The sequence below is a fragment of the Strigops habroptila genome, chromosome 7 (assembly GCF_004027225.2).
Source record: "Strigops habroptila isolate Jane chromosome 7, bStrHab1.2.pri, whole genome shotgun sequence".
In the NCBI taxonomy this organism is placed as follows: Eukaryota; Metazoa; Chordata; class Aves; order Psittaciformes; family Psittacidae; genus Strigops; species Strigops habroptila.
Window position 1 is genome coordinate 14,926,073 of NC_044283.2, and position 113,399 is coordinate 15,039,471.

Genomic DNA, 113,399 nt, shown 5'->3' on the forward strand with positions numbered 1-113,399 from the left:
AAAGCTAAACACTGAAAAGCTAGCAGAGTTCAAGTTGCCTGTCCTGCCCTAGCACTGCCTGCTCGTGCACATGCATTTTGACACCATCTCCCATTATATGACTGCTTACTCTTTTACCTAAAGAAACTCTCCTCCAGATACTGCATATTTTCACTCTCCCTCACCCAGAAAGGTGCAGCACATTCTGTTATTTACTGCATGCAAGCCTTGCTGTGAGGGCAGGATTCATTTCCCCAGTGGTGAATGTGGTGTCACACATCCTCACAGTAACAGGGTGGTTCAGTCATGCATGTACTTTCACAACACCCCCGTCTCCATCCTCCGTCACTCCATTTGGTCTCAATCCCTCTGGCAGGCTGTTGCCTTCCAGAGTTTCACACTCCAGTCACCCAATTCCTCATGTAATCTTGGTCTCTGCCACACCTACAGAACAAGGTTTACATCCAAGTCATAGCGCCAGCAAAAAAAAAAGTTCAAAAGGTGGGGTTTAATCCTGACTTCCTTGAAGCCAATGTGATGAAACTCCTCTCCAAGTCCTGTAGACCCACTCAAGAGAAGAAACACCAGCCCAAACAGCCAAAGTTTAGCAGAGTTTTCACAAACTGAAGGCAGGGAACTGGAAGGGATAATGTAACGTGGTAAATCTTTGCAGAAGAAGTTGCAGCAGCTCTGACAGTAGTTTTTATAAAAGAGGACACCAGCTTCTATGGAAAAAGAATTTGAACTGAGGGACAAAAAAAGCACTTGGGATTAAAAACAACGCCTGGAACAGAGCGAAGCACTCACTTGCGAAGGCCGCTTTCTAGGTTAGGAGCGCTTCATTTTGCCTCACTTTAAGGGCCAGTTCCCACCAAAACATGCCAAGGCAAGAAAGGCAACTGTATGGAAGCAGGCACCGTTAACAGTTGTAGCAGCTGTAGTGAAAAATGTTTATATGCATTTTCTAACCCAAAAAGCAAAATATATTGCATACTCTGAATTAACTCTAATATCTTTGCAAATTTGATTTTTTTTTTTTAATAACAGTAATATGAAATTATACTTCAAGACTGGGTTTTTTTGGGGGGTTATGCTTAAATAAAATGTTAAGACTTCTTGTCTCTATGGTCACTGGACAAAATATTCTTGGAAATTTTCTCCCATTAACACGCAGTTTGTTGGTCAAATCAGCACACTCCCACATGTCAAGGAACATCCTGTGTTGATGAGCTGGTCACTCACAAACACAAAACCAGATGCCCTTTATAAAGGCTGTGTTTCTCTGCACCCCTGTCTCCAGGCTCTTCTCAACCCAACATTACAGGATGCCATCTGGACAACCCAGCTGTGGGTGCATGCCTTAGATCAAATACATCTCTTCTGCGGTGTCTCTCAGCACAAATTATACCAGCTCCTAAGGGGAAATCATAAAGTGGGCTGGAGAATACTGTGCTGATTTAAAACTTTACTGTCCTAAAACCTAGTGCTCTGCTCTCTGTTGGCCTCTGAACAGATGCTTCTCAAACACTGAGTCCCCAGCAGCTACTTTAAACCTTGGAGTCTGAAGAAAGTCCCGGCACTGTCTCTGTATCTGAGAGTTCACAGTCTGAGCGTAGACACTCAGGACAAAGCCCGGTGGTCTTTGATCCAGTGCTTGAGGCTGGAGGCCTGTCTACACTCCTCCAGTCACTGTTGTCCCTTCTAAGCCCCCCTTCTCATGACAGCAGTGCAGCTGAGCTTCTCGTAAGCACTCACATGATCAACACCAAAGCAGTTTCATTTCTATAGACCAAACACCACCAGCATAGAGGTACTGGCCTTCCACTGCAGTGTCAGCTCTGGTAGCAAACCTCTGTTAGAGTTGTGAGGCAAAATTAACTTTTTCTTTTACCAAGTAATTCGTACAAGAATTGCCCCTGCAATGTCAGCTTCTAAAGACCTCACAGCAACCAGGAGCACTCAGTCTTCACAGGAATCCTCCCCATCTCCTAACGTTAGAGAACAAGACAGATAATTTTTTCTAATTGCAACTTTAAGACCAAGTAAAACATCTCAAGTTTAAAATAAATAAATAAAATAACAGCACATTGAAAACAAAAACAAAACCAAAAAAAACCCCAAAAAAAACCCCAACACAAAAACCACAAAAAACCCCACAAACAACAAAACAACAACCAAACACCCAAGGGCTTGGGTTTATTTCAGCTTTATCAAATCCCAGTGACTTTTCAGAACATTTATTCAGCTGGACTGGATAAAAGGTAAGATATAAAATATTTTGAAGTATCATCAGTTACAAGACTCTCTCATAAATTACAAATTGAAAGGTCAATGACGCTGAGCGAAAATGGTAACCAAGGGCAGGAGTCCAACTATTATGAAATCCATCTCCTGACTCTATTAAATAGAAGATTAAGTACTGTGTAGCTGCATGGATAAACCCTTAGTCCTTTATGCATCTATTATTTATTAAAATTTAGCAAATGTTTTGAAGGCCACACCGGCTTAGTGTAGAATCAATCTTGAATCAAGAAGCCTCTGCTTTTTTGCCATAACTACTTGCACAGCTCGTAGTTTTAACACTTTCTAAACTGGGCATTCTTCAGATTAGGGATGTGGACCCTCCTTAATATGATGACAGCCATTTCCTTGGGTTGTGAGGTATTGAGAGAAGCACTGGAACAGGCTACCCAGGGAGGTGGTAGAATCACCGTCCCTGGAAGTGTTCAAAAAACATGTAGATGAGGCCCTCAGTGACATGGTTTAGGGGTGGTCTTGGCAGTCCTGGGTAACAGTTGGACTTGATGACCTTAAAGGTCTTTTCCAATCTAGTTGATGTTATGATTCTATGATCTGAAGGAAAAGAAACCTTGCATTCTCATCACTCAACAGGTATGGATTTCCCGAGTTGCCACTGCACATCTGCAGCAGAACCAGAGGGAGAATTCCAGGTCTCCTGGCCCTAATCTGAAGGCTCCATCCATGGAAGCTGCTCTCTTTTTAAATGTCTAGTTGACAGCATTTAACCAACATTGCTTTCCAAGTGGCTACCTGCTTAGATGTCACCATTTAGCACTCTAGTGGACATTTTTCAGTCAGTAACACAAGTTCTGGATAGTTAACATGTTCTCTGATCCTAGCAGTGATGGCTCAGGAGATGTCATTAAACACACAAGTGTTCCCAGCTCTTGCCTCCTACTTGGAAGGTGTTGCAACAGCACCATGCAGCTTCTTCATATTGAGTATGTAAATATATATTGTGGATATTGTCATTTACACTACATATGAAAGTACCATTGCGAATAGTAGGAATTTGAGGACAGACTTCCTTTGGTCTCCTAGGTATCCTAGACACCTCATTTGGCCTCCACCTTGAGAGGTAGAAACAGAAAGGCTGCTCAGCCTTTACCAGTCAGATGAGTAATTTCGATGTGCAAAATCAGTGTCACCAAGCATCACAGATCTTGCAGAAGAGTAGGCTGTTGCCTTTCTCAAAATCGAACCTAGGCAGCTTCTCGTTTCCACCTTTAAAAGTGCACCTGTGTCTCACTTTACCCTCACCTTTCGGCACCCACATTTGGCTCTTGACTCCTACTTACAATAGCAGCTTTTTAGGGCAAGACAATCATTTGTTTCTGTTATCTGAATGGGGGTTGGGGGGAGATGTCTTTTGGTGCCAGATGTTCTTTGATAAGGCAGATGGCTGGGCAAAAAAAAAGGAAATTCTTGAAAAAAATTATTATCTGCTGTGCTTCTGCCATTAATAGCAACATGTGAGGAAAACAACGTGAATTGAATATCTGGAAGCACAGGAAAGGATGAGTTTGCAGACTGACTTTCTGCAGGTGGAACTGATGTCAAGAGGAGGTCAGACAGTGGTGAGAAGGATGAGAAAAAGACCACTTTTCTTTAGATCTTTTGCACGGCCTGAGGAATGCGGGTCATAAAGAGCTACACATTTTCCCAGATCTGTGATTCCATGTGTCTTCACCTGAACACTCACTAGTGGTACATTTGTGCCCTAGCTTACTGCCACCTCAGCTGTGCCTAGAGCACATGTGCCAGGCCACATCGATCCTGTGTTCTAATAAAAACTGATTCTCTTATGCTCTTCTTCCACATTTTATAAACTGGATCATTTTCCCACTCAAGATTATAATATGGCCATAAAAGCCATTGTACTGCCTTAGTGATAATGGAGTGGAGGGTGGATTTGAAACACTGTAGGCTGATACTGCTGGGAACATCCAACTGCTTTGGTGAAAGGACAACAGCTAGTTTGCATACACACTCTCCAGCCATCTTCCCATTCCTCTGCAGGAAATCTTTAATGTCTGACAAACCTGCTGTGGTAACAGATCTCCAGCTTTGTAGAATTCCAAAGAAATACACAGGTAAGCTGCAAAATGCAGTTCCTAAATGTAAACTGATCTCTGACAAGCACCTTTACCCTCCTTCTTTCTTTCCAGTTAAGTTCCCTGCTGATGATTCAAACCAGGTACAGCACACAGCTTTGACTGACTTCACACTCAGAAACAAAAAATTATGCTCCTAAGAACTTAGGTTGCATGTAGCCCTCTGCAACTTGATGGAAAGTTATTTTTCATATGCTGAATGACATAGAGGATTTTTACCAGCAGTAGATCATCATTAATTATTTGGTGATCTTCACAGCCCCTACAGTTGCCATAATCTACCATATTTCTATTAGGAGCATAAACATTTTGCCAGAATAGGCAAATCCATGGTTGCAAACACCTGTGCCATGATTTAGCAGGTTTGTGCTTCTTACACTGGTGTCAAGTTAGTTGTCAGAAAACACTGAAAGTTGTTGTATTTACTGTTCAGACAAATATCTCAAAGCGAACCATTTCCTCCTCAGATGAACAACAGATACTGCGAATCAACACTCTTTTGGGGTGAGGTTTGACCTCATCCTTGCTATTCCAGCCTAAGAAACTGGAAAACTCTGAGAATTCAGAAAACCTGAACTTTTATTCACAAAAGCCTCAAAACATGCCCCGAGAAAGAAACATCTACTGAATAATGAAGGTTCATGTGCACAGAGGGTAGTAGTAGTTGATGAGTAGCCACTTCGAAGTTTCTGGGTACAAAAGGGGTTATAAGGACTTTATCATATAACAAAACACAGAGCCAACAGCCCAGTTCTTCTGCTGATCCCATCTAGCATTTCTCTACCTTTCCACATGGCCACTTCACAGATCAGTGTAGGACTTACATGATACAGAAGACCCTGAACCCTGACCATAGCCTTCATGTGCATGATTTATGCTACGATGGAGATGAACATATGTGCACAAACCCACCTTTATCTTGAAATTGCTGCATTTTCTCTGAGTCTGTTTTGTCTCTGGAGGGCATGGATTTCCCACTCCCCAGTATCAGTCACTCTCAGGTTTTCGCCTATATTTATTTTAATGAAACTCTATTAACAAGGCTAAATTATACGAACTCACAGATACATTTTTTTGCAGTACCTACACAGAGAGCAACAATAGCAACAGCATTAGGCATAATACAACAGCAGAGATGTCGTGTAAGTATCTATATAACAGCTGCAAGAAACTGGATTTGCTCTGTACATGGAATGGAAACATTCACCTGCTATATCTAGAATTCCACAACCTAGATAGCATCTAACCTGAACCAGTATGGTTAGTGAGTTGGTTAGTGAGTCTGCACTGAAACAAGCTTCTAAACCAAAGAGGAAGAGACTATGCCCACATCCAGGAGGATAAAAAACATCCAACCTGTTGTCACAACTAAACTACAGTAAATTTACACTTGCCTAAAAATAATAATAAATAATAATAATAATAATAAAAACAAAGTAAGCTTGTGTCTTATCCAAAAGTCAACGGAAGAAATTCAACTACTGGTGACGTGTACAAATCAAAATAATTGTATCTCAATCAATTAACTTACACTTGCATGGTAGCAAAATCTGGCTGCACCTTCTCCAAGCATGCTCAGCCACCATCTCTGCTGCCCGGGACCTGGCTGGCCATCGAGTACCCTGGACAGAGGAGGCTGGAAAGCCACCTAGTCAACTCACCTGATGACTGCATGGAGACAGAGTTGAACTCTGACTTTCAATGGCTGGCCATTTAGTCAGAAAGATTAGCAGAACCATAATGAAAAAGAGATAGGGAGCACTCTCTTAGACTCGTGATTATATGCAAGCTTAACTGGCACAAACACAAATTGTGCTTTTAATTTCAGAATGTGTAACCTGTTTGAATTTCTGGGTGATAAAAATCAGGAAAGAGGTTAAACCAGAAGATTTCCATTTCTTTTCTTACATCAGTGTGTGATTCCTGATGGATATGATTAGTTTTCTTGTAGTTTATGCTAGGTTGTGAGCTCACTCACTGTTATAAATGAGTTGTCTGTATAATTGTTACCAATTACATGCAAATTGCTGCTAAATGGCACAGACAGCCCACTTGTGCCAAATGTTGGTTTACACTTTGCTCTCTTTCCAAGACAGTGGGGAGATAAAAAAGCAATTGGATTGATGAGTGGGATGTCAAAATTTCTCTCCAGTTTCCATTATGCAGTTAAACATTGCCTCACCATTCTCTGACATACACTGGAATATATCCAGAAATCACACTTCATTCTTTCCAAGATGGGATCAAATACCTCCCCAAATCTGAGCAAGAAGTACTGGTTCTTGCTTATCCACCATGTCAGATCGGCAATTCAGACACTAAAAATAGGAGCTTGATATGTTTCCCTGCACCATCAGTCAGTATTCAGGTTGCAATGAGTGTTGCCACGCGTCTCCAGATTCCTTTCTCTGTTTGTGTTTCATTACGGATTTGAGGAGCATTTCTTCCAAAACCAGCAACTTGCCCAATGTCAAGTAAATGCTCTGATCATGCAACTGAACCCAATTTCAACTTTTGATTTGCTGGTTGTTTGGGGCTTTTTGCAACTTCTGTATCATTCATGCTAGGCAGAAAAGCAACTGACAAGAAACACCTTTTTTCACTTTTTTCTTTTTAACTTGGGTTAGTCTACACCCTTCACAATGGGTGGAAAATCTAAGAAACAACACTGAAATTCCTCAAAGAACTTTAGCCTCAAAGGCATTTATTTCAATCGAGCCAGAATTTCTGTGTCAGCAAAGTATGCCAGAATGTATTTAGCTTCAAGTGTGTACTTAAATCGCATAGACTTCAAGGGAACTTAAATACGGGCTTAATTTTGAGCATATGCTTAAGTACTTTTGGTGAATAGTGTTGAACCACAGCACTCACTTCTTTGTAAAGGAGTGAATGCTTTCCAAAGCAACATTTACTTCTCAGAGCACGGTGTGTGTCTTTTAAATCCTCCTTTGATGTTTCTTGGTCTACTTTGTTTTTAAAAGTTCACCAGAAATCAAAAAGGATTAGTAGGTCATGATCCTGCAAGCTACCTGGTATGGATCAGCCCAGGATAGGACAGAAATGGAGTTCAGCTAGCAAAGAAAAAATGTTTGCCTGCAGCAGTCTGCAGGACCAGTTTTCTGAGGCACAAATTAGTTAAAAACAGTTTGGTATTTTATTTTGTATTTATAATCATTATAATCCTAAAGGGTATTTTAAATTAGAAAAGCAGAAAGCAGAATACAGGATATTTAGCAGATCATAGCAAGTAAAGTTGATTATTAATGTGTATTAAACACCTTCACTTATGCCGGTGATATGTCATACAACATAAGCAGCTTTTTCCACTCATCCTTAAGAGCAAAACTTTCCTGAACTTTCCTGTGCTATAATTATCACATTTTTTTTATAAATGAGGACATTAATATTTTTTAAAAACACAGATTGCCAACATGACATTAGAAAGTAGAGGCAGAGAAAGCCTTGAAAGTGAAATTAAAAAAAATACCTGTATTCCTATTTCCTCCAGAATTCAGTGCTCTAAATGTGGTATCTGAGCAAACACAAGCTCTTGACCTCAAATCTATATTCTTCTCCGAGGTTCATCCACTAGGATAAGGAATGCTGTGTAGCGGTTAAATACAAAACAAACCTGAAATTGGTACCTTCTGAGGTTTGGTTCTGACCAACCTTTGAAACAAGATTGCTTTCAGTCAATTGGTTATTTCAGCACTTGACATCACCCCCACATAAAACAAGGCAAATGGCCAATTAGCTAACTGGAAGTTTTCCAGTTCAAAATGGTGCCAAAATGAATGAAGATGAAGTGGAGTAGAAAAAAAAAAAAAAAAAAAAAAGAGTTTGCATTGGCTGAACAGTCAGGTCTCTATGGGAAGCTGAAAATAGAAATCAGTTCATGGAACTGAGGAGCTTCCCTATCTTCTATTTGGGGAAGATCAAACTTCGGCATTTGCAAGTTAAACAGGGATCCCCAAGGCTTCTGGAGAGTACTTTATAAAAAGAGGTTTTATATAGGACCTGTGTATTTTGCAAATAAAACTGTAGCACATTAAATTCTAATCACATTCTATTCATAGCATCTGAAATCAGAGTACATATTTGCTTTCTATGGATAATTATCTGGACTGCAGTTTTAATCTCATATGTATGCCATCACCCCTATGCAAACACAGATAAATTTGGGCTTTTTCTTTTCAGTAGCATTCAGCTGTTTTGACATTTTAAGTGGTTATGAGTTTGTTTTAAATGAAGACAGCCTAAAGAAATCAGACGGTATGTTAAGCAGTAGTACTTGAACTAAGAAAGAAAAGAACATAACATTGTGGAATAACCTCTTTGCTTGGGAAATAATACTGAAATTCCAGAAGGAAAAGTAGTTAATCATGCCAGCTTTATAACTATAATTTCTATAAAAGCCAATGGAACTTTAAACGTATCTATCAGGCCCCTCACACAAAGCCTTAAGCTACATCAGAAATGAATGCAAGTATCCAAAACAGGAAAAATTCTCCTGCAGAAAATTTCCCATTATTATAAAATTGTTAATTAAGTTACGGAACAGTAATTTAGGCTTCTGCCAATGCCAAAATTCACACAGGACAGTACAATGCTAGCTAGACGTATCAAGTTTTACTTTGAAATGGCTGAAGACATCAAGTAATAGGGGATTTTGTTTTGCTTTCAGTCAGTTACAGCTGTTGGGCCATCCCAGAGCAGTGATCCCAGTATGGCACAGGTACATAGCGACAAGGCTTCAGCCCCACTTGCTCTTCCTAGCGACTCCCAAATCTTTGGTTTCAGATCAACACATGAAATAGGGACACCTTCTAAAAAGTAGTCTCTACTACAACTTGTATGAAAAGCTCATGATCACCATGAAACAAAGATTACAAACCTTCTTTTGTGAAGAAACAATGCTATTCCTTACATAAAATTAATGTAAAAAGGAAAAATATGACTTTGACTTATTTCAATTGCCATCATCACCAAAAAAGCAAAAGAATAGCCAATTTTAAATATAGCTATGATTTTTTATAAAATTATTATAAAATTTGGGCTACTGGGTTCATTATTAGGTGCATTTGCCAGCCTCTACTCTGACAAGCAAGTTATCTCTGCATTTAAAAGAAGCCACCTGATTCAAAAGCCCTCTAGTTCCAGAGAAACCCAAACAGTACTTTATAGAACAGGTTTCTTTGGTAAAGATGCCTAATCAAAAGAGCATGCCATGTAATTTTTCTAGAGACTTTGTATGTGTCCTTTAAATCTTTAAAAAGAAAAGTTATTCTGGTTAAAAAAGATCTCATCTGTTTTCAAAACTTTTACAAACTGTCAAAAGAACCATGTATTTAGAGAGGAGATCATGAACTCATCACAGGCTCTGGCACGCACAGCATCCGGTCATGAGGGTAAATACCGTCACAACACTGTTCGTGAGAGAGACTCCATGTGACCCCACCAAAGTTTAGAACCACAAAAGATAAGAAGTTGCACGAGTCTAGTAACACTCCAAATACATGTTTTAAAAGTACTGCTAATCCAACACACAGTCAGACACAATATGCCTATTGGTATCCACCACAGCACACAAGACTGACCCTAGCAAGGAGCTGAACTTAGAAACAATTTTTAGCTGTGGAGCTGTTACTGAAATGATTAGTTACAACAGCTCTGAGCAGGCAGATCACCAGTGTGGATCTGTGTAAGCTCAGGGCCTGAACATGTTTCTTCCCTTCATCTGGCCTCAGCTTCAGGAAAAAAACATGCTTCCCCCCTGCCCTAGCCCTCTCCCCATGTCAATGGACATTAAGCATATGTCGTCTCACTTTTGGAAAGCCTTGCATTATTTAACTTCATTACTGTTTGTTGAATTACTTTCAACCAGTTCTTACCTTGCAAAAAACTTTAAAGTGCATTAATATGGCACATGCTTTAACTCCACCAGATGTGAATCATGTGGATCAGCAGTGGGAAGGAGACCGGGCACAGGTTAGTGGCTTGCCTGCCTCCCCCTACACACCACTCTGACTAGATTTGTTTCCATCCCTCCAGTCCCCAGAGAGCCCTTCCCATCCCTGCAGAACAGTGTCTACCTGCTCCCTCTCTCCGTGTTGCTTAATCCTCCAGAATTATCTCTGACCTTTCTGCTCTGCCTGGTGGAACTTGGGCCGTAGCAATGGCAAAGGCATCCCTGAATCTTCAGCCACAGCTGCTGCAGCACTTCAAAGGCAGCTACCACAGTTAAGGATTTAGGCTGCAGCTGGAATCTGAAGGCTCAAGGTGGGGTCCCTAGGGCTGAGCAAAAAGAGCAAAGCTCATTTGTAAGGATTAAAACATGGACAGGTAATGGATCTAAATGGGGCAGGAAGGGTAGGGAACGGCAGGGAGAATGGAAGTCAGTATACAATACAGAAAACCTGAGAAGGTTAAGGGGGGCAGCAAAAGGAGGGGCTGGGGGCACAGAAGACAAGAGATTCCTGGTTAGCGTAAATAACATACATGAATGTTAGGGAGGAAGAATGAGAGCAGCTTGGAAATGTAAACAATAATATCTCCAGAGGGGTATGGCTTTAACATAGAAAATGGGGCAAAGATCAATGGGAATAAAACACAAAAGGATGGACAAGTCACAGACAGCTAGAGAAACAGGCATGAGAATAAAAGATCATGATGAAATGGAGACATAAAATCTGTTTGTAAAATACCTTGGACTGGGACATGTATCACAGCCTTCGTACTGCAAGATTAGCCCAAGTATAAAAGCAAAATTTTTTTATTATTTCAGGTAATAATGGGCTCTGCATTACAAGTTATAAAAAGCATTTCTTCTGAAACGTTAAGATTATGGAAGTTTAAAAGAAAAGCACTGTTCAGTTTTTAAGACCACGCTACTTATCACTTGGGAAGCTTGCTCACATGCACGAGAGAAAGATGGCTCTAGCCATCCAGCTAAGCCAGGTCATGCTCAGCTCCTCAGGGAAAGGGAAGTTCTCATGAATATTTGAACATATTGGGCAGAGTTCAGGACACAAACACACCAAGAAATCTGAGGGTTCGAAAAACCTTACACCACATGCTTTGGAGGGCATAACCTTGTAAACTTACCAGCTACTTCAGAGAAACTGCTTGAACAGAAGTTCCCATCTGGTGGTACTGGAAGACACAGTTCACCGTTCAGTCGCGCTTAACCATAAGGCACAACTATGCAGTGGGACATGAACTCCACAGGACAAGACCAAGAACACAGACTGTAACCCTTACTGTAAATTCACACCTACCTTAGTGTAGAATAATTTCTCAGTATCTCAGCTTGTTTCTTAGAATTTCCCACACTTGAATGATAAAATATTAAAAGAGTAAGTCATCCTCATGTAGCTATAAAACTGTGTCAAGCTGCATTTGAATGGTTTAGAAACGAACTTAGCTTTTCAATGAACCTGGAATATGCCAAAATAATAACAAAAAGCACAATCTTGCCATCTGCAATCTTTCCTTTAACATGATAGTTCAACTATTTTATTAGAGTTTAGTAGTTCCAACTATTAAGCACTTGCTTGAACAACTTAATAGGAACACTTACATGAGGAAACTTATCATTTTCACTCGTGCTATATAAGCTTCCTTCACTCAGCCTCATTAATTCTTTAAATCTTGAAATGCTTTGTTGTACTTTATAAGAAAACGCATTCTAGAGTTAAATCACGAAGAATATTTCTAGTTTAGAAAAGATTTCTAGTTTGGAATCAAGCTGGCTTAATTTTTTTTTTCTCCTTAGCTTTCTGTTCAGATGTGCCAGCAGAGAACTACACATCTAAAAGAGACTGCCAGCAAAGGAACAGAGGAGAAATGTGATGATCGCGGAGCAGACAGCTTTTTAGTCATTTACTCTGAACTAGAAAGAAAAGAGTACCAGGCCAAAAGTCATTCCTTTAGTTATAAAAAATGACTGATCCTAATTGATCTATCAACAGTTTCTAATGCATGCTGAATACATCACTCAACATTTACAGCCCAAACTGTTGACCGAGCTTCATCCATATTCATGAAGACATATAAGCATATCTACTACTGCAAGAATTAATGCTTATGTGGTAATAAAAATACACAAAAGCACTAGCATTTTCCAGAGTATCCATTGAGACAACTGGAGACTTTAGAAACTATTTTTATAATTACAGCTCTATTTCAAGCACTGTTTCTTAGTGGATACAATTTATACATTTTGCACTATGTACATATATTAATGGAATACTTTCCAAATTACCCCTAGATAAAATACATTATCTGCTTGAAATTATTCCAGCAATACCTTTTCCAAGTTACATTTTACTGAGTGTTAGTGCAGATCACAGGAGAAAAAAAAAGAAAAAAATTTTAAAAATGCTTTGGCAAAATACCCTTCCATGGTGATGTCCTTAAAAGTATTTTAAATGCAGGACTTCTTCATCCATTTTTATTCCGGTATCAGTCAAATAAGAAAAAAAAAAAAAAAATATATAAACACAGTTATACTGTTTTATTTAAATATAATTTAAAAGAATACAGATCTTAATTTTTCAAAGTGTGTGGTCTCATGTTTGAATTTTAGCCAGTACAAAAACTGCCTGCCTGCTGCTTCTCAATGTACAACGGTGTAACACATTTGTGAAGCCTCTAATTGCATTGTTGTGACAGTCACTGTTAAAGTTCTTGGTAATCCCAGAGCCTGTGTCAGGGTAGGACAACTGCCGAAGGTATCAAAACAGAGAATAGCACGGTCATTGCACTGCACACATTGAGCTTCTAGGAGGATTAACGGTTCTTGTCACAGGCTCCTGACTGTAGTTGACAATATCTGCTTTCACCACCCTCTGTCATAAAAGAAAACACAGTAACAATTAGGAAATGTAATCTTCATGCTGGCAAAGCATTCAACAGATATTTTGCCATAAAAATATATGAAATATTAGGCAAAAGAGATGCCATTTAGGGTTTTTTCCACTACCTTAAAGGAAGTCTTACCAGGTGCTAATTCTCATTCTAAATACCAGTTTATCTATCCTAAGCAGAAGGAAGTGCCTTATAGGTTTTCACAACACTAAAAATGGATCATGATTTTTTTGCAAAAGCAATTAATACAGTTTTACGTCCAAGAAAATCGTTTTGAGTGGAAATAATAAAACAATATTTGCTTACAAAGACTATGGTATGCATACTTTAAAAATAACTGCCTAAACTGCAATCTGAAATAGTACATAAGTTTGTCTTTCTGTCTTTACTCCAAGCATTGCACAGGACAGAATTCAAAGCCAATTTTAAACACAACCATACTTCAAAAAAGGTTTGATAGGCAGACTGACTAAAGATTAAATTAACATACAAAGAACCTCTGCATACCATAAGTATTTATTTCCGAATACAGATCCAACAGGTATTACCCATTCTATTTAAAAGCATTTTATCAGACTGTTGGTCTCTCCTATATGAGGAGAAGGAAATGAGATGCCAGTTTTGTGTCCATTTCCACCTGTGGCAGCTATGCAACATTTTGAATACACAGCACTGAATACAGTAGCATGAAGTATTTAATTTCTATGAACTATCTAGTTATTAGAAACAACATGCAATTGTACACAGAGTTCCAAATTAAGTATTACACGCACCTACAACACAAAACATTTTTCCAATAGAACTTGCTGTGACAGTTGTTACTTCATGTAAAAGCAATGCAGCTTGGGAAAAAAAAAAAAAACCAAACCAAGTTTTCCATCAATACCTGAACTACTGCATTGAGCAGACTTTGCTCTGGCAGTTGGAAGTGGTGTGATGCTGGTTATCTTCTTCAGGATATTTCACTAGTTCTGCCCTGACAACATGCTGTTAATCATGTATCAGCATAACGGATAGAGAGCAAGGAGAAGAATGAAAAAAGAAAAGAGAAGGAAAAAGACATGGAGAGATTGATCAGTAGTTGAAAAGAATGAACGAATGAATGAATGACATAAGAACACTATGCAGAAGCAAAACAAAAGCATTTCTTTTCAGGCCTTATGCTGATGCAGGAGCAACATGTGTAGCTGAAAGCATCATTATCAGCATCAGGGCTGCTTCTCAAGCTCCTTCAAGGACATGCCCTTTCAAAGCACCAAAATGAAATATTTATACATGCAGCCAACAAATGTGTACTAAAGCAAGAGAAGGGACAGAATAAAAAGGAAGGCAATTCAGAGGAAGAAAATATGTCAATGGCCTATTCCTTTAAGATACTTAAATATTACATTATTCAGCTTCCTATCAGCAACTGTAACAAGTGCATTAGACGTACACATGCATCTTTTCCATTACATAACTACTGCATTATAACTAAATATATAATTTTAGAAGTGACATAAATTAACAACCTCACATCCAAGTGCTGCAAGCTTTGACTTTTCTCTATGTAATGCAAAAATAAAAGGCACTCATTTTACCCTGTTAAAATCAAACAAAACTGTTGAAAGTTTTCTATTATTAATACAATGTTCATGCAAAGGGGAAAATAATTCATAGAACAATTTCACCAAAACAGTAACAGAGGAGGTAGGTCAGTTATGAAAGATAACCTAAACCAGCCTAATAATTTTTTCTGAAATACTTCAACTTCTACACAACATGTTTTCAAGGTTAAAATGTATGGATAAATGAATAAATACTATTATTTTAAAGGAATCTATTAACTGGATTATATGAACATATAAACAGTATATATGTTAAAGATTACCTCTGTAAATAAAACCTGAATGTCAAACAAACAGCAACAGTTGAATTGGCTGGTAAGGGATCTGGATTTATTAGCTGCTGATGTACTCGTCTAGAGTTTAATTGATCACATTCATATTATCTTATCTAGTGGACATTGCTCATGATTTACTCAACTCCTGGCCTGATGTTATCATCAGGGGAAGGTTGCCAAATCCCATGTAAGGCGGTAGTAGGAGGTCATTAAACAGTGTTATCTGACCTCACAGGACCTAGTTTCTTCATACCAATCTTTTGACTAGAGCTGAGAGGAAAGAAAAAGGGAAAAAAAAAAAAAGGTCTTGCAATCTGCAGGCAATTAATTGTTCCTCAAAACATTGGTCTAAATCCCACCCTGTAAACACAGGCAGGTTAGTGACCCATGCTCAGGCACAACGTAGCAAGAAACTGACTATCATAAATGAGTTGGATTTTCTCAAGGAATTTCATCTAAATAGGAGTAAAAAAAATATCACTGCAACATTTCTTCTATTAGCTTCCTGGTAATTGAAAACTTAGGCTTCTTTGTATCATTTCTATGTCAGGCACATCATTGCCATGGTTCAAACCACTCTCAATAACAAGAACCTTTCTTCGTGCAGGTGCTCTGAATTCCAGATCCAACTTATCTGCCAAACATTTTGTTGTACAAAGCTGGAACACACAACCTCATTTGCTGAACTGGCATTTAGTTAAAGAGAAAGCTACACATCACTTAAAAAATGCTAGCTCTTGCCAATGCCAAGGAACAAAGCTGTACCCCATGCAGTTTTTACACTACAGTTGAAAGTCAAAAATACAGAAAGAAAAACATTTGATTAGTAAAGGAGCTATTTCCTCAAATTTCATCAGACTCTTGTGATTTAAAAGGAGGAGTATTTTGAGGACTGAAAATAAGTCAGAATCTGCAATTTTCTTACTTTGGAACTGTTCCATTTCAAAAACATGTTCTACTTTCCAGTCACGTATAAGGAGTAATCTAGTTCTTTGTTTCACCACAGTTTTGTCCAAATAAAGGTTTGATTAACAGTCATCTCAGCATGTTAACAGAAAAGGTTTAGTAGCTCTAGCTGAGATATAGTTTAAAAACTTACCACCCCCAAATGTCTGTCCTATTCCTCTGCTGGAGATCACTGCCGCCAAAGGAGAGCTGGTGGAATGTAACATGTAGTTGCACCTCATCCGCTTCAGCACAAAGTCTGGCAGCTTCACTTAAAAACAACTTTCAGCAGCAGTTTAAGCTAAACTGCTCAACTTCACCCTGATGTGGCCAAAGCACATGATCACTTTCCATTTTCTGATTCTGCTGTGGGAGTGATAAATTCCAGCAAAAGGGCAGTAACAGATAGCTTGGGTTGCATTAATATTTTAAACTGCTGCAGCTGTTTTCTAAAATGCATGGTTAAATAAGTCAATTTCTGAGGCTTGTTCTTGAGGTTCATTAATGAAGTAGTGTTGTTAACTTGAAGTGGACCAAGAACCCCATCCACTTTTCACAAAAGCTTCTCCAGTTCTGCCAGTCATCAAAGCTCTAAAGTCAAGAGTCAAGCACCACAAATTCATCCAAGTAACATGTTTGAGATTCCTATTATTTATTTCTAACCACCTGTTAGTCACTTCTATGATCCTCCTAGTGACTGTGGCAATTATAATTGATTTTAAAAACAAGAAATATGATCTTCAAGCATAAAATCAAAAGCACTAGCAATAATTTTTAAAGAGTATTCTCAATATTAGACAATCAGTAATACTGAAGAAACACATAATAAAACATAAGCCACATAGAGCACATCACTGTTGGCATTTTACACAAACTCAGTATTTCATCTTCCCCTTTGTTACCACCTAGCCTGAACAAAGACATCTAATGTTCTCTGACAAATACATTCAGGCAGTAACCTTCTCATTTTCCAAAATGAGGAAAACTCATATTACACAAAATATGGGAAATTCAAAGATATAATCCAGTATCTAAGTAGTGCACATTTATAAAAACTACAATGTATTTTACTCTTTAAAGATCAAATCAAGTCAACACTTGCATACTAACTGATTTAAGGATGAATCACATTACCCAAGTCAACACTTGCATACTTACTGATTTAAGGATGAGTCACACTACTGTATTGTTTCTTCATACCATTTACGTAGCATACGTATTTCTATTTATTTCTATCTATTTATCTGTCTACTTTTATAGTCCAATAGCTAGAGTATTAAATGCCTGCAAATTTTAAGGAACACATTCACATACTTGTTCCATAAATTAAAGAAGCCCTCTGCCCACTTTACAGGTAGAAAGAAAAAACAAAACAAAACCAGGAGGAAAAAAACAAAACAAAACAAAACAAAATCCAACATCACCACCACACTAAGGAACATGTACCTGTCATATAAAAATATGTGGTAAACCAGAAACCTAGTGATGGCGACATCATGTAACACCACCTCCTTGCAGCCAAAAGACCAGCTCCCCGCTCTTGGAAAATAGCATCTATACATTACTTGAATTAGGCTTTTCCACTGCAGACTAATAAATTTCTCTCAAGACATGTCATTCTATTCATCTCCCTGAGGTTAAAATTTTCCTTCTGCAGTTTTATGTAGAGAATTCCCCTTTTCTATCTTAACTGACCAGGGTATTCGGTTCCATACAATAATGAACCTTAAGATACAGCTAACAAATACTCCAATACAATTTCCATTGGTTTCTCACTGACTTAAACTGGGGTAATTCCTACAGCCCACTCAAACCAGCACACTCAAAGGAAGCAAAGGTTTTATTTAAAGAACTTGTGATTATTTGTGTGATTGTTCAGAGTAGACTGAAACTATGCTCAGTTAGTAGAACTTTGCAAAGTCAGGCAGTTGCTCTCACTCTTCAGCTATACGCATAGCATAGCACCACATAGTGACTTCTGCTGTGCCTGAATGGCAACAATGATGTTTCTTTTCTGTCCAACTCTATTTACTGGCTTTGTTTCTCAGTTTCTTCTTTTGTTTTTATTTCTTGTTTTTTCAGGGGTTTTTATCTTTTTTTTTTTTTTTTTAATCACTATAGCTTGGATTCACATTAACAGTAATGTGTGGGCCACAGTGAGTATCTGAGTTACGTATATTAACTACTTACAAGCTATTGCTAATGCAATTTGCATAATATCAACTTTGATCCACAATTGCATGTTCCATTGATCTGCTCAACAAAATTAAAAACTGTAATTACAATACTAAGGCAGGAGGAAGCCTACTTAAAGCCAATACCAATTTGACATACAAAGTTATGCACTCTTGAGTCAGGGCTATATGGAGGTTCTTACTTTAAAAATAACCTAAAAATAGACACCTTATCTAGAAAGCTACAATTTTCTGTATAATCCCATTTATCATATTCTCTTTCTAATCTAAAGTATTTGCATACCTATCTACAAGCTTACTTATCGGAACACAACACCACAAAGCACAGAGAGGTCTAAGACTGAAGTTCCAGTGCTAGCTAAACAACCAAAGAAAAACTGAAGAGCTCTTAATGTGCTGAATTATTTATATGCAAATAATCATAGAGCTCAGAACAATAGGTGGATGGCACCTTAGTAGTAAGAGATCATTGAATGGACACACTCAATATTTCTTTAGCCATAAATTACAGCTTTTCAGAACCCCTTAGCTTTGCTCGTGAGGTATGCACTGTAAGTATATTTTACCATTTTACTGTTTGCAATACAGTTTTCTAGTTAACCACTTCAACACAGATTGTAAACACCACTGTGGCAAAACACTTTCAGAAATTACATATTTATTGTACATTTCAAAAAGCAGGAGGCCAAGCTGCAGGTAAGAAATGTTTTGCCTTTTTATTTTTTTTCTTAATAAACTTGCTGACTTACTTTGTGGTACTTGTTTAATGTTGGTAGTAACTACTAGATCCAGGATATTACACCACCAGAACAGCTACCTTTTAGTTCAATAAGTAAATTTAAAATAAGCACATTGTAATCTCAAACATCATTCTATAGTAAGGTTATACTATGTATATGTACATGTAAGATTATACTCAGTAGTATATAATCTTTGTTTTTTGAGGTTTCTGAAACTAGGTTTGTATAAAATCTTTTTGGTTTAAACCTATGCACACAGTCTTACTGGCAGGAAAATTATTTTTAGAAGCAGGAACCACGAAGAAGGAGGGAAAGGGAAGCGCAAGAGAAAAGGGGTTATACTAGAAAACCTCTTGCTCACTTGCTTATTTGAACAATTAACACATTTTTCATCTAACTTTCACTGACAAAAACTAAGTGACTTCCAACTCTGGTAGATACAGTTAAGCAAGTACTCACATTTTAATTAATATAGTTACAGTTGGAATTTTTTTAAATAGCAAAACCAACTTTTCCCAATAAATTCATATGGTCCTAAAACAATGCCCTCAACAGAGCCATTCTGCATATAGCAATTAATACACAGGATGAACTCGCAACAAAGCTCTACTACAGTACAGAGCATGACATGCAGCAGGGTTCTGCCATGTGTTCATTGCGAAATCACTAGATTCACATCCCTAACTCACGGCTAACCAATGTAAGAGAATGGTGGATAACCTTCTTGATGACCTTCCCACCTATTGCTGGGAAACATTCTCCCCCCTCAACCCTTTCTTACTGCAAAGGAAATGACAGAAAATCCCCACGATAATACTCATAACTCAAAGAACAAACCACAAAATGCAAGGACAGAAACCATGCAGCTCCTTTTGGGGGAGATTATTTGGGACTGGTACAGTGAGAAAAATAATTGCAGATGCCAAGGAGCCTCAAGAGCTACTCACACGATTTCATAGCTCTGCCTGCTGTTGAGAATGGGTATACTGAACCAGAATAGGATTCATTTCTTATTTGCAAATCAGAATAAAATGGGAAACAGTGACCTTACAAAACCAATATTCCTTCCCCGAGGCAGAAAGTCACTACTGAGGTCCTGTATTATACAGGCAGAAAAAGATGACAAAAATCTGAGATTAACCAAACATAGGATTTGACACGGTTAATTCCCAACTCTCTGACTGAAAATACTATTTTTTCCTGTACAACTACAACGAAGACTGATTTAGAACATTTCTACTCACAGAAGCTTATGCCTTCTATCATTTAACTCTGTAGTGTTCTAAAATGAAATTGGTTTTTAAATACGTAAAGAATTAAAAAAGAACAATTTCATAAAAACCATATCTGACATCAATGTACAGTATTTAATGTATACAAAAAAATCTTCCATGTTACCTGCATATGAACACATATAGAGAGGTTTTAATATCTAAACCAATTTTACATGCTATTTTTAAACTAATAGCTCTCAAATTGAAGTTTCACCCTATATTTGCTCGCTTTAAAGGACAGTTACTAATTTCCAATGATTTTTTTTTTTCTTTAACACTAAATAAAATACTACGGAATAAAAAAACATGTATTTGTGGAAAAATCACCTGTGATTGTTCCAATTCCGCTTTGTTTAATTTGATGCCAAGTATGTCAGCAGCAATTCTCTGAAAACACAGGAAGACCTATGGAAAAAAATTAAATTACGCTTAAAAGATTAAAAACAGACATCCTCAAGGTTCTTTCAAATATATCAAATCATTCTTGAACTGTTAAACAATGAGATATACTAAATTATGATCTGTGCAAAAGAGATCTGAAGACAACCTCATGTGATACATTCAATTTTGTTTAAAAATCAGGAGAAAATAACTCAACAATGGTACAAGGAATGAACAGTATGCTGGATTGTTAAGCAACATTTCTACTCTGCCTCCAGAGACTTAAGTTTAAACAAGCTTTTATACAACTCACCCCTAAAATACTACTCTCAGTGCTATAAAATATGAATAAGGGTATTCACTAATGTTTAGCACAAAAATATATTACCAGTGTATTCTGCAATAGAGATGCAGGTTTCTGAAATTGAAAACAACAGAACTGTGCCTCAACATCGTCAAAATCTCTACTGCACATATTTAAAAAACATTGTCAATATGAAAGCCATGCAATGCTCTATTTGTTCTGAAGAGTCTTACAAAACATTATGGATGTTATAATGAACATAAATATCTAGAAAACAAGCAAGATGTTGTACAGCATGCAGCAGCCTGGCAGAATTAGACTTTGGACATGGTTTGACAGATAACATTGGGTGGCAGTGCTATCTTAAACAACTCCTTTACTTCATCTTAATCCAGTCCACCAACCTTAATGCTTAGGCAGCTGCATTTTAAATCAGATTAAAGAACACAACAGATGTTAAAGAGGAGCAGCTTAAGTTTGCACTGGTGCTGAACCCTGTATTATATTTTATCTATGTAGTTATTCGACTGAGCTCACAATCTAAACTACTAACAAACATTGCTTTTCACCACAACAGCATCCACACAACAAGAAAGGAAATCCTGAACAAAGTCTCTTTTCCAGAGACCTACTTTAACCCACACTAGGCTCTTGGCATACTGAGCTAGATCACCTGCCATGAGGATGCTTTGCACGCAAAACATCAGGCACAAGTTCAGTGCTTTATTTATACAATTTGATGGACAGTAAGACAGTTAGCTATACTAAATCTTTCACGAAATTTGTTTCTCCTCTGAGAAGACTTTCGGGCTTTTCTATATTATAAGAATTAAATATACACACAAAATTATCTTTTGCAAACGAGTCAGTTGGAAAGATCTGAGGTAAACAAAAAAATCATTTATCTTAACTGAGTATTTAAAACTCTTCTATATCTATATGCACAGCAGCAGTTGATGGTCTCTTCTTAAATCACTGTCTAGGGTAAGCACCCTGTTTTTCCTGCACAACTACGAAAAAAACATGAAGAACCTGAAAGGCCAGCATGCAGTAAAAGTGAAAGAATTTATTCAAATCTCTACTGAAACAAAAAAATTAACTACTGTAAACTATACCTCATACCTTCTTTTGTCAGTAGATAACCTAAACAGAGATTTCTGGTTAATGCTTTTTAGGTATGTTCAGATTTACTTTTGTCTTTAAAGAATAAGTGAAAAAAAGAATAAGTGAAAAAAAGAATAAGTGAAAAAAAGAATAAGTGAAAAAAAGAATAAGTGAAAAAAAGAACAATCAGTACATATAGTGGGATGCTGCTGTAATTCATGAATCAATTAAAAGACATAATACAGATTCCTCCACAATTTGCAATGTTAAATATATCAACCTTATAAAAAAGAACTTTTTCTTCCTGTTACCAAATCTCAAAAAAAAAAGATTGTCTCCTTGAGAAAGGAATACATTTTATCAGATGCATACTTCATTGAGCGAGGTATTATACATTTTTTCTTCTGTTTCTACCTTAAAAAGCCTTAATTTAAACAAAAAATTATGCCAAAGACTTAACATAAACTATAAGGAGAATGAGGACTCACTGCATTTGTAACAGCAAAATTGTTAGACTTTAAAGAAAAACTATTATCTTACAAAATTAGGCAGTACAGTGCAGATGTTTCATCACAGATCTTAACTGATTCCATTTGTGTTACAGAATTATACTTTCATATAACCAAACATGGTCTTACTGTCCATTAACAAAAATGAAGTATGTTCTCATAAGTAACACAAGAGAGAGATACAGGACTATTTTATGGGAATGACTTTAGGCATGTGACAGAAATCAAGCAAAACAATACAATGTGATTTAATTTGACTGACACAGTCAACTGAGAAAGAACCTTTTCTTCCATCCACTTACAACCAAAACAAATAACCCAATTAGCTCAGAGTCAAAAGGTTGTTCAAAATATACTCTGCAAAGCATTAGAAACACCAAACATTTGAATTTCAATGGACCTGCAGAAGGAGTGTCTCCCATGGCTCAGGACCCATATTAAAAACTTTGATTGCAACAGGGTCTTGTGACATTATCAACTGTTCAAAGGTTCTATATTGATGGTCTATAGATGGGACACCACCTGGAATGAAGGAATACATTCAACTACAGGCTGTCAGCAAACAGATATAGCTGTTGTCATGCTGATGTATAAACTAGACCATTATCATATTAAAATCTATACATTAAACTGCAAATCAGATGAGAAATCACTGTAATAAAGAATATACACAAAGATCTATTTTTCATGTAACTAGGCAGGCTAAAAGGACCTGCTACAGCCATTGTTCTCAGTGGTTTGATATGTGAAGTATAATAAAACTTCTGCATTTTTAAAAATAAAAAAAGATATCTACAAGGGCTTTATTTTTCTTACTTACAGAATCTCCTGTCTTGGCTGACACGAAATGGCTACTGAAATTGTTTTCCTGACAAAACCGCTGGTGCTTGTCAACTTTCACTGCGCGCATATGCTCCAAGTCAACTAAAGAGTTGAGAAAAGGAAAAGTTACTAAACGGAGCCCATTTAGTTACCTGTCTTAGAAATTATTCATTGGAAACACATCAGATGTAATCTTTTCCTTTACAGGTGCATGCAAATGCAGGTTTCTTTCTTCCTATAATCACTCGCCATAATAAAAACAACAAATTACATCAGGTTAATATTATTTGCAAAACTAAAATGAAACCACAAATAAAACTGTACAGTCAAATGCGACTAATTCTTACCTGAAATAAAGGACAAATTATTTCTGGATACACACAATTTGTAACAAATTTACTGCTAGCTACATACAGAAACTTGAGACAACTAAATTTTGCACATTCTGCTTACAAGCATGATGCATATTAGAGGTTTCAGTACCATCTAAAGCCTTTTACAAAATAGATTTGACCAAGCACATCTGAATCTACTCTTTTTTTTCCTAATCAAAAAAAGTAAATAAGTTATAAAGAACTTTATTGCAGAACATGGTAGAACAAAATCATTCACTATAATAAAAAATGAACTGAGTAAAACCACTGATTCTTCATTACTCATATATGAAGCTTTCAATTCCATAAAGGTACGGTTCAGAAAATTAAAAACAGTAAAATGAGTATTTCAAGAGTCACACATATTTTCATCATTTCACAACCACTGGAAGCAGAGCAAAGCTTTCAAATAGTATTTTATGTTGAAAAAGCACTGGTTGCTTCCAAAGCAAAATGGAAGTCTTGCACAGGTTTTATTGTATACGTTCCAGTTTCTCCAAATCTGATCCTAAGGTAACTGGAAACTATATTGAACAGTTTCTCTTTTTTATTGCATTGCAGTTCCTATAAGGGTGTTGACTCAATGCCGTCAAATTATAAGGCAAATATATTCAGAAGGATTTAAGGACAACCAGGCTCTTTGAGTCAATACAGGAAAAAAAACTTAAACTGATTTCCTGAGGAAGGGACCCAACTGACTTGTAAAAACTTGTAAATTTGCAAATCTAGTAAGCCTGCATAATAGTGTCATTTGATTATCAGCTGAAAAAATGCTCTCCTACTACATAAAAGGCTTTATTTTAAAATGACATTGGAGGTCTTTAATTTGTAGGCTCTGGAGATTTTCTCTTGGAGATTTTTAGTCTAGCAGGGGATTCCTACACCCCATTTATACTGCTTACCTTGGTTAATGTGGAGGTTTTGCCACATATTACTGTTCCTAGCACATCAGTAAGGTCTTGTTTATAAGAACAGGCCTAAAATCATCCAGTTACCACAGGCATTAATTTGTGAAGGACTAAAATACTAAGCTATTAACACTAATGCTTGTAGTTTTTCATAATACTGAACATAGAAGATAGTTTCACAAGGAAGAACAAATACATTTACTAAGATAAAGCCCAAAGTCAATAACAATTTTGTTAAAAAAATTATAGACTCTGCAGTCTATGAAACAGCTACTTAATTTTTTACCTCAACTCCAAAAACCTACACAAGATTACAGTAAAAATAGATAGATAGATAGATAGCATTTACACTCCGTCCCTCTAAAATACCAGTCGTGCTGTGTAAGTCCATAAAAACAAGCTCACAACTTACAATCTGTCTCAAACTCTCTTTCCCAAGATGGAAAGAATCAGGGAGATGAAGGACACAACAGTTGATAAATTTTCAGGAATAAAATGCCACTGCCATATTTGAAATCATATCCTCAAATGCCTCCTATTTTTTATTTGAAGAAACATTAATAATAATATATGGTCAGTGACGCATATACTTTACTGTAGTAGGTAAATTAAAAGCACAAACAATCCCAGAATCTAACAGACTTGGAAGTGAAAATCAAGGTGAAACTATGTTTCAAAATCTTGTGTAATTCTCAGTTCACCTCCCCACTTAAAAGTATTTTACCTTGTCCCTTCTGAACTATGGACAGTCTCCTGTGAACTGTACAGTTACTGTTATGCTAGATAACTGCCAGGTAACTGTCCACGTGCACACTCTCAGCCCACAGTAAACGCAAGGCAATTCCTGTTACATTAGCTCTCAGTGAAAGAGGGCACAGTTTTAGTACAAGAAACAGGTTTCAAGTGTTAATAAATATTAAACTATACAAAGTTGCAGTTTGCAGTCAATGAAAGACGACTATCCTAACTCATATTACTTTTCATTTCCCCAGGCTAAGGGCGAAGACATAGTTACTGAAGATCAGTTAAAATACAGTGAATTGATACCCTCCAGTCTTTTTTTTTTTCTTTTTTGAACATCTGATACTGGTCAGCTCGACAGGCAGAATTCTTAGCACACCAGGAGACAAGTCTTGTCCAGCTTTTATTTAGACATCACAGAAAAAAGACTTTAAGGAGGGATTTGGAGGAGAAAAATTATTTTCTACAAAGATGTTTATAAGGAATGAGGGACTTTATAGAAAGAAAACAAACAGCTGGCCAACGTGGGCTCGTGTGATGAGCCAATTAACAGCAGGAGTAGATATCTTGGGATGAAGGATGATATCAGAATGCACTTAAGCCATGAAAAGTTGAAAGGCAGCGACAAATAAGTTTTGGATAGAAAGAGAATCAGATACATAAATACGGTTTGATTTTACAAACCAGGAAAATGATCTTGCAGAATATTCTAAATGGCTGGATAACATTGCATTGGCCAAGAAAAAGCAATTACTGAAATGAAGATGCAAAATAAGAACATTTTAACTGTGGTAATGGTTATGATAGGCCATATCTAACAAAGGTCTCAAAGAAAGAATCTGCAAGATTTGGACACACATCAAACACAAACATTTAAAGAAAGTCCCAAAGTAAAGATTATGTGCCAGATGGTACAGTCATCCTTCTCATCTGAAGTGAATGAGAAAGACAACAGTGACAGGGGAAAATTAATTGCTCCATTTTTACCAAGTAGAATATAAACTGATGGCTAGAAATTCACAATAGGATGTCTAAAGGAGACAGGAGGATTTTAGTTTTTAAAGTGAAAAGAGATTTATTTGCAAACAGTGCATCTCTAAAGCACACAAATGTTACAAACCAGTACTTTGCTTAAGTGCTTGGATATAAACTCAGCTATCTACATTAATAAATTATGTTTTCTGATCACGAAAAGCTAAAGCAACCCCAAGATGTGCAAGTTTTACAGAATGCAGTGACATATTTCTTTCATTTATCATTTGTAAAATTCTAAAGGTCTTAAAAATGGGACCAACAGGCAGGAATGGCGGTTCAAGTAGTTATAGTGTCAAAGTAGTACATTGCTAATTCCTTGACTATACAGGAACCACTTAGTATATTTGCATTAAATGGAATGCTTAAATAAACCACATAAAAATTGGCATCAGGAGAAGCAGGCGGACATCACAGGCAATGCAGGAGATCAGAAGGATATCACAAGCAATGGGGGAGAGAGGGAGAGGTCATAGTGTTTTTCTGATTGGCCTGAGGACATAAAAAGGGGCTCATCTGCCCCCAAAGTCATTTTGAAGTCCCTTTCTAAGAACAGGCATCCACAATATGGGCTGCTGCAGTTTGCTCATTTTTATGCCCAAAATACACACTAAAAAAAGCTCGTGCAACAAATACAAAAAACCCCATGGTTGCCAGTTACTCTCCAAAAATTATCTTCATTGCTTTACTTTTCCTGTCCTGTAACTCTAACTAGCTAGTCAACAGCCCAACTTTTTGTTTCTCTGCAATAAAACTAACATTCACCTTTAAGCCTGTCTAGTGTGAAGAGTCATTTCAATTAAAATGATAAATTGTTGCTCCATAACTAACACATCTGTATGCATTTGTATGTACAAGTAGCCCATAAAAATACTGGCACAACAAAAATATATCGGGAACTTCAGGAATTCAGACATGACTTCCACCAAGCCAAACAGATCCAAGTGAAAATCTTCCCCCAGAGATGAAACCAGGAAAGATCAGTGTCTGCTGCAGCGAAAGTAGGTAAGGATTACTAAAATACTTGCTTCTCACGAACTCTGGAGAGTTCAGTTTTGATTTGTAGGTGAGACTAAACAGAGATCTAGTATGGTGGAAAAAAAATAAAAAATCAAACAATCTAGAAGAGAAGTATGGAACTCCCACAGAAATCCCAGGGATACTCCCTTTAAGGCATTCCTGAAGACATGAGAAGAAAAACAGATAAGAACAACACTGCAGAATTCAGGTAAGAAAAAATATTTAAAAACCGTCATGGTCACCTCTGTGGAGAGCAAAAGACATTTCAAAGAAGGCAAGGACAAAACAATAGTTTTAAGTTAGGACCAGAAAGAATTGATTAGGTCACATCTTCAGGTGATTTATACAAACATTTTCATTACCCTTTGAATTGCTGCTATACATCACTTATTTGCAGTGAAAAGCTGATAGTGTTAACTCAAAATAGAAAAGGAAACCTTACTTTAAATGACTGTCTGCAAGGCTAGATATCAAATGATAGAAAAGTTCTGAGCAAACACTTCAGAGTATAGTTATTCAAAGTCAAATCTCTATATAACTTTACTTACGAAATTAAGTCACTGACGTTTTAGTTTATTGGGTAGTAGCAAGGGAATAGAAAAACACAAAAAAGCATTAGATGAAACACAAATGGGTGGTTTACAGTCTACCCACACAGAGCCGTTCAATAGAAACTCAGTCTTGATTGAATAATAACGCTACTTTTGACCTGAGACTCGGAAGCCACTAATGGTAAATAAATTAATGCCATATTTGTTTCTTTTACACCATTTAGATATATGTACCATTCCATAAAAGGAAAAAAAAGGCCTGAAACAAGCCACGTTGCACCACTGTGCAGGGACAAACGATCACTTCCATTCTATTACACCATATATATGTGGAAAACCACATATATAACTAGCTTAAATACTACTTTAGCTCACCTGCTTCACTGAAATGAACTAGAATAAATACAATTAGCTCACCAGAGTTCACTTCAAGGAATAAAGTGTGATATCAAATCCCACAGCTGTATTGTCTTTAAATTAAGGCAAGAATAAAATACACGTAACAATTTATCAGAGCAATACAACTCGCACAAACAAAGCCAGTATTTTAAAATATACTTCACCAGTTAGAATAAAGATTAATGTTTTGGTTTTATAATCTTTCAAAAATGCCAAAAATGCAATAGTACATTTTGATTTACGTATTATCACACAAGCAAATAACTGCACATACTCTAAAAAGACAACACAACATCATTTATGCAGAATGTAAAGGCTGCTACTCATGCTATTTATCTCTCTTTTCCACAGGACTGCCAGCCTCTTTCATAACATCACCGGAGAAGAACTCCATGTAAAACTACAGGGGTTTTTAAATCTGGAAACATCCATTTTGCATGAATCTTTCTTTCAGGTAATTCTGAAAGAAATACAAATATATAACTTGTACAGGTGCTTCCAAGCAGCTGAAAAAATAGTGACAGTACTTGTTCAGAATGGCATAAACAGATGAGTAGCACGCATAATGTGTGTTAAGCAAGTGTGACTGTTTAATAGTTTATTGGCATTTCTCCTGGATCATGAGATTACACTTGCAAACTATAAGGCACTATACAGTCATTTTAGATTATTATATACCAGTGATAACTAACCCAACCACTTTCTAAACTGTATGTATGAAAAGAAACATGAAAGAGTTCAGAGAATCTCAGTAAAGGGACGCCTCTCCACCCAAATCTGATCATCTTTCACTTTCAAGCCTTGCAATCGCAATAACTGCAAAGGACTCTGCTACAAAAGGGCAGTTCTGCTGTGTAAGCTCAACTTTTTATTGATAATTACAGTATTTTCCATTAAAAAAATTATTAACACATAAATAAATTTACAACTATCTAGTTTTGTTTTTATCATGCATAACTATTTCATATCTTAATATAATTACGGGGAGTTTTAAAGTTACGAGTAAACATCTGTGTTAATCTATAGTACCACACAAAAATATATTCTTTTATAGTATGCTGTGAAAAATGAAATATAAATCTTTCTGCAAAGTATTTGCAGCTGTTCACACAAGGTATACAATTACATAATGTTTAAATAATGAGCTATCACGATTAGCCCACACAGACATGACAAGTAAAATGCTTTTAATAATTTATTAATTTGATTTACATGTGCTTAAAATTATGTACATATTTTCTCTTCTGAAAATACTCCAGGGTCATAAAAAAGGGGGCTGTATATGACGATCTCTCTTTCACCCTGTTTTTTGGTATAATTTCAGTCTGATTTCTTAAGAACAAACCTAGCTTGAGCACCTGAAAAATCTAACAGACTGAAGACGATGATGCTGTTACACAGGATTATCCTCATGCAGCACACACTGCTCAACAAGTCAGCTTAATTTCAGAGTGTGAAGGTTCTGTTTCTCCCATGCATAAGGAAAGTGCACAAAAAAGGGAATTAAAGAGGGATTTCCCCAAGACGTGCTAAATATCCACTATTCTAATGAATAAAACAGAAATCATGATGAACATTGGGAGCATCATTCTGGGCAAAAGGATTTACTGCCCAGTTTATCAGACCTCTGCCCCATAACGCCTCAGCAGAGCATAGTTTAGCAGGTCCCACCACTCTGTCCACAAAGAAGCCCTCAGGCCTCTTCTGTCATAAGCAGTATTAACCACTTTTAATTCTAACTCTGCCATCACTCCAAAGAAAATAGGAAAAAAAACCCAGGCAATGAAAAACATCCCTGGCTTTTTATTGCTCAGCTTACCAGTAGCCTACTGCTTTCCTACTAAAAAGGTGGAACTATTTCATTTTGAACAGAATATTCGATTGGATTACTTAGAACTTCAAGCATGTGCACTTTCATTTTCTAATTAGACAGAAAAGTTCTTTCTGTGTAAATAAAGTCATCTGATAAAACAAATATATGATGTTATTAATAATTATATAATAACATAACAGTAACCAGAATTATGCAGAAGTAATAATAATTTGACAAAAAACTGTACCAAATCTGCAGTACTATCAGACTTTATTACCTAGCTTTTTAAAAATCATTTTTGATTTGGTACTTTTAAATAACTACAGCACACACTTCTCAAATATTCAAACCTAAATGTCCAAGTGCTAACTGCAGCTTTTTGTAGTTAAATTTTTATTAATACTTTCAATCTTTTTCTCACACTAAAATTGTGTTAACTGCCAAGAAAACTCTTTCATGGAAGTCCTGAAAACTATGCCACTACTCTGATTTAAGGAAGCTCAAAACGAAATATAAATATAGTTCCAGTTCAGATTTTCTCAGTAATTTTTTTAGGTTATCAAGAAAACATCTAGAGTGTTGATCTGGTTATACTCATGTCAGACAAACTACATGTCACATTAACTACCTCCAGGAAGTTATTCCAAACACAAAATAAACTGTTTATGCCGCTTCTCAGATAGATAGCATGACAGATTGTTATTAATTGAAGACAGATGAAATACATTAATTTGATTGCAAGCATGTGTTTACTTTCTCACTGTCATGTACACTCTACTGCTGATGCTTCCCTATGAGGACATAGTAACAAATCAAATGTTGTATTAGAAAAGCTGCTAAGGCAGAATAATAATAGTTGGTGCTGTTCTTTATTACTTAAAAAACTACACTCAACATTTCCAGCTACAATAGGAAACTACTGGCTTCAGAAAGCAAAAACAATTTGATAGCTTAAAAACTCTTGTAATTTACATAAAATACTGTAACACTTCCTCCTCTAAAAAAAAATTAGAATTATCAGCAAATATGCTTCTCAATTATTAAAAGTACAACTCTGTAAATGTCAAATCTATGATCTGAGCTCCTTCTAAACCAAAATACAAATTCCTACAGACATAAGAAAATGTATGCCTAATATGGGAAAAGAAAGATGAGTAATTTCCTAGGTCTCCGGTTAAAAACAGAAAGGCATCTTGCCTGAGAAGTGAGGTTTGCCTGGTTTTATGCACACCTCTCTTATGGGCCTCCACTTATTTGTACAAAGCCTACATGGAATTCTCTTTCCTCGCAAAGAATGACATATGAAGACAAAATCTGCAATAAGCTTCTTAGAATAATTCACATAATAAAAATCAGGTTAATGATAATAGTTTGTTCTAACACAGGAAATAATAAGAAAGAATGTCTTTAGCATGAAAAGTTCTCTTTGATTTGTACATGTGGAAGTAGCTGTAGTCTTTATATTAAGTTTCCTGCATAAAAACATCCCATATTAAATGAGACTTTCAAATACTGCTAATCAATGAAGAATTACAGCATTTTTTCTAAAGCTATAAACCATAACGTTTCTTGTTCATCTTAGGTTAATGAGGTTAACACTTCCAAGATTTAAAACAGGTTTCAACAAAAAGCAAGAGCAGCCAGAAGCAAACGTCCCAGTCTCAGCACACCAAGTGCAACCAACTATAGAGGACATGATGTGACTGGATTCTCACTTAGTAACAAGCATGTATAATGTTTTGGCAGATGACAGGTGGTTTTTAAGAAGATATGTTAACCTTTGCAAATACAAACAGCAGGCATCTTTTCATACCAGAGTGAAATTTCTTATGAAGAAAAAAAATAATACACCCAAGTTTCTTTTCAAAACTAAGATGACAGATGACTGGCTTACACAGCTTGAAGAGACAGTTAAAGTGAAAATAAGACTATTTTTTTTCTCAGCTAGACATTTCCCATTTTCATTTTTTATTAAATTCTTGGCAGAAATTCTTGCAACCAGTTATTATTGGACTGAACAGACTAAGATTACACTGATAGTTACAGTCTGATCCCTTCTGTTAGGTACCTATACTCCTTACTCCTACCCCTAATGCAGACGTTTCGAAACAAGTATTCAAAAAAGACGGTATTATACACAACTGAGTCACCTCATAGTGTTATTTTAGGATTAAAACATAATTGGAACAACTTTTTTTTTTTTTTTCCTTTTTAGAAGAATATCATAAGGACACAGAAAGCAAGAGAGGCGGATGAAAGACGTTGACTGTCATTTCCCGACTCTGCAACTCAAGTGACCAAACACATTGAAGATATATCTAGGCAGCAGACAGTGGCACAGCAGAGAGATGACCAAGTTAACTTGAAAAGCATCGATCTGGGCACATGGAGTTTAGATGTGGCAGCACAGACCTCTGTGCAGATGATTTTACCACATATCTCTGTTTACTCTCTGCAGTGTACAGACCTAAATAAACAAGCCCTTAGGGTAAGCTTAACAAATCAAGTGGGGATGTGAACGAGAGAACACGAAACACTTTTGTGCATACTGGTACAGAGAATGAACAGCCCAGCTTCAGCAAACTCATGCCACTCTCTCAAAAAAATAATCATCTCACAGGACTTTAATGTTCTCCAGTCTCACACCTTTGGTTAATTAGTTCTTACTTTCCACAGAGAACTGTATTATAGGATTACAAGCTCCTCCTGGAAGGAAGGCAGCTTGTTCACTGTTGCTTTTTATCCAGTCAGATCCTTACATTGCCCTTACCACCAGTTTAACACTTTGCAACTACTAATGGATCATTTGCTGACTGCTTCTCTTCCCAGTAAATTAGGCAAATACTATTCTTATTTTTACAAAGGGAAAAATAAAACATTAATGAGAAGATAAATTTAAGCCTTGCCTCTGACTACATGAAGTTTCGCGGAACAATCTGTTTATTACTTTGTGCATTAAATCCTCTTCCATCTTCTTTAACACTTGTGTTCAGGCTTCCTAACCTTTGTGCCAATGAGAAATTTGACAGCAATTAGTTTTACTTCCTTATTAAGTTAAAGCTGTTAATTTGGACTCAAACATCTTTATAAATAGCTATTTCCTGGAGACAAGGAAAAATGAAAAAAAATGGCTGGGACGTAAGAACACCCCCCAGCCGGATTTTTCTCACTATATTCATTCACTTATAAAAATCACTGGGCAGTCACAGTGACCAGACAGCACAGGAACACAGTTGAAGGTTTTCACTGAATGACACCAAGAACGCAAAACAAAAACAAACAAGCAATGTTTCTACAAGTAATAAATATATTTCACCTTTTGGATCCAGCATCCATCATAAACAATAATTAAACATACACATTGAAAAAAAAACCAACCCAAGTTTCAACTGATATGTCATCTTCTAATTGCAAATGTTTTAGCAATGATAACAAGACAAAAGTTACACCATTTAGAACCTACATTTTCTCTCACTAATATAACACTATCCTTTACAGAGCAACATACGAGAAACACAGTATTACTTCATTCATAATCTTGTAAGCATATTTTTAACAGCGCTATGACTGTAATACGTTATTTAAAACATTCATATGAACTCCTTTGGACACATTATCTTCTATGAGCCTAAATTCAAAAAATACATTTCTCTTTAGATTACACATTACCATTTTTTATAGTAGTTTCCAAGCTTCCCTATCCGGAACTTTAATGACTGCCCAAGTGCTCTGAAGCAAGACTTGCTGACAGAAAAATAACAAAAGACCCTTCTTTGATTCAACATGAAATTATTTTTATCAGGATTACTGAAACTTTTTTAAAACTGCTTAAACTGATTTAGCTGAGCTACCCGTGACAAATTGCTGGACTTTCAACAGCTTTTTCACAAAGTCATTTCCTTCCTTGCAATATTAAATCTACTTTTTGGGACAGAGGTTAAAAAAGCGTAAACTAAAAATCTAAATTTTCCACTAATTTGACTACAGATATCCTTTGGTTTAACAATTTCACAAACTGAATGGAGTGTAAATACAATATTACAGTACTGTGATTACTGAAATTCAAAGTTGAATGAATATTTTTTTTAAATGTTCTTTAATATCTTAGTGAAGACTTAAAACTGTAATGTACTAAACATTCAGAAGATGGTGCTAGTCCAATATATCTGCAAGCCATGGATGGATCAGCTTTTTTCCTCTCTCAAATATTTTCTCTAATTTGATGTATCTACTACATCACCACTGGTTTTATCAATCCCAGGACAAAGTACAATCACCTTCAGTTAAATAATAACACAACTAAATTATTTATCATTCTAAAATCCACATAGATTTAGTGGAATGACAGCCATAAAATATAAAGCTCACTATAATTTCATAAACTCAAGGCCTTGGGATCTTAATGAAAACTCATACAACATGCCTTAGATCCTACTTCCAGCCACTCACATCTGTCTCCTTCCACAGTCAACAGCAAGGGTTTCTGGCCACAGCATCAAGACCTACCAATGCCAGCACCGAAACCTGGAAAATCTCACCATCCTGCCCCACTCCTGGCTGTTCATGCCCATTTTCATGCCGCAGCGCACTATTCTCTCCTCACCTACTTAGGAGGCCATGCAACTCATAAGAGCTTACGAAGCTCAATGAGCTGATCCATGTTAAAAATAGACATTTCTTTTTGCAACATTCTGTTTAACCCAAGTCACAGATCCAATCTCCCATGGGGCAGCAGTGCTAACTTCCAGCTGTAAACTGGCTTCACCGCAAAACCAACCGATCGTGGAACCGCAGCCTCTGTCAGCTCAGAAGGGCTGAATTCCCTGTCAGCAATCAAAAGGGCAGGCAAATTAACAAAGTCTGACTCACTATTGCTTGTGAAATTTTTCATGTTATTAAAAGCAGATATCTCCTTATTAATAGATTAGATGCAGTCTGTAATTATAGACAGAATATGAAGCAAACCCCACCTACCTGGCCCCCAAACACCCACAAAATGTTAGACACGTTTGCAGTTCTGCCTATAATTCAAACATTATACAGTGCCTTGCAAGCTAGGTGCAGCTGTACAAGAAACTTCTTCCAAAAATAGTAAATCCGGACATACTATAATATCAAAGCAAGAGCTTTATCCTTACATAGAAGTTCCTAAAACAGTGTTCTCAAAATAATGCATAGAAACATATCTCAGAGTAATGTATTCATGAAGCCATGCAAATTAACTATTAAGACAAAACTTCTCCCTATAAAAAGCATTTACCTAATAAATAACAATTCCTCACAGGACTCACTCCAGCATTCCTGATGACTGCTGCTGCATCTAACTACACAGACCGTTTCCACGGTATACTTCTGTTGACTTCACGCCAAACAGCTATGTTAAAAACTGGCTATCTTCTCAAGTGCGATGCCTTTATCCAATACTCTGAATTACTTGCTCCTAACAGAGCCAACCCAGGTCAGCTCCAGGGCTCTTCCATGCCTGATTCCACTGTTGCTTCCAGCAGATGTAATAAGAGAGTTGGAGACACTTCATGCTTCTCCTACGTACTCCTCTGGGAGCTCTCCCACAACAACAATTATAAATGAACATGAAATCATTCACTAGGATATAAAAAGAAGCTTTAAACGTTCAAAGATCAGGCCAAGTCAGTATTATCGTTATTACAATAAACCTCCAGCATTAAGCAATTTCAAACATCAGTTCTTCTTCCAATTTTTTTTTTTTTTTCAGTGTGGAGGCAAGATTGGCACATATCTGAGTGAAATTACTCAGTTACTAGGCAATTTATTACTGCTTAACTGTTCCATGTGTATCAAATCCTGTTTGACAGCAGCCCAGTTTTTCTTCCATTTGGAAGCTTTTGTAACTAATTATTACCAAGCCAAACTGTTTTTCAACTGGCAGTTAAAAAAAATTAATAGTACAACTCAACTTTATATTAAATTACTTTTTATAACACAAAAGCAAGATTGCTTATTAAAGACATATACTGTGATTAGTTATAAAAGGAGAAATAAAACCCAAGTATATTCAGATTGCTGATAGTAGATTTGTCAGCTATTTCTTAAATTGAGCCACAGCATTTCAAAGACCACAAAGAACTGAATTCAAACTATTTATAATTTCAACAATATGATTATTTCAAACCAGACAGTAGCAGTGGGGCTGCACAATCCTCTTTCACATTTCCCAATTCACATATTTCATTATCATTAACTAGTCACACAGCCAAAAAAAAAAAACAAACCTGAATTTTAATCAATACATCAATCTCTGGTTCATCATTGTACTGAAGAACTGTTCTTGTCTTCAAGCAGAATGAGCATATAGATTGTTTCTTCCTGACATAAATTTATACCATGATGTGAACACTCCAGTCCAAACTTCACTGACTTAATAGAAGGCTATGATTAATTCAGATTCTGACGAAAAGCTACAAAAGCTCTTCTACAATATTTATATCTACTGTTTTTTCACACAAATTGAAGACATCAAATAGTGGACATACTAAGACAGAATATACTAATATTGCAACTTTACAGTATTAAACAGTCTCAGATGAGGAAGGGGAACCAATTCATCTGGCTAGCTACAAGGGACTGAACAAAAATCGTTAACATTTTATCCAAGACTTGAAAAGGTACATAATGCATAAAGGCCCAAAAGGAATAAGAAAAGTACTTTGTACATGATTTGCTTGTTACAGGTCTAACAAAGCAGGGTCCATACTCAGAGCTAACGTGGCCATCTGGATGTGCAGAGCAATCCAATTCCCTCCTCTTGTTTCTCTCACACACACACACCACAAAAAAATAAAGAAAAAAGAAAACAAACGACAAAAAGACTCACACAAAAAAAACTTTTATCAGGAAAGTTGATGGTTCAGTGGAAGGGGCTGGCCTCAAATTGGAGTTAGAAAAGTGGTAGTTTCGTTAGCAGCTTAAGCTACCGTAACTATAAATCTAATGGATAGTCCTGGCTTTCCCTATGCTTCTAAACCTTTGCATGTGATAGCACCATTGCAGAATAAAAGGAATCCACGAATTCTTTCACACAAGAACTCCTCCCATTGTTCTGTTCACTTCAGGCTAGATCAGTGAACTCAACGAACTCTGTGCACTGCTACGAGGACTAAACTGCTACCAGTTGACAAAAGTGAAACTGGGTTAAGTCAGTTGCAAAACCATCTCCTCAGACTGGGCTGAGCATTGTGGGGAATACAGCACAGAACAGCTGAATATGGACACAGGTATGCACTCCTAAAAATTTATTTCAGGATCCAAATTAATTTGAAAATATTAAGCAAGTTAAGGTTCAACTGGGACTTCTTTTCGTAAACTTTTTAATACTGTTTTTCTAAAGCTTCCTAAAACCAAGGATGATTTTAATAGTTCCTGCTTCCTTCAAATTTTCTTGATGTTCGAGAAACCAGCTACATCTGTCTTACAGCAGAATTTAGATGCTGAAAGTGTATTTTCCCAAATCATTTGGTCAGTAATGACCTCACACAGTTAAACAAACCCACTCTACTTTTTATAGTTAGGAGTCCTCAAGGATAAGCAGCACTTCCGTTGCTAGGTTTGAAAAGGAAGGAGAGAATATGAGTCTAGAAGTTAACAAGTCCCTTGTAAATAGCCCTGAGATTTCATCTACCAAAACTTTAGCATGGCCCTGATGATGACCTAGTTTCTTTGTGACTTAGTACACTCCTTGTCTTCTAACATACATTAAGGAGTGGAGTTTCACAGGCATAATTTCAATCGGTGAAAATTTCAGGTTTACTATAGCAAAGAGACTTTAGTTAATGGTTAAACATTTGTTTAGGCCATCATGCTCATTCTGAAAAACTGTGTCACCATCATGCTTCTATTTAAAACATGTTTATAAAAATATACTAAACAACATGCTAGATTTTTAGAACTTTTCAGCAAAACAAACTTCTTTAACACAGTCTAGGCAAGAAATAGGACGAGTACACAGCTGAATTTGTTAGATACTGTAAAGATCGAGAGGCTAAAATTAATCACTAGGGATTACTCAGCTACTCAGTGTCTCTATCCTGCAGACTTGTTAATTACTTTATTGAAAGACTGTAGTACTGAAAAAAATGAATGAGACTGAAGCAACCACCAGCATTCAGGTCACATTCTCTCTACCTGTGCTGTTCCAACCAACCAGCTACAAAGTAATACACACAAATACAGCTACACAACCTAAGGCACTGAGGGCAAAATGGCAAGGACAGGTGTTTCGTTTGCTATTGTGAGGGTTTTTTGGAGAATGGAACGGGGGAGCAGGAGTTGTAACAGCTCAAGGTCAGGAATTTGGGGGGGGTGGGTTAATCTGATATTTGAAAGTCTGGCATAACCCATGCCAGTAACCTGACACAAGGATCAGCCAACAGCAGGTATTGAAGCAAGAAAATAAACTGTACAACTACAAGGGTCCCACTTGACACACATCCCACTCTCACGCAATCTGCGTTCCTCAGCCTGATGCTCCAGGTTGGTAGAAATACAGCTGAAATGTTTCACAGCCACTGGTGGACCAGCCCTCCACAAGTCTCTGCATTTCCTTTCTGAACCCATGTGCACTTTTGGCTTCTACAACAGTCAATAAATGACTTCCACAATTTCGTTTTCCACAACGTGAAAAAAATATTTCATCTATTTTAAGCCTACTGTTTAATAAAAAGGAATGAGATTTCCTTGGGTTTGTATTGAAAAGATGCTATATAATTGTTCTCTAGTCTCTTCTCATGGTTTTATAAATCTGTTTGTCTTTTTCCTACTGCTAAGGAACTCAATCTATTTCATCCCTCCTCATATAAAAGCCTCTTCATTCCTCTGGTCATTACCGGTCTCCCGTATACACTGTCTAGACTGGGACCACCTAAGCTTTTCCCAATTCCTGAGGGTAATTCTGTGAATTACACCCAAAATTCTAATCCCAGCACAGACAGTCCTGTGAGAGCTTTACAGTTTTGCATCAGGGATACTCACTGTGACAGAAGGAAATTAGCCACTTGGCATTTTGTTTGTCCCAATTGTTTCTTCTTTTTCTTTCAGAAATGATAGCAGGAAATTTTTAGGGAATTTTACCTAAATAATGCAAAAATGAGACATCCACAAAACTGGAAGTGATTAACAAGCTTTTTGGTTCTTGCTTGCAAATAATATGAAGTTATAATATGTTTAGACATATACGCAGAAAATAATGACAAAAGAAAAGAATTTACATTGCCACCCTACTCTTCTTCACTAGCTGCCCACACAAAGAAAACTTTCAGACCCAAAACATTAGGCTGCATGCTGCAGGCTACAATTTGGGGGGCAAAAGTGATACTGTAAGTGCAATACAAGCGTGGAAACCCCAACACAGCAGTCAGAAGTGTAACAAAACAACAAATACTGAGACAGACCATTTTAGTGATGGCACCGGTTAACACAGGCTGTAATTTGCTAAGATTAAAATATTACTGACACCTCAACAACATAAATTAAAAAGAAAAAATACAGCTTTGAAGAAACTTCAAAAGCATTTATGATTATTATCATTCTGCTGCCCCATGTAAAGTCAAGAGACTTAATCAGAAAGTGTGGCTCAGGGGACATTTCACTTCAGTGGATCAACACAAGTTACCATACAAAGCTTGTTCTGTTGCATTCACACATACAAGGTTGTATCTATATGCCACATGTAGCCCAGGTCTGCGCTACAGCCAGATATCTGCCAGGCTTCCAAACTGTATGAAGACAATCCCACATCCAGATACATGTTCTGAATATTAGTGCACACTGACACAGTAAGCTTTAAGCTAAGCAAACTTACTGTCCCCTACAACCAGGTAACCTGATGAGACAGGGAACGGCTGTTTACAGAAGGTAGACTAAACAAGAAACAGTCCAAATCTTTCCTCTTTTTTTAAAATCTTAACATCTGATAAATTCCCTGCATGTTTCTGTCCAACTGATTAGACAGATTAGGAAACTCAGACTCAAAAAAAGAAATCCTATGATTATCTCAAAATGCTTAAGTCATGAGCAGGACTATAATGCCTGCAAAACTGCGCAAGGGAAGTATTATCCTTTTACATTTAGTCTTGGAATTTGAGAATTTCAATGAACAAGATCCCTCATTAGAATCAGATGGGGACAGATGTACCTACATGGTGGGTGGGCACAGAGGGACATCAGCCCCTCCAACCTCTCTAATGAGCAATTTCCCCAGATTCAAAGAAAAATTTCATAAAAAGTTAAAGAGACATGGCAAGTTGCCTTCTATTACCACTGGCCTAACTGCTAGGGCTGCTGCTTCTATAAAATACAAGGTTTTTTTCAAAGAAAATTATTGTTAAAACCATTTGGCTGAAAGTGAAGAGCTATTGAAAAGTAGAGTCAAACTGGCAGCTTGCTCTTAAAATTCCCCCCACCACTTTTATAAGTATCGTTTTGCTTGTGGCTTTTAACAGCTGTTCACACACGCCTAAGCTAGATGTGAACTTTTATTTTCCCAAAACTAAACGGGAAGCTTTAAACAGCATCTGATTTAATTTTTTTTTAATTAAAAGCGGAGGTTAAAAGGACCGTGGAAATGGATGATGCAGCTGTGCTGATGCTAGGGAAAAGAATTCCAGAACAAGAAGTGAGGTAGAGTAAACACACAAAGTAAGTTTCACAAAACTAAGTGCACACCACACTGAAGTGATTTTGTTAGCTAATGGGATGTTAACTCTATGTTTGTTCAGAAGTTTTTTCCAAAACTATATTAAATTGTATTTTGCAAATATAATAGAATTTGGCTATCTATTATGCTCTTCCCTCAGAGCAATCCTAAAATTAATTCCAGAATGAAGTGGCTTCATAGATTCCGGTATAATTCCCAAATACATTTAGGAACTCATAAAACTCAGACAGACAACTCAGCTAGCTCACTAGTATTGTCATATATTTACTGGTTTGAATCTCGAAAGAATTTAACTTCCCCTGCATTTGGATGTCTTCTTGGAATAATTAAACATTTGGAATCAGATTTGCAATGGTATTGAGATACTGAAAGAGGCAGGCGGGCATTTCTAGGGAGACTTTTCAATATACCAAAGCACCTACTGAGCAACTAGGCAATGCTTTAACCACATCTGAAAATCCCACCATACAGCAGCCTACATTTTTAAGCACCAGCATACTCACAGAAATTCTGCCCTCTCGGCCTAATGACTTCATACGTAGCACTAGACACTAAATTCAAACAAATAAACAGCCAACCCACAGAAAGGAGAATAAAAATGCCACATTTTATTTCTACTTGTACACCTTAAATATAAAAGCACACAATGACAATGTAATAATTCTAGATATCACCACATATTTAAAGGGTCTTTTCTACTAAAACTCTTAGGAAAAACATAAAAGTATTTTTAAGGCAGAAAATTCAAAGGATTATAAAGGAAATGTAACATTAATCCACACGGATTATATACCCTGTAGACTGTAACAGCTCCAAAAGAAATCTTTTCCAGTGCACTAGTACAGCTACTATTTAAACCAAAAGACCTTAGTAGTTCATCAAGTTTATTCTGTCAAAGAAGCTGCTAGAATTTTCAGGAGATATCTAATATACTAAAAAAGCATGCAAACTAACTCACATTTCTCAAAATGAAAAAGAAAAGTAACAACATTAAGAGCACTCCCTTTGTACCAAGCACAAGGGACTAGGTGTAAAGAGAATGGGGAGCATAAAAAGTGCAAGAAGAGCCACATGTAATCCAGTCTGGACAGCAGAGCCTAATAGAGGGAGGCAGGTGGAAAATTTCACTGATGCAGTCATTTGCTTGCCTCCCTTGTCCACCCACATACAAGAGACTCAAGGATGCGAAATAAAGCATTTGTAACAGATATGAAAACCTGAGCTAATCAAAACCAGGAATTCAGAAAGTTCTAGTCAGGCCCAATAAAAAACACTGCAACCTGGAACCCTGCCTAGGGTTCCTCTGGGACATAACTTGATATTGACTTTGATGAAATAAGGCCTTGATTTCTGTTGGGCTAGTTCTTTGCTGAATCCAAGGCACAGTTTAACAAATGAAACCCACGTCACAAGTAAAATGTTTTATGCAGGTGCATATAAAATACATTTGTGCACTTTAATACATCAAACATAACAAATAAAAATTTACCACAGGTAAACACACTGATAAAGCAAATACAGCACTAATGTTTCTGAACCTTCTACAAATAAAACCAAGTGAGATTAATATACTGTATGTCACTGACAGATACAATGATTCATAGCACACTAATTAATAAAACATGTTTCATATTAGAGCAGAAAGAAAATTCAAGTTCTGTAACTATGAAGTGGTTAGAAGTCACTTTTTGCTTAGTTGCCTAATGATGCTTCTCTCAGAAATACAAATATACATAAATCAATTAGAAAAGTATCACTCATGAAAATACAAAAGGAACTATCAATGACCCATACACACTTAGCAGAAATACAATTCCTTAATTTTCCACAAGTTGACAGAGAAGGGGTGGGGTGCGGTAGTAAAGGCCAAGCAACCTCAGAATTAGATACACACTACAAAGACCACAGAGATGCACCCGCACTATAAAATGTTCAAAAATGGATGGCATAGAAACAGAAAATGCTTAGTTCCCATAAGATATTTCTCTGTCCAAAGGATACCAGAAATCCTTTTTATTTTCCTACAAATGCATGTGGTTCTGCAACCTAATAAAGGCATAACACACTGAAACTAATCAAATGGAAATCAAGTGTAACCCTTTTCATCAATAAAGCAATATTATCTGCTCGGGGTAAGAAAAGTGGGTTTTCTCCATGTTTGCTCTGTGTTCCCTTTGCACCTTGGTTTCCTAACCTCTGACTTTGTTGAGAGATTGACTTTGTCTCCTAATGACAAGCAGGGCTTGGGATGTTAGTAGGGTCTGCACTGCTTGAGAGAAAAACTGATAGCCTTTCACAATGGCCTCTTCCAGTTCAGTCTGAACTACCAGACAAGAAGCAAGAGTTAGAGAGCAAGATATTATGACCTGTCCTGTGCAGATCAAGCCTGATTATAAGGCAGGGCTTGTGGCTAAAATCTCCAAAACAAATCCTGGTCGCACTGACGTCAAAGGCAAAACAGTACAGTGGAACTAGACATTTGGTTTTAAATTTATGATTTTTCAATTCCCTCTCAAAACAGATCAAGAATATCCTAAATCTTATCCTCACATACCTGTCAATATGATAAAAATGTAAGGTACTACTCAGTGTAAACATCACAATTATATTAATCATTCTATCATCTTTTATTTCAAAATTAAGAGATTAGGGAAGTTAACAGTTGTTTTAGTGACTGTTAAAAAGCAAACCAGCAGATTTGCAAGTATGCTTCAATTTTAAAGAAACCACATACAAGACATTTTTCTGTCCATTTTGCTCTCTAGTGACCTCTCTCCATTATTATTAGTTCATTGGTATGCTCGAAGTTTAAATATGTGAAGGAAACTTCAGTGCTTTTTCACTGCTTTTGAAAGCCAATGAGACCGTTTGGAACAATCAGGATAAGTGTATACCATGGGACTGTGATGCTGCTATAGTACTTACTCTTCCATGAATAGTAATTACTCTAGCAAGTGTGTAAAGCAGACAGGCCCAGTTGCATAAGGCTCAATGCAAGTTTTATGAACTGCAGAAAAGCATGATTAGTATGGAGGGGGGGAAACATGTTTCACACTTTTATTGTAAAGAACATGAGCATCTCAAAGAAACTGCCAGAACAGATGTTCATAAATTGGGCTCTTAATCTGCCGCACTTTCCAGGTTTTAAGCTATATCCACTGGTCTGTAGAACATATTCCTCTCTTTTTAATATAATTCTTCTGTTTAGTTTTTTTAATAAATAAGTTTATGACTTTAGTAGTGTTGCCAGCTGTTCAATTTTGATTTACTGTCAGAGTCTGCTTTAATATATAGTGGCTTTTGTGGCTTACCCATATAGATTACATTTTAAGCTTCAAGATATCACTATAAAGCAGCTGGAAAAAGTACTGGCTGAGCTCAGAAACCAGCATTATTGCCCTAGTGATCAACCACTTAAACATGCAACACCACCAGTAACTATTCTCCAAAAACCTTTTGGATACACCATTCCCAAAATAAAACTGCAAAACCTACGGTGTAAAAGGAGGTCATCTTAACATACTTACTTCAAAAATCCAGCCAAGAAAATTGTTAATTATTAAATAGGTGAGGTATTAGCTGGCAATAGAGATCTCTACAATGACTATTCTTCATTCTTTCATTACATTGTTTCCTTTACTTCTACTGTGTAGCTTAAGACAATATCAAAAATAAAAACCCTTCACACACACAGAAAAACACCCAAAGCAAACATGTAAGTTCAAACATTATTAAGTCCAGACATTTTCAGTAATAGTTCCTGATAGACATCAGTAGTACTGTAGAAAGTTACAGTTGCTGTAGCAAGAAGTTACTGTAGCATGACAAGAAGTAATGAATGCATTAAATAACTTCTAGGAAAACCCAGAACCTTTCTAGCCTGAACTTTTTTTCCCCCCTCAGAAAAAAACTGACCTATAAAATAAACCAAAAAAGTAGACAGCAGAAAGAAATTGCACCTCATTCAGAACCTCATCAGGACATACCATCTCAAATACTGGAACAATGAAGAATTCATAACCAGAGGTGCTAATGTCATGAAGGCATTAATATGCTTAAAGCTCTATGAAGAAAGCCACATATCTAGCAGTGTATACATGCTCCTAAACTGGAGTGCCATAAACTCAGAATGCCTCATTATATCAAGTATATGGAGCTATAACTGTGGACTAAACTTGAAATAGTATCATTAATTTCCACTTCTTCTCTTGCAAATCCCCAATAAACATGATAATGTCCTGACAACTACACAATTTTAAAATATACATATAATGCATTCCCCATAACTTTTCTTCTTCATTCTTACATCTGCATGCACACAATTTATACTATACCACTGAGTGGCTGATCTGAACGCTCATTTGTCTTCTATTGTATTGTGCTCCTAAAGGACCTGACAGCAAATTATTTTGAGAAACAGCAACAGAGCAAGATAATCCTACATTATCCTAACTTTAAGCTCTGTAAGAACTTCAAATTTTCTAACATATTTTCAGAACAATGTTTCAGAATTGCATTTTTCACACTACAAATTCGATCATATTAATGGCGGTTATCCATTATGATTATTCCCCGTATTAATGTAAGCTTCATCCTCTAAATTGAGCTGAAATAATTACCATTCACTTCCAATAAAAATCTTAAATGTTTCTGGTTCATTTAAATAAATAGAAAAAGCTCAAGTTTTTCCTGGTGATTAGGAAGAAACTTCTCTTCCACACCTTCTGCCTGTACAGAATAGTAAACACATTCAATTACTATATGCATTTCCGTTGAAGTTGCAGTGTACACAAATACTGTACAACTGTTACTGTATTTATTAGATTGACTCTGAAACTGTGAAGCATAACAAAATGATTTTACTGACTTATCTAGCTTTTAAATAGAAAATAATGCTACAATAGCACTTGTCCTTTTCCCACTTCGTCCAAAGTTCTCGTAACTAATGCTCTATTCACACTTGAAATTTGGTTATCCTCTCTCATCAACTTCCTTCAATAATAATATATGAGAATATATTTCCACAGTAGCTAATGGAGACATTCCTACAAATCAATGTGCTGCAGTGATACAGAAATAAAAGCTTATTTCACTGTAATGATGCTTCCAGACTTCCCTCAAGTCAGGTGGTTACTTGCAGTTAATGATCTGTGACATACCACACAAGTAGTCCTAAAAAGACTTATTATCCACTGCATGTGCAACAATATTTGCTTTATGGATGGCTAAATGAATGAAGACATTCAATGTAACTGTAAAAGCAAAATCAAAAGAAAACTTACAAGTAACATGTTTTCTTTGAGTAAAAGAGCTGTGAACATTTTCCATTAATACTTAACCTTTTGCTGGAGCAGTGCAACCACATATAATGCTTGAATCCATAAAGTCCAAGAGCTGCTCAGGGTTAACACTGATTAACTGCCTCCAATCAAATGCTACAAACTTAAGAAAAATTTAGAGAGCTTCATTCCACTAATGAAATCAAATTCCGTTTCTGTCATAGGAAACGTGGGAGCAGAACATCTTGCAAAGAGAAGAAATTCTGTCCTATCTTAAAAACAGGTATTTTTTTCAATCCAATAAAACAGACATGAAATGGATAGGCTTTTTAAACTATATATTTTATGCTGCACTGAATTCCATTAATATACTAATAGAAAAGAATAGCAAATTATCTTTAAATAAGCTACAATCCAACAGTACAATATCTCCCATGACTCTCAGACTGTGCAGACATTCACACATTTTCTGTTTATAATTTTTTTCATTTACTAGACTCAGCTTTTGTCCACCATATGTCCACCGTAGATTAACTATTCCCTTAGGTACAATTAAGGGCTTTCCATTTGTTGCAAGAAGACCTAAGCATGAAGGACGCAGCCAGAAAAAACATTTCTACCTAAACCAAAAACAGAAGCACATTCAGCCTGGACTATGGTTTATGCAGCGTCTTTTTTATTAGATGTATGTCTATACTGCTAAATAAACTACAGACAAAATCCACGGAAACAGTAAGAGATCTCTCAGCATTTTGTTTGTGTATTATTATAAAAATAGGATACATATACTGTTCTAATCTTTGTATTTAAATGGTTTACTTCTATTTCCATTTTTCAATGACATCTTTATATTTTTCTCTGAATGTAAGCATAACTGTTTGTGAATGAGAATATATTATTTACACGCACTTCTGTCACACTGGCATTTGAGTTCCAGCTACACTAACAATATTCTACCAGGTCCTTAAACTTGGTCCTAGTTCGTGGTTGGTCTTAGCAGGCAAAAATTATGTGTGCAAATAAAAAACTGAAGTGCAGCCTCAAGATTTTAAGTGCAGGAAGAAAAAAAACAGGTTATTCATGGTCACTAAAATATAAAAGCATAACATAAAAACTGCGTATCAGTTGGACTCCTTCATGGCTATCCTCACTTTCTTTTTAAAGCATCATACAATCCAAATGAGAAAACATTCATTTGGGCAGTTTGTACAGTATCTACTTTGTTCTGGTTCAAATGAATGCAAATTCATTGATTTTCACGGAATTACACCTGTTTCTATCAAGGTTCTGTCTACCTGTACGAACCTCAAACTCAGACAAGTGGTATAACAGTAATTTAACAATCTTCTATGTGCAAGATGCATATATTATTCAGTTTCACCCCTGTATTGAATCCCATACTGCAGCAGAACACAAATCAAAAAGCAAGCTCACTACTAACTAATCCTATCCGTGCTGAACACCACAAATCGGACTTAAGAAAGGTAGAGCAGAAAATTATGATCATGATTATTAATTATCTTTTGAGCAGCACAACAGAAAATATTTCCCCTTTCTACTCTACTTTTGCTGTTAGTATTCTGGCACAGGCCAGTTGGCTTTTGACAGCCACCATCAAAACCCATCCTGTACACATGCTCCAGAAATGCTGCAGCACTGGAAGAAAATCCAGAAGTTTAAAAATCTGCCTTTAATCAGGTGATTTAGCAGCTGCTGTGTCCACTTTGACTTCCCATCCAAGAGACCATTTTATGCAGGATTCTGAAAGAAGGGTCCAAATAAAACATGGGCTGATTTGCAACCAGATGCAACAGATACATTTATCACAGCACATTACATGAAGACTGGGGCCAGAACCCTTGTGATCTACGCTGTTGTGCTTGAGAAGGTGCTTTCCCTTCTCAGCTAATGGAATATGTCTAATAAGTTGTACTTACTACTGTGAGCTCAGCCACTTTCTAAAGAATGACACTTGAGGCTCGGGCTCCATTTATGTATTTCTGTGTGGCATATATCACAGTTTAGTAGACTTGCCCACAGCAATTTAACAGACATAATTAAATAGATCATTTTAGCAGCAAGGGTAGCCAGCACTATTAATATTACGCCAAGCATGATTTAGGATCAAAATCTTGCAAGACAGATGCTTTCTCACACAAGCAACATCATTTTCTGACTCAAAAATGCGTATTTCTAGGTTGCTCCCATCCCTAAAGTAATACAGAGCATATCCAGACACTGGATTGGAAATGTATTATTATGATGAATAAAAGATGATTTTCACCTGTGATTTTCCCTTTCATTAACTTAAGTTTCTCGTTGAAAATATCTTTTTTTTAAAGTTACCCAACCATTGAAACCAACAAATCCATAAGACTGCCATTTTCTATTAATCTTACATGTTTGTCGAGACAAACATTCTATACATATTTTGAAACAGGGTAGCATTCTACATTTATTCAAATGAGTTGGTAAATTGACCATAGCATAGGACAAGGTTTTCTTTTTAAAGGAGTCTCCACATGTAAGTAGTTTACTCTCCAATCCCAGGAGCATGTGTGAGGCTCAGGTGACTGGACTTGCTGTCAGGCATACAGGAACTTTAGTTTAATCAGACATAAGACTCAAAAGAACAGGGGTCTTTTGCATTTGCTGCTCAACACTTGTCTTAATTACAGGTGAAGACCTAACAAGTGCAAGCCCACAAGAAATAAGAACAGAAAACTGTGGGAGGTTGGAAGGAACAAGAGAATGAATGCATAGTTCTGAATTTTAATATACCAAAATCTCATAGTGAGTATTAATGAAGAATTTTCTGAGTACAACTGGGGAGACTAAGTATGTAAGGCAGTCAACGTCCAAAAGCAGACTGGGCATGTTCTGTTCTCAGCCAGATTCACATTAGTACACAGTACACCAAACATTCATTGGTATCTGGGCTGGAAAATGTTTCTTTCTGTGCTCAGATAAGATAGGTAAAAACATTTTAAGTTGTATGTAAAGGCAAGTTAAAGGGTACACTAAAATGTAACCTTTAAACTTCACAATGTAACAGCATACCACTTCCTGTTCAGAGATAGCACTCCAAGATCAATTAATCATGGCTAAGACGAACAAACGGTCAACATTGTTAATTAGTGTTGATGCATTCTCCTCTGTGCCCTCATCTGTCATGAAGACTGTTTAAAAATCTGAGTTATTAGTCTTTATTGAGGAGTGGCTCTGGTTAATATCTCTAAGAATAGGAATCATTCATTCATCCACTATACACTGGTACCTGATAATTCCTACCCCCTTTATAAGGCTACAGATAACCACCGCCCTACGACCATCTTGGTAGCTATAAATCAAAATGAGCGTAGCTCCCATGCAACCTGGGTTAATTTTTGTTTACAATATATCCACTGAAAATGTTGGTACGACACTTGAGGAGACTGCTTATAGATTAGTGCAGAGGAAAACATATAAGTAGTCAAGGTAGAAAGGAAAGATACACATCAGCTATACAAAACACAGTAAAACCTCTCTAATTCACACTAATGACTAGAAGATCCACTGTGATTACTGAACTCTGTCAATACCAAATTTAAGCAAAGAACCTAAGTGCACAAAACACAATTAATTCACTTGGTAACTATTGTTTCATTTATATTATCCAATATAAGTCAAAGTATTTGACAGCGACCTATCTATAAAAGTTTTAAGTTACTGCACTGAAACTCACAGGAATTTGTTAATCTTAACAGTAAGGCTTACTGCCCTATTTCTGGTGCAAATGAAGTGGTACTAGCAACACATAAATAAGCAAGCTTCAAATACACTCTATATTAAATAAGATTAAAATACCGCAAAGTTAGTTAAAAGGAAAGTTAAATTTAAGATTCAATGCCAACTGTATATTTTAGGATTATTGAGATCTTATGACTTAAAATTAATACGAAAAAGAAAAAAATCAACATTAAATGTTACAATTCCTTTTGTTGTTTACAAAACACATAGACAAAAATCTATGGAAAGACAGTTAACTGATAATCAGACGTAAGTGCAGAACGCAGGTCTGGGTAAGATCTTGACTCAAATCAGTTTTCTGCTCTCTCTGACCAAATGAGTAGGTCAGGCTACGGAAAAGAAAAAACGTATGGGAAGGAAGAAAGAATGAAAAATAAAACTAAGCACCCAGGAAGAAAACAGTCACCTTAAACAAAGTACTGCTTTCACGCAGGAGGACTGCAAAATGGAGAAATACGCATTTCCTTCAGCAGTATTAGTAAGTGAAAATGGACAAATGAGAGCATAATCCCAAGCTAAGTATACTTAAAAGAGGAACACTAAATATAGGCCCAAGCTTCAAAATGATGGTTTCAACTGGGCTTCCAAATTCTTATCTAGGTATCTAAACACTAGCCCAATGCTTTCCAGCTGCTATGAAACAAAGGAATTGCATTCTTGGCCATTTTTTTAAATTTTTATCAGAAAGTTAAGTGTTGGAATAACTTGCCTGTGGATATAAATCTTTCTAGTCTTTAAGTGAGCATACCTGGGTATTTTCCTAAAAGACAGGTATAGCTCAAAAAAACAAGAACAATCCTGAGACAGAAACTACCGAATGAAAGTATTTCTCCTGTATGATGCATGAGGTCAAATAAATTCATCAATTCATCAAATGGCTTTAAACCTATTCTTGCTCTTGCACTGCATACAAATGTCTTATCAGTTACTGACTAAAGAACTTGAGCTATACTGAACACAGTGATTCCACCTGAAGAACTTGTTAGTACTGGTAGCTTTATCCTTTCATAATTTGCAAGAGTCAACACCACATTTCTATTTAAACACTTACCTTGTCTTCTGTTTATGAAACAATAGGAGCCTGACTACAGGTACCTCTCACAGATCATTAAATTATTGGGTTGGAAGCCCTCCTAGATATTCTTCTGCTATTACAGAATTCAGAAAAGCAATACACTTCTAAAAGCTTCATTTTTATCATGCTGAAATAAAGGAAAAAGCGACCTGTGTAAACAGCATCCCCTGCATGTTCTACATGTACAACAACAATAAACATCCTTAGGATTACATGGAAGCAATAGTTTGCTTTTTTTCCTTAGGCACAGCTTCTGAAGGAAAACAAGGTAGCATGCATGCTGTTCCTTCAGCTGCTATTGTCATAAAATGAAAGCCCTTACAGTAGTGTCAGCCTTTATCTGGAAACTCACGTATGAAACCAGACACTATTTGCAGATGCTCCTAAGGAAATACTTGGATATTAAAGAATTGCAGACATGTATATGAGAAAAATAAATATATATTTGAGGTACATAACAGAAATGAAATTCCTTCAAATGGAAACCAGTGTCTTGATTTTCTACCTGTGGTGTGATTCCAGCAAAAGAACATTATTTATTCCATATTTCAGTGTATCTTACTGTAGATATTTCATAAGATTTGCAGAACTCCAGCTAGGAAGTCCAATTTCGGGGCAAAATATAAATCAGTGAAAAATATTTTTCATCTGAATTTCAACAGAATCTGTATTATTGACTCTGGTCTGCTAGAGTACAACACAGTCTATGTTATACTTTCACAAGTGCTATTTATATATTGTAACTTTAAGAGCTTCTCTGTTTTCTTCCCAGAAAATAAGTAGTCTTTCATAATTAATATCATGTTACAGCATCACACTAGCAACATTACAGTTAATGGTTCTAAATGAAAGTGTTGTTTCTACATTGTGTTCAAATGCATTTAAACAATGCTAACTTGCTGCATGAGGTCTTTTTTTTTGGGTTTGTTCATAAGAACATTGTGACATGGACACAAATTACTTGGAAAGTAAAAAATCAAATCTGTTTTTTGTTGTTCAAATAAATAAATTTACATTGTTAAAAAAAAAAAATTCCGTATCTGCTTCCACCACTTTGTTTCTAAAATTGCTTTATCTTCCTTTTAGCATCTTCTATAATAAAAAGGGTAAGAGAGCCAGGATCAAGTCCACAGATATGCTAATAAGGATGTTACTATAAAATTTCTTAGCTGGAAACAGGAGAATCTGGAATGCATCTAATTAGGAAATTAACTAGGTGATGGTTATTTAAAGTAGCGTATTTTGGTGGTCAGAAGAAAACCATTGTATTATACTTACATGATCAAAAGAAGACAAGTTAAAAAAATCCCAAAACAAAAGGAAATAAGTAACCTCATGTGCAAAACTACAGATAGCATGCAAAAAAAAAAAAGCTTCATAAGCAAGTCATAAATATTATGCCTAGTGCGTAATGTAGTTATTTTAAATAATACATATACACCAGTACTTAATTTAGCAGTCTCTTGACATACCGAACCATCAAATATACCTGTTATTACATCCAGGAATGCTTCCCAGTTCTCCATTCTAGATGCACACCATGGCTATATCCTGAGGCCTTCCCAAATTCCCTTATGGGCGAGAGAGAGATCTACTCCTGTGTGCTGCTCTCCAAGTAAAGAAAACACAAGGAGAGAGGCTGCAGGCTAGGCAAAGCATGATGCAGCAAGTCCCTCAACCACACTGCCCAGAACCAGAATCCTGAGGTACACCCAAATATGTCATCTGTACACAGCAACATCACACAAGACAGTATTTAGTTTCATTTTACAAAGATATATGCCCTGTGCCATTTTTTCAATAGGGAGTAAGACCCAGAGTATTTAAATTAATATTTAAATATTAATAACTTACTTTTATTTCCAACCAAGGCCACAAGTGGCTGTGTTTCTGATTCTTCATTCACTTTTTTTACTGCATTATACCAGTCTTCTAAATTTTCAAAACTCTGGCTGTTGGTAATATCATAAACCAAGAGAACAGCCTAAATAACAAGACATATAAAAAAATGTTACTTGTTGTAAAAATATTTTAACATGGTAAAATTTGCATCCGTCTCAGTTATTATTATCATAAAACAGACCATTAACAAATAATGACATTGTATCTTTTCAGGCATAATTAAAGGAATTACAAGTTTCTGTAATAAACACATTATTACAGTATTTCTCCTGCATTCTATGTGTTCCGAATGCAGATTCTAACTGAACTACGAAGCCGGAAAAAAAAAAAAGACAATTCGGTAAAGAGCACAATTAGTTATATTAGAAATATTTCAAACTGCACATGCTTTATGAAAACCCCAACAGTACTTCACGCTACTAGTAAGGTAAAAAACACACTGGAGAATGACTTTTCTTTTAGCTGATGTTATTTGTAGTTTCACTGTTCCCTTTTTGAAGGGGGAAAAAAAAACCCACCAAAAAACAAAGCAGTTCAATATATCCCTGCAACTGCACACTGCTCCTCACATAAAATTTGCACAAATATTCTAAAAAAAGACCCCAACACAATGCATACAAAATTAGCTGGTTCAATAACCCACTGTCAAGCGAAAAGATTTTTTTCAAGTCAAGTGTTTTCAGGCATTTGTCTGGGCCAAGCTTTACTTCACAGTTTCACAAAGAGTGTCTTCGATCACAAAATAGGATGCACACTTCTTAAATTAATTTCACAGATGACAACAAACTGGTAGAGACTGCAGGATTATTTGAGGAGAGTTTAGATTATGTGATGAGAAACAAGCTAAAAATAACAGGATACAATTCAGTAAGTACCATGACAAGTTCAAAGGAAGCAATAATCACCTGCACAATAGGAAACATCTGGCTCTGTAGCAGGTTCTATACAACAGGATCAAAGAGTTACAGTAGATCACAGTTGAACACGTCAAGCTTATTTTATGGCAAAAAGGCAAATATCACACTGGCATGAAACATTCCAGGTGAAATAATGCATCCAGCTTTGGACATTAAATGTCAAGAAAAGGGTAGACTAGAAGAGACCAGTAACAATGTCGGAGGTTTAGAAACCATGACTGACATCAGAAATTTGAAAAAATCCTTGTATTTTAATGCAACACTGATGGCAGGTATGATGATGCTGATAAAAGTTTCAAGAGAAGATAATGGTTATCTTTTTATATGCTCTTATATATAGTCTGCAGATGACACTAATCTGGGAAGACCAGCCAATACACTTGAGGGCAGGGCTACCATTCAGACATGCTGAAGGTATGGGCAAACAGGAACCTTTCAACATTCAACCAGGACAAATGCAAAATCCTGCATCTAGGGATAAATAAACAATACAAGAAGGAGGGACTGACTGGCTAGGGAGCAACTGAAAATGACCTGCAGGTCTTGGTAGACAGCAAGCCAAGTATGAGCCAACAATGATCCCTGGCAGCAAGGATGGCCAACATGACCCTGGGGCTGTATTAGCAGAAGCACAGCCATGAGATCAAGGGATCTACTTCGTTCTACTCAGCACTTGCTAGATCATATCTGAAGAAATACATCCAGTCTTTGGCCCCTCAAGAGATCAATAAAGTAGAGTAAGTTCAGTGAAGGGCCACCAAAATTCTAAGGCTGCGTACTTATCCTATGAGGAAAAGCTGAGGGAACCAGAATTCTTCAGCAGGAAGAGGAGGTGGCCCTGGGAGAACCCAAAAGCAGCCTTTCCGTACCCATGAGGAAGCTATAAAGTAGATGGAGCCAGGCAAGTGCATGGTAGGAGAATGAAACAACGGGCATAAACTGAAACAAGAGAAATTAAATTAGATGTAAGGAAGAGCTTTTTTCACCAGGAGGAGAATCAAGCAGTCAAACACGTTGCCCAAAGAGGTTGCTCAGTCTCCATCCTCAGAGGTTTTCAAGAAGGAACAAATGGATAAAGCCTTGAGCAACCTAGTTTCACCTCACAGCTGACACTACACTGTGCAGGAGGCTTGACTAGACCTACTGAGATCCCTTCCACGTTGAACTTTCTTACAATTCTGTGATCAATATGACATGCAACAATAGGTTTAACCTCAGCAAGAAGATTATAGCAAGGGTACATACTAGGAAAAATAAAAAAAGCAAACCCATAGACAATAAGAATAGTAAAGCTCTGAAATATACCACCTTCAGAAATAGTCACCAACACTGGAGGATTTGTGAAGGTTGATAAAAATGAAATAAACATTATACACATATACCTTCAGAAGAGGGTAACAGATCCTGCCTAAATCCTTTCAATTCCTACTTCCCTATGATAGCAGTACAAATCTATTTTTTTCCTTCGACACCATCAACTCTTGGAAAAATGAGTTCTTCATCATATTTATATGGTTGCTATTAATTTCTGTGGAACAGCTTTCACCAGTTCCTTCAAAGAAATTAAGAACTCGCACACACCTTCTCCCTTGCTATCTTTTCTCCTTTACCAATCAAATCCAATACTAAATACCCACTTTTCCTCTTCCAACTTCTGTACAATTTATTCCTTCCTATCTTGCATTTCAGTTAACTTTTCCCAACTATTTTTATAACTATGCAAGTGCCTGTGCATGTATATATTTGTCTTCCATAACATAAGACTTGCTCTAGAAAGGACATACTGATGTTAAATGCTCAGTGGAAAAGAAGAAACTCAAGCTGAAGGACAGGTATTGTAAAAGTTAAAAAACCTCAGACATAAGGTTGAATGTTGTAAATAATAAAGTGCACATGGCATGTTTCTTTCAACAGCAGTCAAGTTCTCTCAGCAGCTTGCAGAAAAACAGAGCAGACTACCTAAACCATCTTCAGCATTAAAAAGTTTTATCAGAATTAGATATAAGATAAAGTTAGAATCTGAGCATTTAAGATTGGCCTACTCTGTTTGTAACTAATTCTTCATCAAAATCCTATTCTGCTACATGTCCTTTAGCCAACTGCAGCCTACCTACACGTTTGGAAGAAAGGGCATTCACAGTGGATTTACCGTAAAAGATATCACTGAACATAGTTTGCTATTAGAGCTCACCTAACTTCCTCTGGGCCTCCTTCTCCATGGTCTAAAACATTTCCTCTAAAGCTTCTTAACCACTCTTTTTTTTTAATCTTGCCAATATTTGCTATACTTAAGAAACAAAGATGGCAGATAAGACATCTTAGAGATTCAAAAAAAAGGCAGCATGGCATCCAGGTCATAAAGAATATTTCTTGCTTTGATTTTTGCCACAACAGCACTCTACAAGTAACTTTGTATGACACATGTAACTAATGAAGGACTAGTCATAACTCATAGCTAAAATTTATTTCACCTTTTCTATTTAACATAGAAACCCCATCACAAAAAACCCCCATATATTTTCCACAGTATATGGAGTACAGAACAAGTAAATAGTATAAAAGCTGTTGTTTCCCTCTTATGTATGAGCAATTAAGGTGGAAAATTAACATTGGCCTTTTTACATAGAAGTAGCTCATTTCCCTGCCATGAAAAAGGTTTGAAACACATGGCAGACAACATGCCAAGAACAGCACGTTAATTCTCTAGTCTCCAGCAACATGGCAAATAGTCCCTGCTTGCATAATTGCACTCTAGTAAGAGAGACATTCTGCCTGTATTAGTGCATATGTGAGTGCTTTTTGTTTTGGAATTATAGAGTATTTTCAAAAATAGGTCACTGGAAAGTGAGAATATTGCAGAAATGATTTGCTGGTCTCTGGAGAAGGTAGGGTCTGCAATACTTTTATTCTATTAACAAGCCAATTTATGAGGTAGCGTATGCCAGCTCTTAAAGATACTTTAAATTAGATATGTGGGTAGGGGCAGCAATTACAGGTAAGAGATGGGAGCGGTTCTGAAATATTTACCATGCAAACAGCAGTGGTATTATTATGCAGCAGAACTGCTATTATGGAAGTGTTGTAACCAGGCAATATATTCACACTAGACAATCAACATTTTAAAGGTGTCAAGTTTATGTCAAGATCTGTCACAATAAAAGAAAGCTACAGAAAATACTAATTAAAACCATATGTTTTCTTCTTCAGGTTTATCCTCAGCTGCCCTCATCCTATGACTGACTTTAGTATGAAGGAACTAAATTAACTTTCAAATTTTCATTAATATTTATGAAACATGTCAGACCAAATTTCTAAAATATTTTTTCTAGTCACAGATTATTCATTTTAGCAAAGAGTAACTTCATTATGATATCTTGCACATCTGCAGAAATGCTATTTTTACAAGTGAAAACAAGTTACGGTCTACATATACTTACCCATAGTTGTCTTTGCTAATACAGAGGATATAGTCACTCAAATGCACATGATTAAATTGCTGTAATAGAACGAGCTACTGTCTATCAGTTCAGCTGTGGTAACTGACTATACAATTACTCTTAGCCTCTCTCAATTCTGAGATAAATGTGTCAGGTTTAATCAGCCCTGACAGAAAGCTGTTTATTAGCACCTTTTATTTATAAAGATCAGAGAGCTCTTTTTCCCCCTGCAATTTGCAGAGTTCTTCTGACCCATCAGTGAAATTCAGCTACTAAGACAGGATGCAGCAACATCAGATCAAAAACAGGTAGGGAAAAAACTGTTCCAAGACAGCAAATGGTCTCTCAATAGCAGCTCTGCCTTCCAGCACAATGACCATTTATCACCAACTTGGTGCAATTTGCAAACAATGATCTGTTCCACTGTTCAAAGAATTAATAAGACATGACCTCAGTACCGAGCCCTAAGGAATACGTCTTATAACCACACACCAGTAAGACACTGAGCAGCGGACCATCTCCCTTGAAGTCCAGCTGTCCATTCAGTTTTTCAGTCACTTTATGGTCCGTCCATCTAGTCTGTACCTCTACACTTTGTCTGTAATAATATTATGGGAGATTACATCAAAGACCTTGCTGAAGTCAAGGTAAATGACATCCACTGCTCTCCTCTCCGCAGAGCCAATCATCTAACCACAGAAGGCACTTAGGTTGGTTGGGCAACACTTAACCATTCCTAACTACATGCTAGCTCTTCCCAGTTACTCTCTTGCTGCTTTGCTCTCCATTTACAGGAATTTTTATACATACCTATTATGACTTTTCTTTCTAAATACTCCTACTTCCTCTTTTTCTTCTTAAAAAAGCTATAGATGTTCAATATGAAATAAGCTTCTGCCTAGAAGTACGCTGAACACAGTGCCCTTCCAAATTATTCATGGTGTTTCATGAATTGATGAAAATAAAGATAGTTTCATGTGTCTTTAATGTGATTCTGTTACAAAGCTAATAGAAAAGTGTGTTACAAGTCAGCTTTGATGATAAGAAGCCTATTACAGACAATGGCAATACATGCCAACAATGGGCGAGAAAACAGCTATTAGTTCATTAAAAAAAAAAAAAATAATAATAGGGTTACAATGAGGGTTGGGGAAGGATTAAAGGAGAACAGACTTGATGTAGGGGTTTTCTGTTAATGTGCTCAGAATGACTGAAAATCAAACTTTTGTAACTTTAGGCTTACTGATATCCACTTTTTCACTACTTTGGGGCACTGGTATTAACTTTTTGACCTGCTATTGCTGATAAGAAACTCCTAAGTTTATCACCAAATTCAATACAGACGAAGTTAATAGCCTTTTATTTCCTTCATCAAGTTTACTTTGGACATATGGCAACAATTTGTCATCGATCAAATTATCTGTCATGGAAGCCACTTTCTTCTGTTGCTTGGTAGATTTTTAACAGGGCAGAAATTTTTTTTTATTAAAAAATAAGAAAATGCCATAAAACAGATGCAACAGAAACATTCAGACATTTTTTGAAAGTGATAGAATGTTAAATTGACAAGTTTGTGTTTATCCCATTAACTAATAAATCCTGGTCTCCTTAATTAGCCATTACTGTGCTATACTTGTTAGTACAAAGTTTCTATCCAGTAAAAGTTTTAGGATTCCATGTTGCTATTGCCTAAAGCACTGAGGGAAAATTACGTGCATGCATTTTGTTTTCAGACAAATTTAACATTATATAATAAAACAAGTTATGCCTATTGTTCTCATTACAAACTCCAAATTAAAGAACAGAGTATATTTTAGGATCGCTCGCATTAAGAAGTTTGGCATATAGTACATCCTCCAAAATCATCTCATAACTCTAGATACTTTTATAATATTTAGCTCTTACTTAATCCTACCATTCACTTTAAGTTGCTTAGTTAACCACAAGATAAAATTAATTTCCATTGGATAGGAGTTCTGCAAAAATATTTAGCTACCTGGTTGCCTCCTTTTGTTTGCCCTCTTATAACCCCAGTTGCATGTATGAGTTTAATGGTGTAGGATTGCCCTTAATTTCCTCCTTCTACTTTTCCCCCCAGGAGGCATCTGTTCTAAAAGCAGCCACTCTATATCTACCATGTGGATATCCAAATAGCCTTTTATTTACTATGATTGCTTTTCTTAACTCAAGACACAAAGCATGGAAACATACATACATCTGTTCTTACGAGTTATTCAGATCTACAAATGCGTACTCGTGCTTTGCTTTTTAAGTCAGCTCTAAAAAATTAACTGCATACCAAACTTAGATGAGCATATTAAGTAAGTTTAGGTTAAGTAGTGATTCAACATTTTTGAGATTTACAATATAATAACCTATAAAATATGTATAATTTTAAGAAGAAATTTTCAGGGAATTTTATATAATTACTATAGATACTATTATCATGACTTATACTGTACCTGAGCTCCATAAATATATTTATCCAGCATTTTGCCTCCTATCGTTTGTCCCCCTACATCCCACACTTGAAGAGTAACATTCAAATTTCCTGAAAAAGAAAATAATACAGATACTGGGTAACCTGGAAAATTTAAATGCAAATAAAAGTAAGGATATATTATCACAGAAGGTAATACAGTTCTATTATATCAACAGCAATAGCTTTTACAAGTATACAATAAATAGTAACTAAATAAATTTCAACACAAAGATGAATGTATCATTTGAAAAAACTCACTTGTGTCCAGCTAAGTTAAGATGCAGTAAAACTACAGCTAGACATTACCATATTTCATATTAACAGAAAAATAACTGGAATTGCACAGTATAACATTCCTGACTAGAAATTATATAGCGTACTTCACTGAAGAAAACTGTAAAACTTTACAGAGAGAGTTCTAAAGCACAGTGCTTGGAATTGAAAGGTAATATAATTAACGTCAACTTCACCACATTATTCCACACGCTGTGTCCCTTCACTACCTTCCTCCAAGTTTTCCTTACAAATCTAGAAGCAGGGAAAAGCTTCACAGTAACTGCATTTGGTAGGGATGCTCTTAGTACTATACAGTTAAAAAAATGAAAAATGGAAATACACATATCTAACTTGAGGATGCAAAACTATGATTATTTCCTCCACCCACTACCCAAAGCAGGCAACTAAGTTGGACATGATTTACATGTCCAATTTCATCTTTGAAGAAACTACACCAAGAATAGATCTTCCTTTCTATTCTAAACAGTTTTTAAGCTATACTGAAAGTGTTAACAAGCTTTCAAAAACAAAGAAACATAAAATCAGTCAAAATACAGAATATCAAGTCATACATATTCTGCAAGCTAATAACTCAAACTCACAGACTAAACACACACACACACAAACATAGTAAAGTATAATTTGGCTCACGTTGCATGGTGAAAACTGTTTTCAAAACTGTACTGATTACCTGGAAGCACCAAACTTTAATACAGTGAGGTCTGATGAAAATTTTTCTAACCTACATACAACTCACATCACTTACATGTTAATAACAATTCTATATACTCACAAATCATCATAACTCCCTATTGATTTTACTCCTAGATTTAAAAAAAAAAGGCAACAAACTTCACATCACAACAATTGAGTTGAGTGAAAAAGAACATCATTTTTGACTGCTAAAAAAGGTATAATCTTAGTTCAATTATTTCGTTATTCACAACTTTATTTTACACAATGTGATCTATTCCACAATCAATTTATAACTAACACAGTCATTAGTTACGTAAGTGTGCTCCATAGAAATATATCCCAGCACTCAGTGAATATAAACAACAAATTAGAACCATATAGCTGAATATATGCTATTTGTGGTATTAAATATACCACATTTTATTTTTATGAAGCATCTTGCTTTAACCTGATTAAAAGTGCAGATTTCCTAAACTGTTACTTTGCTTTCAAATATATAGAGATGAATGTGAGACAATCTACTCAGTATTTTTAAGGTACACTGCGTTTTATCTAACAGTAAGATAAAGAATTTCTATATGTAATACAATCAATACATCATAAACATTCCAGTTCAATAAAGCCAACCTTTCATAGAATAAAAAGCTTATTTCTTTTGACAGTGCATATACTATGTATTAATTATTTTTAAAGCTTAAAACATAACTGACTGCACACAACGCAGGAAAGTCTTCCATAAAGCATCTGGCACGGATAAGCTGTCCAATCTGCAGTCAGAAATGACTATGCATCCTCCGTGGGTAAACAAACTAAACATGCACAAAGGCTCACCATGCTGCAGTGTTCTACCCCTAACTTGGTTGTTTGTATTCTTCTGGAAATCTACCATGTCATTCATGCCAGCTACTTGGGAAAAATACTTTATAAATATTATCAGTTTCAAACTCAACAATTTTCAGATGCCTAATTTTGTGTTCAAATGCTTTAAAAAGTTTCTAACTTCATTTTTGCTCCTAAGAGTAGTAATTATGCACAGCATACTGGGCTTAGTATCTGGGTAACTGTATGGAATGATCTGAGAAAATTTAATGCATGAAGTTAAATTAAATGGTATAACAGTGACTGTTCAACTTAAAAATCTACTGTTATGAATTATTTACTTTCCTTCAGTACAACAGAAAAAAAAGAAACTGGAAAAAAAAGATTAGAATGTTCATTTAAGGTGAAATGATTCTTCATTAAGACCTCACTAACTACTAAAATTCATGCTGATCATGTCCAGTCCAAAATCCTTCATCTCCTTTTTCTTTTTTTTTTTTTTTCAGTTAGGTGCCATAATACTTGTGTTCGGAAATTGCTTTTAGGGCTGAAAGAATGATATTAGAATTATTCTGAGTGAAGGAAAAACTCCAGACAATGTGCCTAGCAAATACTCAATTAACAACTATGATAGTAGCACATGTTTTCTGCAAAGAGTTTGAAATGTTCTATTTTTCCATAGATTTAGGAGGAACATAAAAGCTGGAAAATGACAATAAAAAGAAACCATGTATAAAAAGACTTAGAAATAAGTTTAACATATCAATAAAAATAACTAAAGAATCCCATAAAAATAATATGCAATATGCTGATATGGAACAAGAAACATTAGCACTTCTTTACTCTGCAGAAAACACAAGTGCACAGTACAAGTATCTAGATTGTTTCTGGTATGAACTGAAGCCACTGGGCTGACTCAGTAGTGATTCTGCAGAAGTATACTTGGTGCATCGGTTAACCTTACTTGAAGTGCTGCACAGTCAAGATGAAACTAAAAACACAAGTCAGCCCACTTCTTGTACTGACTTAAAAAAAAAAAAAATCCTTTTAACAGAAGAATCCTGTTTACTGGACTACACCCACAGCCCTCCTAAAAGTATTTGACTATGGCTCTTAAGAATCTCTACCAGCAGACCCTCTGACTAATAGATACACTATATAAGCAGTAAAATCAACACCACGGTTGCATCCAGACTACACAAGACACTGCATCAATAAATATACTGAAACTGATTTGCTTTTGAAAAAAAAATATTTTTAACAAACTGCATGAAGAGAATTTGTCAACAGTTGAACACTGAAAGTTGCTTTGTTCAAAATTCATCAAAGGTTTTCCTATTTGTATTAAGCCATATTGTTTTACCATGTAAAGTACTTATTTTCATTGCAAAACTGCATCAGTTACTAAAACTGGAGACAAATAACACTTTTATTTTTAAAAAAGCCCAAAAACCAGAAAAACAGTACTTTATTTTACAAGCTAAAATACATTTCTAATGTGGCCTAATGTAAACTTCTGTGCAATTCTAGAAATCAGCAACTTTAACTTCTGAAAACTTTGTTTACAAGAAAAAAAATTCAACTACTGAACCACCAATGCACCAATTCTCCTACTAAATAAGAGAAATTGAGGGGGTTTTCCTATTGATATACATATTATAATTTCTGTGCAGCAGTATGAATTAACCTTTCAAGTAAACACAGCAGCTCTGCAAACCCAGAACTAATCAAGAAATTAGAAAAATCCGCTTACTTAAGTAATGCTTCCCATTCCAGTATTTAGAAATTTTACCTCCCTCCTTCTCCTTTCCCTCACTCCCCACCACCAGTTCAGCTTACCTATAAATCACAGAAATCTATAGATACCTAAACCCATATATAGGCATAGGCGAAACCAGAATGACGATCTGCAGAAAAACGCTTCTTTCCGAATATGAATACATTCCACAAACGCTACTATTTTGTTAATGATAAATGAGGAAAATAAATGTACAGACTTTGTTGCCGTTTTGGTGCTATATGGTGCTATAAAACCTTCTCATTTTATTACAAAATAAACTAGAAGTAAAACATGAATGAATCAATAGTTGATAATTTTCCAAATTTTCCAAATTTTCTACTCCACAAGAATATTTAGAATCCCAGTAACATACTAATAGCTTCTGTATGCTTAACAGCTGGAAAAAAACTTGCAAAATACAAGTTCTCAGCATGCACACTGCATGATTTGTGTACACATTCCACTTGCAAGTACTGCTGTTAAGTATTATACACACTGGTATTTTTAGAGGCATAAGCAGGACAATAAAAAAATTATTCTGTTGATTTTATGGAGAAATAAGCACTGAAATTTGGTACTTTATCACTCACCAGACACTAAAAAAGCAAAATGGCCAAACCAAACGTGTGAATGCAGGAATAGTCTGAAAAGATTATTCTGTTTCACTTATCAAAATATATAAACATAATCAAGAAATGATTGGCAATATAATTTTAACAAAACAAGTTCAAGAACTGTATATATTTTCTTATAACTTCAGTTTACAGCTAAAATGCTTCATTTCTAGCTTTGCTTCCCTCCTCATCCTCCACAAGGAAAAGAGACAGAACTATAGAGCTTGCACCAACTTTATCAAACCTCACTACAACTTTTAATAATTACACATATTTTGCTATCTTCTTCTGATTTTTGAAGCCAGAAGAAAATGCATTTAATGAAATATTTGCATAGCTCGAAACTGAGCAAACACAAAATCAATGAAAATACTTATTTCAAACCCCCAATTGTTCAGAGACAAACTTCTACCAGCAACTATTCTTTTTTAATTATTTCTTTTCATTTTCCATGCAGTCTGCTGCAACTGGCATCTAAATAGTTTCTTTGCAGTCCTGAACTGAAAGATCTTGAATGCTCAAACTGTATTTTTATGAGTGCCGAGGGACCCTAAATTTTAGTGGTCTATTAAATGCCAGCAATTTCATGCTGCCTTGCATAAAACAGCATTCACATATTAGAGCGCTGCGATTCCATAGCTGCATTATGCTTCTCTAACACAACTCAAATACAAGTTGTGTATTTCATTTAAAAAAATGAAAAAAAGAAAAATCTATTTCTTTCAAAGCACATATACTTTTGAATGAATATATTTAAAGTTCCATTTCATTGTTGTATGTTACACTATCCACATGGACAGTGAGTACACTCATGTAGAGATAATAAAAAATCATTAACATAGATAGCATTCCTTTTATTTGAATTCAGTGTTTTACTTAAAGACATAAGTTGCAAATGCATAACCCTTTGTCATGTGGCAAGAACACACTAACAAAATTTTCTCTGAATAACCTGATTTACTTTGCCATAAGAAGCACTGTACTAAGCTTATTTGGTACACATTACTTTGAAGAATCTCTTTCCGCAAGCCCTACTCCTGCCCAACCTTTCAGTGTTACTTTTTATTCTCTTACCTGGCAATATTATCCTTTTCAAGAAGAAGTCCAATCCTATGGTTTGTCTGTACTGTTTTCCAAATGTTTCTTGAGCAAAACGTGTAGCTAAGGATGTCTAAAACAGAACAATACCAAATTAAGTTGTCGTTTTAAACAGCAAAAAACTTGATGTTAAACCAGAAGTATGAAATACAGTTAAGCACTTTTTTAATCAATGCATGCCAACAGTGTCCATGGATTTGGTCTGACGAGCATTCCAGCCAGCTTCAACATAATAAGAGGTCACTTCTCCTATTAAAAAGGTTACTAATTTATGTAAAAAGAAGCAAGGTGCATACATCCTTTGTATTTCAAAGGTACTGTGATAGTCATATTAGAAGATATTACACAGATTTGAATAAGACGTCATTCGTACGCTCAAACTGAAATAAACCGAAGTGACAATATCATTACCTGAAGAGACTATTTTTAAAAAGCATTTATTTCCAAAACAAGGGTCCTTCCCTGGTACAGAACACCACAGTCCCAGACCAACTTTCTGGGAGGGAACAGAGATTTGCACAGTGCAGAGTCCCACAGGGGCTCCAAAGTGTGGCAGATTCCCACCACTGTATATCTAAGTTGCAGGATCAGATATTACATGATAGGAAAATTATTTTCTTGTATACAGAAAATTCTAAAGTCATCTTAAGAATTCACATTTGCAGAATCATTCCTTTAAGCAGAACTTTGGAAACTTATTTCTTCAATTTATATTTTGTGGGTTTATGAAAGTAAGTAGACCAATACACTGTTGACCTAATAATCAGCTTTTACTACATACTGCTAAAAGGATACACAACTAAGCTACATAAAGTAATGAAGCAAGGCATTTATATTCTTTCACTAGTCATTTAAGTTCACAATGCAAGGGAAGGAAAAAAAAAAAGGAAAGAAAGAAAAAAAAGAAAAGAAAAAAGCCCTAGAAGCCACAGATTAAAAAAAAAATTTAAAGAATACGAAAGCTTTTATTGTGAAAAAACAAAAATTAAATACATTAAAAATGAATGTCATACTGATAAAATACATCCTACATCAAATTAGTGGTGTGTACTTAACAAATCTCTTGTTGATGTGACATCTGAAAATATCAAGAGAGAGTAATTGCAGAAAAAAAATCTAAATATGCATTTACACATACAGGGGAATAAAAGCCTAAAGGCCTCACAAAACCTTTGCACTGCCTGAGGGAACTCAAATGGGCAAGAAGTATTTTTTCTGCCAGCTTTCCGTTCATCCAGACCCAAAGAGATGAGTCACATTGTTATTAGAAATAGCTGCTAAGAGCACACAGAGTTAAAAATGCAATAGCAAAATAATGCCAATAGTTCTGAAACAATTAGAATAGGCAAGTTCTGTTACTAGAACGGTTATAACAAAGTCTAAATTATGCTAAAAATGTCAAATGTACACAGGAAGAAAAGGTAAAATTACTCTTTTTGCATGAAAACATGGTCACCAGAGCTCCAGCATTAAAGCTCTAGTATGAATAGCCAAACATTTATTCTGCTATTAAATTACCTGTGAAGTAAACATAAGATTTATTGTTTTCTCATTTCTATATCACATATTTATTCCTATCACTGTCCTATATATGTAGTAAGTGATGTTTTGATATTGGAAGACACGTTTAGGAAGTAATCCAAAAAGTCAATTAAAGACTATGGCAACATTTTCATTTACTTCACTAAAGTCAAGCCCCAAGAGGATTAAAAATAAATAAATAAATTGGGGGGAAAAATGCAAGTAAACTAGAAATAGCATGAATAGGGTTATATATTTATATCACTGTGGAAAGGGTGAAGACCACAGAGGATGAATCATGAGAAGATTCTTCTGCCTACAGCTATGTGACAGGACTACTAACAACATGCAGAAAATAAAATTCAATACAGATTTAGACTGCAGTACTGAAAAAGTCAGTAGAACTGATTCTTTTAATCACAATAGTTAGTCTGTCAAGACTACAAAGACATTATTTTTAATCTGTCATGACCCTAAATATGTAGATAACAACAACAATGTTGCAGGAATATACCATACAGCCTTCTCCTTCAAATTTTCCTTATCATAAAAGTAACCAGTACCCACAGTACAGATTAAAATATCATCTAACTATATTCTATATTCTCCAACACACTAATTTAGATCCCCATTAAATAAGCAACCACTCCCTTCTTGTTTTAAGGGCTCAGTAAATATTAGCTTTATCACTCTGTGACACTTGATATTCCCTCAGGGCCTCTAGGGGTGTTAGTGAAAATAAACAACATGCATTCAATTAACAGCCAAGCAATAAGAGCAGCGAATAATCAACAGCATGGCAAAGTTCTCAGACAGTTTTCCTCCACTGTGCTCTTGAATGTAAAGGAATTTATAGCAGAAAATCATTGACTAACTCCTTTTTAATTTTTTTTCCTAATAAATATTAGAGTTCAAGGTGTTGGATTACCAGACTAGAATCCTCTATTCACAGAACAAACATTTATCCACAAAATACTAAGAGCAACAGTTTAAATGTCTCCACAACAGTCAACAAAGTCATGTCAATGCATATTCAGGTACCTCTACCTCTCAGGTACCTCTATCTGCAGATACTCCCTTCAATCCTGAAACTGTTCCCTGCCATGCTTGCCATAAAAGATTATGTATGACAGAATCTTCTCTGTCAATGTAAGGATATGTTGAGTGCAATCTATGTAAAAAAATAACCAAAGTTAAATAATCATTCAGTAGAACTGTAGTGATCAGTGACTGGTTTTGAAAAAGATTATGCTACATTCATAAGATTTCAACCACCATTATAGAGATCAGATGACAGTATGATATCAAGAAGGCCTTGTTCCTTTATCTATCTCCTAAGACAACCAGGCCACCAACTTTCATAGCAGACTTTCCATTAGACCCAGTCTGACAGGTTCACACATTTGTCACACAAAGCAAATGTTTAGAATGCTCATATGCTGTTCTGAACAGCAATACACTACTGAAGGTTGGTGTGATAAACTCCCTCCTTTCAGACAATAAAAAGTCTGAGTTTAACATACTTCAATAAAAAAAAATACATCAAATTAATAGTATTCTAAGGGCAAAATACAATGCAATATTTGGGAAGGTTTTTCTGGAAACAAAGATGTGATTAAACCACACAGGTAAGGCAAGATAATCCTTGTTTCCATTTGTCACTGTCAACAAGTCACAGTACAAACTGCTGACATGCTGTTTCTAAACACCTACCTTCCATGTAAACAGAAGAGAAAAAAGGCAAACCCTACTTACGAAATAAATGGAAATACACTGAACATCAAACAGAACAAGCAATGATAGCCAGCTCTAACTGACACTGACCACTCACCAGGGCAGCACAGAAACTTGGAGAAAACCCCACCAATGACGATTATTTGAGTAAAATCCTACAGAAGAAGCTTTCAGAAAGTCGAAGTGTAGCATCATAGTTGTAAGGAAAAAAAAAATAAAACCAAAATTCAATGGGATGCAAGCACATAGTTCTGAAGCCATGAATTTCCACTCATATATCAATTTTACCAGCCAACTGAGAATCCACTTTTCAAAAACACGTATCTATTCCTTCCCTCACTCCCTCCTAGAACATCAATGTTGCTCTCCAAGCACAGCAACATTCACCCCTCAGTCATGTCCTACCTCAACTGGCAAGAATTTTAAAACAAACAAAATGAAAAGAAACACTAGGCTAAATAATTAAATGCTTTAACTATCATAAAAACATGTAACTGTCCAATACAGAGAATTTCTCACTGAGAACAGTCTAGCTTTATTGGGGTTGGATGGGAAGTATTTTGTAAACAAAGGAAGAAGTTCTGCCACCTGAAGCTGGTGTCTTTCCACCACACTCCTAATTACTGATGAAACTTTGTTCACTCTAAAAGAGAAAATTATCAAGACTTTTTTGACATTGGACATGGATCTATGAAGCTAGACCAATCTGCACAGGACACGATGCAATTTTCCACTTGCAAGACTCAACAATAACAGTGGTTTTGTCAACACTGATGAAATTTTTGAGCCCCTGTTTAAAAACAAGATCCAGAATTGGCACAATGCTTAGAAATCTGGCATCCTAAAAAATCCCAAAGCAAGCTGGACACCACTCTGTATTCCAGCCTACACTTTAGCTCCCACATTAGGTCAAGCATTGGCTCCTTCATCTTCATAATCAGCTGTTAAAAGGAGAAGAAAAAGGTAGGATGTTCCTGCTATCATACCTTAGACCCAGCTGCAACAGATGGCAGGAAGACAGAACCTCAGCTGCTTGGCGCCTCCTGCATGGCTATTTTTCAGGACCTCCCTGCCCCTGAATAGCTCCAAGATTTGCTTCCTGAGGCCTAAAACGTTTTTCAACAGTAGTAAATCAGAGTAGTTCTAGCTCAAATCAGCATCATTATATACTTCAACATTAAGCCAATCTGTGCATAGCAAGAGTAGAAATATCTGGATAATAATACCACTTTTTTTAATCCATACTAGTACTGCTGGTTTATTTTAACAGAAAATCATTCTGGCTCGGGATGAGTGGGTTGCTTTAAAACCTAGGTGCATAAGGCTACTCTGTATATATATGGTCCTTCCTGTAACCAAAATCAAAAAGCCAACTGGTATTAATAATTGCTGTTTTATTTCATCTGACATTGTCCCCACTTCCGATTTCTTTTGGGATTGTTCTCCTAGTTAGTCTAGTTCATTAAAATAATTCTTTGTTATTATCTTCTTACTAACCAATCTTGCCTTCCTCAATTTTTCTTTTTAACAATTTACCCTTTTCTTACTATCTCTATTGCACTCAAACACTTTTTCAGATTCTATTGTCTCATTCCTCTCTTTCATTCCTTCTTCCATTTCTGCTCTTCTCCCCTTAAAATTCTAAGTATGCAATTATTCATTCAACTACCACAAAACAAATTAGTAGAAGCACAATATCCCTCCCTTGCCTCATGGATAGGGCAATTCCCAGCTAATGGAAACATAAACATTACCCTTAGCTTGAACTGGCACTAATTTGTTTTTAAACCGCTACCAACCCTTGCATAGAACCTGAATCGCATTGCTTCTAAACAATGGATGAGGAAAAAGAAACTAAGTTTACACCTTTGGCCAGTTGACTCGCAAAGACATATTTTTTTTTCCCCTGGAGAACTGAAGACCAGAAAGCCCCAGACGGCCAAGGGGAAAGAAATAAAAATATATATACACTTTTTTTTTTTTTTTGGCAGGAGGACAAGCAATAGAAAGAAGTCAGATATGAACATCTCGCACTAAACACCAGACACAATCTTTCCAAGATATTATCCATTATTCCCTACGCTCCTCCTGTCCAATGATCCCAGCAACAGAGGAAGAGGAAAAAACGTCTTGCACAGTAAGTGAGAGGCTAAGTATGCATGTGTGTAAAGACCAGCTGTGAACCAGATGTGAGAGGCACACTATTTAGAGTTGAAAACACATAGACATACATGTTTCAACAAGTACGCGGAACGAGTAGCCAACAAAGGACAGGAACCTCAACAATTTAGTCTTCTGAGGTGCTTGAAATAGCAGTAGGTATATTTTATCCTTCCATTCCATGACCCAATCACTTCTTTATTTTCACAAGACCTTACAATAAATCTATTATTGCAAGTGTTTGCTGCTAGGCCCTCAGGATGGCTGGAAGAAGCTTCTATTACAGCATCATCTAGGGGGGACAGGAGGAAAAGCAGCCCACCATGGTATAGCTGCTGCTCATGCAAAATAAACTGCACTTGAAGCACAGGATTCCTAGAGACAGCAGGAGATTCAGTGAGTGGCAGCTCCCGCATGAGAGGTAGGGACCAGCAGGAATATACATCAAAACTCAAGAACACTTGAAAATCCATGTTTGGCAAGAGGTCTTGCCACAAGGTGCTGAATAGCAGTAGTGAAAGGATTCCTCAGCTTGAATGGAAAACTCCGGGGAAACACTACCAGTGAAACAGGACTTCAGCTGTCAATCCTGTGTATTTATTATGCTCTCATCACATAGTCACTTGGAATTGCCCATCTACTGACTGAGATGAGTACAATACCACTTCAGACTGGGTTTATAACCACTGGAGACAAAAAAAATGTTTAGTTTCTTCACAGAGCTCTGCATAAGTAAGTGAGCAAAACCATGCGTGTACTTTCCATACAAGCTTATTTCTACTAATCGCAGGCAGTTCATTTAAACCACCACTAAGAATACTTCTATTTTTCACATGAACTGTGAAGCACACAGACCTTCTGCCTCCCCGTGTTTTCAAAAATTAATGATAAATGAAACCTTCAAACCTTCAATAACCTTCAAACGTACAATAAAATTACTATTTTTAGGCGGATCTCACAAAAGGATTCAGGCTACATGTGGCAATAATGTTCACCTGTGCATAGTAAAAATCAGTAAGTATTTTAACAGGTAAGAAAACAGCCTCTTTTTGCCTTCTCTGGTCTGTCAAAATTTCTCTTTTTAAAAGACAATTTGTTTATAAACAAACTTTTATAAGTAGTACTTCATTATGTTGACAGAAGAAAAACCCTGCAAAAGTCACAAACAAAAACTAAATTGACTCCAAAGGGCCTTTCCAAACTCTGAACAGGAACTCAAATAGATGCATGCTCTTCTATCCACCTCAGGAGGTTACTAGCTCTGAAGCCAAAACGAGAAGAGCCTGTAGATCCAGCTAGGCAACCTTCTCTGCTCGTCCTTTCGGCGGGAACCTCGAACTCACATGCTCGGGCCTGGCCCCGGCCCCCTCCCGGGCACTGACAGACGCGGAGAACAACTTCGGGCACCTCCAGCCGGGCGACCACCCGCCGCCAGTGCGGCCAGCAGCGCACGGGCATCACTGGGGGGAACCAGGACCAAGCAGCACCACAGTCACTACGTTACTAGCCGCTCCTTTCATTAAGGCTCAAGAAAATGGATTAAAGCCGTATACATCTATTTGTCGACCGAGCCTGGCCGGGTGCCGCAAGGGTACCAAAATCCCGACAGAGGGTTTCGCTGCCGAGTACGGAGCGGACACAGGCGGTCCCGGGGCGAAGCTACTCCCTGAGGAACCAGTCCCAGCTCTCCGCTACTCCCCGCCCCACACACGCGGGGGATACCAGGGAGAGGGAGAAGTACAGGGCCGGGAGTGAAGGGGGAGCAGTGAGCCGGCGTCACGGCGCCGGGTATCGCGACAACGCAGCGCGACAGAGTGGAAGCCGCCACGGGTTGCTCCCTCCTCAGCGGGGGAGCCGAAAGGAGCGCTGAGGGGGAAGGTCAGGAAGGGGGCTCAGGGCACCGCGGCGACGGAGAGGAGAGGGGCGCTGCCGGCCGGGGCCGGCACTGACCTTGCCAGTGGTGCCGTCCCCCAGCACCACTAGCTTGAGCTGGTGGTCCGGACTCTCCTCCTCCTCCGACTCCGACATGGTCCCTACGCCCCCGGCGGGGAAGGAGAAGAGGCGGAGGGCAGCCGGGAGGGACGGGGTGCAAAAGCGAGGAGGGGAAGGGGGAAAGGAGCGAGCGCCGCGCTCACGGAGCCGGCAGCACTGCAGAGGCCGGAGCCGCCATCTTCCCTCAGCACACCGCCGTCGCTATGGCCCGCACGGGGCGAAACCAACGAGAGACTAGAGAGAAGGGGGAGAGGGTAGCTCGCAGGCGGGAGCTACAGCAACAAGTCCAACAGCCGCTACGGGCGCAAGCAGGGGGCACCCGCGGAGCCCTCACTTCTGCCTCCCCCCCAGCGGCTGGGAGAATGGTTCAACCCGCCTGTCAGCTGCGGGCAGCGGTGGTCTGGCCCCGAAGTGACGCCCCGCGCGGTAACCAGGGAGCGCGGAGGTCAGAGGTGGCGGGGCGGGCTGCCGGGGGGCTCGGAGCGGGGAAGTGCGAGCGGGGTGGTCCCCAGAGGCGTGCGCTGGGAGCAGGGAACCGGCCGCCTGCGGTGCTTCACCGAGGGGCTGCGTTGCCGTGCTAGCTACACCCGCCTCCGTGACCAGGTCCCGTTCAGGGCCGGGCTTCCGCACAGCAGCAAGATGCATTAGTGTTTTTAAAGAAGTGTGCTAACACAGAAAGCTCATAACAGTGGCAAGCACTGCACCGAGTCCTGTCTAATAACCCCATGTTGCAGCACAGTCGTTCTTGACAGTGCTCTGCCTAAATTCCTCCTAAACCCACCTGATAGGGATGCCACTGCTTTCTTGCATGATCTGCTCGGAACCTTTCCATCTATACAGTCAATTAGTAAGAAAACTTGTCGACATAGCCCTAACTGAATTTTAAGCCATTATTTTGTTAGGCACAGTGACCACAGAGAACACTTATCCTCTTTCACAGCAGCCTTCCACGTATTTGAATGCCGTTAGCATGTCGTCGGTCTGCCTTCTCCGTAGACTAAACAACTCATCTTCGTTCAGTCTTTCTCTAGGTTGTCTTTTCTGGACTTCTGATTATTCTTGTTGCTTTTGTTTGGCCTCTCTCCACTTTCTTGAAGTGGTGTGCCAAGAACTGCATACAGTACTTTGGTTGAGGCCTTATGAGTACTGAGTAGAGTGGAAGTATTACTTCATGTGTCTTACATATGAGACTCCTGTTTATATATCCCAGTATGATGTTTGCTTTCTTCACGGTATGACATTGCTGACTCATACTGTTTCTGATTTACTAAAAAACCTCTGAATCCCCTCCTGTTATCAGAATTTCATACACTTTGAGGTTTTATTCCTGCTCAACTGAGCTCCTTTATGCTTGTCTCCATTGAATTTAATCCTATATTTCAGGCTACTCAAACAATTTGTCAATGTTATTTTATTTATAGTCTTGTCCTCCAAAATGCATGCTATCCCTTCCAACTCATTTGTATCTACAACTTTAGGAATCATATTCTCTGTCCCAAAGTAATTCATAAAGATATCCAATAGTACCAGATCCCTGCAAGCCCCTGTTTGACATATCTTTCTGACAAGTGATAACAATTCTTTGGGCGTAGTTTAAATAATTTGAACGAAAGAGACGGCTAGAACACTTTAAAGTATAGATATATTTTAATGGGTTCATTATCAAGCTAGGAATGTTTAGAACAACTTCATGTAATGCCTGAATAAAAATCATTCCTGTTTCAGTCTCTTTCAGGTTTTCTTTTCGAAATGTATGACAGAAATTTCCAGTATTACAAGTACACTCTTTTACTCAATCCTCAGCAGGATCAAGATCCCTTATTACTCATGCATTCAAGTGTTTGCAGAATTGGGGTCAAATGCTTTCCCAATGACATTCTGAAAAAAGGGAGGTGAAGAAACAAAAACAGAAAATACCCTAATTTCAAATGGAAAACCAGACACACATCTTTGTGACTTTCGTCATGCACTCATCAACTGTTTTCCACTTAAGATCATCTTTTAGCCTAATTATATTGCAAGTTCTCTTAACTAGGAACTTCAGCAAGATCATCATAAAGGCTCAGTTGAACAGCATTTCTTGGACAGAAGTGCAACAGGGCAAATGTGGAATTTTCCTTTATGATTTGTGACATACTGAAGGGTTGTACAATTGGCATTAGACATTTAAAAGCTCCATATCTCACACCAGGGCAGACTGGTGATTGATAAACCACTGTGGAGGGAACTGTTCATATTCCTGCTAATTCTGCCTCAATCACAGTAAGAAAGAACATAAAAGATTAATTCAAAGCTTCCCAATGCTTTTGGGGAGAAGCAGGGTTCTATTCAACCCTGAAAACAAGAATTAGGGGTGTTCAGGTTAAATGTACAAAAGCAGGATGATCAGAGAGCAAGGTGCTCCAGGTCTCTGGGTACATGTATTCTTGTTTGAAACTCAACAAAAAATGTGTGTATTATAATACTCATCCCCAAACTTAATTTTCTTCTTAGATTATATTAATTTTTCCTCCACAAATCACCCAGGCTTACTGTAAGTTAACATCATCAACTAAATGAGTGAACAATATAGAAAGAGCTGTTTCATCTTGAATATGGCATTTGCAGGCTTAAAGTTGTCTTGAGGCTGTGTATCTGATCTGTTTAAATAAGCACTTACATATTAAGGCCTAATTTGGGAAATACAGAGATTACTTGCTATGGATAAACATGCATGTTTGCTGCTGACTACCAAAAAGAATGAATGGAAACTGCCACAGGAGACAGCATACTAGCATAATCAGACAATTCAGCCCTCCAAGAGCCTCCTTGCTGTTAAGTGTAAAAAATCAGTGTACAAGATTAAAGCTGCCCAGTGGAGTTAATGCTTTAAGTAACAATACAACAATCAAAACTACCATTATTTCACTTTATACTAGCACAACAGAGCAAACAATCCTGCAAATCTGTATACATCTTATCTGTCGATGTTCAGCAAGCACATTAACAGCGTGGTGTGGTTATTTTATGTGTGGTGGTACAGATTGTTGGTATCAGCACATCCCCTTTAGGGAGGTTTTCAAATGGAAATGTTTTAGTCTGTTTTAACTAGTTTGTTGTTCACTAAATATGAACGTATTATGTGAATATAATATGTCCATATGCTAAATATTAATTTTATAGATTAAAGGAAGCTGGTCTTGAACTGCTTGATGCTTTACAGGTAAAGAAAATATATGAGGCATGTTGAAAAGCACTGGAGTTAAGAAACAGAGCACGCTGCAATCAATTTTTTTTTTTCTATTGGTGGTAGTACACAAATAATTTTAAACTCTTCTGCGTTTTTAGAATACTAAGAAAAAAATCTCTGAGCACTGCCTTTGAATAGAGCTTTCACTGAAAAATGACTGTGTCACCCAATGGCACGGAAGACATATTATTTAGTGGACATTCAGTCAGTTGATATTTGCTCTTTTGTTTTTCATTATACTTTGTATTTTTTTAATGAAGAAATTTCACTAATAATCCACTGGTAATTGAGAATATTCTCAGTGATAGTGAGATCTTTGTGAATGTGTGGATTTTCTAGAATATAGTATGAAGTTGAATTTCCTACATGCAATTATCCACAAAAAAGCCAAAAATCATGACCGACATAGGAAGTAGCCGTATGCTTCTCCCAGGCTCTGAGAAAAGGTGTGAATCAAGCTGAATGATGTGGGATTCTGGGCTGACAGAAAAAGGAATGGCATGTGTGAGAGCCTGCAACCTTTCTGCCATCCTCTTCAGGAATGCAGGGTCGTTAGCTAAGGAGTCATCTGTGCTGTCCTCTTCAGCGCTTGATGGAAACAACACATTTCTCAGAGTGACTGACAGGAGCTGTGTCCTCTGTTACCAATACAAGCCATTCTTTTAACTTTTGCTCTGCTTTGTTTCCCTCTGTGCTTATGCAAGCACGTGCATTTCTTTTTGTTTCATTCATACCAGTTTTTTTATTTCAAGTCTCTGAAGCTGGGATCCATAGATGCTCCTTTTCTTCAGGGCGGAAATTGCCATTACATCTGTTTGAACGAGGAAAGTGTGCTTGGAAAAGAAAAGCAAAATTGTTGCCAAAAAAAGTGGAATGTGCATTCAAAAAAATTTAAGAGATTTACTTGCATTATTGTGTTGATTTTGCCACTCAGCCCTGGAGCAGAGTAGAAAGCAGCTGTTACTTTTAATTGCACTAGAGATTTGCAAATAAAACCCAAACTGTTTCTTCTTCATCAATACCATCTCTAATGTCTTTACCAGATAGTCTTTTCTTCTGCACTGCTTGATTACTGTGTCTTGAGTGAGACCCGGTGATTAATGCAGTTGACTAGACTGACAACTGAGTGGAAATGTTAAATAATCACTTGTTTTTATACATGTAAAATAACAGTTCCTACTCAAGTTGGAAATCCTTGCTTTTTGAAGGGCATTCTTCCAGCTTGCTTCCTTCTAATCTAAGGTCACTTAAGGAATAACTGCTTTAAATGCTCATTGATTACAGTGATGTAAATGTCTCTGGCCCAGACACTGCAGTGAACAAGACTTTCCATACAGGAATATGGTTAAACCGAAGGCCGCAGCTTTTATGAACTACATTGCCTAATAAAACAGGGAAGCACCGCTAGCCAGCTGTTCCCCACAAACTACCCAGTAAAACAGGACCAGTGAGGTTCACCGAGCACAAGACTGTGGAGGCCAAGCTAAATGTTTAAGAGAAGGCTAACCGCATCCTCCCTCCTGCAAAAGTGACCGAGGCAGGTGGTCCCAAGCAAAGTATCTCCTTCTACACTGTCTGTGCTAGGGAGAGAAAAGTAATAGTAGCTTTTTCCTTTGTGTAAGGTGCTAAATTTTGCCTGCTAACTGACACCTGGCTAGTATTTAAGGCATGAACAGTAATTCTGGCCACAGCTAACATGTAAAACCCACATTGGAAACTTGCTCTCCAGTTGTGTGAATGCACAAACAAGTTCTCTGGTCTTTCCACTAGCCAAATTTACTAGTAAAGCCACACCACATCTTCAGTGTGGTAAACACTTTTTCTCACTGTGGAAGGAAAGTGCTAGCCAGCTCAGAGCAGAAAACCCAGCAAGAGACAGACTAAATAACAACAGTTAAAGAAAGAGAAGGGGTCAAAGAGACCTTCAGAACAAGAACTAATCTGTAGAAGGGGCAACTGGAATTCACACAGAGTAGATCTAACTTCTACTGAGAGGGTTGTGCAAATTTGGGATTTCCCGCCTGAACACAGATGATCACTGGGAACTCCCGTTCCTTGTCTCCAAGCCACCACGTGTGCTAGAATAATGGAGAAAGCTGTCTGTCTCACAGTGTTGACCTGTTACCAGTCCAATATGGTCTATGAGGACAGGCTGAGAGAGTTGGGGTTGTTCAGGCTGGAGAAGAGAAGGCTCCAGGGAGTCCTTAGACAGCTTCCAGTGCCTAAAGAAGGCCCACAAGAAATCTAGAGATGTAATTTTTATAACAGCAAGTAGTGATCGGACAAGGGGGAATGGCTTTAAATTGAAAGAGGCTAGATTTAGATTACGTATTAGGAAGAAACTCTTCACTGTGAGGATGGTGAGACACTGGAACAGGTTGCCCAGAGAAGCTGGGGCTGCCTTATCCCTGGAAGTGTTCAAGGCCAGGTTGGACAGGGCTTTGAGCAACCTAGTCTAGTGGACTGTGTCTCTGCCCATGGCAGGGGGGTTGGAACTAGATGATCTTTAAGGTCCCTTCCAACCCAAACCATTCTATGATTCTATGAAATATGCTATGCCAGAGGTGCTGCCACCATCACTGATGGGCTTGGCCTTGGCCAGAGGCAGGTCCTTCTTGGAGCTGGCTGGCATTGGCTTCATCAGACATAGGGGAAGCTTCTAGCAGTTTCTCACAGAAGCCACCCTGTAGCTCCCCCACTACCAAAACCATGCCACACAAACCCAATATGCTACCATATCAGTCTTGTCTAAAAATTCTTTCAGCAAAGAAAACTGTCACATTAATCTGACAAACGAAGTAAACTTGTGTTGCAATGTATCCTATTTTCCACTTGCCTGGAGGGCTTTATTAATATTCTTTTTCACACTGAACTTTATGCCAAAAGAAGTCCCTTGGAAGAACATCAGTAGATGCCTTTATATAATGTATCAGTCTGTGAAGATATGATTTACTTGTGAACAATTCACAAGAAGACAAACTCAATTTTCTGAATAAATTATTAATTGCACATGATTTTTAAGACTTCCAAAATAGTGAATATATCCCTTTCAGCATTTTTATGATCAGCCTCTCCAACAGTAATCATTCGCTATCGGTCTCCATTCAAGGAAGTGCACATACATGAGTTGAATGAATCTTGACATGGGAAACCCACTGCAATCCCCTTTCTGCCAAGTCTAACTGACCTGCTACAAGTTGTCTATGATGTCAGCCTCAAAGGTAGGATAGAGCTTGGGGTTTCCTACCTTAACCTCTCCAAAAATATTTATCTTAAACAATAAACTGCAGATGTTGTAGTCATGACCGTTATACCTAAACATGCCGTTCTGTGTTCACTGCAGCACATACCAACCATGCTTTCAGTATATTCAAACCTAATTAGTTCCCCAGACCCCTAAGCTTTATTTTACTAGTCTCTGAATAGCATAGAAAAATATTCTGAGTTGTGATCCACTTGGCAAAAATTTAATCCCTGTTCCAGGAGCTTTTTTTCCAGAAAGAGATCTCTCTAGAGCTTGAATTATGTCAGTTATGCATCTACATAGCTCTTCAAGATGTTCCCATGCTGTATGGCAAAAAATGATATATTGACTATACCTGTGTACATCACCTAGTGAGCTGAGATCCTCATGCTTGACTACAGGTTTTAGGTGCTGTGAATATACAGGCAGTACAGTCAGGTGTACACCTCAGTCTGGAATTACTCAGCTGGATGCACACTTTCCTGTGAAACTTTCATGGGAGAGGTCTCCCATGAGAGACCTCTCCTTCATGGGAGACGTCTGCACTGACTGCAGACAGCCAAGCCTGATTTTCTTGACTAGGCAACTATTCTACCCCAAAATTAATTTGCAATGGCTGTAAAATGTCATTTAATAGCCTCCTACCCAGCTATGTACCGCTGTTAGAGTCTATGTAAGATACAGGGCAAGAGATGATGAAGCCTGGCGTTACCTCCACAAACCATACAGCCATTCATCAGCAGTGCTGTTTCAGTGCATGTCAGCTAATGAAGGCAAAGATGACTGAAGCACTAACCACCCCAGTACATTTTGCCAGAAAATGATCCCCATTTGGATAACTGAGTGTTTAACATGTCATAATCAGCTTCAAAATGTCTAATGTGCCCGACAGGCATTTGTGTCACTACCCAGCGTGGCAGAGGGCTCTGACTCACGTTCAGAGAGCAAACAGCTGCAGCAGTTCATGATCTTATCATTCCCACACCCTCCGTTGTTTGCTACCGCACCTTTGCCTGCAGTTACCACCACAGCAAGAGATTTGGCAGCCACAAACGTGCACCCGCACCTCACCCACACCACAGCCTCATGCCTTCATATGAACTTATCTTCCTCAGTGACTTAAGCCATGACATGAGCAGCGAGGCCAGGAACAAATCCCTGCTGCCACTTCAGCTGCTGTGACATCCAGCAAACTGGGGAGCAGATGTCCTGGCTGGTCAGCTGGGCATCACAATCTGATTCAGCAGCTGGCCTGTCGTAGCTCTAATAAACATATTCTCTTGGATATTATTAATATTATTTAACACAGTAATGCTCACAGCTGGAATGACAAAGGGCTGAAATTTCTGATACTTTTCCTGTCTTTCCTATTGCACATGACGAACTAAGATCAGAACTAACTGCCAATAGTATGACCAGCAGAGTTACAGATCTGGGATAATTGATTTTCAACACCCTGCTTTGTATTGATTTTCTTTTGATGTGGCATCAAAAGTTATGACTCACGCAAAATGCTTTCTCTCAGCACTAGCCTATGTGCTCCCAAACTAATTTCCTCCCTGGTAACCTTACATCTTTGAGAGCAGTTTGTTTACCACTGCCAAAACTATAAGCATTCCTGATGAATCTGGAGTAGTTTTATGGCATTATTATCTCAGATCTATGTTTAGCCAAACTATATAGATAGTAGCAACCTGGTAAATAAAGAAAATAGTAAGGAAGAAATAGTTAAGAGAAGCACACCAGGCAAAAATAAAAATAACACCTGTGACAGAGTTTGCATATCTAGTTCCAAACTCAAGTAGACCAAGATGAAATCTTGCAGTTAAGGTTTTGAGAATATGGAATATTCAACTATTACTAGTCAGAGATTACCTAATACCTAATACTAAGGATATACCACCACATATCCTTTTAGCATGCAATAGTGGATCAGATCCTGTCAGTTTTGCTTCACTCAGGCAAAATTCGTGCTGGTTAATAACAGACTAAAATTTGTCTTAAATTTGGCAATACATTAAATAAATTAAGATCTTGCACAGTTTATTGCACGGACCTGATGAAATACTATGAAAAATACACATCTAGAGTACTATGAGAATCGAGTTCAGACTTACAATCAGATGAATCGAGATTCAGACTTAAAATTAGATGTGCTAGCTCTGTAATCTCTTTCACCATGCAACACAATTTGAAATGTTTGGAGTAATTTTCTATGGTTACTTGCAATTAGAATACACTTTTTTAGAAGAAAATATGATATTTGAGTAGATAGTGTTCCTTTTAAGTGGACACTCACACCCTCAGCCACCCACACTGATGTATGTATCTGTGACTGCTGGAGCACATCAAGTGAAGTGCTTGGATTTTAGATCCCCACTGGCAAAACCAAACCTGTTGGATGCTATGCAATTCTGTCACTTCACTGTGGTGCTTCAGTGACAGCTGTAATCTTCTGAAAAAGAAACTGGTCTCATAAATGTCTGAGCTGTTTGGCCAAGTTCCTACGATCCTTTGCCTACACAAAACTGCCTTCTCAGGCTCTGTTATCCATTAAAATGTTACCAGAGAGCTCCACTGATCTCACTTTGTCACGCAAAAACTTTTCCAGAATATTCCCTGCAAGGTTTCAGCTTTAACTGATAGGTGTTAGTATGGTTTTGTTTGTCCTGAATCATTCAGTGTCTGTCTCAAATGCAAAACAAGGATCCTTGAGCCAGACTCTTGCCATGTACAGACATAAGAAATTTTTGGGAGATCAAAGGAGAAAATCTGGCTGGCCTGAAGGGTGATATCACTGCTAACCCTGTTTCATTTTCTGCTTAGTGAGAATGAAGAGAAGAAACCTTTATAAAACATACAGTGTAAACACAACAGAGGGCATGAGCCTGTCAGCCTATCACTGATATGAGACATGCATACCTGGATCCTGACAAGGACATTTTGTGAGCAAAGGCAATAACAAGGCTTTGAAAAGCACACATTTAAAAATGGTGAATGCTTTAGAGCTGTGCTCGTACAAGTTGTGATTTAAAAGGCTGGAGGCTTCAATCTGAGCCTCTAAAATTCAAAATGACAGAAACTTACAAAATTTTATTGCTCTGCATTTAATAAAATTTACATTTACAAGCTGTCAGTTTGAAACGCTGAATAACTCATAGTTTAGAACGCCGAACACCAGTTTTGATTGCACCTGAAGTTCACTGCTTCCTACTTACAGTCTTTTTCAGATACTTAGAATAATACTTCAATCCACACACTTTTGTTGTCTCTCTTAATTCAGCTTTGGCCCCAAAAATATATTGGCTTCACAGGAAGGTCAGGGAAAAACATGTATCTTGTTACCATTAAAAATAAAATAATAATAAATAGGCATAATTAAAAGCTCCCTTTCTGCTTGTTTAATGTGCTAATATGAGAACATTAAGGCCAATGTACCATCTACTGCTTGGTTGCTTCAGCTGTCTGGGTTTTTTTGTTAATTTACAGACTCAATTATGCAGACTCTTAAATCAGCAGCATTGGTGGGTGGTAAGGTAGATGGTTAATGAAGAAACATAGAGTAGGAAACTTCTTTAATACCTGTTTTATATGTATCTTGGGTAACATTTTTAGGAGAACAAGGATCAAAGATTGTAACTTTAAGAAATTCTCAAGACGGGAATAAATGTACATGGTTGTAAGGCACCCCTAGAAATTATGAGATGGCTAATATCCCTACGATTCTGTGGTCTGTTCTGAAACAAAAATATTAAGCCAAATGTTTGGCTCTTACAATAAAAACAGATTATCTAATGGTTTCCAGTGGGAAATATGAGAAAGACCATTCAGAAAGACTCTGTAATAGTTATGAATTATAAAGACTTCCTCATTTTCGGTATAAACTGAGACCCCAATAGAAACTGTTAGATATTTATTCACATGCCCTCAAAGGGACTGCACGTGGACATTTTTAATTAACATTATTTGCAACACCTTACTCAAGTTGTTCATTATTAATTTGACATGTTTTGAAGTCCTGACCAGAAAGTTTTCATCACTTACTCTAATTACATTATTCTTATATGACTTTAATACTTTTAAAAGGCTACAGTGATTTGCAATCTATACTTATTTTAATTAAGAAAGAAAACCGTGTTTAAGTAATCTAGGTCATAACATAGGGGGGGAAAAAAAGTCAGGAAACTTTAAATAAACTTTGGGTCATTATCTTTAACATGCCACTAGGCCTTCTCTAAGGAAAAAAAGATAGATAATTTAAAAGTAAAGACATGATTTGGCAGCCCTTCTGCATTTCCAGAGATGCCTCTTTTGTCCCCATTTTACCTTTCCCTTTACAGGTCCCCAAAATATGTTTATGTTTATTAGTGGGTATAAAAGAGGTACAGCACCCTCAATTTGCCCCCATCCATCCTCACTGTCCAGATGTCTGTGCCAGTCAGTTCAAACGATTAAACTAGGGTAAAACTTCCTTGTCTTGCCTCATTTGAATTATTTTCCTCAGCTTTATTTCTTTCATGAAGTTTAACCTTTCATGAAGTTTGCCACTCACCAAAACTGCCTGGTGAGTCTGCAGAGATTTGTCTGAGGTTACAGTGGTGGTAGCAAAGGCAGAAAATATGCAGGAAACTATTGACACGACCTTCATATTTGTGTCTACAAAGGATAAATAAACTCTGCTAGTGATGGTAAACATGACTAGCAGAAAAGTGCCACTGGAGAGACCTCATAAATCAGCAAAGCCTGAGTTGTATCGTGATAGACACAAGAACCCTGCTCATCCTTCAAGGAGATCCAGCAGTCTCAGTTACGCTTAAACTTTGCTCTTTAGCTGGAAGCTAAAATGTTGAAATTTATTGTGTTACATAAAACGGGCACCTGGCACTTTGAAGGCATGTATTAAACTCTCTGCAGGCTCAGCTACACCTTTTTCTTTGCAAATTAAACCGGTTTTGTAAATAATAGCTGAAACTCTGGAACACAAGATGGCAGTGTCAGACACCACGTACTAAGCCAGCGGGGGACTGCAGGCTGGTTCCGCTGGGTCTCTTGTCAAACAGCACTGGGAGCTTCGTGCTTTCCTTGATACCCACATGGAACTCTTGCTGGGAAACTAAGAGACCTTTCTGTTCCAAAAATACCTAGAAAATACCCTGTAGAAGGAATAAAGAAACGGTACTCTCTGAGAAGCAGGTATTGCTCCTAAACAGATCTCTGAGATCTCCAGATTTAAGATAGTGTGTTAAGACAAAACAACATATGTCCTGGAAAGTTATCGAGGAAAACGGACCGTCTGTCGCTGGAACATTGTTTTTATTCCCCTGAGGTTATCCTAGCAGAGAATAGAAATATAGGAGGGGGGGGAATTGTGTTTGGTTGTAGTTTGGTTTTTTTAGTCCAAATTCATGTATCACTAGTTTCTGTAGTGGCTAGAGTGACACATATAGTAAAAGCCTAGTCTTTGTAAAAGACATACGGGAAAATGTGTTTATTAGTTCTATTTAAGAATGGCTTTGTCTTGTTGCTTGTTTTAGGAAGCTCTCTATAATCAGTGAGGGTGAGCGTGTGAAGGTCAGAGTAGAGAAGATGTGATCTAAAACGTTGCAAAACCCCCAGTCCAAACCTGTCAGAAATTGACCTATCTGCAGTCCAGACACCTGGCAGAACCTCGGTGGGGAAATGTTCTTTAAAGACCCTTTAATCACACCAGTATGTCCAAACTCAGTGGAGGTCATTAACAATTATTGTTCTGCTGAGTTTGGGGGGTTCTTACTGGGGTGTCCTTGATGACTTTCCTAGCGCCTGATCCCCAGCCCTGCTCCCTCCGAGGGACGTGGCTCTATTCCCCTGCACGATGCAGCTCTGGACCCCCCACCCTCCAAGGAGCAACCAAGCAAAAGTTCCACTGAGTGTCCTTGAACACTCAAGTCGAGCCCTTCTCTCGTTGACCTGGGATCGGGAAGATCCTTTGGGGCGAAGGGAGGGAGGATAAGAAGGCGTTTGAGGATCCAGGTGGGGCAGACACAGGTCCAAGAGCTCAGCGGTGCTGGTGGCCCTGCAGAACGAAGGGCCAGAGGGATAACGCACCCGGGGAGGAGGATGGCAAAGACACGGGGTTGGAGTTCCGCATGGGGGGAGAGAGCGAGGCTACAGGGGAGGGACTCGGCTCCCAGGCTCCCTGCCCGTCCCGTCTCTTTCCCTTTTCCCTTGCGGTGTGCTTGGGCCCTGAGGACTTGGGCGATTCGGACCAGCCCTCGCCCTGGTAGTCTGCCGGTACAAGGTGGCTCGCAGTTTGTAACGTGTAGTGGGCTGGTGTTTTCTTCCATCTTCTTTACTGCTAAATCGAGGGCTGAGAAAGTATTTTGTTTAATTCTTGGGGAAACTGCAAGAACACCTCAGATGTGCCGTGAAAGTTTAACTAGAAATAAACCTCCTAATCAAAATACCTCGCTGGGAACCGAGAAACCTCAGTCAGGCAATCTCTCTGGTCCTTACTTTAAATCACATCGATGGAGAAATCCTTCCGCTTTCTCCGTTAGAAGGGCTAGGAGATACACATGTCCTCACCCCAACTGTCCAGTGTTCAGTGTCTTTGCTCTTCGCGGGGCCATTTCGCTGTGGTCATGGCGGGGCGTGAGGACCTCACGCCGCCCGCAGAGGAGCGGGGCCGGGCCAGGCCGGGCCGGCGGTCGGTCCAAATTCAGCACTGTCCCGCCGATGATAGTTCCCTCTCGCCGCCTCCAGCGGGGTCCGGCCCGGCCACTCCCCCGCCTGCATCCCTGCAGCATCCTCCGGGCTGCTTCGCCTCCGGAGGACGCGGCATCCTTTCGCCCTGCCGCCCGCTACAGGTTCTTCGCAGGTGCCCAGGGAAGAAACAGCAAGGGGAAAAAAAAAATAGTAAAACAAAACAAAACAAAATAAAATAAAATAAAAATTTAAACCGTAGCTGTGGGGTTTGGGTGGGTTTTAAGAATTTGCTGTGAAGAGAAACGATATGCAAGACAGCGGGGAAGGGCTGTGTGAGGGGAGGCTTGAGATCATGAGTGAGTTTTGCAGAGGCTCTCAAGGAGCGCAGTAACGGGATGGAGACGCTGCGAAGCCTCGAATAATGCCCCGACACGCTCGGACATGTGACCCTCACCCTCACTGGTGGTCATCAGCCCAATCTGCCTTTCCCAGTGGAAGCATGAGCGTCTTCGAGTGACTCTGTGCTTGTCAGTCGCCCGCACTACGCCTTGGGCTGCGTCTGTGAGCATCGCCCTGCAGGGAGAGGAGCACGGCGGCAGGACCTTGTTTGCTCCCCGTCTACCCTTCCTCGCAGCTCTGACTAGGATAGCCACAGTCAGTCATTCCTGACGAAGGAAACGTTTCATGTTAAACATTAGTGCAGCAGAAATATTTGGGGGGTAAAAAGCAAGCGGTGCCTGCCGGTCTGTGGAAACGGGGGTTTCTCGCCTTGCAGCACTTGGCAGGGACGTTGTGCCGTGGACGTTTCGGTGGCGCTTCCTTCTTGCGGGGGGTAAACCCAAACGCTACTGCTTCGTTCCTTCATTCACTCAGAATTAAAAGGAATCACCCAGGATAAATCCACACCCGGTTGCTTTGGCAAAGCGTGTCCCGGTGCGGAGGGGCCGGGGCCACCGGACATGCCTGCCCGTGCAGCGGGAGGGAGCCCCGATGCCCGGGCCGGGCTGGGCAAGTGGGGCTAGGGCTGGGACGGCGACGGCCGGAGGGGCCGGTCCTGCTTCCATCGAATACATTGGATCTCTCAGAGACCTTCCATCGTGTGCACCGGATTTCCAGGGGAACCGCGGAGATAAACGCCCCGGGAAAACCTATTGATGTGATGGAGAGACACTGCGAGCCCTTTTAACAGCTAAACCTCCTCGCTACTCCTCACTCTGTCTCCCGTACGGGGCAGTCCAAGGCCATGTGTCCCCACGTGGAGGACGATCGGGGCTTCTCGCCTGTGCTGAGAGCACGAATAAACGCGGGGGTTCCCTGGGCGCGCTGGCGATGGGGCAGCGGGCGAGGTACAGCCTGCAGGACGCCACTGTCCACCGGCTCCGGCCGCTCTTCTCCGAGGCGTGTGACCGCCCCGAGGCCGAGCCCAGCTCGGTGCCCCGCGAAGGCGGAGGGGCCGACTTGCTCCCCGCGGCTCTCGCTTCTGGCCCCGCCGGCTCGCCCTTCGCACGCCCGCGACCACGGAGCTGTCGACTTGCGGTGGCAAACGGCAGCCTGGGGCAGCGCAGGGGCCCCGAGGGGTGGTGGGGTGGGTGTCACCCCAGGTGTCCCGCTCCCCGGAGAGGAGCTTGCTGCAAATGTCATCAGGGCCTCGCCGCCTAGCCCAGCGCGTTTCAGCCACATATGGTGGGTGGATTTAGGTGTCAAAAGCCGGCGAATTAGAAATGGTAATTGTCCGTCATTATGGGTGAAACGCGATCTATCACAACAACTGGAACATGTCTGGGCACTAGCAAAAATAATTTGAATGATTAGCGATCATTATGGATGTCAAGCCGCGTCCATTAAGTTGTATGAAGAAATTATCCTTGACGTGCGAAATCAAACTACAAATACACAGGCCTGGCATTGAGGAGACCCTCCCCGCTGGGCCGCGGGAGGCCGGGAGCGGCCCGGGAGAGGCGCCGGGGCGACCACGCTGCCAGGGCGGCTTGGGGCGAGGGGTCTGCCCCGAGCTGTCCTGCTCACGGCGCGGGGACGGGGAGAGGCGCTCGGGCGGTCGGAGAAGGTGTTGCGAGTAGAGGGAGGCGAGGGGCAGGGAGCCGGGCGGGATGCGGTTGTCCCGAGTAGATAGCAGGCACCTCCCGGAGGAGAGACGTGGTGGGGAGTGATTCTGGAAGACGTCCCCTACCAGGGACACGTCTGGCCCTCCTGTATTGCTCCAGCCCTGGCCAGGAGTGGCCATGGGGGGACCTGCTCCACCGGTGCTCCCGAAGGGGTGCAGCGCGCCCCGGCCCCTCCGCGCCCGCCGGGCGAACGGACTGTGCCACCGCCCTGAAAACGGTACTCTTCCCTGGGCGAGAGCAACTCGCAAGCAATTCCAACGTTGGAAAGGTTGCGTGTATTTTTTCTAAGATAAAATGTCGGGTTTTCCTGTTAAAGTTCGCCTCTTACGGCGAGGGCTTGTGGTAGGTATTTTTTTCCCCTGCACCTTCGTTTCTGATCCTTCTTCAGCGAAATCGTTTGCAAAAACGAAGGGGATATTTCAGTGTATTTTGGAGGTATTTTTAGTAAACGATTCCACTGTGATGCCGCGGGCCACAGCCTGACGCGGACATCTAAGCACAACTTCCCAGGGTCCGCGAATCCGCGGCACAGACCGCAGGTTTAAAAGCGAAACGCAAAAGCTTTTCCCTGAAAGCGAGGAAAACCGATTCTTCCATAGACTTTACTATTTTATTTTAATCCAATAAATTAGTAAAATGTCAGAAAATTAGAGGAAATTTCAGAGTCACTTGACAAAATAGCAGTCCGCACCCCTGCAGAGCGGTGTTTGCAACCAGCGAATGAGCGCAGATGTGCTTTTCTTGTTGTGCTCTCTGAGAAGTTGTATGTCCGTAGAAGTTCTCCGTTTGCGACTGTTTTTTATTCTTAACTGAATAAAGGAGCCGCGAATTGTTCCTTTATATATATATATTTTTTATTATCCCAGTAAAAATCCCTTGTTTTCTAAGTTCATTTTACAGCGCTGTGCCCATGTACAGAACACATCGGCCACGCCGCCACCTCGGTAAATCCGCTCAAGACACCTAAATCCGCTCACGACACCCCCACGGGGGAAAACGGCCTCCGAGTCCCCGGCGATGGATTTGGGGCTGTGCTCCCCGCCCGCCTCCCCCTGCCATGGCATCCATGGCCAAACAGGCAAAGCCCAGACCCGTCCCGTCCCTCGTTTCCCTATCCCGAGCAGAAGAGCCGGCACAAGCCCGAGCGCTGCCGGCAGCCGGCAGAACTGCTTCCCTCCCCTTCCAGCCAGCCTGGCTTGATGCGTACGGTTTGCAAATCTGTATTATTCCCGCACAGGCCAAAAATAATATTAGTCCTCTCCACGCGCATTTCATCCCTAATTATCACTCGAGTCCTTTGCGACACAAAGGGTTTCCCCGGCCGGTTTAAGCGCAACGCAGCGCAGATCCACAGGCAAAGTGCTTTACCCTTTCCCGGGAGAAAAGCCGGGGGGTCTCGCCGTCGAGCGGCTTTAACGGGGAGCTGAGCCCGGCCACCGGCGCCGAGCGGGGTCCTCAAGCCGCCAGAGCCGAAAGGCTGGGGCGGGCTCTGGAGCCGCGGGCAGGGGAGGCAGCGCCTTTCAGAGCCATCCCCGCTGCCGGCAGGACTTGCTTTCCCCACAGAGCAATTTAGGAAACAAAGCAGCAACCCGCGACACCCGAGCACTGTCCCCGTGTCCCCCCCCGGCCCCTCCGCCCCTGCTGCCTGTTCCCCAGGGCGCTTGCCGGTGCCGTCCAGCCCCGGGAGGCTGAAAATCAGCCCGTCTTGTGTCTTTCCGCCCGGTTTATGGGTTTCTGGCCATTCTCTCTCGGTGTGGAAGAATTGTTTTGGTTGTCAATCGGCCGTGCATGAAAAGGCTGCGTGTGGCCTTTTTGGCTCCCATGGCCTTTTTTTTCCTTCTTTTTATAAGAAAGAAAAAAAAAGTTTGAAATACTTATGAGCACTATTACTTAGATATGTATTTTTATTAACAGCTGTGTCACTACTCTGGTGGGAGAGACATCAGTCACTAGTCCTGGTGGCACTCCTTTGCAGACAGCAGGTAGTCCTTGCAGGTCGCCATCCACCCGTGGCCAGCAGCTCCAAAGCCGCCCCTCGCCTGCGCTCCCCGAGCCGAGCCGGCTCACCCGCAGTTCTGCCCCAGCGGAGGGTCCGTGCTGGCTGTCAGCAGCGTCTTTGGGGAGGTCAAGCGCCGGCCTCTTTACTACCGAGTCAGATTTTAGGCAAAAAGCCCCGGGCGCACCAGAGAGCTCTGCACCCACCGCTCCCCGCTGTTAGCTTTCCAAGGAGCTCCCCAAAGATCGAGTTCGTCGCCAGCGTTACTGAGGACCAGCAGGTACAGAGCTGGGGAAACAGCCAGGGAAAGAGGCGGGAGTTGTTCTTCAGCTGTCCCATGGGCCCGAGGCGGCCGAGTCAAAACCCTCAGCCCGCGGCTGGGCCTGTCCCCTTGGGCCCACGGGAGCCGGCAGGGCTCCGGGCAGGTAGGGGGCCCCTCTGCCACGGTTGGAGGGGCATCCCTCCGCCCTGGCACTGAGACATCCCGCTCCCGGGCGGGCCCGGGCGTGAACTCCCCCTTTCGCTCCACTCCACATCCCTCTGGAGGGAGCGGGGGTTTGTGTGCGGATTGCCGGGATTCTCTTCTTCCTTAAAACAAATAGTAATAAAAGAAAGAAAGGAAATAATACAAATACAAACACAAACCGTATTTTAAAAAAGGACAAGTCCCACCTGCGGATCAGAGTCCGCCCGTTCCCGTGGTTCCTTGGCCAGGCACCGGAGCAGCCTCGGGGCGAGGGGAATACCGCAGAGGCGCAGGCCCAGCCGGGCCCGGGGTCTCCGGTCTGAGCCTCTTCGCTTATCGCTCGCCCCTGGCGGAGGGAGCGCGGCGCGGTGCGGGATGCCTGCGTTGGCGGCGTGCGGCTTGGCTGGGAAATGTTTCATTTGCTCCCTAGTTCACCTTGCCCCCAGGAAATCATGATGTTCCCCGCGGCAGAAGAAAGGGCCCGCTTTGGGAAGGCTTTCAGACAGCGGTGGCAACCCCGGTGGTGCGGCGCACGCAGAAAGAAAGACCTGCCCTTTATTTTCCCCATCACCTCGGGAAACGGGTGTCCCCGGGCTGCTCGCTGGAGCCACCACTGCCACCGCCTCCGGGCTTTCCTTCAGGTCCCAGCTCTCGGGCTGCCTGGGGCTGCCCCTCTCCGGCAGCCTCCCAGCACTCCTCTACCCGCGGGGAGGACCATCCCTGCCTCGGGCCCCGGGGCTGCCGTCGCTCCGTTTCTGTGCTGCAGACCCGGGGGAGCCGCCGGGTTCTCCGTCCCCCGGCCCGGGGGCCGCCCTCGGGGCGCGTCGCCTCCCCACTGACAGGAGAAGCTGAGTGGAAAAGTGGCTGCTAAAGCCCCAGGCCTGCAGGGGAGAGGCCCTTAACCTCCGGGCCACCTTTGCCCCCTGCTCCCCGGAGCCCCTGGGAGGCCGGGCAGGTGCTGCGTGCCGGGGGGCTGCCTGCTCTCCGGCATCTTCTGCCGCTTCTCCTCCTCCTCTCCCCGGGGAAACGTTGCTGATTCCTACCTGACAAGTGTGTGGGGACACACACACACATCTCTAGTGGTTTCCTGTTTTATTACCCTGCGAGCGTATCTAAATATAGGCAGCCTCCCTTGTTGCAGAGTTGGTCTCCGCGCCTGTGCGAGTGTTTAATACACAAACACAAGCGCCTATGGAGACATATGCGAAGATATACACAATTTACATTACATTTCAACAATCGAATTGCTCGTAGCTGCGGTAGTTTCTCTCTCTCTCTCTCTCCCTCTTTCTATTGCGACTGTTTTCCCTTCTTTAAGATTGGAGCTTGTCCATGGCCGGATGGAAGATTGTTCCCATGGCTTTTGTATGGATTCAGAGTTTCGGAGAGAGACCGAAGTCGGGACATATCGTTAGAGACATTATTTTCATGTCGCAGCCGCATGTGCCGATAAGCTGAAATTGTGTTCGGGGTGCGGGGGCAGGGAGCATGGGTGGAGAGGGGATTTTAGAGCCCAGGTTTTGCTGATGACTTAAACGTCGAAAATTTCTTTGGCCTTGGTACAGTTCCGCTCGGGTTGCGAGGGATTTCGTCATTGAGAAAAGACAAAAAGCCTCAGAGCGTTTGCTTTGTATTTCAAATCGTAAAACTATCAGTAAAAACAGGAATAGAAACGGCTTCAAATTCCAGTAGAATTCCACTAAATTATCGATTAAATTTCCCCGATGTAAAATACTGCCGTTTCTCAAATACCGGATTTCGTCAACGGCAAGCGAAGACACCCTCGATGCGTAAACATTCGATATTAAACACAATCCTAAAATTCCAAGTAGCTTCACTCGGGTCAACTTTTCCACCCATTTCTATCTCGGGTAAAATGCGTCATAGTTTTACCGGGTTCAAAGGAAATAGTCCGAGGCTTCCGCCTGTTCTCCCGTGTTACCCCTCGGGGAACCCCGGGGAAGCTCTCATGACCGACGCTTGCTTTTCATATCAGGCGGTTCCCCACAGTGCTGCATCCGACAGCGAGCACGAAGCAAAATAACAAAACACGGCGACCTACGGGGAGAAGAAGGCTTCGAAATAATCTCTCTCGAATGGGGAACCCAATAGGAAGCATAGCCAGCTTCGCCGAAAGCGTCCCGCCGCCTTGCCTCCCTATCCCCTCCGGGGGCTACACCTCCCCTGGCGCGAGTTGTCCCGTAGAAGCTGGGGTGGGAATCGGCTGCCCGTGTTTGGTGTGAGGTTGCAAACCTCACCGGTGGACACGGGGCTGCAGGCAGAGAAACTTCCCCAGGGACAAGAAAAGGAGCAAACTGAGCTGTCTGCGGGGCAGCAGAGGCTCCTCTTCACCTTACCAAATGTTCCTGCCATCCAAACATTTAATTTTTGTAGAAGGGAAAGCTGTGGGGAAGGATGACATTAAATAGTTAAAAAAAGGAAAAAGAAAAAAAGAAAAAGGGTCAGTCCCGCGTATCCGCCAAGGTCTTAGCTCTAGAGCACTGGACCGCTGCGCCCGGAGCGCTCCTCTCGCCGACCCGCCGGCGGAACAAAACCAAATCCGAAGCGTCCCCGCGGTGCCACGACGGCTGGTGGCTTTAGGAGCAGAGAGCTCGCCTCGAGCCAGGGCTGGAACCGCCGCAGCCCTTCTCCCCACCGCCGAGCGCAGCCGGGGGCATCTCACCTGCCAAGCAGAGGCAGCCCGAGCCGAGGGAGGTTTCCCCTGTGGGGGAAGAGCAGCCAGCGGCGATGGAGGATCGGGGGCGCCCGGGCAGCGCGGCCGCCTGTGAAAGGGCTCCATGGCCGTGGAGAAACTACCGCAGCCACCACCGGGTCCGGTATCTCCGAGCGCCGTTGCCCCCGGGGGAGCTTCCCGCCCCGTCTGGCAGCGCTGTCCCCGGCGGACACGGCCGGAGGACGGCTGCCGGCGGCGGGGTGCTCTGCCGGCGGCGGGGTGCTCTGCCGGCACCGTGCCGAGGGCCCGGTCTCGCCGCTGGGGCTCGGAGGGGTGTCAGTCCAAGGCGGGAGGCTGCCCCAAGCGGCTATCGCGGTTGTGTCGGGGTACAAACGGCCTCGGCCGTTTTCGCCGAGGACGGCGCAGACCCATCCTGCAGCCCCAGCCCGAGCCCCCGCCCGCGGCTCCAGGCCCGGGCTCCCCGCCAGGCCCCAGCAGCTAGAGAACCGCTCGCCGATCCGCACACCTTCCCCGGGCCGCCAAGGTTTTAAACCGACACTGCCCGTGACAGCGGGCACTGCCCGTTCCGCACAGAGGCCGCCCTCGCCGGGAAAACCGATCCGATGTTGCCGCGGCCCACCGTAACCCGCCCAGCCGCAAACTAAACCGGCCACCGCGGCTCTCTGGCAGAAGGGGAGACCGCTCCATCCGTGACACGCGTTACCAAGTAACTCCTCCATGCGCCCGGACCGAGCAGGGAGGAGGCCCCGGCGCTGCCCGGTGCGAACGCGCAAGGCGGCTCTGGGGAGCCGCTGCCAGCCTGCGGGCGAATGGGGAAAGGAAGGCTGTGGTCTGTGCCACAGCCTGAAGTCAGTTGCGGGGAAAAGGTCGCTGGGGAAATCCGTGCCCGCTCTCAGAAACGACACAAGCGGCAGATCCGAGTGTTAAACTAAAGTTTATAAATTAAAAAGAAAAACCCAAAAAGTACAGCGGGTAGCTTACAAACATTCACAATTCATTTGAAGTAAATAATCTAGTTGAGTGCACAGTGCCATTGAAAGAGAAAGGGAGGCGGTAAAAAAAAAGAAGGGAAAAAATAGAAAGCAATGAGTTATGAGTTACCTTGAAAGAAAGAGACTGTAATTACATTGCTGAGCAGATCTGAAATCCCCACCCCTGAAGGAAAGGGCTGCAGAAGAACTCTAAAAGGCACTGATGGTATTAGAATTTCTCATTACATCGATTTCTTAAAAAGCCTGACTAGAAATATTCACATTGAATATAAAAATAATAATAACAACAACTTTAATACAACTGGAAAGTGCGAAAAATCCGTAACTCCTCCCTCCCCGAACACGGAAAGATCTCAGGAAAAAAGGAAAAGAAGAAGTCTGGAGTTTCGATATAAGTCTCACCCTTTTGTGGCACATTTATCCTTTGCCAGGGCTCATGGAGTACAGGAATAACATGGGCAATAAGAGCAGGGGGAATCTGAAAGAGGCTTCCTTACATTCAGCACCATACAAGGCACACTTAGTTTGCAACGAGTTGGAAGACCAAGGACTCAAACAGACGTCAAAAATAATCTTCCTTACAATCCACTGAGGGAGTCCTTGATCTCCTCTTTTCAGCTGCATTTGGTTTTGTGGGTTGGTTGGTTTTGTTTGGGGTTTTTTTCTCCTCTCTTTTTTTCCCTCCTCTCTCTTTCTCTCTCCCGCACAAGATCGAGTCTCTACCAATCCGAAGCGAAATAAAACAAACAAACAAAAAGTCTACGCCAAATACACTGACAACATGGATACCATGAACTAGTCGTGCCGAATCGCGCAAGTCCTCAGCTGGCAGGGTGGGCACAGGGTGAGGGTCGGGGCAGGGTGGCCCACAAGTCCTATGTTGGAAGGGGAGAGAGTGAGGAACCATCCAAATAATATTAATAATAAAAATAACAATAAAATAATAATAAATACTGTCCGAGGCACCAAGAGCTGCAGCTGGGACTCTGGATTTGAGAAGCTGGATGGGTGGATGAGCAGACGAATGAATGGATGGATGGATGGATGGATGGGAGGTGACAGAGGGGAGATGGGTTTCCTGGCTGCCAGTGTGTGTGGTGGGAGTGCTGCGGGGTATGTTTTCATGCCTCTCACTGGGTGCCGGCGGCTGCTGCGCAGGTGGACAGAGCCCACCCGGGCAGGCAGTAGTAGGGGTAGTAGTAGGAGGGCTGGAGGGAGAGCAGCGAGGGCGGCCGCAGCACCTCACCGGGGTGGTACTGTCTCTGGTCGTCGCGCACCAGCACCTTGACGGCCACCTTCTTGGCGGCGGGGGCAGCGGCTAGGAGGTCAGCGGCCATCTGCCGCCGCTTGGTCTTGTACCGCCGGTTCTGGAACCAGATCTTCACCTGAGTCTCGGTGAGCTTCAGGGAGGCGGCCAGGTCGGCCCGCTCGGGCCCCGACAGGTACCGCTGGTGGTTGAAGCGCCGCTCCAGCTCGAAGACCTGCGCGTGGGAAAAGGCTGCGCGGGAGCGCTTCTTCCGCGGCTTCGGCGCTGCCGCCTCCTCTTCTCCCGGCAACAGATTCCCGCACTTGCCCGCTCCGTCCTCCTCCTCCGCGGGGCTGCGATCTGCGGGCAGGGCGAGAGCACGGCAGTCAGGGCAGGCGGGCACCGGGACACCCTCATCCCCGCTCTTCGGCGGGACAGCACCCGCACATCTAGACAGCCTGCGGCGACGGGGCGGACGGGGAGTTGCCCACCGCGCCGTGGGCCGGGACACTCGGGGTTTCCCGCTCTCCGTTAAGCGCCGGGCGCCCTCTCGGGCTGCGGGCTCGGCCTGGCAAAGGGCTCTCCCCGATCCGCCCTCCCTCGCCCCGCGGAACACATTTCGGGTGCTCTTTCCGCCGGCACAGCCAGCCGCGCAACACTGCGGGGCCGGTGGAAAGTCCCGATCCTCTCCCGTTCTCAAATCCCCCTCACACTCCTCCCGGACCTTCCCGCCCGCCCCGCGCGAGTGCGGACGGGCTGCCGCCGAGGCTGCTCCTACCTGAGACGGCGGCCGACATCTCGCTGTCACTGAGGCCGGCGGCGTCCCGCTCCGCCGCCTCTGGGGGTTGCGCCTCCTCTGTCGCCGCCGGCCGCCCCCCGCCCGTGGCTTCGGCGGGGCGGGAGCTAGCAGCGGCGCTCTCCTCCTCGGACCGTCGCTCGCCCTCGGGGTCCTCGCTGAGCGCAGAGTCCGAGTCCCAGCCCGCCGGCATCCGCGGGGCCGGAGCGCGGGCTGCGGGCGATGGCAGCGGCGGGTCCTCGGCGGCTCCGCACAGCCTCCAGCCACTGGCCGGCCCGGGAGGCGGCGGCCGCCCCGCGGCGTGGCGGGCGCGCTCCTCCTTCTTGTTGAGGATGGCCTGGATGGAGAAAGGCGTCAGGGCGTTGCCGCCGCGGACGGCCATGGCCCGGCGGCGGGCGGCCCCCACGGTTTTGCAGCGGACCGCGCCGCGCCTTCAGCTGGGCGACCGCATCGCCGGCCGCGGCCGCGCCGGTGCCGGGCCCTTCTCTGCAGCCGGGAGGGCGGGCTCCAGCGGGGGCAGCCTGTGTGCGCCGCTGCCGGCCCGCCCGCCCATAGGGCCGGGGCCGCCGGGGCCGCCGCTCCGCCGGGCGCCGCCGCGGGTCCCTGCCGGCGCGGGGCTGCCTCCGCCCCGCTCTGTCCCGCCCCGCGCCCGCCCTCTCCTTTTTCTGCCGGCGGCGCTGTCATCGCTCACCGCGCTGACAGCGCCAGCCCCGCGCCTTCCCATTGGGCAGCCCCCGCGCGGCCAGCACGGCGATTGGCTCCCCGCCGCGGGGCGATGCGGCTCCGCGGGGCGCGCGGCGGGGCGCGCCGAGCCTTAACCCCTTGCGGCCCGCGGGGCTCACCCCCTGTACCCCCCTTCCCGCCCCGCGGTGCCGCATCGCCCCGCGGAGGGAGCGCGGCTGTCCCGGGACCGGCGCCGTGTGTGCGGCCGGGAAAGCGCCCAAATCTCCGGCCGCTCGCCCTGCGAGTGTCCACGCGAAACGGCCTCGACCGGCTTTCGAAAAAGGGCTTTTCCGCACCCCGCTTATTTAAAAATGGGGTCAGTCTTTTGTCAGGGACAGTCTTGGGTCCTTGAGGCTTTTGAAACCCGTTTGAGAGGACAATTTATCGCGGTTTCAAAGAAAGCAGTCTTTAATCTGCGAGAAATTGTGCTTCCCCGGAAAGAAAACGGCCCTAAACAGGACGCTTTTGGAAGCTATCACACGCACGTGAATGGTACCGGCGCGGCCCGTTGCCAAACCGCCGTGTGCCCCAAGCACCTCGCCTCCCCTTGTTTCAGATACTATCGGCATCCTTGGAGCTAAGAGGAAAATCCCGGCCAGGGTATCCAGCAGGTACAGGGGAAATGAAGCGCCAGCGCTTCGCCGCCGCGGGTTTTTGGTGCTGGGTGACGCGGCGGCATAAAGAGCTGGAGAGTATCAAAACGTTGCCCCCCAGTCCCCTAAACCCGGTTTTGCTTCGGGAACCCTATTACCAGTGCCAACCTGCTGCTTCCCGGGCATGTGTCCACCGCCAGCACTTTCCGCCTTGGACCCGCAGAGAGGAGCGACTGTTCACAGCAGACCTCGAAGCCACCACAATTGATTATCAACGACTACGGCACGAAATAAATGTTTTCGGTCACCATTCTTACCCGGAAAATAAATCAACGAAATAAATAATCCCGCTTTCATAGCGTGGTTGTGTCGGGAAGCTGGAGAGCACCTTTGCATGACTGAGCGAGAACAGGCTTCAACCTTATGAACAAATCCATCCCGTTTTAATAACCCCGCTTGGACTCACTCCTTACCCCTTTTTCCCACCCAAGTATTTCCCGGGAAAGCCATCGCTTCTGCCACCAAAGACTTCAGTGCCACGATGCACTCGGGAAATACCTTGAGTGTATTTCCTGTAAAAGGGGAATTTATTTCAAGAGGTGGAGGGAAGCAAGAGATATCTGGGGAAGCTGCGAGAAATCCACTTGCGCGAATATGTGCGGGAGGTGTTGGAAGGGTGCCCTGTGCGGGCGTTTTAAGGGGTGCTAAAGAGGCGAGAGATGAAATCTGGGACTTCGGAGGAGACGCGTGAACTTAGACGTGGGGAGAGAGGAAGGGCTCCATCCTTCCGAGGGGAAAGGCTGGAGGTGCGGGTGGCGGGAGCCGTGGTTTTGGCTCCGGGCACGGCCAAGGCGATGAGCTCAGCACTGGGCCGCTTCTGTGCTGGGACTCTGCTCAGGTGCGCAGACCGCCGAGCAGGCGATCGCTTGCGGGCCGGGGATGCAGCGAAGACGCGCTCTCCCCGGTGCAGCCCTCTCCGAGCTCCAGCACAGGCGGCATCCAGCCCGCGAAGTCCCTGATTTACAAGGTTTCGAGCCGAAGCTCTTGGAAATACCTGCGGTTAGTTTACAATGGCTGTAATTCTTTGCTAATTTACCCAGCTCTCTCCCTGCCACCCCCTTTTCTTTTTCCTCCTTTTTTTCTCGTTCTCTCCCCCTCTCCCACGGCTATCTCTGCTCCCTCTTCCCGACCAGAAAACTACTGTTTAGGGGAGGAAATGCCTGGGGAGGAGGCCGGGAGGAGAGCGAGCAGCAGCGGGGGTAAGGCGCAGGGGAGCGGCGGAGGGAGGCCGGCCAGGGCCGGGCCCCGAGGCTGCAGCGGCCGGGGGCCAGCTGGGTGGTCCCGCCGCGCCCGCTCTCCAGCCCCGCCGGGGCAGACGGGCAGCGGGATGGAGCGGTGGAGGGAGGGATGCGGGAGCAGCGGCCCGGGGAGCCGGCTCGCAGCCGGCCCCCGGCCTCACTCAGCTGGGGCAGCATTGGAGGACAAGGGCCCCTGGCCTCGGCGTGCGGCGGCTGCGGGCCCCCCTCGGGCATGTGGGGGTAAAACGGGGCGGTGAAAGGCAGTGAAAGGCTCGGGGGACACGGGAGGAGGCGGCGGGGCGGGCAGGGCAGAGCCTGAAATGTTGCCGGCGGAGGAACGACTTCCACCTTTCCCGCACCCCTGACAAGGGCTCCGCACCCGCCATTGCGCGGTTTGGCAGCAGCTAAACCCCATACACTGTGCTGGATCCTCCGTTTTACAGCACCCACCCCGCCGTTACCCACGACCGCAGCTCCCCCCGCCCCATGCGGCTCCCCGCGGGGAGCCCGGCAGGCCCTCGACCCGCTCCGCTCCCCGCGGGCCGCCCCGGCTGCGGCGGGCTGGCTGCCCCACCTAGAGGCTGCCCCGCGGAATGCCCGGCCTCGGGGCGCCCAGGGTGTCCGCGGCCACACAGCGGGCCGAGGCTGGACCACGCCGGGGGGACACACCAGTACCCAGGCACAGCCCCAGTGCCCCGTCTTCTATCCAGTGACAAACCGTGGCGTGGGTTGGGAGAGCGGGAGCGGAGCCCGTCTGGCTGCAGCGTGAGTGGCGGGGCTTCTTGCAGTCACCCGGGGCGTTTTCTTTTCAGGTGGGAAGAAACTGGCTCACAGAAGCACTCGTGTAGAGCAAGAGGTGATGAAACAGGGAAGGATGTGTCCCGCTCAGGGGCATCTTATGAAAGCATCAGATAAACGTGTGAAAGACGACACACACATAAACGAAGGTGGCTGCAAAACCTTAAAAAAAAAAATTGTAAAGAGCACACAATTTTTATACACTGTATAAAAAGACCCAGATGAGCTCCTGGGTGGCAGTAGCTTGCACTGAGAAAAGGGAACAGTGCAACTTTCCTTCAGTATAGGATTTACCCAGTATTGGAAGTTACTCAGGGAAGAACCTCCATGCGCCAGCTCCCACATATAGCCAGGCCAGCTCAGCCCCACTTCTGTCCCGCCTGCCTGTCCCCTGAGCCCTTCTCAGGCTTGGGGCTACCCCATGCTGTTGCACTGTTGGCAGCACTTCCCAGAGCCTGCAGGGTAGTAGTAAGACCTTTGCCATGCCCAATTAGAGGTGGTCTTTTTTTCCCTAGGCAGAAGCTGTCTCCCAGAGTTGTTCCTAGTTTGCCTCCTGATACACAGAGTGGTGCAAATCTTTTCAGTCTCCTGCTGTGTCTTCCAGGGGCTTAAGTGGAAGACGGCAAATGGTACAAATAATGCTTCTGCCTAGAAGGAATTTCAAACCCCTGTGACTCTGTTGGTGACGGAGAAGATTTAGTTCATGGCTTTTACCTCGGCTGCGCTCCTCTCTGCCTGTGCAGCAAGGCACATGAATGTGTCCTGGACAACTTGCTGTTTTTGCAGGAAAACCTCAGGTCATTTGCTTTTGAACAGGTTTTGACTCTATTCCTTAGATAACAACAATATATTTCCAAGCAAATGTAATCATAGCTACATAGTAGGTGACAGTTGTGCATCTCTAAAACAAGTTACTAGCAGGAGATCTCTCTGCCTTTCACAAGGGACCTCATATGAGTAACTGTCTGCAACTCAGCCTTCAAATTGCTTTTTGCAGTTGACATCAGGATCCTGTTTTGTTGCTGAGATGTCAACTCCAAGATGCTTCTGGACTTCAGTGAGAGGAGGATACACCACCTACAATTAAGAGAAAAATCTAAATGATTTTTAGTACCCAATTGAATATTGAACTTGGAGAATGTGCAAATATAATGCTAACAGTGAGAACTTTAGTATTACTGACTTGTCAGCCTCTTAGCAAACTAGCTCAGTAGGTTTTAATAGCTGGTTTGCACTCTTCTCTGCTCATATTCCTTATATGGGGAAAAGCCCATGCCCTTTAAGGCTGGGAGGCTCAAACACAAGCACTCCAATAGGAGTTTAGAACCAAACTGAAAGCAATACTTGAATCTTGCTGGTCGCATATATACAGTGACACACTTTGTTCCAGTTTTATTGCTCAGAGATGCTATTTCTGGGAAAACCAACCCAAACCACCCTCTTGTTGCTTGATCACTGCAATAGGAAGTGAAGGCTCAGAATGCAGAGTACCAAAGCATGAAAACAAAACTACCAACATCTGATTTCACTGCACGGCAGTTTTCTCTGGAATTATTCCTCCTTGCAAGACCCTGAAAAAGAAAGGACATATGGGCTCTCCAATCATCACGCTCCAGAGAAGGAGTGAAGCTTGCAGTCGTGTCTGCTGCATGGTGCCAGAAGGCCACGAGCTCCATTCACACTGAGAGGCTTGTCCCACACCTGCCTTCTGGACAGACATCTTCGAAAGGAATCTTCTCTTTGATTCTTTCCTTATTTTTGTGCTCAGTTTCCTACTACCCCAGTAAATGGTGATATAGTCCTCATCTTCTGATGTATCTATCTGTAGCATAGAAATACAACCTGGACAAGATTAACTTGATTTACTAATGAAAAGCAAACCAGCATATCCAAATGGCCAGATGCATTTTACAGTAATTAAGTAAAGCTTTTTAATTATTCTGTGAAAAAAATAGTGTGATATTTAGCCCCTGTAGTTAGCTTTTTATCTGTTTCAAGCAATTTTAGTAGGAGTGGGCAGTCTATTTAATTCGCACTCTCTGATAGAAAAATGGAAGTAGAAACAGATTGAATGATTTATGCCAGAGTAACATATGTGAGAGTCATCTGTACAGTACCTGATCTATCAACTTGTTCTGATTTTTTACTTATTATTTACTAGAACATTTTAACAAATATTCACCATATTACAGTAGGTGCATTTGCAGTGTGCAAGTCTCTGGGCTTTTAAGAACACTCATAGCACAGATTAATCATTTGATGTTTATTTGGTACAACATCATATGAAGTCCAGGTTTCCTTTACCATTGCTCCTCAATCTATAAAGAAGTAATAACCTTTCCTACTTTTTGTTTGAAATAATTGAGCTCACTTTTCACGTATGATGGACTAACTTGGTAATTAAATCAATGGCTACACTGGGGTAATATTTAAATATTTTTATTGCTTCTGACACTTAGGTAAATCAAGTAAGCCTGCCGGCCTCTCAGGATACTGGAGCTGTTTACATTTATAAAGTGATTTCACATCTTTGTCTAAAGAGTCACATCTTTATTGATAGCAAGTCAACAGTCTTTTTATATTTATTTTTCTTCTCTCTCTTTATTATTCATATCGGGAGTAGACACCCACCAAAGGTAATATCTGGGAGTGTTTGGGACTTACTTGTTATAAATTTGCACAGATCATCAGTTACTCAAAAATTTCAGAATTTTGAGATCAAGGACTCATTTGTTTCACATCCGCCTCACACTGAATAGGAAGCTTAACCCAAGGAGGTGGGACATGGCATTTCTTTGCATGTCTTGGGTGATGTTTTGTGTGCAGTGCGGGCTATCAGGGTGCTGCTCAGAGCAGATCTGACTTTGAAGCTCTAGTGCCGAACTCAGGTGCAGAGATGAGAATTGCAGTACATCCATCCTGTTTTGGATCCAGGCCTACGTGATTGTTTTCATGTGTTTGAAGAGAAATTAGAAGCGTGAATTCACCAGGTAATTGCACAGGGTGGTTGGTTGTGTTCCTGGGAGCATCCATCCCTTTGTTAAGCTGAGAAGGAAGCCAGGCAGTTCAGACTGAGCATCTCACTCCATGGTAGCTCCATTCTCTGAAGGGACCCCAGACTCTGTGGGAGCTTTTTGACACCTCTGGCGAAAAACAAGGCCCCAATTCCACATGCTGTGTGACGGGACTCCACACCTGCAGCTGCCTCAGATGGCCATGGTGGTGGCCTCGCCCCGATCCATGCTCCATAACTCGTGGTGGAGCAGCCAAGTCAAGCTGCTTGAGCATGGAGACCTTGTATCCATCGTTGGGTTTATGAAGTTAAGGCAATTAGCAGGTTCACTGTGTGAGTTGTTTCCACTGGCAGTGATTTTGTATGTACAGTGACTGTACATTTCATCTGAACACAGCTTTTACATTAAATCATTAATTCTTTTGGCTTGCTCAGAGAGAACACAAATACTTACATAAACTTTACAAATAAATTAGTGACCCTGCCTTGTTCAGCTCACATGCAAATTTAATTGGCTGCCTGAAAATTAGCAAACATGACACTAGTAGTCTGAGGGCAATACAGGTATTGTTCGTGTTTTCTGTGTGCATCTTAGAGAATAGAGACTCTGAGCATGTCAGTTATGGATGACTGCAAATATGCACCCTGTCTTGTCCTTATGACACTCAGTTCTCTTTCAGGATTCCTGTCTTCATTAGTGTTGTTTTTAAGTAAATTTAGAGATTTTGAGGTATAGGTTCTTTCCTTCTGAGCATTTTTATGGTGTTGAGGGGAGCACGGTCTGAGTGTGTTCTCAGGGTATTCCCGTCATAGAAGTAGCTCTCTTCTTTATAATTTATTAGCCAGACACATTCAGCATTTACCTAACGGAAGAAATACATATTAAGGCAGGTGACAGATGACAAAGAATAAATATATGTAATATGACAGAAGCAGTTTGCACCCTACTCACTACATGAACAGAGTGAAGAAGTCTCCAGTACTAAAGATCTTCTGTGACTTAGTGGAACACCCTTGCAATGTGAGCAGGACCAGACATGTGGGTAGACAGAATGCCAGTTATGATCCCTTGGAAAACTGAGGAAGTCCTTTTGTTTCTCCAGGAGGTCTTTTGCAACAAAAGGATGCAGAAATCTGCCCACAAGTGAAATGGGGAAGGCAGAGGAGTGCTGTCTGGAAGGACATTCTGGTAATACTTTCAAGATGGCAAGTTGTGATTTCCTGCACTATAGATGAGGTTATTTTTGGCAAGAGGAATGAGAACTTTCTGCTCTCCCTGCTTTGGAAAGAGGGTAGTGCATGGTGTGGCCTTCTGGTGCTTTGTAGTACTGTCTGTATTTTATAAGAGCTGATTAAAACACCCATGTTTTTCTCTACTTACTCTCAGTGTTCCAAACCCATACAGGACCGGGGCAGACTGCTGACTGTAGGGAGCTTTAAAACCCAGTCTTCAGCCAACAACGTTGCTATTAGCTGTCCTTCCCCATCTCTGGAGGACTTGTGGTGTGGTTATATTTCTTTCACACAGTGTATACTTTGTGCAACACCTCTGTGTCAAAGGAACTCCGTTTGAGAAGGGTTGTACAGGGCAATGTGTTTTTTTGCATTAGATATGCTCCTTCATCAGGAAATGCAGCTCTTTTAGTAAAACAGTGTTATGCTTCATAGCTTTGAAAAGCTGTCTGCAGTGTGGTCTTCTGTAGAATATGCAACAAAGCCCTTGTATTCTAATCTCCATGTACTACCTAACAATTGTCTGGTTGGCTGAACACTCCAAACACGAATGGTATATGTACACATCAACCTGTTGTGTCCATGTTGATAGCATCTCTGACTTTACCCATAGTTATCATGGAGGGGACAAAAATTGTCTGAAGGCAAAAGGACCTTCACATTCAATAATATTTCATTCACAGAGTTTAATTTAGCTGTTTTAGTGGCTCTTCAAGAGCTAATGGTAAGAAACCTCTGCAGCCATAAGGTGTGTTAACCCTGAGGCCCTGAGAACTCTTGGCAGACTCTGGAAAGAGCAGCAGCATGCTGGAGACCAGAGCTGACATCCCTGCAGTCCATGGGGGCTATGGAAGAGCTTCCACTTTCCAACTCCAAAGGTCTTGCTCCTTGGTCTGCATATGGCCAGGAGCACTACTACAGCTCCTGGAGCTGCTTTCTAGTACATGGTGACTTCAGAAGGAGGCTTGGGCAGGTCATAGAACTGCCTTGGTATAAGGTAACAGCTGCTTTTGTGCAGAGAATATTAAATGTCAGAACACCTGGATAATGAGATAGTGAGATCCTTTCAGGGAGGACAATACAAGACTACCAGCTGTGGAGCTGAAAAGTAGCCTGTCATCTCCAAATCAATGTCAAGACAGGAATCTGTGCACCACTTCGTTTCAATAGCCCTATGCCTTTGGACATGGTATGTGGTAGCGGTATTTCTTATGAACATCACAGTCCCAAACTCTTGCATTTAATAAACTCCTTTTCAAGAAGTGTTGATTCTGAGCCTCACGGTAAAACCAGATTATGAGAATATTGGGATGTTATTGGCTGTAGCTAGCTTTGATGAGCATCCCTTACCATGTGCCCTAGCATCTGGGGCCCAGCCTGCACAGAGAAATCCCCTGTGCATTTTCTCCAAGATGCAAAGAGTGTTTGATGATTTCCTTCAAGAGGGGATTTATTTTCCCACCTGCTGGCTCAGCTGGTGTTGGATGTTGACTCTGTCCCAGTTCTTGCTTGCTGGGTCCTGGGAGCCTGATTCCAGTCACATCAGATCTGACAGCAAAGAAAAAAGAGGAATAAGGATGGCTTATGAAGAGGGGATTGTAATTGCTCTACTCAATATTTTCACAACTGCTTTTATCATCTTTACTCTTAGTGGCCCCTCAGACTGAGTCTAATGTGTTCAGATGTCAGTATGTTCATGTACTTTTGCCATCCACAGATGTTCTTGGTCATTGCAAGAAGACTGAGAGGAGGCAAAAATAGAACTGAAGGAAAGACTTCTAAATAAATAAAAGAAGAACAAGGGCAGAGGGAGAGCTCAGATCTGGTCTGATCTGGGAGTATACAACAAAATGATGAGAGAAAGGAAAAGGAAAGAGGGAGAGGAAAGGCAGGGAGAACCTATAGCTGAAAGGGACACTGTGAGGGAACTGTAGCACAAGGGATGGAAACAAATGGGCATTGAGCAAAAACAGGTCAGATGAGAAGTGAGGATGGAGGGAATTACACTGGAAAAAAGCTAAGAACAGGGGGCTGGAAAATGAGAGAATGGGGAGGTCTGGGATGGGTATCTCCTATTAAACCTCCAAATCTAACTTGCTACACTTGAGAAAAAATGTTAAATACATTACTCCTCAAGCAGTTTGCTGTGTCTATAAACATAGAACCATGTTACATGGAATTTAACATGCATATATTGTATCTATCTGTAAACGCTTGATGGATTTAGACCTATATATGGTATGCTATACAGTATATTCATGGATATAGAGCTGAACAAAGGTATTCCTGCTGAAGCCGGTAGCATCCTGCCTGTGCTGATGGGTGCAGTGCATTGCCCAGGAGGAGCTGGTGAATGTGCAGGTCAGGATGCCCAGCAGCGGTGGCCTCAGGGCCACGGCATGCCAGCCCCTCCTTGCTCCTCTGTCGAGCCCTTACGGGTCTGGTCTAAGCTCTCCCAGGCTCTGGGTCCAGCCAGCTGCGGGGTCGTGCCTGTGCTTCTGTGTGCGCGCAGTGCAGGGCGCACGCTGTGCTACCTGGCAGGCACCAGTTGCCATCTAGTGGCTGTTTTAGGACTATCTGTGCGTGGTAAACTTTTTTCCAACCAAACTGCAACCAGCAGTTGCTTTTCTAGAGCAGATGTGCACGATTTGGCCCCAAAGCTTCCTGAGTGACCTGCAGAGAAACAAAGGGTCTGATGGGTGTAATTTAGAATGGGCTTCCCTTTCTGCAGCATGCACAGAGTTTGGCCTTGCTGTGCAGTCGGACAGTTACTCACCTGCCTTCTAGGTGTGCATTTTGCTACAGGAGGAGGCTGGGAAGGTCTCAAAACCACCCGAGTGGGACATCAGCCCTGCTGAGGCAAGGCTGGCTCCCTGCCAGCAAGGCAGCCACACTTCCAGGGAGTTCAGCCCCACCAGCATCTTTGCCTCCTGCTTGTAACAATTCTGGCCCCCGACAGAATGTTGGAATAAGCTGAATTTTTCTCATTATATTTTAGTATATTCGCCCTTGCCAGGTCCCAACCAGACCAAGACACAATATTGCAGCTGCTGGGTGAGCACAGAACAAATATTGGTCCAACGGATACGTTGCACTTTGGCTTTGCACCATCCCTCTCCCCTGGTCAATGAAAATTGAAGAGCTGGTGCAGATGGACTGTTTCAAGTCTGATGCCCCTGAGTGAAAACAAAAGTAATTGGACTTCTTTCCCTTTTTTTAAAAGCTGCCAGTCATTTCCCCCTTGTTTCTAAAGTGATAAAAGCTAAGAAATTTTGAGAAAGGTCTGAAAAAAGAGAGAAGAGCAAAAGAATGAGATCTGGGAAGGATGCCCTTTATTCACTGGTGTCTTTGAATAACCCCATTATCTCAAGAAATGAAGCTGACAAACCCCAAGAGAAGGATTAAATGAATTTATTTAGAAAAGTGAAATAACCCCCCCCCCCCCAGCAATATTTTGTTATTTTCTTCAAAGGAAAGCGGCTATGAAGGAATGAAAGAATTTTCCTTCTCTGTCAGAGTGTCTCAGCACAACACATCCCGACATCCAGTACCGTGGTAGTGTTTGCTTGTCTTTGTGTTTACTTGTGATGGATTATTCCACCTTGGATTATTGCCCTTGTAGTATATAATCATAGCAGCAAATATCCAATTGTGCTTTAAGCACTTAGCACTTACACCCTGAGCCTATTGATGTTTTCAGAAGCAAAACTCCCCAGTTGTGAAAATACAAAAAAATTATATGAGCATCTACAAAGGTATAACAGTAACTGGACAGTGTTTTGTTCATGCCAGAAAAATGAAGCTAGCAATACGTAACAGTAAAGCTCTGTGAATGTGTTATATGGCACAGCTGCCTTTCTCCTTTCTTGGCTACACTTGAAGAGGCTCCTTGGTCTGTTAGCTCCAGGCTATGGCGAACTCACGTATACCTGCAAAGCTTGACCGCAGGGCAAGAATCTGATGCCTTTGTATGAAAAAAAGTCAGAAAAAAATCACAGATGTCTTAAAAGCGGAAAAAACCAACCACTTCCTTTCTTTTTTTTTTAATGCAGAACTTTCCTTCTTCTATATATTTATTTCAAAACAGAAGAAAACTGTGTTTTATGCTTCTTTTTAAATTGAAGCTTTCATGTTCCTCCTTTCCTTTTTCCTTTTTCTTTTTTCTTTTTCTTTTTTCAGAGGGGAATAAAATCTATGAGATGCTGAAAGCTGAGAACAAAACCGGCTTTGATTTTTGAATACAGAAAAGTAATGAAACTAGATTAAGCGAAACGCCATCTTCAAGGAGGTAGCTTGCTGCTGTAAAGAAATACAGTCATACAGGAATCAAAAGGCATAAATTGCAACAGAGAATTTCAGGTTAGGAAAATGGTTTTAAACCTAAAAGCAACAAGGAATAGGTGACATGGGGGGTTTTCAGCACTGAAGATCTGTAGGATCTGGTTAGACATCATGTATTTGGAATAACCTGGATCAACCTGCCCACTGGCTCAGCCAGCCCTTACCTCCCCCAGGAGAGTGGCTATCATGCGGCTGACTTCCAGAGGTGCTGGTGCTGGACCTTCATAAGAAATGGACCAACTTGTTATGGCCTCCAGCCCCCTCTTTGGCACACCCATCACATCTACTGCTCACTGTAGGGAGCAGGGAAGGAGAAAGGTACAACTTCCCAGTGCCTGCCCCAGGCTCAGCAGCCCCTCATGCATATTCCCGTTGCCTTCTCTCTTCCAGTCTCTGGTACAGAAGCCCTCCTCTGAAACAGAAAAGGAGCTGGCATCTCACTGGAATCTCACCCAGGAATGTGGAAGTTCTGTTTTACTTAGATTAAAGCTTCCTCAAAAGGCTGTTTCCCGTGCTTGTGGGGTGAATAGAGTTCTAAGTTCAAAATCAGTTGAAATAAGCTTTATGATCAGTTTAATTTTATTTTTAAGTGGCCTTATATTACCTGTTTACTTAGCCTGAAAACTCCTAGCTGAATAGAGTTAAATAAGCACTATATTACTGAGCAATTCTTAGCTCTTGTTTATACAGAAAGAGCAGAGTGAACCTATCATTGTCTGAAAGGAAAGTCACATTCCAGATCTCTGCTTGCTTTGGGCACCGAAGCAGGAACAACTATTTAACTTTAACATTTTAAAATTTATATACTGGAAATGGTGCTGGAGTATTATGCATATGGTCATGGAGCAATTTTCTCCTATGTATTCCTCTTTATTCATTCACCATAATATATGTTGACATATAAATCATTGCATGTCATGTGTGACATGTTACAATAAAATCTAAAAAAAAGAAGGGACACCATTAGAGGGTTAAGCTGTTCAGCTGACAATAGGATTGATAGCTTTGATTTTCCTCTGTTATTCTCAATTACATCCTCAGTACACGCACAGAGGCACGGCCAGTGCCCATGCTGTCTGGCTGTCTGATTAGCAAAGGAACTGTGTTTAAAAATATGGCTCGATTTTGGTCCATTCATGTGGTTTGCCAGTGAGGGAGGGCCCAAATTACTCTGAAATACATGGTAGAGCTCTTTATTCTTTAGCTCTATTCCCCCTGGCTGATTAAGCCAGGAAAGAGCTGCATTTCATGTGTGGCTTAGTTGAAGCCGCATATAAATGTTGTCCTTCCACAAGGAAAAGCCCCAAGCAGAGCTCACCATGAATGCAGCAGGTATGTAATCTCCAAACCAAACTCATGGCTGACAGAAAGGTTTATATTTCCCCCGTGGAAATCATATTTATTTTCAATGTATGTGGTGACACTAGAGATCAGGACTCTCAGACAGTTTTAGCTTGCTGATAGGAGATGCTGATGGTGGGGACAGAGATGCACACCCACAGTACACCTGTGCCTCACATTCACACTTAACTCTCAGCAGAGTTATGCTAGTGCCTGTGAACACTCCATAAACAAAAGCTAAGCTATCAGCACGGGGTGAGTGACATTATGGCCAACAGTCCCAGCAAAACACTTCTAATAATTTTTCAGTACTTGCCCTTCATCTTTACTTTCTACTCTAAATTTGTCTGGCTTCAGCTTTCAAAAGCTGCATGATCTCTTCTTGGGACATAGTAGACAGCAGGAACCCCTGACTAGTTGATAATCCATGCTTCTTGCAAGAAGCCTCCTTGTTTTGTCACAAGGAAAAGATGAAACCCACAAATTAGCTCACTGCCCACTCGTACACCAGTTACTTGATACAGAAGTACTACAAATGCATGTGAGAGTTGCTGTTGTACCTCAATGATCAACTTAAGCATACCCAAATCCATGGCAGAATGGAAGGATGATTCCACATTCCCTCTGTGCCATGTGCTGGGCAGCAGTACTAGCCCAGCCCCGTCAACAGAAAAGTGACCACATTAAAAACTAATCTGCAGTTCTGTTTTGTAGAGGAAATTCCAGGCTCCCTGGTCCAGCAGGGACCATACAACTCAACACTAACATGGAGGAAGGCACTGGCCAAGAGGCAGAAGAAAAGGGGAGGTGAAAGGTGCCCTTGCATTCACAGCCTGACCACGAACCTCCACCCTTGGCTAATTAATTGCACAGTCAGAGCCAAAAAACTATTCCTGCCCTACTAAGTTACGGCCATTTCAAACCATATTTTCCTTCCCTGGTTGTTTGGCAAGAGTGTAATGTTCCTAGCTTTAAATACGGCTATCTAGGGATAGCTCCCAGAGAGACATTTATGTTTATTACGTTTTTTCTTTCTTTTGGACTCTATTCGCTAAGCCAACAAGGATAAGAGCTATAAAGCTGGTATTTGGAAGAGGAAGAGGGTGTTAAATCAGAAATAGCTTTTCAAGGAATTTTGGTGAAACATCAGAATCTGGAAACAAAGACTAGAATGTAGACAGAATTTCCTTGGTGTTTGAACTTTCATGTTTTAGTAGAAAAAACCCACCCTGCTTGAAACAGGCCCAGGATTTTTGAGAAGCTGATGGAAGTAATGGGGTGTAACGTACATAGCTGGGACAAGGAATCTACTGGAAGAAGCAAGCACAGTATCTTTAACAAGTTGCCAAAACCTGCAGAAGGCTGACACGGGCAATTTCCTCTGAACTGAAGCTACAAGCAAATGAAATAGATGGAAGGCTGTTGAAGACGTGGAGGTAAGAGTCTTCTGAGCTGGTATATTAAATGACGGAACAGGCAATGTTGATAACACCTAAGTTATCAAGAGCTGGGAGTAAGCATACGCTATATGAATGTGCAGTCACCTTTGTTGAGATGTTCACATTAAATTTTAAAACTGAAACATCTCACATGGAATGACTTTAATGGGAAGAGAACAAAAATCTACCAGTTAAATTAACCCTACAATATATACAGGTGCAGCTTCAAGGAAATCAAACACTGCTTTGGAAGGATGTGTAGAAGTCACTCTGTGTATCCCAGCTGCAGGGCAGCAATTCTCTTCACACCAGTGACTCTCAGCATCACAGAGGTCCCGCTACCTTTCCCAAAAGCAAGGAATGACAAAAGTCTGTGGTGATAAATTATCTTTTCCCATTGCAGAATTTGATACGAGTATCAGACTTTGACCACTTTTACTGTTGACACCTCAGCCTGTATTGGACTTGCATCACAGCAGATGGTTGTTGATTGTCTCAGTGATCAGGAGCTCTTGCTGCTCTTGATTGCCAGGTTTTATGGTACAAATTTTTACTGGACAGATGAAGGAAGCTCAGGAGAGTGCACAGCCTCCTACAGATTGGGGCCAGAGGTTGTTCTGTACGTGATGCTTTCAGAACACAGGCTGAGAGAGAAGAAACAGTGGACGTATGTATATGGGATAGATGTGACAGACTCAAAAACACCACCAAGACCACCTGAGAAGTAGATGTGTTACTAGAGAAGCTGTTGGAATAGAAAATTGAGGCATTCAGAGGTCTGCCAGCATCAGCAAAAACTTTGCTCTGGCTGCTGAGTGCACCTACTGACTTTGGATCAGGTTCTAGAGAGAAATGTCACCAGATGCAGAGTTACAAGCTTGCCAGACCCCATCCAAAAATGAAAACTTCGAATGATTTTTTTACTGATGACCCTTCAGTTGGTTTAAAAAAACACCATGACAAAAAACCCTAATCAAACAAAATCCATTTGTGTGATTTAAAATCAATATAGCAGATAACCTCATAGTATTATAGGCTGACAACAGTAAAGAACTGTAAATAACCTTTAAGTAGAATGCATGAGAATATATGAAGGGATACTGACAACTAGCCAACAGCCAGCTAGGTACGGTTCTTCTTCTGTAAAACTCAGCAGGGGGACTTGAACTCCATCTTCCACCAGGACAGCTCTGGTTCACTCAATATTTTAGCATTCAGAGAAATTAAGCAGTTCCAAGAGAAGGAACTGAATTAAAACCAGCCCCTATAACATAAACAAACCCCAGCCAAGTGGTTTCAAAATTTATTTGCGTGGCAGGGTAGCCATCTTCTTGCACTAAAGGTTGCAAGAAACTGCTTTAAGCAAATCTCTCCATGAAAAACTTTAATGGCATTCTGTTTCATCACAGTGAAGAACAGTAGTGTTTTCCTGCATGGGGGAGGAAAGTATAGTTGCTTTATACAGCTGTCAAGGTTCCAGTTGGACTACAAGCCTAACTTCTGAACAAGATGGATGTGTCTCCTGCTGCACCCCAGGGAAAACCATTCCCCTGCCCCACCTTGTTCCTTGTGCTCAGGAAGAGTTCTGGGAGACAGTGTATGAAAGACTTTGAAACTGTAAACATTCAATGCCCAGACCGCTGCTGTACCTGTAAAGTGTAATAGTAATTCAGGTGACGGGCACTTGAAACTCCTAAGCAAAGAAAAAAACCCAAATCTAAACATGATTGACAATGATGTGGCCTGACAGAAGTATCTCTCTTGTTGACAAGGAACAAGAAAAGATGTTCTTGTAATCATGCAGTGAAGGAAGCGTGCACAAGTTAGAAAGTTTGTGGAATTGGCACTTTTTTCCCCTCCCTTTAAGTAGAAGTGGCTTTCCTGCTGAAAGATAATTACTTTAATGCCTTCATATTACGGAATAATTTAATGAATGATCAAAGATATATTCCATAGACAAGAGGATTTTCCTGAGTGTTATCCACCACTAAGGGGAAGGACAGTAGTTAGAAGGTTAGATCCAAGAGACTGTCATTGATCTTCAGGGTTGTGTTTCTTTACCAAGACCATTAGACAACAGACAGCCACGAGGATCCAACACAAGTGGGAGCTCTGTGTTGCTCCCACTTGTGACGGATTATAATCCGTCAGAAGAGATGTGCCTGTGAAATAGGCAAACATGAACTGTACTGTGGGAGGAGAGGTACTACCAGCAGAGAGAGGAATAAATGATAACAACATACTGTGCAGGGGGAGGCTTCCTTAGGAACCTCCTGAGCAATCTCCACTGGGACAGGGAAGGACTCCAAATATGATCACAGTCTAGAAAAGCACCAATTGAAAAAACAAACACTTCATCTCGTTTAGTCTTACAGAACAAAGGCTGAGAGGAAACCTAGGTTTGGTCTATGTATACTGCAAGGGGCAAAGTGCAGAAAAGGGAAAATAAAGGAAAAGATACAACTTACCCTCCAACTGCATATGAATAAAGGCAGAAATGTTAGTAATATATAGGTATATATCAGCAGCATGTTAGCAAGGTATGTGTTAGTATGGCAGCAGAGTTAAGGCAGAAATCAAAAGGAGTTAACTTTCAGAGCAAAGAGGTTTTCTTTAACACGCAAGTTTG

The 113,399-nt window shown here is 40.8% G+C and overlaps 2 protein-coding genes across 4 annotated transcripts; both read right to left on the bottom strand.

Moving 5' to 3' along the window:
- Positions 1–10,721: 10,721 nt before the first annotated feature.
- RAB28 (RAB28, member RAS oncogene family) lies at positions 10,722–72,748 on the bottom strand. 3 transcript variants are annotated; one of them, XR_003992217.1, is made up of 8 exons: positions 72,476–72,748; positions 65,087–65,183; positions 59,808–59,896; positions 52,944–53,073; positions 23,417–23,520; positions 20,626–20,703; positions 16,244–16,410; positions 10,722–13,243 (listed from the first exon to the last, which is right to left on the bottom strand). XR_003992217.1 is itself a non-coding variant. In XM_030491930.1 (8 exons), the coding sequence occupies exons 1-7, from the start codon at positions 72,551–72,553 to the stop codon at positions 14,154–14,156; spliced, it is 672 nt and encodes a 223-aa protein (XP_030347790.1). In that variant the 5' UTR covers positions 72,554–72,748; the 3' UTR covers positions 10,722–13,243; positions 14,149–14,153. The 3 variants fall into 3 exon arrangements, 2 of the variants coding, with proteins under 2 accessions (XP_030347790.1, XP_030347791.1); XM_030491930.1 differs by lacking the exon at positions 16,244–16,410 and adding an exon at positions 14,149–14,249; XM_030491931.1 differs by lacking the exon at positions 16,244–16,410.
- A 22,257-nt stretch (positions 72,749–95,005) lies between these two features.
- Positions 95,006–96,373, bottom strand: NKX3-2 (NK3 homeobox 2). The gene is given in 4 exon segments (XM_030492947.1): positions 95,006–95,514; positions 95,516–95,555; positions 95,974–96,079; positions 96,082–96,373. Coding segments are annotated over 4 exon segments (873 nt in total). The 3' UTR covers positions 95,006–95,079.
- Between the last annotated feature and the right edge of the window lie 17,026 nt (positions 96,374–113,399).

Excerpts from the sequence above, each read along its gene's own strand:
- RAB28 (XM_030491930.1), bottom strand. The coding sequence starts at position 72,553 with ATGTCGGAGTCGGAGGAGGAGGAGAGTCCGGACCACCAGCTCAAGCTA. Across the intron at positions 23,521-52,943 it reads GGCCTTGGTTGGAAATAAAA|TTGACTTGGAGCATATGCGC; the intron begins GTAAGTTATTAA and ends TCAACTCTTTAG. Across the intron at positions 14,250-20,625 it reads CGGAATTGGAACAATCACAG|CATGTTGTCAGGGCAGAACT; the intron begins GTGATTTTTCCA and ends CATGATTAACAG.